Source organism: Buteo buteo, chromosome 3 (assembly GCF_964188355.1).
Source record: "Buteo buteo chromosome 3, bButBut1.hap1.1, whole genome shotgun sequence".
Classification (NCBI taxonomy): domain Eukaryota; kingdom Metazoa; phylum Chordata; class Aves; order Accipitriformes; family Accipitridae; genus Buteo; species Buteo buteo.
Window position 1 is genome coordinate 44265686 of NC_134173.1, and position 144179 is coordinate 44409864.

The 144179-nt window shown below is 38.5% G+C and overlaps 1 protein-coding gene across 2 annotated transcripts; it reads left to right on the top strand.

Moving 5' to 3' along the window:
- The first annotated feature begins 48479 nt into the window (after positions 1 to 48479).
- On the top strand, positions 48480 to 94087 carry CRISPLD1 (cysteine rich secretory protein LCCL domain containing 1). Of its 2 annotated transcripts, none has more exons than XM_075023466.1 (15): positions 48480 to 48716; positions 49633 to 49955; positions 69877 to 69995; positions 70127 to 70259; positions 71784 to 71899; positions 72787 to 72887; positions 74006 to 74185; positions 74278 to 74338; positions 74464 to 74530; positions 75183 to 75313; positions 79107 to 79150; positions 79240 to 79312; positions 82064 to 82139; positions 90479 to 90609; positions 92501 to 94087. In XM_075023466.1, the coding sequence occupies exons 2-15, from the start codon at positions 49698 to 49700 to the stop codon at positions 92550 to 92552; spliced, it is 1542 nt and encodes a 513-aa protein (XP_074879567.1). In that variant the 5' UTR covers positions 48480 to 48716; positions 49633 to 49697; the 3' UTR covers positions 92553 to 94087. The 2 variants fall into 2 exon arrangements, with proteins under 2 accessions (XP_074879567.1, XP_074879568.1); XM_075023467.1 differs by having other exon boundaries at positions 49633 to 49827.
- Positions 94088 to 144179: the final 50092 nt, after the last annotated feature.

The following is a 144179-nucleotide window of genomic DNA, read 5'->3' on the forward strand; positions in this document are numbered from 1 at the left end:
TATGAAAATATTTACAGATGTATTATACTTGCTCTTCAGTTAGCTTAGGGATCCTTGAGTCTTGCAGAAGTCATGGTCATATTTCCCTCAAGATAACAGTAAGAAGTTCCTAAGTTCCTTTCCAGAACTTTTCTTTTACTCTGTCTTGCAACTCTGATTTTGTGAGTATTCTACCTAAATGTATCTTTTCTTATTAGAATTAGATATTCTTCACCGATAAATATCAATTGGGAACAATGTTGACATCTGTTACTTAAAGTCATGACTCTCAAACTAAAGGAAACTGAATGCCTTCTAAATTTTGCTCAGCAAAGAGTTATATTTTATTTAAGCATTTGCTCCAACTCTAGGTTTTCCTAGACTTGAGTTGTCACTAAAATGCTAGATGAAGGTGGGAGATGTAAAGTATGGAAATACACATATTTTCTTTCCCTTGAATTCTGCTGCATTTTGATGTCAGTTTCAAATGGTTAATCTAGTAATATTTTGTGGGTTTCGCACTGACCCTGCCTTTATTTTAGGTACTGTGCCAAAAGCTGTAAAGAAACTTGCTTTATTCCTGTCAGAAAAGCTCAGCAACAGAGCTTAAGTTTATGCCTAGTACATTGTAACTATCTGTGTGGAGTCATAACTCTAATGCATTTATTAAAGAGGGCAGCTGCTATAAAATTAATTTCCTGACTAATGAAGGATCTATAAATGTTACAGAAAAATGTCCCCTCCTTGCCCAAATGGTGAAACATTACAGGCATTAAAATGTTCTTGTTACAATATTTCTTTGCAGTTAAACCATAATTAAGCCTGCTGTTTAAGATAGGTAACTCCAACTGGCATCAGCAGAAGACAGAGAAATGATGTGATGAAATGAAGCAAATGGAAAGACTTCTGGAAAAAAGAACATCCTATTCAGTATTCCCACATTTGCTGGGCAAGCTCTACTCTGGGCTCCAGGTTATCCCTCTTCCACATCAGGTTAGTAGCCCAAGATTATTGAGAGTAGAAAAGGGTAGTCAATTACTGAGAAGTTTTCTTTGTTTAGCTTAGGGGATAATCATACTTGTCCTAAAGATGCATTTACATATATTCTAAGGAAAAAATTTAAGGAAGATTTTTGAACATTATTTTTAGTGAACCCATCAGATAGATGTCTAAACATTCCTAGGAAAAATTAGGCGTTACTGGGCCTCTGCTTTCTTCTGTTTTGGAAGCAAACCAAAAGGCAAGAGGAGCCCCAAATAAGTGCTTTTTCGGAATTTTAAATGTATATTTTCAGCATTTTCCGGGCCTAAGAATTTAAGCAATGTAATGTGATTCTTGTTTCAAATAATTTTTTTCATTTTCTGACATATAAAGGAATAAGAAGTAGAGCTGAGGACTGGATGACAAGTGAGATAATCCATTTACATTATATTTACATAAGTACAGCTGTCAAAAAGGTAACATAAATTAATACACAGTACATAAATGACATTTTATGTTAACAAGGTTCGATTAATCAAGGACACACAGACAACGCTGTTAAATCAGACAGTAAAATAGAAGACCATGGTGCTAATCCTATTGTATTAGAAACTGGATTAGGCATTGTAATCCAGAACAGGCTGGCGTAGAAAATAAATCAAATTTACTCTGGTTCCTAAAATAATACTTCCAATGTATCTTACACAACTTTCTCTCCATTGTATTTCTATATATAAGTAACCCGCCTACTTAGAACTATGATAGTGCAGAGAATAATGAAATACTGAAAAACACACTGGATGTGATTATCAATTTTATCCAATATTCTCTGGCACTTAGGCGGGAATAATCTTTGTGTAGCTTATGCTCTGCATAAGTTACTGGAGAATGGATATTGAACTAGCCATTAGTTTGCCTCTTGCTGCAGAGTCTCCTGGATTTTTAGGTGAGTCTGAGGGTAAGGATGTTCAACAGGTACATTCTGTGCTAAGCATTCTTTTCAAGACACAAGAAACGTGTGTTTTCTTCATTTGCTATTTAGAAGAACCTAGTTATACATTCTCTAGGGTAAAACCTTTCAGTTGGAAAATGGAAACTAATCATGATTAAATATTTAATAGAAGTGATCAAAGTGACTGGTACTTCAACTGGGGGAAGAAAAACCTAAGAGGATGTGTTCTGGTGTTGTTGAAAAGTTGGAATCACTATGCATTCAGAATTTTCTGTTTTCTTTTCAAAACAACCTATAAGTTAAAAGTACCCTTATAGGAGATGTTTGAATTTTTTATTGAAATAAGATATTTTTATCACCCTTTATAATTTATTTTTTATTTTATAAATTTTGTATGATTAGTTAGTGCAATATTTCTATGTTTGTTCCACTTTGAAAAAGAAAAGAACTTCACACCGTGGGAATTTCTCATGCAGTTCCCTTTCCTCCCTACAGACTAGTAAACCAGAAACCAACCTTGTAAGAGTGGAAAATGCAATGTACATATATAGGGCATGAAATTATCCCTTGGTTTCCAAGTCTGCCCACAATACTCATTTGACAGTCTGAAGGTTTGCTGTGTCCTTGACACAGCAGCAAGAAGTCAGTGCAGTGTGAGCATCAGAATAACTGGGACAGAGCCCTGCAGACAGGCATTCAAATGGGAGGTGAAGAAACCATCTTTACGATCAGGTCTACAGTAGCACTGAAACACAGCCAGTGTAGAGGAGGCAGACTACTTTCTCATTAGGCATTGGCTCCTGCACTGGTACTCAGGGTCGCACTGGTATTGGCCATCCAGTCAGCGCTCATCCTGAACTGTGGGTAAATCCCCATGGTGTGACTGCAAAAGGAGGAGTTTTGGGACAGCTCACTCTCTGTTAAGAGGTGGAGAACACCCCACTGCCCTTAGATCTACTAGGCAGGATTATACAGTGACCAAAAAATGCAGCAGTGCTTTACTGGGATAGAACACTCACAGGGACTGAACTAGAAGCTCTTAAAGCCTAGACAGAAATAAGAGGTATTGACTCCCATGCACTGAATAATAAACTCATACATTCAGGCTGTCTTTCATGCAAAACAAGTAAAAGACTGCTTTCTCATGGTGTATTTGTGGGAACCCAACACCTCCCCCCCCCCCCCCCCCCCCCATCAGTCTGGAGCCAACAGATTCACTCCCAGCAGAAACAAGAGCCTTCAGAAGTATCATATTCATAGATGCATTTATGCCATTGAACAGAGAACATAACTTCAAAATAACTATTTCTTTTGGATCATGCCTTTTCAAAATATCCAAAGAAAACTTTTGAAAACATATTGCTCAGACAATGTTCAGATTTGGAAAAGAAATTTTAAAAAATGATTCTTTACATCCAGAACAGAAGCTAGCAGTCATTGATGGTAGAGATGTCTGCTTCCACCTCTCCCATCACAGCACATGCTACATATCCAAAGATTTTACTAGCCAAGGAGTAAACAGCCTCTAATGGTTTTTACTATACTTTGGCCCTCTTTAAATAGCTTATTCAAAAGGATTGAATATTACAGTCTTACTGCCTGTGTTCTCCTGACAGTGAGGTTATGTCTATTTACATGTGCTGGAGACTGGAACATGACCAGTGCAGTTCTCTCAAAGGTAAGCTTCCCTTTGCTTCCTGCAAAATTTCTGCTGGATTGAGCCCATGGCTGAGTAGTTTTATGATGTTTTATACTCTCTGTCTTTTCAGAAGGAAAGCACAGGACTGACGTGTGCTTAGTCCTCTTTGTTAGCCTCACACAGTGAATTAAAGCCTTTACATCCAAAATTAGGACTGCATCTGGATGTCCTGGATCATGATGATTAGCATATTGATGGAGTAGTAAGGCTGGTAGCATATGCCCCTGATGAAATAAAGTCTAGTGGCCACATGAAGAAATGAGGACTGATGTTCATAAATCCCCCTCTGTAAAGAAAGCTAACATCTACCTTAACATATATGTATATTCTGTTGGTTTTGTGATATGCCTGACACCTTTTTAACCAAATCGGGGAAATAAAACTAGATTCTTGAGCTGTACCTACACTACAACAGATGTAGACTATGTTATCAGACCTGATCCCACTTTAAATAGCTACCTCAGGTATGCATAACAAGGAAGTTGAAGCACACAAGTAGCAAAACTATGTAAGAGTTCAGTAAAGTTATGAACATACATTTCTCCATACAAACAGCTCTAGATAGATGGGCTATTTGTTTAATTAACTTTGCAAGTCAGCAGTTTATACAGACTGAAGGTCAGCAATGTAAAGCAAGGTGTATACATCTTGACACTGTCTCTCCAAAGAACCCAGAAAATTCAAAGAAGGATTTAACAAGTCTAATTAAAACAAAAAGTGAGGTGAGTTGCAGTCTAAAATTGAAACAAACATAAATCAAGCTGTTGTTCCAATAAAAAAAAAAATTAAAAAATTGTGACAAGCTTATATATCATACAGCTCTTCACTTGCTAAGAAATACAAAATTGCCAAAATAATTCGTAAACACTGCTGCCACATTATATTCAGCCTGGTAAAAAACCCACAAGGTTCAAGATGTCTGTCCTTGCAAAAATTTCAGCATGGGTTTACAGGCCACAAAGTTCAGATTATTTGTATATGTTCAGATAACTATCTCAGCTGTAATTGTATACGAACACAAGTGAACCTCTGAATTCTTTGGTTTACTCACAAATGAGCCACTTGATTCAAACTGACCCAAACATGAGGACATGGACCTGTTGGAGTGAGTCCAGAGGAGGGCCACAAAGATGATGTGAGGGCTGGAGCTCCTCTCCTGTGAGGACAGGCTGAGACAGTTGGGGTTGTTCAGCCTGGAGAAGAGAAGGCTCCAGGGAGACCTTATAGCAGCCTTCCAGTACTTAAAGGGGGCCTATAAGAAAGATGGGGACAAACTTTTTAGCAGGGCCTGTTGCAATAGTACAAGGGGTAATGGTTTTAAAATAAAGGAGGGTAGATGCAGACTAGATAGAAGGAAGAAGTTCTTCACTGTGAGGGTGGTGAAACCCTGGAACAGGTTTCCCAGAGAGGTGGTAGATGCCCCATCCCTGGAAACATTCAAGGTCAGGTTGGATGGGGTTCTGAGCAACCTGATCTAGCTGAAGATGTCCCTCTTATTGCAGCCGGGGTGGACTAGAAAAGCTTTAAAGGTCCCTTCCAACCCAAACCAGTCTATGATTTTGTGATTCTTTTGTACGTTGTATCTGCTGAAAAAGTGATTCAGTGCTTTTCCAGAACTCACTATTTTATCATTGATATTATCGGTGCTAGGAGGAATAAACCATGGAAGTACCAAAATCAGTTAATAAATACTCCAGATAAAATATATGCTCAAATGTGCTTGTATGTATACTAAAACCTGTTGAAGTGTATTTCGTTTTTTCCGGTGTGAGAACCTTTTGTATCTATGTTGGTTTGTATCTTCTGTCCCACTTAACTACTAGGTGAGAACACAAGAATGGCAGGTGACAGGTCTATCTAACCTGCTGTCCTTTCTCTAAATGTAGGCCCAGAGAAGGATAAAAACTGGACAAACCTATATAATACTTCTTCATAATACTATGTCACCTTCCAATTATTTTTTAGCCCCAGGGGATGGTTTTTAGTACTGCTGTGTTTTTAGCAACATTCTAAAGATTATTTCTTTCATGACCTTGTCCATTTTCCTCTTGAGCCGATCCAACCTTTAGTATCCAGAATTGCTTCTATAGAGGAGGCTATAGGACAACTGCCAACTGCGATCAAGAGCCAGAAAGCTGCTATTTCTTTCATTTTAGTCTTGGTTCCTCCTGGCTCCTTTTGATGCTCCTCCTTTCCTCAGGTCTTGTACTGGAAGAGAGAGTGAACAGCTCCATATCTATTCTTTCTATGACTTTTGTGATTTTGCAGGATTCCGCTACATTCACACATCAGTCATCTACTTTAATGCAGCAAGGAAGAATTAACAACTGCATTAACAGTGAAATGAAAAGGAACATGCAAATAATTATTCTGCAGGCCCAAAACTTTCCTACCCTTTACAAATAGCAGTTTCTGTGGCTTATCAGAGTGAAGTCTAAACACTTTTTAGTCTAAGACTAAAGGGTAAATGAGTTTTCAAGGGATCAGAGTTTTCTTTATAGGGCAGACAACTTCCTTCTCATTTGTGCAGCAATGTCTACACTGCTGCTGTCAAAATAGCTACATATTTTGCTGAAAATAGTTCTCCCTTCACAATAACTTATAATAACCAAAGACAGAAACAAAGCAAAGAAAAATTTCATGCCATAAAGTCGAGCAATAAAATAAACAGTGAAACAGTGGTGGCCACACAGCAGATAGTTAGGCAGCCTTGGTTATATTATGATCATCTGTTGTAGGAAAGACATACAAAAATAGCATGAGAATGAACATAATGTACATCTACTCCAGGATCCTGTCTATGACAGCACATGCCTAGAGAAGACTAAATGGACAGAATAAAGAAGAAGAGATACCAGCGGAAAATACAGAATTCTTTTCAAAATGTATTCTTGCTTTTCAAAGGTGTCATGGTTTAACCCCAACCAGCAACTAAGCACCATGCAGCTGCTCGCTCACCTCTCCCCCCTCCCAGCGGAATTGGGAGGAGAATCATGAAAAAAAGTAAAACTCGTGGGTTGAGATAAGAACAGTTTAATAACTAAAATAAATTTTAAAAAGCAATACTACTACTACTACTACTACTGAATATAACAGAGATAAATTAGACCCAAGAAAAGACAAGTGATGCACAATGCAATTGCTCACCACCCACTGATCAATGCCAGAGCAGTGACCCATCACTCCTGGCCAACTCCTCCCCCCCCCCCCCCCCCCCCAGTTTATATACTGAACATGACATTCTATAGTATGGAATATAGCTTTTGCTAGTTCGGGTCAGCTGCCTTGGTCACGCTTCCTCCCAGCTTCTTGTACACCTGCTTGCTGGCAGAGCATGGGAAACTGAAAAATCCTTAACTTCAGATAAGCACCACTTAGCAACAACTAAAACATCAGTGTGTTATCAATGTTATTCTCACACTAAACCCAAAACTGTACTGGTTACCAGGAAGAAAATTAACTCTGTCTCAGCCAAAACCAGGACAAAAGGTCTAGAATCTCTGCCCCTGTGAGATTTTTGAATGTGAGCTAGTTTTTAATGTATATATTAGACCCTCATATGTGCTCAATTTTCCTACGTAAGAAATATGCTGGGGCCTTCTCATTTGTGGATGAGGAATTATTTAGAGTAAATGCTGCTGTTTATTTTCAGTGATTTCAGGTATCTTACATGGTCATGTAACAAAATTTAATTGAGAAGAAAGTATTGAAGTTTCTTTGAGTGTAGGAGTGAGAGTCAATTCTAACCACACTTGTTTTGGATGTTAGACAAGAGAGTTGTTTGGTTTTGAGCATATGAGGAAATGGCACAGCTTGTTTGCTATGGAAAAAAAAAATAAAAAGAATTGTGGAAAAACACCACTGAGTGGAATTAGGACAGTGACCATAAAGATTTCCTAATACACTGACTACTTCTTCATCTTGATGAATGGTGCTTATGTACTGAGGACTAGAAGCAAGAGTGGTCAACACCAACAGCTGGATCACTGACAGCAGCATAGGACAGATCTGGCTCATTCATAGTAGTGGGAGGCAGGTGCTCTGCTGAGGATCTGACTTCAGTGACATGCAATATATCCTCAGAAATAAAAGAAGGGATTTGAGACTAAAAGAGCAGGAACTACTTCAGACTGTACCAGGACAAAACTTTGAACAACAATCCAGAAATCAGGAATGGGAAATTCAATGTGGTACAGCAACACAAATAAACGATACAAAACTCAAATTGCTGTTTATGTAATCCATGACAGCAACTAATTGTTCATTAAACAAATAAAGTTGAGAAATAATTTAGCTATTTTTCATGTTGGACATTCACTGGATTCAGTTACTTTTCCTGAATAGTCCAGGTCTGCTATAAAGCAACAGTTGAGACAACTTTGATAAATTTTCTACTGTATTTCACGCAGATGTTGAAATGGTTTGCTAAATGGCTATGCACATAAAACAAATCAGGTTCTTAAAAAGGAAACTGTCTATTTTTATACAGCATTACTAACAGTTGTGATAATATTTGTAGCAGTCTTTTCCATTATGCAAAGGAAGTGCCTATTGATTGGAGTCTGTTTAAACTAGGCCAAAGGAGAATCAGAGCTCTACTGGGAGGGGACAACCAAAATTGCTGATAGTGAGTCATGCCCTTTTTATAGGGAACAGCCTTTTATGTCCTCATCTTTTTCTGTTCCTTCTTTACAGGAACTGACTGCATTTTATAAATTTTAAAAAGGTTCTTCCAGCTTGTATTAGCAATGAAGATGCAACTATGGTGCTCTGTCACATGCTGTGGTGCCTCTGAACAACTTCAAAGATATTCCAGACCTAAAGCCAACAGGAATTGTGGTCATGGGGCCCATGCCAAGAAACATTAAGCAATGCAAAATTAGGACCATACTTCTGTAGCTGTGCATAGTTCTTTTCTATAGGTAATGAGAGGGCAAGAACTCCTCATATTATTCCCTACTTCTGACAGTAATGGATGGGCTATTTACCTAAGGCAACTAAAGAAGGCAGAATAAATCAACAGCGTCAGCCTATCTTCTAAGAAGTCTTCTTCCAAATATACCTGTTAAAAAAAAACTGGCATCATCTAATTTTATTCATAGATTAGAATGTCTTTGATAAGGAATTTGACATCCTCTGTAAATTTCAAGACATTTGCAAGCTATGTTTGGTGTCTGATCTCTGTGTTTCTCCTTCTAAATGCATTCTTTCTTAAAGATAACTGTCACTGAAATACAAAGGAAGGAAGGAAGGAAGAAAGGGAGGGAGGGATGAAGGAAGGAAGGAGAAAGAAGAAAGAAGAATTAAAAAAGAAAGAAAAGAAAGAAAGAAAAGGAAAGAAAAAATAAGAAAATTAAAGAAAAAGTAAAGAGAATAATGTAAAAAGAAAAAGAAAGAAAAAGATAAAAGAAAGAAAGGAGAAAGTAGAAAGAAGCAAAGAAAAAGAAAGAAAGGTGAAAGAAAGAGGAAAGAAAGAAGGAAAGAAGGAAAGGAGGCAGGAAGAAATGAAGGAATGAAAGAAGGGAGACAAAAGAGAAAACGCATCAAGTTTCTTTTTCAAAAGCTTGTAAGAAAGACACCCTAAATGTATTAGTACATCAAAAAACTAGTGGCACAGATTCTACTGTGTCTACCAGGTGTTAAATTTTCATTTAATTGTGTCTTGATCCTTTTACTTTTTAGTGCTCATTGTCTTACCGTTATTAAGCTATTGCCAGTCTGCTCAGAGAACCAGTAGTACCAGTACCAGTGTGAAACTCCATCATTTCATCTTAAGTGGTATGAACTTCAAAGACTCCCTCTGATCATTTTGATGCTAATTATTTTAAACAACCTGCACAAAATAAATACCAAGCTTAATCTATTTAAATCTAATTATAAAAGACAGCAAGATCTGGTTTTGGTTTTGACTTAGAGGACCCCTGAGAATGAAAGAGAAAATCCTCAAAACCACAAAACCAAAATAAATCTGGGCCTAACTGTCTCACAGAAAATAGATTTAGATACCAAAATAAAGCATGTTCATCTAAAGTACTTTTGCTTTTAATGTCTCATCTAGTTTTAAAAGTTCTTAACTTTGATGCACTCTTTAGACCTTATATATCAAATGGAAATGTTTCCCTTGAGCAAAGCTTTTCCCTGCATAGGAGAAAGGGATCTGAGATGCAAGATGCTGAATTATTTTTTTAAGATAATGATCAGAGTTTCCATAGGAGCCCATGGGATTTGAGTGCTCTTAGCTCCTGGCAAAAAGTGCCACTACTGTGTGAACATAAGTTCCAGCTCCGAAACGTTTCTCACTTGACTGTTTTTTGAAACAGAAAAACAATACCAACTTTCCCCATGATACCCTGGAAGTAGTAGTTGCAGTACAAAAAGGCAGTTTTCCTCACAACAAGAATCTGTTTAATTTTGACCCTTCCATCTTGTGATGTTTAGTTTTTATAAGAAGGAGACCTTCAACAAAGTGTACATTAGATCTCCACAGTAGAGTGGTTCTACTTGTCAGATTTTTAAAGCTGTGTGCTATTCCTTACATTTCCTTTTTTTTCTTTTTCAACAGAAAATTATTGAATATTGGAATTTTTATTTACTTACAGAAGTCATGGGTAACTAAACAGCAGTTTTCAGTAAGGCATTCAGAATCCGTATGTGCTGAGAAGCACTTCTCAGGTGTTGCTGTATTTGTAAGCTGCTGGACATTGGGTTTTCCCTGTGCTGTTATCTCATGCAAATCTGTGCTTTGCAGTATCTTTCTGCCTCGAGTCACTTCTGAGTTCTTTACCGTATCCTCTTCCTTTTAGTTTTCTTTCCTGTTAGCCTGTTTGGTGTGACTGCCTCCTGCTTTCTTTCCTTCTTGCTTTCTTTCCATATTGATGTCTTCCGTTCTGTCTAGAGAGGCACATGCAGCTTGACAAATCCTTCCCTACAGCCAAATTTGCATCTTACAAGAGGTTTTTGCTTATCTTTGAATCCCTGACTCCAATCACTTTCTGTTCCCATACAACAAAACTGGTCAAAGTGTCTGATCTGTAATCAAGGATGACTCATTTAAGAGCATTTGGAAAAAATTTCCTCAGTTTCTCCCAAGTCTCATAAGTGTCATGAAATCTACACCATTCAGGTGCTTTATTTTCTTGGGAGTAAAATATTAATCATACTTCTGAATGGCAGCTATATAATTTCTTTTCTTAACATGATTTGGTTGTATACTTTTAAAGGCAGGTTCCTGCCTTATTCAGGTGAGATCTTTCCTAAGCCCAGGGTTTTGCACATAGATATGAAATCCAAACTCTTATCTGAATCTGAATTTCCAAGATACAATCCCAATGGGTATTAGCTCTCTAAGAATTTTTGGTCGCTTCATTTATTTTGTTCTGTTCCATGCTTTCTAAATTATCTGTCCTGGTTTCAGTCTTCTGAATACTTACTCTTCTCTAAATTTAACTGATGGTACTAGTGGGGGTGTTGAGTTCTGTAACAGAAAGGATTGGCATTAACTACATATTTGGAGGGTGGAAGAAGACCGGAGACCATGTGCCAGAACCAGCTTTCCTGGCTTCATCCTTCTCTGTCCCAGACCCACAGACACTGCTCCTTGCTTCCAAGCTCTGCAAGAAAGAAGGTTTTCTATTTCCACACAGCCTTACTACCAGTTGTGAAAATCTTTTCCATTATTCTATTATTCAAAGGAAATATCTGTTGATCGGAAACTGCTTAAGCTATGGAAGTTCTGTTGGGGAACATCCAATTTGGTGTTAGTGGATCACACAATTACTGGAGGAAACACTGCCATATTTTCTGACAAATCATGAAGTTCCTTTGTGAAATAAACACTAAGAACATTACTAAAGATATTGCTTGTCTGCTCTGGAAAAGAAGCCAAAGTGGTGGGGTTTAGAGTGGAGTCTAACCAGAGGCGACCTAAGTGAGCCGTCCTTATACACCCAGGAGAACTGAAATTCCACAGAAATTGTGATTACCAGACTTGAAATAGGGATAGAAATAGTATCCTCAGGATGTATTCACCTGTTAAGAAAAATATCTTAAATATCCCCTTCTCACACAAGACATTTCTGCCATTAACACTAGCAGACATTCTCCCCTGCCCCGACCCTGGGGGTCAGCGTTGTGCTCACCCAGTTATCAACATCAAGTTCTGGCTGTAGAAGATGCTTTCAGGCATGTGACTGTCTCCCTCTGCCTTTTCACACCAGTACTGTTCAGCTCTTTGCACAAGGATGGGCGTCATGGCTCCAACGTGGACCACCAGAACTGACTTGTCATGTGCTCCTGCCCAGGATATCCTCAGTTTGAAGCACCCTCTCCAGAGGAGAAGGTGAGCACCTCCTTTTCCCTTCTTTGTTAGTGCCTATACCTTTGAGCGGCTAGCGTTCAGCTAACACTAAAAGGTGGTTTTATTGATCTCATAATAGTTATTATCTTTACGCATGTTTTGAAACTTGGAAATTAGTGATTTGCCATAAGATCACAGCTTTTTATCCACAAAGAAAAGAGCATCTCTAGGCTACATGGTTCTAAAGGGGAAAAAATTAATTAATGAGTCTGATATGATATTTTATAACTTTTGGTTGGATTGGGATTTTGAGGGTTATTGGGATTATTTTCACAACTAGCCAAAAAATAATTAACCTCACTTGATAAACAGTAAAAGATTTCAGGTAATAATGTCAGTCCCAAGCTTTAGCAAACAACCAAAGCCCTCACAAATCAAACCCTCATACATGGTATTAACTTAAAAATTGACTATAGATGGTTTTTCCTCCCAGCTTTTGAGCTTTCAGGAAGGTTTATTTCTGATGTTTTATTCCAGCTGCTTCTAAAATGTCTCAAAATGAAGATTTTTGTTTCTTGATGGACACTTGGCTTCATGAGTTGTGGCTACATGAAAAAAAAAATTACATATTTTGAGCTTCATCATAAAATCTTGGTGTACAGGCAACACTGAAAATAGTGTTTGTGCCCTTTTTGCAACTGGTGCGTCAAGGCATTATTGACTAGGAGATCTGCAGAAATACAGGCTTCTGACTAGATTTAGGTCACATCTAAGGCTAAGGGAAACCCCAGTCTTGATTAGAAACAGGGCACAGCAAACTCTGAGAACCAAATATGACCTCAGATCGGTTGAAACTATAAAATGGAGCACACAGATTTAGAAATCCTGGTAAAGTGATGTTCCAGTATATGTATAGCCCAGATAAGCTTCCTTTCTTCTCTTCTGTAGAAGTAAGTAAAAGTTCTTATGTACCTGCTTCACAACCTTCTCCACAAAAAATGGCAGGTTCAGTTACAGCCAGGCCTTGATAAATATCAGCATATCTGTTTATTGTATGTGTTTAGCGATGCTTTTTTCCTTATTGTAGCCAGTATAGTGTAGTACTACAGAACAGACCTTATTAGGAAATATTTCATAATTTGTATGAATTTTTATAAGAAGTGATCAAAAATAATAATCGATAGTGAAACATCTATTAATAGGCCTCATTTTTAGTTATTAAAAAATAGTCCTGCAATATGCAGGTTTGCCAGAAGAGGGAGCAATTTACCTATGGACTCGCAGTGTTTCAGCAGCCTCGCTTATGTTTAAAGACCTTCCTATTTAACAACTGAGAAAGTAATGGGACTTCTCGTCTTTCTTTTAGAAATCTGACATTTGTCACAGTTTCCTTTGTGTCTATGAGCAGGAACACAGAAGGAAGAGATGCGGGAAGTATTTATGCAGGTGAAGAAAACAGTTTGTGAAGTAATCTTCAATTACATCCTGAAGAAGAAACGTTTGCTGCAGCTGAAGTCTTGAAGGGCAGGAAGCCTGGCAATGAAAGCTGAAATTAGCAGGAGCAGAGCCTTCATGGTTCTCTGTAGACAATTCTCTAACTGTTTTACAATCCGGTTTGTAAGGTTATGCCAAACATAACAAAAGGGCATCTTGTTTAGGCAAGTTTCTTGCACAAACATCTTGTGTGGAGCAGAAAAATTGTCCTCGTGAATAAAGGCATGAGCATTTTAAAATTTATGGGCAGGAGGAAAATAATGGGCATTTTACTTTTCATTTGCATGTGTTTCACAATATACCTGGCTTCTTCTTAAACAAACAGCACATGCAAGCACATTGCCTTGAGTGACCCCCCCATCAGGTTAACATGTACAATTTTTCCACTTGTATCAAGCAAAATTCTTCCAACACTAGCCTGAAGGGTTTCATTAAGAACATTTATTGGCAGGCTAAATTATTAGTACACCTTAAAATGTCTGCTTTGCAGCATTAAGAATATGTCCATGTATTTATATTTTAACATTGATGGCTTTCCTAATGATGGACGAACTGCAATTCTTACTCATGTGAGTAGCACTCTGGAACTTTTGCTGTAAAATGGCATAATTCATATGAGTAAATGCTGCCTTTTAGAGCCCTAAATGCTTTACTAAGGTCCCAGTCTTGGCAAAGTTTACCCAGGAAAATAGTCATTACTCAGTGTAGCGAATACTTTGAAAAGTGAGAGTGTTCAGAATTTTATCCTCAGTGGATCTTAATTAATGTTAATCAGTGCAGATGAGATAGGTGATACTTTCATAAAATAAGACCTCTGAGGTGTTGAACTATCCCTTGTAATCACTGGGAACTGAAGGAATTCAGCACTGTTCAGAATTAGCCTCACATTTGGAAATATTTACACATCAGATGCATTGATACTATTAACCAGAACTGAAAATAGATACCTTGCTGCACTAGAGACCTGTCCCCATAGCGGGGAAAAAAAAAAAAAAAAAAAAAGACATCCTAAGATCCAAATCAGGATAGCCATAATTTTCTTCTCCCTCATTCTACAGCCTTATCTCAGGCTGCTACTTCAACAGCTAATTGACTTACACCTTGCTAGAAGGATCAAGACTATGCTAAGTGGTCAGCATGCACTGTTGCCTCCTACCATCAGAGAAACTGGAGACAGTTTCTACTTCTGCCAAGTAGAAATATAGCACTGGATGCACATCCTTCACAACCTCTCCCTGTGCTTTTTCCAGATGAAGCAACACCAAAATATGGAGAAGGCAAAGTTAGGAACCAGAAAGCAGAGTGCTAAGCCAGATAATGATGGTGAATAAAAGGCAAAGAATGCTGACCCAAAGACGACAGTTACAGAGCAAAGTGTCAGTTAATGAATTAATTTGGAAATACGTTATATGTGCTGTAGGACAGTGACTGAAATTTGGAAAAAGACACTACAAAAGGATAAGTAACCTTTTCTTCTTCAGTGCACTTTGAGCTGAAAAGTACTAAAAAGAGAGGGTACCCTTTGCTTCCTACTCCCTCTTCTCTTAGAAGATCTGTTATCCCCAGGAAATACTCTCCACACCAAACCATTTTTTTAGTTTTAAAATCTAATCATGGAGATGTGACCTGGGAGAGCTGATTGCTACCTGAAGTCCTGCCACATAATTTGGTTGCCAGTTTCCCGATCATTTTATCATACTGTATTATTTATTTACATATATTAAATATTTTATAATATATTTGATATTTTAAATATATTAAGATATATTTTATAATGAGTCCCTTCCAACTCGAGATATTCTATCATTCTATGAATATACAAATATATTATATCACTTAATAGAATCAGCCATCATTTTAGAAAGGCATGTTCCTGGTTGGTCCGGGCACACCTTTTCAGGAAGTATTTCTTTGCCAACTACTTACCTTAAAGATCAGAAAGAACTTGCGAGAGACTTGGAGGGATAAGGTGACCCAAAGGAATTCACAAAAGATAAGGAACGTGTAATCTCTCTGTGAACTCAGTGGGACAGGTTCGGGCAGACATAGGACAGAGGCCCTTCTCTGGCAAGAATTACACTAACAAGCACCTTGGCTCTGATTCAGCCAAGTACTTACACACAGGTCTGACTAGAGGTGCCCCACTGAAGTCACTTCCTAAAATTAGGAAAATGCCTAAGTTCTTTCACAAGCCAGCACTTTGAGTGTTGATATTTGCAGTAAAAGCCTGTATAACCAAGCCAAATACAACAGCATTCAGACATGGGATCAGAAGGCAGGTTAAAATGAAGCTGTAACTGCACTCATGTAGATAAGATGCCTTTTTGTCAGCCCAGCTGGAGTGGAAGTCTGTTACTATCCTTTCCTATCACAATTTGGGTGGGTAGGACAAAGACTGCTACAGGAATCAGATTTACCAAGGGACCGGGCTGGGTGTTGTATTTTTCCAATCGGAAAAGCACAAGAGATATTCTTCTATACAAATAAAAATAATTAAATACTTTGAAATAATGTACAGCTATTATACAAATTAAAGGTATACAGAGATCATAGAATCACAGAATGGTGTAATATCTCAAGTTGGAAGGGACTCATAAGGATCATAGATGAGGAGGTCTCTCTTCTGTTAGGACAAGAAAACAAGTAAGCACACTTTTATTAGGTCCATGTGGTTTCTTATGTTTTCCATGTTCTCTTCTTGGCCCTATGAGTTATATGACAATGGCCCACAGGCAGAACATGACATTACTATCTGTGGACCAAGGACTGAGTACATGTTTTAAGTACTCAAACTGTTCAAACTGGTAGTATGTGGGATGTTTGGGCTGTGTGGAAATGTTTGTGCATGCGCATGTGCATGCAATTGTGTAAAGTCCTCCATACTCTCTCTGCTATTATCTATCCATGGTCAAGAAGAACAATTTCTTTAGGATGCCACTCAGCGTTTTCCATAGCCTTGGGCATGTAACAACCAGAACAGTAGAATATCCTTTTGATAGATACACAGACACACAGATAAAGTCATTCCTTACCACAACTTTGGATTAAAAAAACCCTATAGCAGCACCTGGGAAATCTGCACAGCAACTTGCTAACTGAAATATTTCCATGCCTAGTACACTACCTTTATGGGCCTTAGTCCAACACCTTCCACATACACGTTTTTCTAAAAGGAGAGAAAAAGGTTGCTGCTTTGAAGGAAAGATGTCCAGGTATTGTCCATAGCTATACTTTTAGGTACTTGCTATAATTAATCTTTCTCTTCCAATCAGTGCTATTGTCCTCAGGCACAGAACAGTTGATCAAGAACTAATCAGCAGAATTTGCAGAATATGTGTACACACAGATCTTCTGTTCTGACAGAATTTCGCTGATGACAGGATTAGCTGGTAGCTTTCACAGAAGGCAATGAGGGTCAGTGATAGTTTTGCCCTTTGTTTAGATAATGTCGATCTTATCTAAAAAAAGACTGAAAGGGACCTCCAGGCCGATATACGACAAAAACCCAGAATAATGCAAGGTCATATAATTCCTTTTATAAATTGATGAAACTCTGACTTAAAATATTTAAGGTTTGCCCCCAGATCTTTTACTTAAAACCTACTTGATAGTCTCATGTTTGTGGTTAAAAACCTTCTTCTAATTTCCAGCCTCAATACTGTCATAGTTAATTTATGACTTTGTCTTGTTTCACCACTGTCCTTTAGTTTAAACAGCTGTATTATCTTCCTGCTGTTGAATGAAAAAACACCCTCAAAACATATTTATAGAGACTATCTCAACCTTTGATTTGTTAAAAAAATCCAGTTACTGTCACTTGTTATATAAAAGGTTTTTATTCTTGTGATCTTCCTAGCAGACTTTCTGCACCTCTGTCCCATTCTGAATCCTTCTTTCCTGGACATGGACAGCCACTGTTACACATGGAGCCCTACCAATGATTCGTATAAAGGCACTATTATTTCATTCCCTCTTAGCGGATATATATTTCCTTGCCTTTTTCACAGACACATCACCTCATCCAGGTTTCCTGTTACTGACCAGCATACACAAGTTTTCCTCCTCCTCTGTCATTCTCAATGGATGAGGTCCCAAGTTTATAGCAGAGATTCTTGTTCTTGGTCCCTAAGTGCATGACTTTATACTTTGCACTCTTGAATTCCTTCCCGTTTCTATTACTTGGGTCCTCAAGGTCATTCAACTGTTGTGCTAATCCCTTCCTTATCCAGCTCAAATACTAGTTTCCAATAAAGCACACTGTAACACAGCAGGCTGCCCTGAAGTTTGATTATACTTTGGTTGAAGACCTATTTGTTTCTGTGCTCTCATTTCCCATTAACCATCCTGTCTTTGCCCTTATGTTCAGTATAATGACTCTTACTGAGAAGGAAAGCAAAATATTAATCTGGTCTGGGACTATATTTTAATTATCTTTAAACTGTACTCAGTCATCACAGCATGGCATAGTGATTCTTTATTCCTTGACCTCTTTTCCCACACAGATACAGGTCTAGCAAATCTGCTATTGGTTTTAACTTTTTTTTTCTTTAAAGATACAGCTTAGTTTAGCTTTCAAAAATCCTCAATTTACCTCAGTATATCTTGGCTTTCTAGGCAGAGCTCTCTTTACTGACGTCTTTGCTGTATGATTAAACCTAATATGCCCCTCTCAGGATTCAAGACCCTTCTTCAGTTTTTTTGCTTACCCACAAGCTCCAGGCAGCTTTCACAGAGGCAAACACAAGAATTCTAGGGCTTCTCACCAGTTTCCTTTGTTTCTCAGTTCAGCAGAGTCCCACATCGCCATGAGTCATGGGCAGCATTCATGACTGTATATTTAGGCAGGCCTTCCTGAGAGTCATGAGAGACCATGTGATGCACAAAGGATGTTGAAATGCATTTGCAGGGTAACTTCCCATGAGACCCTGCCCTGACAATAGTTCGGGGATTTGCAGGTGTAAGATTGCAGGAACAACAGAACCAGAACAAGAGAAAACTACTGCCAGAGATGCACTGGAAAACACTGGTCAGGGCAGCCAGTGATGTTGCAGGGCTGCAAGTGAAAAGCAGGCTACTGAACTGCAAATGAAAAGTCCTTCGCATTACACAGGGTAAGGCATTTAAGGCACTGTGCAACACAGATTTCTGTTACTCTTATTGTATCCAGTTTCATCTGCTGTCTGCGTACTTTGAGATTACTTATTTTATTGATAAAGCTTATTGTTATATAAATATTTCAGTGTATTTTTCCCCTGACTTCATCTAATTCTAGCTGGGTAAGATACAATACTCTCAGTAAATGTATTGCTTTTGTTGTCATTAATATTAGGACACATTTTCATCATGCTGTCTCTTCTCTTCCTCTTCAGTACTTCTTTTTCTATTGCTATAACTCCATTCATATGATCTTTTTCCAGCTATGCACTAATCTATGTGTGAATTTGCACAAGTTTCTTCCAAATGTATTAACAATAGTTCCATTCTTTATTCTAGAAGGCCCATTCTCCAAGTGCTCCTGTAGACAAAACTTCCTGTTCAATGAATACCTCCCACATGTTCACTGTTCCATCACCTTTCCTTATTCAGAATCACAGAATAGCTGAGTTTGGAAGGGACCTCTGGAGGTCATCTAGTCCAACCCCCTGCTCAAGCAGTGCCACCTAGAGCCAGTTGCCCAAGACCATGTCCAGACGGCTTTTGGATATCTCCAAGAAGGAAGACTCCACAACCTCCCTGTGTAACCTGTGCCAATGCTCAGTTACTCTTACAGTAAAAATGTGTTTCCTGATGTTCAGAGGGAACCTCTTGTGTTTCAGTGTGTGGCCATTGCCTCTGGTCCTATCATGGGCACCACTGAAAAGAGCCTGGCTCCATCCTCTTTGCACCTCCCTTCAGGTATTTATACACATTAGTAAGGTCCTCCTTGAGCCTTCTCCTCTCCAGGCTGAACAGTCCCAACTCTCTCAGCCTTTTCTCATAGGAGAGATGCTCCAGTCCCTTAATGATCTTAGTGGCTCTTCATTGGACTTTCTCCAGCATGTCCATGTGTCTCTTGTATTGGGGAGCCCAGAACTGTACATAGCACTCCAGGTGTGGCCTCACCAGTGCTGAATAGAGGGGAAAGATCACTTCCCTCCATTTGCTGGCAACATTCATAGAATCATAGAATCATTTAGGTTGGAAAAGACCTTCAAGATCACTGAGTCCAACCATTAACCATGCCCACTAAACCATGTCCTGAAGTACCCCATCCACTCGCTTTTTGAATACCTCCAGGGATGGTGACTCAACCACTTCCCTGGGCAGCACATTCCAATGTTTGACAACCCTCTCAGTAAAAAAATTTTTCCTAATATCTAACCTAAACCTCCCTTGCCTCAACTTGAGGCCATTTCCTCTTGTCCTATCTCCAGCCACCTGACAGAAGAGACTAACACCCACCTCACTACAACCCCCCCTTCAGGTAGTTGTAGAGAGCAATAAGGTCTCCCCTCAGCCTCTTCTTTTCTAGACTAAACAGCCCCAGTTGCCTCAGATGCTTCTCATAAGACTTGTGTTCCAGGCCCCTCACCAACTTGGTTGCCCTTCTCTGGACACGCTCCAGCACCTCAATGTCTTTCCTGTAGTGAGGGGCCCAAAACTGAACACAGTATTCGAGGTGCGACCTCACCAGTGCCAAGTACAGGGGAACAATCACCTCCCTGCTCCTGCTGGCCACACCATTTCTGATGCAGGCCAGGATGCCGTTGGCCTTCTTGGCCACCTGGGCACACTGCTGGCTCATATTCAGCCGGCTGTCAACCAGCACCCCCAGGTCTTTCTCTGCCAGACAGCTTTCCAGCCACTCTTCCCCAAGCCTGTAGTGCTGCATGGGGTTGCCGTGACCGAAGTGCAGGACCCGGCACTTGGCCTTGTTGAACCTCATACAATTGGCTTTGGCCCATCGATCCAGCCTGTCCAGATCCCTCTGTAGAGCCTTCCTACCCTCCAGCAGATCGACCCTGCCTCCCAACTTGGCGTCGTCTGCAAACTTGCTGAGGGTGCACTCAATCCCCTCATCCAAATCATTGATAAAGATATTAAACAGAACAGGGCCCAACACCAAGCCCTGGGGAACACCACTTGTGACCCATCACCAACTGGATTTCACCCCATTCACCACAACCCTCTGGGCTTGGCTATCCAGCCAGTTTTTCACCCAGCAAAGAGTACACTTGTCCAAGCCAAGAGTGCACCCATCCAGGCCACGAGACACCAGTTTCTCAAGGAGTATGCCATGAGAGACAGTGTCAAAGGCCTTGCTGAAGTCGAGGTAGATAACATCCACAGCCTTTCCCTCATCCCTCATTCCTCCTAATGCTGCCCAGGATACCATTAGCATTCTTCGTCGCAAGGGCACATTGCTGGCTCATGTATTCATCATACCATACACTTGTCCCTAAAACTATCTGTAATTCCTGCTGCATTCCTATGAACTGTTTGGTATACTTTCTGAATTTTGTCAGTTGCATTCTTTACTGCTTTTATAACATTCCCACTCTTTTTTTTTTTTTTTTTCATTTTAAATTATCTCCTCGATGTCTGTGTAATAACTATATTCCTGTCCATTGTATCTTCTTTTCTTTTCCCCAATATATGTTTCTTCTTGCTGAATAACTTTACTTTTCTTGATATATGTCCTGTTATTTTTTTGATTGGAGCCAATCTGGTTAAGTTTAAAAAAAAGATATCAATTCTTTCTTTTTGAAACTTCAGTAGTTCTGAATTAATGCTCTTTCCACGCTTTTTAAAATCAGCATTTTAAATTTAATAGAATGACTAGGAGTTCAGCATCATCTGCATTTCTTTTCAATGGCTGACACAGACAAGACATTAGGTCTAGAATACCTTATCAAATAATTTGACTATGTTAGAAGGAAGCAACATTATCTTTACTTCCTGAATATTTTCCTTGCCAGCTATTGTTTCCCAGATGCTCTTAGTCATTTTAATCCCATGTGATATACACTTTGCTTTCTCCCAGTCTTTATTTTGTGATGTTCTTTCAACAATATGTATTCCCTCTTTTACCTTAGTCACAACTGTTAAGGCTTCAGCATCCAAAATACTAGTCTTTCTTTCATATGACAAAGCACCAGTCAAGTACTATATGAATTGCCACAGCAGATCAAACCAATGGTCTATTTCTTCCAAAATCTTTTCTTTGAATTGAGACAATACCAAATTTTTCAGGGAAAAAAAAAAAAAAAAGTTTAAAAATCCCTACAATATCTTGCAATAGCATGTTATTGAATAGTTTTTTTCCAGTGCAGGAAGTTAGGGATGGATAATGTCTTGAAGCATGAAGGTATGCATCTTTTGGTAATACATATATTGTATTTTATTGAGTGGAATTGCAGACATTCTTAACAGGTGTAAAAATGCTGAATCCTCCTTAAAACCCTGCTCTTCGCTGTACCATCTTGTGCCAGGGAGCTCCACAGCTCAGTGTGCAGCTGGTGGTTCCCAAATTATCATCCATATACCACTGGGGTCTGTGAGGCTGTATTGGGTTTGCGTGGCAAAGTTTTGGTAGGGGGTGGCTACAGGGGTGGCATCTGTGAGAAGCTGCTAGAAGCTCCCCCTGTGTCTGACAGAGCCAATGCCAGCTGGCTCCAAGTCAGACCTGCTACTGACCAAGCCCAAGCCCATCAGTGACAGTGGTAGTGTCTCTAGGAGAACAGATTTAAGAAGGGGGGAAAAAAGTTGCTGCAGCACAGAAACTGCAGCTGGAAACAGGAGTGAGAACATGTGAGAGAAACAACCCTGCAGACCCCCAGGTCAGTGAAGAAGGAGGGGGAGGAGATGCTCCAGGCGCTGGAGCAGAGATTCCCCTGCAGCCCGTGGGGAAGACCATGGTGAGGCAGGCTGTTCCCCTGCAGCCCACGGAGGTCCACGGTGGAGCAGATCTCCACCTGCAGTCTGTGGATGACCCCAGCCGGAGCAGGGGGATGCCCGAAGGAGGCTGTGACCCCATGGGAAGCCCGTGCTGGAGCAGGCTCCTGGCAGGACCTGTGGATCTGTGGAGAGAGGAGCCCACACTGGAGCAGGTTTTCTGGCAGGACTTGTGACCCCGTGGGGGACCCACGATGGAGCAGTTCGTGAACGACTGCAGCCCATGGGAAGGACTTATGCTGGAGAAGTTCATGGAGGACTGTCTCCTGTGGGAGGGACGCCATGGTGGAGCAGGGGAAGAGTGTGAGGAGTCCTCCCCCTGAGGAGGAAGGAGCAGCAGAGACAAGGTGTGATGAACTGATTGTAACCCCCATTTGCCATCCCCCTGTGCTGCTGGGGGGGAGGAGGTAGAGAAAATCAGGAGTAAAGTTAAGCCTGGGATGAAGGAAGGGGTGGGGGGAAGGTGTTTTAAGATTTGGTTTTATTTCTTATTACCCTACACTGATTGGATTGGTAATAAATTAAACTGATTTCCCCAAGTTGAGTCTGTTTTGCCTGTGACGGTAATTGGTGAGTGATCTCTCCCTGTCCTTATCTCGACCCATGAGCTTTTCATTATATTTTCTGTCCCCTGCCCAACTGAGGAGGGGAGTGATACAGTGGCTTTGGTGGGCACCTGGCATCCACCCAGGGTCAACCCACCACAGAGGCAAGGGCCTGTGGTCTGCAACACATTGCAGTCATCCTGTGGTCTCTGACAAGTGGTTATTTTGGGCTCTGGTGAGCCAGGAGAAATTCCTACATGTTTGGCTTTTGTCAGTGGTGCCAAACTATGCCTGTGAAAATATTTTTCTCCTTATTATTTTTAACTGTAACGTTTAAAAAAAAAAACTTTCAGGTGTTCCTATGTTCTTTCATTGTGAAATAATTAATAGACATTTAAGCAATCCCCTTCTAAAATATTGATTATTGTAAATGCTTGTCTTGTCAGACCTTTTTCTTTCATATGAAAATCATTCCAAGTCTCTAATAATTCAAATTGCCTTCTGCTGGATCTTTTCAATACAAGTGACCAAAAGTAGTGCACTATTATAGGTAAAGTTATAATATTTAATTGCAGCATTACCTGTTGACACGTTTGTAATGTATCTATGTTGTTTATTATTCTGTACATTACTGCAAAATGAGCAGTTATTTTCAGTTGTGGTTGAAAAAAATTTGTTAGGACTTTATTTGAGTGGCTGTACTCCATGTAGAAGCCATCAGCAGCTCTAATGATTACTTGAAATAGTCCCTTCCACTATCACTGACCCTGAATTTTCTTTTCTGAAATTAACATATTACTGAATTGCCAAATCACCTATGTAGCTTAGTTTCTGTAACAATGCTCATATTAACCTATATAATTTACATCATTCCCACTTTTGCTTAATAAAGTCTTCACTGAATTTTAGAAATTCTGTAGTGAGATCCAATTACATAGGAGAGAAATATTAATTATGTGAGAAATTATGAGATTTAATACAGACAAATAAAATAAAGAGTTCATAGATTATCTATTTTGGATTCTCTGCTACAAGCTCATGAGTCACACTGAAAGCTCAGGCACAGTCTTTCCCAATGCAAGACAAGTCCTAAAATGCTGGTGCTGTAAGAGGTACAGTAACTATATCCATTTAGGCATGATTTCTTTAAGAACTTTCTCAGATAGCACATGGTCCTCTGTGGAAGACAAGTTGGAAACCTTGTCTATAAAACTAGTATCTTTTCCCAGGTAAAACAGTGAGAGTAACTCAGGTGCTGAATTTATACCTACGGTTTTTGCTACATGTTACCAGGCTACTATTGAGCAGGAATGGTCTAATGAGGACCCTGACAATGAAAAGGATATATGTACACCCTTTAACATAAAAATAGAATGGCTATTTCACTTTACCTATGTGATCTAATCAGCTACTGCCAGTAAGTATTTGGGCTGCTATGCAGTATCTGTGAAATTATCCATAAATTTCAAAAGTTCACAGTGGAAGTGCATTATTATTGGTTTGTATTCATGTTGAGCATCTACTTAAAATATTTGTTATCCATTTAATCAGGAAGCAAAGCTCCCTCCTGATCTGTGAATTACTCACTGGTCAAATGCCAAATCACCATCAAGAGCCAAGGGTAAATAATCTACGTGATTAGCTTTTAGCATTTCAGGGAGTGGATTTTGATCTCAAACAGTGAGTAACATATGCCTCATTGCCTCCTTGTATAATTCTTGGAGTGCTTTCCAGAAATCAGCATTACGTTATATTTTTATGATACAATTGCTTTCTCTATTTTTTCTCCTACATTTTGGGTATCTAAACTTTACTGCATAATATGCAGAACTTAAAGAACTGACGTGATCTACCTGGACTTATGCAAAGCATTTGACACTGTCATGCATGACATCCTTGTCTCTAAATTGGAGGCACATGGATTTGATGGATGGACCACTCGGTGGATAAGGAATTGGCTGGATGGTCGCACTCAAAGAGTTGCGGTCAACATGTCCGAGTGGAGACCAGTGATGAGTGGCATTCCTCAGGGGTCAGTGTTGGGACCAGTGCTGTTTAACGTCATTGTTGGCAACATGGACAGTGGGATTGAGTGCAAGTTTGCCCATGATACCAAGCTGTGTGGTGTGGTTGACATGCTGGAGGGAAAAGATACCATTGAGAGGGACCTTGACAGGCTTGAGAGGTGGGCCTGTGCAAATCACATGAAGTTCAACAAGGCCAAGTGCAAGGTCCTGCACATGGGTTGGGGCAATCCCAAGCACAAACACAGGCTGGGTGGAGAATGGATTGAGAGCTGCCCTGCAGAGAAGGACATGGGGGTGTTGGTTAATGAGAAGCTCAACATGACCCGGCAATGGGTGCTTGCAGCCCAGAAAGCCAACCGTATCCTGGGCTGCATCAAAAGAAGCGTGACCAGCAGGTTGAGAGGTGATTCTCCCCCTCTGCTCTAGTGAGAGCCCACCTGGAGTACTGTGTTCAACTCTGGAGCCCCAAACATGAGAAGGACATGGACCTGTTGGAGTGAGTCCAGAGAAGGGCCACAAAGATGATGAGAGAGCTGGAGCTCCTCTCCTATGAAGACAGGCTGAGAGAGTTGGGGTTGTTCAGCCTGGAGAAGAGAAGGCTCCAGGGAGACCTTATAGCAGCCTTGCGGTACCTAAAGGGGGCCTACAGGAAAGATGGGGAGGGACTCTATGGGGGAGTGCAGTGATAGGGTAAGGGGTAATGGTTTTAAACTGAAAGAGGGCAGATTTAGATTAGAGGTAAGGAAGAAACTCTTCACTGTGAGGGTGGTGAGGCACTGGAACAGATTGCCCAGAGAGGTTGTGTCTGGCCCATCCCTGGAAGTGTTCAAGGCCAGGTTGGATGGGGCTTTGAGCAACCTGGTCTAGTGGAAGGTGTCCCTGCCCATGGCAGGGGGGGTGGAACTAGATGATCTTTAAGGTCCCTTCCAACACAAACCATTCTATGATTCTGTGATTTTATGATATACCTAGTTCATTACTGCACCTCTGTAAACAGCCAGCATGGGTGCTTTAGGAAGAACATAAGAGCAAGGCAACCATATACACTTCTAGATATAATTTCCCAGGTTTTGGCAATCTGTGACTCATGGACTTCCTCAGGCATGAGAGATATATTTGTGTTTGATATCTTCTGATATTTTTTTCTCTGTGAATTTTCTCTTTTTCACTTTTTGAGGCCATAACAACTCTTGTCATCTAAACTGCCACAGGATCATGAGTTACATAGTTTAAATATGACTTTTGTTAATAAATATCTCCATTTGGTTTGGTTTGGGGTTTTTTTTGAACTTGCTACAGTGTTATGAGAGAGCTGCTGAGTGCTTACAGGTATCACTGAGTTTATTTTCAGAATTGAAAGTCTATGCTTGCACTTTTTTGAAGGCCTAAGAAATCATGAAAAGCAGAAGGGAAAAGCCTGAATTGCTGCATGTTGAGCAAAAGTTGAGTCAAGTAGAAATTCCAGGATCATGTAGAAATGATGGTTGGACTTCTAAGACGTAGTATATTTTCAGAGGCTCTGTGGAAGATTTAATTCCGGGCTTGCAGGCTCCACATTTTCACCATGTGACAGGTGACTCAATCAGAGCTCAAAAGAAAAAGGAAATGGAAACAAGTCTAGGCATTTAGTAGATGACCAGTATACAATTACGGGATGTATACAACTATGAAGGCTTCATGCTAGATATGTGTTACTTTAAATGCATGTTACAAATCCTTGGTTTGTTTCTGGAAGTTAGTAAGATACCTGACTATTTGCCCAGATACTGTAACTGCTGCTGGCTATAAAGGTCTGGAGGTTTTGTTGTTGTTGTTGTTGTTGTTGGTTTGGTTTGGTGGTTTTTTTTCCTTTTCCTGGGTGGAGTCTGCCATTCTCTTCTGACTATACAGAAACTATCTATATATATATCTACAAATTCAGGCTAAGTGGACATTTTAAAGGTTTAGAAAAAATCAGAGAGAGGTATGTCTTTATGAATGCAAGAAAATACTAAAAAGTAATCAGTTTGTACTAAGCTTAAAAAATCCTAGCTGCATCAGAATTTAAGAGATCTGTTTAAGGAATACCAGTAAATCTATTGCTTGATAATTCTGCTAAAGGAACTTTGAAAATATTTTCAAAACTGATGTAATTTTGTATTTGCATTTGCAGTTTTATTAAGAAATTAATAAATAGGAATATTATTTTGATGCAATGCATTTCCCTCTTGCTAAATCACAAAAGGTTAAAACTGTGCTTTGTGTTTTATCAGTGACAGATGCTGTTGTGAACAAGTAAAATGTAATGGCTGCATATGTATTTTTACCTCAGTACCCTCCATATTCCCACTATACCCACACAACAGCTCTTGAAATTCAGGTTAAATGCCTCATAAATTAGCAGATTAAGTAACCAAAACACCAAAATAATATAGGAAACTGTTCTTAGCAAGAGAAAATTTTTATAACCACAAATTAAAACAACAGAAGAATAGAAATAAGGATCAAAACCTTTACCAAGCTAGTAGGCTCTTTATCAAAGGCTCTTTGCTCTTTTCCCTTGCTCAGAAGTTCTCTACATGGATATATATAGTAGAGAGGGAAAGAAGAGAGTAGGAAATCTGTTTGCTTACCAGTATTCATAGTGACTATACAACATGTTTTGGGCATGAAAAAAGTTACACTGAAAAAATCAGTGGCTGTGCTTAGAAATGTGGCTTATATCACCTACTTGAAAAGCATACCGCACTGTATTAATGGACAAAATCATGAACAACACTGAACGACAACTGTTCATGCAGAGTACAGTTACCTACTGCAAGGTGCAAGGGAGAAAAAAGTGAGAAAAGGCCAGTCATATGCAAATTGTTACTATTTACCAGCACCAACACATACTAACACAAACTTGAAAACATTATAAATCTTAGAGCAAAACTAGAAAATTCACAAATGCTGCATTGGACAGAAAGAGAGGCTGAAGAAAGGCTCTTAAGCAACTGCAAGATTTTCTGTGTGAGAAACACTCATCTGATTTTCTTATGCTTGTCTTCTGCAATGTCTGTACTATTTCAGACTCTGTACTGCCAATTTATCTCTCGTGCTTCACAATACCACATCCTAGTGTGGCTGCCTGGCTGGCTCTGTCATCTACCACTAATTCCACCTGAGAGATAGTGCCTCAGTACAAGAGATGATATGATGCTACGTCATGCATGACATTATACACAGCCAAGGGACTTGGGGGACCCTATGTTCACCTGATTGTGCTGATACACAACCCAGCACGTGCAGTCTTATACACAGGACCTCTGGGAAAGTGGGAGCATTACAGTATCAATAAGTAAAGTGCAGCTGCTTTTTTGTTTTTCTCAGGTACAGCAATTAAATGCAACGTCTTCTCAATATTCACTTTTCTACATCAGTTTTTGAGCTGAAACCAATAAATTAAAAGGGTTGTCTTATAATGTCATATACCATAAAATGTCATATCGTCACAGTATTTTAGCCTCTGAGATATCACTGCTACATCGTGTGGAACCCTCATGAAAATGTGCTCACACTTATATTTAACACCTCTAGCACCTGAAAAGTCTATTTTTTCAGTGTAGGCAGCTTCTTGTATGTAATGCCTTATTTTATGAATGCTAGTTTTGTGGTTGTACCACTGTGGGGCTGTGGCTGCAGTGGTGATTACTGTTTGTCTTCACTGCCCAGTGTGTCTTTTTTACCACTTATACAAGCAGCCTGATCTTGTGGTGGGGATAGCAGCCAAAGGCTAGCATGTAAAATCCAATATACAGAAGGCAATTCTATGTGACTGCTTCTTAACATATTAACCTATAATTAGTCAAGAGCCAGTAAACTACAGAAGAGGAGAAGCTTGAAACAGAGCATTGAGTCAGATGGAAAGGACAGTTCATAGCTCCAATAACCTCTCTGAAAAAGTTCACTTTTCCTTTCAAGCAAACACTGAAATCTTTTGTTTTGCAAATCATTTCCTCCTGTCTACTCATCTGCTTGCATATTTCAACAATACTCAGCAACTTTTTACTGGTGTGAGCTACTTTTATACTTCACTCTACAGACTGTTTTGGTTTGGATTACAACTGTAAATCTGCTGATGGTACTTGAGCTCAATCTCTGGGTGGCAAAAGTGTGTACATCCCTTCCACACATAGTCCCTCGGGGTTATGTTGCAGCCTCTCTGATAAGAAGAGGTTCTTACTTGCAAATTATGTTGTGTGTGCTCTTTCCTTTCAGACTGATGTACCAGCAAGCCATGGTGAAGCTGGCAGCCATTGGAATCATAGCTTATCAATAGCTATGTGACAGATGTCAGACTGCTAAAATTTCCTATAACCTTGATCTAGGCCATATGATTCAAGCCAAGAAAAATGTAGCAACCCTTCATCTGTACTCTTCTGCATTATGGTGTTACGAAGAATTAGAAGTAAGCTAAGACTTTGTCAATACTGGAAAAAAAATGTTGCTTGAATTGCTCACTGCGTACAGGAAGCTATCAGAAAACCGAAGGAAGTACGTGGAATAAGGTTCTTTCATATTTTATTTGTTAAATACTTTCTGAAGGAAACTGTAGATGTTACATTCTACTGTTGATTATAATGGTTGGACTGAAAGTGCTAGAAATTAGTCCACTAGTAATGTAAAGAAGATGAGGAACCAGGACAAAGTACAAAAAATGTTGGCGTTCACTTTAAACCATTACTCGATGAAGGCAAATTTACAAGAAATGTAGCAGTCAGGATGAAATGTGGATGGAGGTTTTCAGGTAACAGAAGTTTGGAGGTATCACCAGGAAACTGCTCCATGGGAATGTGGCTAAAACAAAAGCTACAGTTAAACCATCTTTGTGAATACTTCGTTTAATGAGATCTGGTTATTTGCAGAGACATAGAGAAGAGGTTATTCACACTGCTTAACTTCAGGCACCTAAACCAGGAGTCTAAGCTCCTGTATAGTCAATGCAGGCTTCTTTAGAGGGCTGGACAAGATGAAGAGGTTAACTTTGATGTTCAAAATAATCTTCATAACAGTCATATTTGTCATCATTGATGAAATAGGGAGATCATCCCTACTTAGCTACCTATCTCAAGTGTTCCCAGTTAGAAGTTGTGAATAACCTCTATCAGATGCTGTCACATTAATAGTCAGCACATTTGTTCATGAAGCAGAAGCCACATTCCAGGTGTGCCCATTTGACATTATGTTAGGAATGTGTGTTCTGAAATTGTCATTTCAATTTGCATAATTAACAAATGGCTTATTTGTTTTATTACTGATAACTAAGTCTAAATGAGGTTATTGAAATAAATTGATTCTGCTTTGTGAGGAGAGTGAAAACCATGCTTCCCCAATGAGAACATTAATAAGTAATGAAAGGACAGAATAAGATTTAATTAAAAAGTCATATAAAAGGAGACAGAAAGGCAGAATAAAAAGGTAGAGAAGTAGGACTAACTAATAAATGCAAATGAGGTGTCTTATTCAGCTCTCCAGGAAGGAACAGTGACAGACAGAGACGAGAGTGTTTCTCTTATTTTGAACCACAAAGAATTACCAACTATAGTATAGACCTAACTTGGAGGAAAATATTCTTGCAGATATGACAAGAAGATGATGATGCAAAATCAGAGTTCTGTGTTACATTGCTTTAAAAAGGGCATATTGTAAATGCAGATTCTATTAATAGTTTTCTGGTAACTACAATTAGTTCTTAAAAAGCAAGTATCTCTCTGAAACTACACCTGCAGAGATCTAAGGTGGTCTTTTAAATAAGGAGGATTATCTCATTAATGAAATATTATTATAGATTTTCTTTTAATAGGGAAAAAAGTGAGGTGCATTGAAATCAGTTTCCTCACCAGGAGAGCCTGGATTAATAAATTACAAATAATGTCATTTAATTAATTATGGGTTGTTTGCATCAGCTTTTTCTCATCATCTCATCAGTTTACCTGTGCCACATCAACACTTCATTTAGTGGATTTAAAAGCTTACCAGAGAATTTCCTTTCCATCCATCTTCTTTCAGAGCTTAGTAGCAAATTCATAGATTTTCTTCAAAGACAAAAAGTCTTTGAAATGGTTACAATTAAATGGCACGCTTGGAACTCAAAGCAGTGGAAATACAACAAGCATACCAGTTTGTTACTATCTGTGCAAGATCACTGAAAATGTGTCGTGGTTCAACCCCAGCTGGCAACTAAGCTCCATACAGCTGCTCACTTGCTCCCCCACAGTGGGATGTGGGAGAGAAGCAGAAGATTAGAAGCGAAAAAACTCATGGGCTGAGATAAAGACAGTTTAATAGCTAAAGCAAAAGCCACGCACACAAGGAAAGCAAAACAAGGAATTCATTCACCACTTCCCATGGGCAGGCAGGTGTTCAGCCATCTCCAGGAAAGCAGGGCTCCGTCACGTGTAATGGTGACTTGGGAAGACAAATGCCATCACTCTGAACATCCCCCCAGCCTGTATATGCTGAGCATGACATCATATGGTCTGGCATATCCCTGTGGTCAGTTGGGGTCAGCTGTCCCAGCTGTGTCCCCTCCCAACTCCTTGTGCCCCCCCAGCCTCCTCGCTGGTGGGGTGGGGTGAGAAGCAGAAAAGGCCTTGCTGCTGTGTAAGCACTGCTCAGCAGTAATGAAGACATCCCTGTGTTATCAACACTGTTCTCAGCACAAATCCAAAACATAGCCTCATACTAGCTACTATGAAGAAAATTAACTCTATCCCAGCCAAAACCAGCATAGGATGCTTTCAGAGAATGAACAGAAGACATGTGAAAAAAAAGCAAGGCAGACTACATTTTTCAGTTCCTTATAGAAATCTGAAATGGTGCTATCTGTTGTTCTTCACTCACTGATATTCCATAGTATGCCTAATAACCAAAACCAAAAAAACAAAACATCAAAACCAGGATCCAGATTCTATTCTGTAGCCAAGTGGGAGACTGAAGAGATGATAGGTTTCAATCAAGGAGGCAAAGAGGACTGGCATGACATCAGAAAGTGATTGTACTTGAGAAACACAGTATTATCTGTCAGAAGCTCCATACCTTCCCTACATGTTATGCAGCTTCTACTTCTGTTTTATTAACTATTTTGTAGCAGTGATATTAAATTGATACTGTACTGCATTGCATCTTGAAAGGTAAAGATAAAAGTAGACATCAAAAAAAGAAAATACAAGCACTTGACATTTAACAATCAAACTTTTAGTAAAACTCTGATCTGTGTAACAGAACACGGCTGTCTTCTGCTTTTGCTATATTTGGCATTTATAGCTGGAGAGGACATGTTTTCCTGAGTCTAATGCAATGGTATTAGCCTGAACTACCATGTCAGCCTAGTGGAGTAGGAGCAAGAGACAATGGAGAGAAGAAGATAAAATAAAGGCAAGGAAGGTGAAAACAATTGGTGAGGAGTTGAAGAAAGACAGACAGTGGAACAACTGCCTGCCCTGTTCTAAGAATGAAAGGAAAAGGACAGTGAGCATAAGAAAGGCAACAAGGAAGAAGAGTTCAGGCTCAAAAAAAAGAGAAAAGGAAAGCTGTGAAATGAAAGAGACTGACAAAATTCATTCTGGCAGGCAACAAACGACTGAAACAATATTGTGGTGAGCAAATTGTGGAAAATATTTTTAAAGGGCCAACTGGAAAAAAATCCTGAATTTGATAAAAGGTGGTTGTAAGTGCACAAAATATAGGGTATAGTATTGAATACTGCACAAGCAACTTTCTATACATTCCAATTAAACTTAGTGGATTCCTTGTATTCAGTAGATGGTATGTAAATGTTCATGGGTTATTTATACAAGCCTTCTAGAAATGTTTCAAAATGTATCAGTTCTGGTTAGGCATTTTTCTTAGGCTCTATCAAGAATAGATGGTTGTTCAGGAGATCTGAACCACCAGCTGTCCTTCTTGAGCACTCCCCTGCACAACTGGGTACTTTCCACTTTGACAGGAGATGTGTGCACCTTGCCTTGGCTTGTGTTACCAAATGCACGGTGAGATTAGGGAAAACATTAAATCAACAGAGGTTCAAAGCCTGGTTTGAAGAATATCTGCAGTCCAAGAAAGAACAAAGGCTTCCCAAACAGATTTGGGAGTAGCATCTTATATGGAAGGGAAGGCTGGGAGTAGGCATGGAGGTGCCTCTGAGAACTGACGAAGACACTGTACTAAGAGCAGCAGCCTGGTGAGGTATGGAAGTTGGATAAGCAGTTGGATATGGGAATTATGAAATATAACAGAAATATTTTCACTTGGATGTTTTAAATCACTCTTCTACACATGGAAATATATATATTATAATTAAAGATTCTTATTAAAAAAAAAAAGAAATTAGGACTTTGAACTTTAGTTTCCTTACAGTAATCTCTATAGACATTACCAATGCCAAACCATCTTTCCTGCACTTAACACTGTTTCCTTTATGTGCCTTTGTCCCTTAAACTGTCATAAAAGTTGGAAGAAACTGCTTTCCTAGCATTTTTTAAAGAAACATGCTATTTATTATACATCTGGAAATAATGCATTATATAGCTCCCTCAGAGCATTTTTTTTCTAATGTACATTTTGGGAACCCTAGAAATTTCAGTTATTTTTATCATGATTAGTTAAGTATAGATGTGAGTCTTGCTGACAGGTCATTTTTCAAAACCTTGTCATATGCCAGTGAATGGGTGGTCCTGATGTCAGGAAGTGATTGTGAAGGGGAAACCTGACTGAGGGGAGAAAGTGCGTAGAGTTAAAATTTGCCAAGTGTCAGGTGGGTCACCACATTAATGCTGTATGGCTTTTTATTATGACAATATTGTTTTGAATATGTGATATGCTACCATTCATACATAGTAATTCAGCTGTAAATTCGTGTGATTTGAAATATTTAGGAGAAAAATGCCACAATACATAAAAAATGTCACTCACAAGTTTTCACTGAAACCGCAAGGATCAGGTTTCACAATCTTCCCCAAAAACTTTCAACCTCTGAAAATTTTCTGAGAAGTAGTTAACTCTGGCTTAAGCACCTTTTAATACAGATTCCCTACTATGCACCCTGACAACTTTGCACATAAGTGGCAGTATTTTACCATTTAACTATTTTTCAAAGTGCTATGGTGAGATTTAAAAAAACCAAACAAACTACTGTACACTTATCAGATCTATTACAGAATATATTGCAAACCTACAAATATTCAGGTATTAAAACTTTACTTTCTTAACGCTAGACCAGAGACCAGAAATTATGCGCTATTCCATTACAACACTGACAAGCAATAGCAGAGAACAGAAACACAGCTGTATTTTGATTTGCTAACTGCAAAGGACATACAGACTATCAGTAACATTTGAGGGATAGGTCCTTTTTCCTCCATTATTGAATCAATATAATTTGCACAGAGGAAACAAAGGAATCAAAATCTCCTCTTTCTAGCCATGCACTCACATGTGGGGATGTTACAGGTCTAGCTCATTAGTGATAATGGCAGCAGTCAGTGATAGCTTTCCCATGTAGCAGAGGTGTCCAGCTCACTGACCCTACCAGATACACGTCTCAATTGCACAATCAGACCGTGCCAGCCACAGAAGCCTTCTAACTCCCTCTCCCCCACAAGATCCAGACTGTGATTCCAGCAGCCCTACTGCATTTTGAACATTTCACACCTCATCTGCAGTCAGCGTATTTCTCGCATGCTACAAAGTAATTAAAATGAAGCCACATCAAATTTCTTTTCCAAAGGAAGCAAACTTTGAGTAAAAGTTGTTGCTTCCACTTGGCTGCACTGAACTGTATGACATTCTCAGGAGGATCAGTTGCAAAAGACCATATGGCTCACAAAGTTTATCCTCAGATTGGTCAGGTACTACTGCAAAGATGCCAAGATCCCAAAGCTCTTACCCACACCATGAAAGACCTGTCCCTTTTCCCCTTTTTTTCAAGGCAAGAAGGAACTGTGGTATGAAAATATTGCAGTCCATACCCTCTGTAACGGTCTTGTTTGCATATATAAATATTGCTTCTTTAAGAAAAACAGACACTGGCACCAGTGTAAGAATGTATGTTTTAATATTTGCGCACATACAGATATCAGTCTGTTTAAAGTGAGAAGGCTGAAGAACAGGCACACACAACTGGCACAAAAGGGGAGCTGACCTTTCAGTATTTACCCTGGTGGTGTTTTCAATGGCACACACCTGGCTGACGTTGGCGACGCTGTTTTGGAAAGCGCCAATAGACTTTGCAAATCTGAAAGCTTCTTTGCAAAGCGTTTACTATACTGCTTGCTTGAACTTCCTTTTCTGGGGCCCCACATTCTGTGAGCAATTAATTATGTTTTATAACACAAGCATTCAGAGAACAGGTCAGTGTTTTGATGTGTATAACCTGTACTCCTTTAAAGGTGCTATTCCTTCAAAGCAGCAAGTCAAATCCTCACATACTCTCCTTTAGCTGTAGCTGTAGCTGTGTGGGTTTGCAATCTACTGCAGCATCTGTGGATGCAGCATATTCCCCGGTCCTTGGCAGCGGTGCTCTGTTTTAACTGTGGGTCAGAGGAAAGAGAGAGTTGGGATTACTGGATGCAGAACAGCAGAGCATGGAAGACTGATGAAATGGGAGATTCCTAGGAAAAAGGAGTTCTCTAATAAACATCCCTTTATATTCTTCAGCCACCTGTATACCCATGCCCATACTGCTGCCAAATGCAGGATTTTTTAATGCATAACCCAGGCTACACAAGCAAAAATGTGGTAAATAAATGGTATATCTACTTAGAAATATGTGCCCAGTTATTCTGAGAGGTGAGGTAGGAAGATAGGGAATTGTAAAGAGATTGCTCCTGAGGAGGAGTTCGAGGTCCCAATATTAGGCAGGTAAGTAAATGGAATAACAAAGTTGAAGAGGCAGAAACTAAAGGGCTGGGTCTTGCTATGAGAGAGAGGGAGTATGGGGTCTAGTTGCCTGCTAGAAGGAAGGACACAGCAGAAGTGCAGCGGAAGGGGGGAAGCATGGGACTGGGACAGAAGGAAGTAGAGAGGAGAATTTGGTGCTTGGCTGATCTCGTTCAATCAACATTTGACACTGCTAAGTTTAAAGAAGAAATGAGGGAAGAACCTGCACTGCAGACGCAGAGCTGGAAGCTGCTGCTGGTGGTGAGGGTGGCAGCCCATCCACATCACAGTATCCTTGCAATGGTCTTACTCTTCTATAATCGTATCTGTCTCTCCTTGATACAACCAGATGTGCCACATGGATCGATTCCCAAAGCCATCATTGTCTCAAAAAAAGATATTGCGTCACAGACCTTTTCCTGATACTGGAAAATAATTTACCCAGTGTGAGGAATAAGTGTTTAGAGGTGCTAACAGTCAAGGCTATGCACTGAATTGTAAATGACTGGCAAATAAGCTATTAATTAAAAGAGAAATTGATTCCATCTTGTGGGATTTAAGGAGAAATAAGATTCTCACAAGGTCTCTTCTGAGTGCTCTTTTAGTACAGCTAAAGGCAGTATTTTAATTTTCAAATAATCCAAGCCTATAATTAAAGTTACATTTTTGCCACAAATTTTAAAATATTAATGAAACTTGAATAAGTCTGGCTGAAGTGCTCCCGGGCAAAATATAGAAATATGCTAATGAGCGCCTTCTTCAAAGATCTACTTATGAAAGAGCCATATTCCAACTGACAAAGTTCATTGCTTTCATTCTCCTTTGTTATTCTAATTAAATCTTCTTTTATGAATCAATTTTTAAACCGTTCCTTCCTTTCATGTGCTTGTGGAATCATATATTTAATTACATTTATCTGGAAATTTACAGGAAATATAATAATAACAACGAAAATGAATAATCTTAAGATCTTTGTTTTAAACATCTTGTTGATTTTTGCTATCTAGAATGAGTTGCTACTGAAAACTGGGGTGATATGTAGGATGACATAAATTAATTCTGAATTAGTGGATCATAACTGTCCATGCTGGTATAATTTATAAAGACCCTGTTTTGCACAGCAGGGTCTGAGTAATTTATATAGAGAAAAAAGAATTACTAACAGCCTATAATAGAAGAATTAGCATGCTTAGTCATGCTAACATAAAATCAGAATTAAATATTCTTACTGATCCTTGAACACTGCTGTTTCAGAGTGTTCCAGTTGTTCTATCAGAATGTGGATGAAGGTCATTTCACCTGACCTTTAGGCTGTGGTATCATGAGATACTAAAGGACCCCCAGCACCAACTCAGAATTGTAGTAGCTAAATAATACAATTTTCCTGTCTGATCTATATGCCTGTACTAGTGCAGATTTGTTCAGGAGAAAAAAAAAAAACCTATGCAAGAAGTTATTCTGTGTTACCTAAAACTATCCAGTGCTCTAGATGTACTAACTGTACCACAGGCATGATTTCCAGTATCTCCGTAGTTCTTTTGGCTTCTGGTGCTCCTGGGGACTTCTGCCCCCCAAATCCCTAAAAAGCATCAATCCTTTCTCTAGGTGAATGCTACCTATGATCAGTGGAATTATGACGCCTCTGTCTGATTTTGCCCACATTAAAAAGACACGTGATTCAGCTGAAGCAAGGCCTGGGACTTGTAAATCATTCTGTATTTCACTGTGGGATCTCATATAGAACATCTGTACCAGAAGTGCTGGATGTACCAGATCTCTAGGAGAAAGGTTGCAGCCAAGGAGCCACTTACTAGTGTGGCATGGATAGTGTGAGGTGTTACAGATACCGATGCAAATGATTCTGTATTGGAACCTGAACACGTTTCTCAGATGAAGATGCTGGACTGGTATCACTGTCAGCCTTGTTTGTTGTTCTCTTCCAGTCATAAGAAGCTTGGCTTAAGTAAGTAGACCTGTTCTGCTCCACCTCACAGCTTTTAAGACACAGGATGATGTGGGAAGCAGAAGCTGAGTCCAAGATACAGGCACAATCATGGCAGAGGCTGTCCCAGGGTGAAAATGGGTTTCTTAGAGCTAGATTGCTCCAGGCCAGTCAAGACATCTGAAGTCCTCTGATTATGCTGCAGGGAACTGTGAGAAAAGAAGAGCAGCCTGTGTAGAAGCTGTTCCATAGGCCCTTTTTCATATGTGTTTGATTTTAAAAAAACCAAATACATACATAACAGACACAAACCAGACCCAAGCATTTCTGTCAGCAGGAAAGTCAAACATTTATGCCTTGCACCATTTCTAGCTCCGGGGTCAAGGCAGTGCTTCCTACACTTCTCATCCCCATAACCAGCCATGCATCTCTCTCAGCTCACTGAGAGCGCTCTGAATCTGCAGGATTTGGAGCACTGCATTGCTATTAGTTCAAGGTACCTCACAGCACTTGTCATACCAGTGCTATGTAAGTCACAGCAGTTCTCAGCTGCTGCTTTTCTCAGACCGGACCTTCTAGTTTTTCAGGGTGACAGTACCACTGAAACCTGACAATTTCATTTGAAGTTACAGTTTGACCATCTGCCTTACTGCAACTCTGAAGGATAAAGCAGGCAAACACTAATAGGACATCAAGTCTGATACCAATGCATCTCTGCCTTCCCTCCAGTAAACAAAATGCATATTTCACATACAGTCACACAATAAAGGCCAGTCTGGAATTTACTGGCAATATAACATCTGGAATCCAAATTGGTGGCTTCTTGATACCCGCAGTATCTTCTTCACTGTCAGTGGGACTCCTAGTTTGTTCAGTGGCCAAAGTAGCTCAGCACAGATGCATGTATCATTTTTCCCACCCACTAACAATTTCTTCATCTTTGTAGGGTGATGTACTGTCACCAGTTATTGTTCTTCTTATGTATCCAAACACTTTCAATAAGGAGTAGAGATGAGGGCCTGCAGACATCACCACTGGTAAAACATACGAGGCCGGTACTTGCAGACTGCATATGCCACAACTGTGCCCAGTTTAAGCTGCACAGGTCACGCTGGAAATCTACCAAGTCTGCAAACTCTCACTACCAAATTAATGATTGATCCATCCCTGTGGGCCTGGTGATATAGCAGGCGACCAACATGGCCTGGGTAACTTGCAGCATCAAGCATGTAGCTCTGGAGGGAGCAAGATTGCCAATCTGCCAGAGATCTCTTCAGGAGGCAGAAGTATGTGGCTCTGCTCCCCCACTGCGGCTAAGTTTGGCTGTAGGTCGGGGCACAGAAACCTTGGTACCTATCTTGCTAAAACAGCACAGGGGTTAGAGGATTAGGAGTAGGGATGGTGGGGCCCCATGCTGGCATCACACCCAGGTACTGTCATGACCTCGACACTCTAGGGGAAGACGGGACAGTGCAAAGATAGAGGCCCACTGGGAAGAGTTGTCATCCCTCTGTGTCTTTTACAGAGCCCCAGCCTCTCTAAAGAGGCCAAGTCTTTCCCTGGCAGACAAGAGAAATGCCTGGTAACGGGTAGGTCAGTGTCTCAGCAGTGAGTGGAGGTGCTGATGACACAACGGTGAGGGAACCACCTCTGAGGCCTCCCAGCTAAGAGCTCCACAACGGGAGGAACAGCCGAGGAGTTGCTCCCTGCAGCTCTCTGTGCCTCTGTAGCCAACTCTACCTCCTGGGCCATCTCTGGGCCATAGCCACAGGCCCACAGTTTAGCTTCTCATGTGTCTCGAGAATTTTCCTGCCTTAGTGAGGAATGTGCTAGGCCCACGATTTAAACTTGCTGTTTTTGTCCCTCTCCCCAAGATAACTGGCTAGGGGATCGGGACTGAGGACCGTGTGACAACGCATCAAGAGAAAGGATCAGAAGGTAGGGGAAGGAAGGAAATGGGCTACCCTGGAAATGGTCGTCTTCCATGCCAGACACACGGTTTCCTCTAGTTTGCTGTTCAAGGACCTTGTGTGACTTTGTTGTCTCATCTGCTTTACTGGCTGTAATGGGAAGGGTGTAGGTGGTTGATTCTGCATCTGGGTGGGCTTTTTGGATAGCGTTATATGGGAAGGGTGACATTCAGCTGCAGTAAGTCAACAGCAATGATACAGTCAGTGTAATCCACTGACTGGGGCACGGGAGCTCCTTGCTGCACCAAAGGACTGTCCCTCCTGAGGTACTCCCACAGCCAGCAGGAATAGCACCAAGTTGCTCTTGCAGAACAGTTCGCTGGGTAGAAGGACCTCTCCTTGACAAAGAAGGGTGACAAAGAACATTCCTATTTGTCACACTATGCGCTGCCACTGGCCTTTGGATGATGTTTTGCCGGCAAAAGGAAAGCATGTGGTAGAAGGCAAGGTATTTGCACCCCAGTGGGAGAGGGCTGGGGGCGGGCATGGAACTGGCCTAGTGAGGCTAGAAAAGGGAAGGAGAAGGGCAGCATGGCGGAGGGAGAAGAAGAAAGGCAGAAGGGGGGTGAAGGCTCCTTATAACCATAGAGACTCAAAGGGGATGGTGATACTATACACTGAGATTTCCTTCTGCACTGCTGTCAGGGAGTTATTCCCCAGTAGAAAGGCAGCCATCTTCTTATAGATCTTAGAGAATTATCACCACAGCTGAGAGCCCCATCCTCTTCACGATGTCTGTGTGGGTCTCAGGTTGGGGCAAGACAACATGATCAGTGAGGGTAAAAATTTGCCTTACTCCCCCACCCCAAACAAACCAAAAAAATTTACCTAGATACTCCGGAGGAACAAAGGAGAAGGATGCAGCAAGGGGGGGACAGGACAGAAGCCAACAGGAAGGACACTTCTCTGTCCCTTCTCTTTCAAGGGACAATAAACTGAGGAGTCTAGGTGTAGCAGGATAATCCATTCCTGGCAATAGCGACAGTGGCTGCAGCAGTTCAGACAGTAAATGTTTGATCCTTCTCCCCAGCCCCCAGTGAGGCAGTAGGGATTTCCATTTAGGTGCTGCTGCAGCCAGCCAGCCCTGCCACGAGCAAAGGCAGTGGGGCAGGGCTTGTCCTTCTGCCCTGGCTGGCCTCTGCTGGGCTGCAGCTTGGTCTGCGAGGGGAACGGACAGCAGAAAGTGGCCAGCTCACCTGTGGTCCCTGCACAGCCTCCTCTATGGCTGGCATTGGAGACAGGGCACTGGGCTAGATGGACCATTGGTCTAACCCAGCAGGGCACCCCTTATGTCCTTCAGTTATTTGTGCTATCCAAAGATTTCCTATGCTTAGATTTAGATGATAAGAAGAAAAAAAAAATGCTTCTAACTGCCTAAACTTCACAGCACCTCTGTGATACTGTTTCTGTGCCAGCCAACTCAGACAAGCAATCAGGATGCCTGGGGAGATGGAATTTACTCCTCGGGGGGGAAAAGAAACCCCAAACCAAACAAACCAAAAAATCTTGAGCATTTTCAATGGAAAGGTCTTGGTCCAGGGACATACTTCTCCATAAATTCTCATTTTCAAACATTTTTCTCCCTTTTATTTTGAATCCTTGCTGTAATTCATATGCTGATAAAGATGCTACTTTTAACAGTGATACTGAAAAAATACTGATAGTCCTACCTCACTTTAGAAAAGCTGATATGGCTAAGTCAAGCCATTTCTTTTCCAGAGAGTAAACAAGGAATTAATGACTCTCACAGGGTCAAACTGGACAGGACTGCACCATTAATTAAACTGTTAAACTGTTAAGCCACTGCAATGTTAAATACTCTGTTCTAACTGGCAGGAAGGGATTCAAACTTTGGTTTGCTCCCTCATACACGCAGCTCAAGTGATTCATACATATAAATTTATAAATAAATTGCCAGCAACATTTCATATAAAAAACATAAGAACATGCAGTTTAGTAACGGGTTTTGTTCAAAACTTATCACAACAAAATCCACCTATCTTGGTGTAAAAGCTGGTTTGGGGCAAAATGCTCCAGTCCTGTCTCTGCAGCAACACTGAGCACAAATGCAACATTTAATTCAGTTAATTTTATGGGACAAATAGCTGGAGACAATAAAAACCACCAACAAAGTTCTCAGTCCTATTCCAAATCAATCAGCAGCAACGGGACTCAGAACAAAGTGTTTCTGCGCTTAAGGCTTGAATTTGTTGGAGCTGTCTGGGTATATCTGTTCAGGCAGAAAAAACCAGCATGCTCATAAGTCCCCTATCCACCCAAAACAAAAAAATGAGAAAAGCATATGGTTGTGAGCTTAAAAGTGAGCAGAAACAGGAGACTAAATCAACGAGAATATATATGGTACCACATACCTACCCCAGTTAGTACTTTATTTCAAATACATTAAACGTATTTATCGGTTTTCAGTGCGATTTCATTTTACCAGAGGTACCCTCATCACCGGGTTACAAAAGCGTTACTACACATCTTCCTGGCTCAAAGTATACTTGATTATTTTGAGAAATAGAAGTGACAGAGAGAATGCCATCCTGACTCACTGTAATGTACAGGTTGGGGGAATTAATCAAGGACAATCAGGCTCAAATCCTTTTAGAGAGGGGTGGAAATGGAAACCTACTCTTTCAGATGCTGACTGATTATCTCTTGTGGTACTGTGTAAAAGAAAAGGGAGTATGTATTTGTCTTTTTTTATATTTTATGAACAGCCATATTGAAACAATGAGTATATGTGCTAATATCTAAATGTCAGAGACTGTTTCTGTGAGAGTCCAATTGTTCTTAATTTCAGGATGTTTTTTGTTTGGTAAACAAACCAAATCTTTATATGCTTAAGAGCCAAGGGGAGGAAATGAACCAGTTTTACAATAAATAACAGTTCAGAAATCCAAACAATTTCCCGTATCTTTCTTTTAAAATGTATCTTCAAAGTAATTTAAATTGTGTCATTTTTCTTTTTAATGATAACCTGCCTTCCATTCACCCCAGCTCCCCAGTGCCCTGCAGCTCTGACATTTCTCCATTGGTTAAAATCTTTCTTGGATTTCATATTAGTTGCAGAATGTTAACTGCTGATAACTGTTGTTCATTGTTGATCTTGGAAAAAAAATAAACTAAAAAAATAAACTGTTCTTTGTCTCAATTAGAAGCAAAGTAGAAGCTCCCCTTAGTAGAAATAATTGCTTCCATTCACTGTAAATACACAAGAATTACTTTTTCAAAGTAATACAATGACAGTGAAATTATAGTTCTATCCTCACCCAATCATTGTATTCAAATTTTAAAATGAAACTTTTAAAACTAGTAACATAAAAGTAAAATCTTCATGCCAGGTATTTGTAACTTAAGTGTAAAAAATTATGTTCAGGTAATTGTTCTAGAACTCATCGTATGACTATTTCATGTATCTTTATAACCCAATCTATATTTGACTATTTACTTTTACAGACATTTGTGATTACTTTTTCAGTCACTTGTGTGGAATAGCTGGTGAAGATGGTGCAGAAATACATTTCTGCCAATTTTACTCTTCATCATAGTGATGGATAATACATGATAATAGGAATGGCTCCTTTTTCCAAAGGCCAGGAACTGTGGAGTGTTACAGGCATCTTTGTTAAGTCCTGTTCTTTTAAGTATTTTTCAAGCTTCCCGGAGAGATAATGGGAAACCATGATTTTTGTTAACTCTGGTGGTGAAATAGCAAAAGCAATGGATATAAAATTTTCTCTATGATGCTACAATGTCTAAAGACGATCAACTTTTGAATGAACAGCATGTTGCACAAACTGTACTACAGAATGCATAGTGATACCTGTTGATAAAAGGAAATGCTTGGAAATGCTATTTGGCACATGCAAAGTGTCCAGGCACATGTATGGTTTCTGATAGACAATATGGGATCTTTATGCATCTTTTTACTCTGGTAAATCTACCCATGGGAAAGCTATACCCCATTGCTTTTTTGTTGAGTTCTGTCTCTGAATTACCAATATAGCTGTGCTCCTCAAGTATAAAACAGTTCACGAGGTCCTCAACAATGGATGTGGCCAAGACATTTTCAGCTGAAGGAATCCATCTATCAAAAGATCTTGCAACATTGGAATATTTTTGTTTTGGATAAAGGTTTCCCACCACACCCAGAATAGCACAAATAACAACACCCATCATCTCTCTACTTCATTTTTTGTCCTTGCCAGAAACCTTTTGTGACAGTTTTTTAAATCTGACCAGGCAGAAAACCAAAAAACTGCAGAGGCAGTTTGGGCAAAAGCTTAAAGCAAGGCTTTGAACACAGTTCCTCCATTTTAGCCACCAACTTGCAGATGAAAATATTTACCTTTTCTAGCTCTATGTATATTCAATTGTAAAACTGAACAGATTAAACAAGAACCACCAAAAGCAAAATCAAATCAGACTGCTCAGCAACATGGAAGGCATATTAGGTGTCGGTGAAGGAGCATTCAAGAGCCTGCTACATATCAGGAAGAGATTAAATTTCAATCAGTGATGTCAGTGATGAGTGATGACATCAGTGATGAGTGGTGACGTCAGTGACAAGTCGTGATGACAGTGACTCATCAGTGGTGAGTGGTGTCCCTCAAGGGTCCATGTTGGGACCAGTACTGTTTATTATCTTCATCAGTGACACAGACAGTGGGATCGAGTGCACCCTCAGCAAGTTTGGAGATGACACCAAGCTGAGTGGTGTGGTTGACACGCCTGAGGGACAGGATGCCAGCCAGAGGGACATGGACAAGCTTGAGAAGTAGGTCCATGTGAACATCATAAGGTTCAACAAAGCCAAGTGCAAGGTCCTGCACATGGATTGGGGCAACCCCCAGTATCAATACAGGCTGGGAGATGAACGGATTGAGAGCAGCCCTGCAGAGAAGGACTTGGGGGTATTGGTGGATGAAAAGCTGGACAAGAGCCGGCAATGTGCGCTTGCAGCCCAGAAAGCCAACCGTATCCTGGGCCGCATCAAAAGAAGCGTGACCAGCAGGTCAAGGGAGGTGGTCCTGCCCCTCTCTACTCCACTCTGGTGAGACCCCACCTGGAGTACTGCATCCAGCTCTGGAGCCCTCAGCACAGGAAAGACATGGACCTGTTGGAGCGGGTCCAGAGGAGGGCCACAAAAATGATCAGAGGGGTGGAACACCTCTCCTATGAGGACAGGCTGAGAGAGTTGGGATTGTTCACCCTGGAGAAGAGAAGGCTCCAGGGAGACCTTACTGAGGCCTTCCAGTACTTAAAGGGGGCTTATAAGGAAGATGGGGACAAACTTTTTGGCAGGGCCTGTTGTGATAGGACAAGGGGAAATGGCTTTAAACTAAAGGAGGGTAGATGCAGACTAGATAGAAGGAAGAAATTTTTTACAACAAGGGTGGTGAAACACTGGAACAGGTTTCCCAGAGAGGTGGTAGATGCCCCATCCCTGGAAACATTCAAGGCTGGGTTGGATGGGGCTCTGAGCAACCTGATCTAGTTGAAGATGTCCCTCCTATTGCAGGGATGGTGGACTAGATGACCTTTAAATGTCCCTTCCAACCCAAACTGTTCTATGATTCTATGACTGAAAATTGGTATCCCACCTCACAGACATGTCTCTTGAAAAATCTCCTGCTTGGCCATTTTTGTAGGAGTCTGAAGCAATTTGCCACATTGTTAGGACAGGTAGGCAGGGGAGTGCCTGATCTGAGAGTCACTGGAGCCAGTTTGTGATATATGCAGTAATGTATACCTCCAGGGGATTGAACTTCAGGTGTACCACAGATTTTTCTGGCAAAAACTGTTCCCACGATTTAGTTGCCTACAGGACCAGGCAACAACTGAACACCATTTTTGTGGGTCTAATTTTTGGAAAAAAAAGAAAAACCAAACCCATTGCAGTTAGGCACCAAACTCCTGTAATGGATCAGACTTTTTAATAGTACTTTCTGGTTAATGCAGTAGCAAACCAGAAGGTATATTAACTAAAGATGTTTAAAATCAACAGAAAGATGGCCTGGATTTTTCTTCTTCCTTCTGTTTTCAATTAAAAGCCCAGCTCTTACAATTTAGCAGATTTGCTAAATATGTGTTTATATGTATTAGTGTCTTTCTCTCTGTCTTACTTGGTGGTGTCACTCTTTCTTAAACCAATTATCCATGCTTGGGGGCCCTGTGTATTATTTCTATTAGGAAAACAAATTGATGATGAAGTAAAATATCTTTCATTCAGGCCCTCGTTTATTTACAATGACTGCTGGAATTGTGTCTCCTCGAACTCAGGAGGACTCAAACAGCAGAAAATAATTTTTCCCTCAAACTTTAAATCACTATTTAGCCAAAGTTTAGGCTGAAAATCTTCCTTTCTATGATTTTCTCAGTGCCATATTCTCCGTGCTTGTCCAGCATGTACCTGATGACCCCTTACTGATTTCTTTCAAGTGGATGTTTTTGTTGTAATTATTGTTGTTGCTACTACAGATATTCAGAAGACAGTTACTGAATCTGTCTGTCTGCATATGCCCCGTCTGCACGTGCCTTTGGGAAGGGAGGATAGTTAGCTTTAGTTTTGGGAGATGTAATGGTGCTTAACTGTTTATTATAACAATTTTGAATTATGGTCAGAGGTTTAAACCAATCCAGAATAACAAAAAAGGAGAAAAAGGTCTCCCGCAAGCTGATTAAGACAACAGATCCAGGCAATTAGACTTAATTATATACACAAAATTAGTGGATAGGTCAAAATATCATTTGTCAAAGTCACAAGTTTTATGTGGTCACAAATCATACAGCCATAAACCAAATACAAAGGGCACAGTCACAGAGTATAAAGGGTTTATTCACTTGATGATAAATTAATTGATAAACAAAAAAAAATCAATTTAAGTTAGGCCTATCTCTTTTTATATTTGTATTTATTTTATTCAATCTAAAACCTGCTTTACAATATATTAAGGTCTTTAACCCGACAAAGACCAAATATGATCAAGTGTTTTCTGCAAAGTATGATGAATACTCAAAATGAAAGATGGAAGGTGATGTTTGATCTATATTCTATTTGAAGCCCAGCAGATGTCCAGTGCTGATGGAAAGGGGCAGCTACTGTGCTTTCCAATGATTGATGGGAACTCCATAAATATGTTCATTCCTTTAGAATTTTTCAGTTTCTTGTATGCAACCATTAATGTAAACCTTTTCTGATGCTTTCTAATGAAATATTTCTAATGAAATAGCACTTGTGCCTGTACACAGAATAAATGGCTTGATATGACACATATTCTTTATTCGGTGATGATGGTGAAGCTGTGTCCCGATGGTATAAAGTCTACATCTTGGCCTCCAGAGATATAAAGAGGATTTAAGTCTATCTAGCAAGACAAATGGGATGTGAATATTACAAAAATCCAGATTTGACATGTAGACTGTGTCAAGTTCTTCTAATTTTTGGTTTCCTTCCCCTCTCTTCAAACTCTTTTGGAAGACCAGACTGTAAGTAAGGCTTGTTCTTCCGTACCAAAAATGACAGATGTTAAGGCATCCTGGTGCATAAACCCTGAAAAAACTTGCATCTAGTCTGTGTATCTAGCTGCACAGTGGCATTTTACCTCACACAGTTTTGCTAGGAAAAAAGTTTAGTGCCCAATACTTGGATGCAGAAGTCCGCTTCCCAGCAGTGCAAAGAATAAGCCATAAAGATCAACCAACATAGAGCATAACAATTTATGCGTATCACAGTGCGTAAGTAACAGAGTACCTGTAGCGTCCTGCAAGACAGGTTTGTTTCCAAGTCTTTAGGGAAATTATAACTAAAACTGAGAAGGAGAGAGTACAATAAGAAGCAGTGTGTTACTTGCATGGCATTGTTTCTCTTGGGCCCATGAAATTTGGAAGCATTTATAGAGACGGTCTGAAGCCAGCTGGATTCTGATGAATTTTAACCTCAGCCTCTTAGTTTCTGAAAATGAAAATACAGTAAACCTTTGCAAGCTGGTACAGCAGTCCTGTGAAGACTGGAAGCTGGTCAATCCTGCCATTAGCTCAATGTACCAAATCACACTAAATAAATGAAACATTGTCCCTATCAGCTTGCACAAAAAATTCAGGCTCGAAGACTTTGATTAAAATGCAACGAAAAAGTACGTATCTGATGCCTAGTCTTGCCGGAAACAGAAATGGGTTGTTACCAGCTTTCGAATTCTGCTTCGCAAAGAGAAGTCCCATGCGGCTGGTCTGAACCCACAGTTAAAATTCATGTCCCGATACCTCCAGCCATATTTGCACGTTCGGGACTTTTGCGGAGCTCACGGGCGAACACCCAGCTTTCTCCCTTCGCCGTGTCTCAGCAGGAGCAGGCTGCCTTAGCACCCCCTCGCCACCTACCAACGGATGGAGGCGGCAAGGGACGCCCCCCCCCCGACCTTTTCTGGGCGATAGCTTCTGCAGGACCGAGGCCAGCTTCTGGCGGGAGGCTGAGGTCCCAGACCGCCCTCGCTGCCCCGCGGGACTCGGGGCACGGCCCGGGGAGCCGGTGCGGGCTCCGCCGCCGCCTCCGGGCGAGGCCGGGCGGTGCGGCCGCGGGTGCCGGTGGCGGTGGCGGGGGCGGGCGCGGTGCCCGGAGCGCGGCGCGTCCCGCCCCGCGGGGTGCCGGGGAGGGGTGTCCGCCGCACGTCACCGCCGCCCGCGATAAATGCCCGGCGGGGCGGGAGCCAGGAGGAGAAGCGCGGAGCTCCTCGGGGCGGCGGCGATCCGGAGGCCGGCGGGGGAGGCGGCGGCTCGGTCATCGGCAGCCCCTCGCCGCGGCTCCGCTGCTGGACACGTCCGCACCCGCCGCGGCTGCCCGCCGCAGCGAGCGGGGCGAGGCCGTGCCTGCGCCCCCCCCGGCCCCGGCCCCGGCCCCGGCCCCGGCCCCGGCCCCGACGCGGGCCTGGCGAGGAGGTGGGCGGCGGAGCGAAGCTGGCTGCGGAGAGAGGAGGCAGCCGCCGCCGGAGGGGTAAGGGCGTTGGCGGGGGGCGGCCGGCGGCCCCCCGCAGCATCCTCCCCGCGGCGGGGGGGGACGGGGGGGCGGCCGCATCCAGGCCCCGGCGGCCGCGGGGCGCTGCGGGGGGGGAGCGGCTCCTCGGGGCCGGCTGCGGGCGGCGGCGGCGAGAGCCCGGCTCTGCCCCCTTCGCCTCTTTTTGTTCCCCTCGCAGCGGCCGGGGCCGGCGCGGCCGGCGTGGCGGGCTTCGCGCTCTTTCACCCAGGGTGAGGGAGCGAGCGTGGCTTTCCTACCTAAAGCACTCAGTCATGTAACAGGCGGTGTCGGAATACTGTGTTCTTGGAAGTGGTGCTACTTCTGAGAGCTATCTGTGCTTTCCTTTGTTTGGTGAATAGGATAACCCCATCGCCCCCCACTTGCTTGTCCGAGTTGACTACCTTTAGTTTTATTAGAACAAAAGCTTCAGTGAAAGTCGTATTTTGAAATGCACCAAGAGGGGGTATTTCTTATCGACTTCATTGCGGTTTTCAGTTCCCATTTTGGCAACGAATGCAAGCCTTTTAACTCCTTTTTGTTCTTAAATTCCAATACTGGAAGACGTTATCTGCAGTCTAATCTTCATTGATGTCTGGCTCCTTTTAAGTAGATAGGAAAAGCATGCTGTCTTGCATGCAGGTGGTGAAATGTGCATGCCAGTGTACTATATAAAACCAGTTGAACAAACTGAAGTTCATGAGGTTGGAGATAAACCATCTTCCCAAATCCATGGTGTATACTTAGTAGACTAAAAAAACAAAGTAGCATCCTGGTTTCTCCCCCTAAAACAACAGTGGCAAACTCCATACAAACTACAGGTTTTGTTGCTTAGTAAGTTCACACAGGCCAGTACTTCAACCTCCAAATTACATTACTCTCTCTTATGCATTTACAGCCAACAGATCTGGAAGAAAGACTTTGTCTTGGAGCTAACTCCTGAACATTTTGAGATCATTCATCATGAAGTATGTAGTACAGGAATGGCTCAGAGTAACTACCTTGCTATTCATAGCTCAAGCAGTTTCTGCAATGGTTCTTCCCAATGCCACGCTCTTAGAGGAACTTTTGGAAAAGTACATGGATGAAGATGGTGAGTGGTGGATCGCCAAGCAGAGAGGGAAAAGGGCTATCACAGACAGTGATATGCAGAGTATCTTGGATCTTCATAATAAATTACGGGGTCAGGTGTATCCACCAGCTTCCAATATGGAATATATGGTAAGGAAAAACTGATAGCGACATGCAGAAAGAAATGTTCTTAGTATAGTTACTGTCACTTTATAAAACAGCATACTTTCAGTCTTAGCTTGCTTGTTTTCTCATTTAAAGCGCTTGTTACTCGTTTGTCTTTTTTTTTGTACAGGGGCGAACTGTGCGATAAAAATGCCTGTTTGTGGATCAAATGTCATGTTCTATAGCTATTAATGGGTTTAATCTCTCATAGCTCTCCTGAATTTAAGTGGCAGTTCCTCAGTGTTAGGGGCCAATTTCCAAAATTACATTACTCAAAATAGTTGATTGTCGCCTAAGAATTTACCATCTAAGAAGAGTACTGAACTATGAAGTTTCAAAATAACATGGATTCTCTCCCACGCTTCTAGGTTGGACGGAATTTCTGGGCAAAATGAGGCTCCTATAACAAGAAAGTCTTGTATTTAAGTTGGCATGTGTTACTGGACTGAAGTCCTGTATGTTCCTGTGTTTAACAGATTAATAATGTAATACATAATTTCTGTTTGTGTTTTGCCTTTAAGAAGCCTCTGTATTTGGTTTGTTATTAGTAGACTTAAATCCCCCATGTTTTTGAACTTTGATTTTATGCCATAGTTCAAGGCTAACTCTCTCCCTCCTTGCTAATTAGATCAAATCAGGTCATTAGGGCTTTTAAGAAGTCCAGAGGTCTGACAAGAATGGGCAGTTTTTCTTCTGTATTCTTGTTGCTGCAGGAAAGCTCAAATCCCTTTCCTGTGTCTACACTGTGTATTATTTGTTTATCTGCCCAGGCACAAGAGAAATAGCATTACTACAGTTGGATTGTTTATACCAAATATTACACAGGTTTCCTGACACTTTCCCGTGTAAGGTTATGACAGAGGATCATATTAACACACTTCAAGATAAAGATATCTTTCCCAGCTTGGAGTGATGTCTCTCAGCTTGGAGATCTGATTGAACTGAGCATATATGCGTCCTGGAGAAACCACGCTTGCTTAAACCATCAATAAAGGTAGTTTAACTTAAGTTTACCTGTATGAGTGTTACTATATTAGACTAAGGGCCATCAGAGAATTAGTTACCACATTTCATCTCCAGAAAAAGGGCTGACAATATCTGAAACCCCTTTAACCTTTTCAGTTACAATTGTCTGCACATATCCTTAAACTTTGTTTTCTGTTGTGACTTTTTCAGACCTTGTTATAATATAGATTACCTTTTTGTTCCCAGTAACTCGGATTGATTTATTTCTGGAAAACTTAAGGAAAAGCTGTCCAGCCTTTTTGTAAAATGAGAATAGGGAAGACTGTATTGCTTTCCCATGTTAAAATACCACAAAACTTCTTCCCAAGATTCTACAAAAGGGTAGCTTTGACTCTTTAGTTATGCGCCTTTTTCCATTACTAATGCCATTCTACATTTGCCTGTGTTACATATCTCGAAAGAAGAATTTTGATGTACTCATTGGAGTTAGATTTTTGACAGCTGTATTCTTCAGAGGTTCCTACTGCACTGCACACACTTTGGCCTAGACTTTTTGTTAGGTCTACATCTGGAACAAGTTTTTTGGGTTTTGTTGTTGTTTTTTCTGTGCTCCCCTATGACCTCTGACCCACAGGACAAGTAGCATGGAAAAGAGATTACCCAATTTTCATGTTGAGGAGATATTCTTACGTCCCCTTATTCAGAACGCAACAGCAGCTTTCAAGAGATTGGGATTCAATTTTGGCATAATATCCAAGGGAATCGGGGATTGGGATGGGCAAGAGTTTGGGATTTGTGAATGCAAAGGGTCTGTGTAAAGAGTCTGGTCAAAGGGATGGAAGCATGTTCAGGGACAGGGACCCATAAGAAGGGCATCGAGAGAGGCTGAGAGTCTGGTCAAGAAGGTGTTGAGAAATCAGTGGTATGGAGGTAAAGAGCACTTGATGAATAGATGTGGTTAGGGGAAGAACTGACTCTCGGGCAGAAAGAAACTGGGAGTAGGAGTTTATGGAGGAAGGGTAAGAACACAGAAATTTGCTAAGACGCTACTTAAAAAGACTAAGCCTGGGAGTGAGTGGGAAGGGAGATTGTACCTGGAGGAAGCAGGCAGGAGTCAGCATTGAGAACTGTGAGAGGATGGTTTAGGAGTCAGCACGAGCCCTCCACTGCTTGAACAGAAGGAGGAAATGACGGGATTTCTGATTGCGCATATATTTTTATGACACAGTTTGTGACTGTGTGATTGTCCACCTTCTTTACTATACGAGGTGTCATAAAGGAATCAGGGCTGTTTTATTGTTTAATAAGAGTGAAATTTGAGTACAAAATTGTAAATGTGGTGTGGAGCCACAGATTGAACAGCAAAGAAGGAGCAATAAATGATAGCCCATTAAGGAAGCATGATTTGTTTTGTGCAAAGAGATTCCTTTGGAAAAACTAATATCTGGTCATTATCATAGTGCATAGATGCAAGAAGTAAATTACAGAAGCAAACTCCATTCTATCATTTCATAGCTTTTGACAGATACAGCTGTATAACTATTACTGCTAGCTTTTTGTGCATAATTAAAACAAATGCCTCTTTTGACATTTAATAGTCACTTTATTTTTCTAGATGCATATTAATAACAGGATGGACAAGTCCCACTTTTCCAGATAAAGAAATAAGCACACTTAGATCTGCTTTTCCAAGGGTCTGTCACCTCTGGGTCAGTTTTGTGGATGACAGAAAGTTCAAACACCTAAGTATTGGTCGAATTAAAACTATACTTGGCTTTTTTTTGTAAAATAAAGGATGAGGATAAATGGGGATGTTTAAGTTAAAAAAAAAGTTTCAGCAGATAGACCCATACCACTAAAAAAACCTCTTGCAATGTTATACATTGGGTCTTACCAAAGGTGCGTTCCAGTGCTCCAGCATAGGGAAACAATCCCTCTAGATGTTTACCTGATGTTTAGTGAGCTAGATAAGTACAGCTGGAATACTTTTGTCCACTTTGGGGGTGCTTTATTAGTATAGACATGCTGGCAAAAAAATCTCCCGCTGTGGGCACAGCCATGTCACTGTAAGCTGCCCCTTGTACTAGTAAAACCTCTTCCTTGTAAATAGAGCTAGCTCTGCCTGTGGAAGTGAAGTTTTATGTCTTACTGACTCCAAATGGTCCCGGTGCCTCACTGGTACAACTGTCTCTCTAGTAGGCTGTTGTATAGTTGAAAAGTTTAAGATCTCCAAGAGTGCTTGGGGCTGGGAGAAGGTATCTGGGGCCTGCATGCTCTCATTGCACTGTTAGAGTGTAACAACGAAGCTAAGCGAACAGGGGGCTCTGGCTGAAATGCCTCTGTCCTGCTCCTGCCGCTAGCACGTATCTAAGTTGATGATGAGACTGATGCAAGGACTTAAAGAATCATATTTTATTTTTTTTAATTTAATTTTTTAGCTTTTTTCCCAGTCTGAGTCATGAAACCGGCTCCCTACATGGCTGAATCAGATGAGTACCAGTGCTGATAAAAGAGGGTGGGAATGCATAGCTAATGAATGGGAGGGATGAAGACCCACACTTTGGGTAGGAGCTATTGGTTATATGCCTTACTTGCAAAGTCCAGCCTTACCTTTGAGAGAACTGCGGGGCTAATGCCACTTTTTGGTTTAAGTCGTGCAAGGAGAAAAGCTTTTGAGGATGGTCTCCAGCATAGAAGGTCTTGGTTCTATTTAAAAAAAAAAGGGAAACAAAAAGGTTGAATTACTCATTTTCTGTACAGCTATACACTCTCCCCTTATGCCTTGAAAAAGAAAAAGGGTACTGGGCTATCACAGTTCAGAGACCTAAAGTTACTAGCTGCAGAAAGTTTCACCATAGATATGTCTAATGAACAGAAAGTTCTCATGGTTTTCTGGCTGAACTTGCCAGATGAAAAGTTCATCTTCTGAAGTACTGTGGCTCTGGTGGTGAGCAATAATAGATTCCTAGGGTAAGAGGATAAGAATAGAGCATGTGAACAGAGAAACTTCTGCAATGAAACCCTCCAGCTTCCAACAAACAGCAGCTTAGGGACTTCCTAAATCTGCTGTTATACTTTTTGTGTCCAATAGTCTTAGATGGAATTTTGTTTTATGAATCTGGATGCTTTTGAGTCCATTTGTATTCTTTGAATCCATGGCATCAAATTGCAGAGCTCTATAAATTTAATTATTCACTGTGTGAAAAAGTACTTTTTTTTTTGCTTTAAACATGTTCTTTTTTTTGATGCCTTGTTTTTCTTTATTGTAAGAAATAATAATTTCCTCAGTGATCACATTTTTTTCAGCTGAAGAGTCCTTACTGCTCTTACTTGAAAACTGTTCTATCTGAAAAGCTATTCCATTTTGTTTACCTTCTCTATCTGCTATGGTTCTACTGTTTTCCTGTTAATTCAAAGGGAACAAGCCAAACTGTTGATAGTTATGGCATACTGCAAATTGATATAGTTGGGTTTTTTTTTCTTTTTTTGGCTTCCTAATAATTTCTCACATTCTTTTACTTTTTGACTGTGGCTAAACCAAAGCTGACATTTTCATAGAGCTATTTACAGTCTCAAAGGATATTGTCTAGTCCTGGCAATTGGATACTATTAATATTTTCAGTTTCATCCAGTGTTTCTTAAGTCTGATATGGATCCTCTGACTTGTCTTCTCTCTCTTTCTCTGTATAGAAGGATTCTGGTGTGAGAACCTGCGTAAGCTCCTCTGTAGGGAGCAGCAGTCCAACAAATTCAGTTCACTCCTCTGCAGTGGCCTTATATGACCTTATGACTTCATGTTAGATCATTCCTTCCTAGACCTCTTCCTTCAATGCTGAGAGAGTTTTTGAATTGTCACCATTATGACTTCAGTAGAAAAAAAATAAAATATTTCTTGAGGTTATCATGAGCAGTTTGTTATGAAAATGTATGGCAGATGCATGCTGTATATATGTTTATCCTGCCATATGCTGTGCACAATTGTTTCCTAGTAAAGAAAGGAGTAAGGAACATTTTCTTTTTGGTGCGCACAAGAATTTAACAGCACTGGAAAGAGAGCAAAGAGGGATAACATCTCCCTGCTGCCCTTCCAAAGCATCCGAACAATGCTTATCAAAGCGTTGTGTAAAATATCATGCTTTCAAATTTCCCACCCTTGGCCATTGACACCAGTGTGGCCTTCACACTGTGTACACACTTGGGGTACATCTGTATGGAAGAGATATCTGAGCTAGTACTGAAATCTGCAGGCAGTTTGGCCAAAGCAGTGTGCAGTTGAGGCTCTGCTGCTCTACCTTTAAGACAAAAATGGGAACCATCGTGCTTTGTCATATACTTGTCAATGTATGTAATAATCTCGGAATATATAAGGCAATACATTCTTTTTGTGATTAAAATCGTTATTTGGTGAATTGACTTTAGACAACCTTATGCGCCCTACTGCCATCAGTCCCACCCTTAAGTAAGTATCATACAAGAGACTGTGACCAAATCAGGAAATTGGTACGTTGGTTTGTTGTCGATTGATGTGGAAGGCCTTATTTAGTGTTATTCAGTTAGAAAGGGTTTTATTGCATTATTAATAAATTCTTACTAGATTGTAAAGTGTTAATAAAACTTGAAAAACTTGTTTTAGACACCATAACCCTACAGCTTCCTAGCCTCTTGATGTTTTTTTTTTTGTAAGCATTATTTGTGTGTCATGGACTGAATTTGCAAAAAACCTCCCCCCCCCCCCCCCCCGGATAATTACATTTTCAACATTGCACCTTAATAAATCTGAACATATTAATGACAACTGAGTTTTTTTCATTATTATCGTGGTCAACACTTTAAAAATAGTCATTATTATTTGGATAGCAGAAGTTGTTAGTTCCTTTATATTCCAAACAGTTGTACTCTGCAAAATAAAAGGACCCACCAAGAATAAAATTTACAAAACCAATTTTGATTGATGAATTTATAATGCATTCTATTTTAAACAGTTCTTTTAGTATTCATTCCTTGATTTCATACATATTTTCCCAAACAGATGAGTAAGTCAAATAGTTCATGCAAAATCCTCTTTCCACGTATGTGCCTTTGCTGTACTGAAAAGTGTTTAGTTTCCCAGCTTGATAGATAGCAGTGCATTTCAGCCTGGTATTTCTTGGCACCTAGCCACACACTGCATTTCGTAATTACTGTAATTGGAGAACATCAGTATCCTCTAGGGCAATGAAGTCTTTACTTATTTAATTATTTTTAGTCTTCTTTTGGCCAGATCCTGCCAATAAATGCTAGGGTTGTCATTGCAAAGCCCATAGCTTGCTTCTATAAAATTTTATTTTGCAGACCTGGTAAGGAAAATACAATTTTCTAGAGGTACTTTTTAGAAAGTTCTGGTTAGAATAATTTATTTGGTATAGCTGCATGGTTCTTAGGGACAATTATGGATGTGTATCTGGCAGCGGTATTGGATCCATATTTTGTTCATGGGGAAAAAAAAAGAAATATATTTATTCTTACTTTGTGTTGGTATAATACCTCTGAAGGTCTTAGTTTGAAAACCTTGACAGTGATGTGTTGAAAGTGCTGATACCATATAATTCCTTTCAAAACCATGACTGACTCGTGACTTATGTGGGGTCTTATATTTTGGGAGGCTTGAAGGTTTGTCTTTCCCTTCCAGTAATGTGATGAAGACTTCTAAGAAGAAGAAAATTAAGAATGACTGTAAATATTTCTCATTTTTTAGATTTTTCTTATTTTTTCCTCAGGCAAATTCCTGCTGTATTTAAATACAAATCATTGGACTTTGGATCATATGAACCCACTAGCGGATAGAGCTCTTGCATGGATAATAGTAAAATGTTGTTCATGTCATCATAGTGACTGAATAGGAATTGAAACAATTTTTGGCTATTTTGTGATGCTTTTAGATCCTATGATCTGCATAAGTCTGGATGTAGCAGTTTTTCTCTCTCTATGTTTATCTGTCAGCTCCCAGCCAAGATATTTTGTCTGTAGTATACTTGGGAGAATTGAAACAGCATTAGGAAACATAAAGGAAGGCCTTGTAGTGGACTTAGACATTTTGGTGCATTTTTCTGTGCTGAATAGAAGTGCCCTGTTAAATTTCCTGGGCCTTTCCAACAAAACTTTTTCATGTCTCTGTTTAGTGTATCTATCTTGTCTGTTTTGCCAAAACTCTTCAGGGATGCTTGGTTAAAAACAATTGCCATTCCTTTTGAGCAGAGGACTTTGGTTTGTGGAATCCCTTAAGTGGCTGGAGAGCACTTTGGGTGCCAAGAACAGAGCAGCTCTTTTCAGAGTGAACCTGCCTGCTTTCCCTCTGGTTTTCCACTTTTCTGCTCCACTTCAAAGGTTGGTGGAAGTGCTTCAGCTCCTTTGCCTGTGCTCAAAGGCTACTGACAGTGCATCAAAGAACACAGTGACGTTGACTTATCCTCTTATTCTCTCTGGCAGTTTTAGCAAAGAATTGTGCAATGTGAAGTGGCCAAGAAAGCAAGTGGATAAGTCCATGGTATGACTTTTATTGATGTAATGCCAACAACAACTAAGCAACTCCAAGTAAAGAAACTGAAAGTGGAAAGTAGCAGAAAGGCTCACTGTCTCAAAGTTTAAGGGAGCCTTCCCAAAATAAAATAATTAACAACACAGGGCAGACACTGTTCATCTTTCATTTTTGCTGTCAGAGAACTTCTTCATCCCCCATGTCAAAAAGATTATTAAAAATTAATCAGTAGTAGCAGAATCAGAGCTTAAATAATACAAAATACAAACTGAACAGAGAAAGAATCAATGAGATTTATAAAAGTAACTCCATGTAGCTTGTCATCTTCATGATATCTGCCTGGGAATCTTCTTTAACTTAAGATTTTTTTAATTGAGAAAAAAATATTTATTGCTTAACGTAATTTCACTGAAATGCTGGATATGAATTTATCCTGTTACCTATATATATAGTCCTCAGCCTTAGATTTGGCATCAGTAGAGTGACTATCATAGTTTAAAAAGTGTGATTCATTAAGGCAACCATCTTCTGTCCATATAGAGAAGGACAATTTTTACTTTATTATGAAGGAAGGTAACAGGTTCTTAAAATGAGGCTATTTCACTCATTAAATCCAGAATTTTGGCTGCCTGGTATATATCACAATATATTTGTCCTGAATTCCCTGTTGGATCTCCAAATGGTAAGGAACTCCTTCAATACATTTTCCAACTCTCTTTTTTTAGACTTTATTTTAGCATATTTCTCACAGTAGTGTCAAGTCACATATGATCAATGGGTGCTGTCTGGCAGTAAGTTCAGTTCTCTTATGTCAAATCACAGTGGTCATCTTCTAAAAGCATTCACTGTGACACATATTTGAGATACCGCGGCTAATTCCTGTTCAAAGTCCAGGAAATTCTGTAGCATCTCTTAAAACTGCTGTATGAAAGCAATCAGTTATACCTAGTTTATCGTGGTAATCACTACTAGGATTTGAGGTAAGGACCTGTGCTCTGGTCAATTTGTGATTAGCTATAAATATTTATGAATACTATTTGTAATGAATGTGTGCAATTCATACTTTGACAATGGATAAAATGCAGAAATCAAGATCAGCTTTTACACTGTTGCTTCCCTTCTGTTCGTGTCAGAATATAGAAGTGAACAGATGATTTTCAGTCATGTTCTAATAGAAAGTCTTTATGCTTTTGAAAGGTAGCAAAGTAAATGTACCGTTTCAGAACACCTTGGAAAGCTGAATATTCCAGCAAGGTTTTTTTAACATGCATAGAGTACATACAGAATTAAATGTGATTAGTCATGTCTGCTGGTTCCTATTCCTGGTTTTACTTTTTGAATACAAAAAGCTCAAACACATGAAACTGTAATAGGGAGATACTTCTAAATATTGGTGCAATTTATTCAGTGTTCGGGAACAATATTTTTGGCCTCATACCTCTTTCCTGTTTCCAGGCAAAAGCCACAGTTTTTCTGCTTTTTACTGTTTTCCGAAAGAGTAGCTGAAACCTCAAGGTCTATTCAGGGATCTCTGCCCAGTTTAAAGCTCTGTAAACGCCAGTCCACAACATGGTAGCATGCAAGGTCCTTGCCATTCATTTCTAGAGAGGTAGTAGTTCTCCGACAGAAAATGAATGCCTAACTTTCTTAGTAGTAGGAAGTTTAACAATTTTAGCTGTCCTATCTCTTTGTACTTAAAGGATATATCAGTACTACTTAGTATGGTTCATTTTGTATTTTCAAGGAGAGTTGTCTGATGTTTCAGTACCCCTGGGTTTTTGTGGTCACTCTGCTGTATACTGTAAAGGACCTTGGACTAGCATGGAGGCCACATTTTTTTCAAACTCAAATGACTGAAGGTAAGCATCTCAGTTGTGTGCAAGTTACTGACTTTTCAGATGTGCTAATTATCATTAGTTTCCATGGACTTCCTTCAGCAGCCTTGGTACAGATGAAAATGGCTCACCTAAGCATAACTGAAAGCCAAGCCAATGAAAACTGCCAGTGTCAGTTCATCAAGAAGAGATAATGTCAAACCAATCTATTTTATTTTTTTATGACCCAGTAATTAACAAGCATAGTGTATCAGAAGGAAGTCGTAGGTGTCATATTTTTGACTCTCGAGACTTTCTGATGCTCTCAACGCCGACATTCTTCCGAGTGAAAATTGACAGAAGCTCCCTGTTAAACTGGCAGAAGAATGAAGGTGTTGACACTGTTGGAGCCCGTCACTTTTTGGTTAAGTACTTAGGTTATGACTTGCGTGAGCAAAGAATACACTTGAAAACTGCAGAATACATTAACATGGGCACAGGCTGGTGTTGTTTTAGAGAACACGATCAAAATGAGAAGAACTTGACAAGTGGAAGTAATGGCCTGGAGTCAACATGATGAAATTTAACTGCAAGGTATGGAATAAGGAAGAAATCAAACAGGTAAAATACAAGGAGTAAAATGTATAGGTAACACTGCAGTAAAATGATGCAGGAGTTGCACTGAGTTAAAAGATAATATGAGGCAGCAGTCTTTGAAAGGAGACTTCTCTGTATGAAACTGGTGAGACCTTGTTTGAAATGCAATGTCCAGTTTTGGTAATTTTTTAAGAATGGTCTAGCCATTCTAGAGAGAATGAAAGAGATTAATGGGATTGATTATAAACACAGAATATGTGATTTATGAGGAAGATTGAAGGAGTGAAGCAGCTGAATTTTTTTAATCTGGGAAGGTTGTTACAGGAAAGAGAGATTTCTTTTTTCTTGGCAATAAAACATCAGCTAGCATTGCAGGGCAGGAGGTTTAGGTTGCATACCAAGGAAATCCTCTTTACTCTTACAATCATAAAACTCCAGAAGAAAATTACAGTAAATATTATTCTGAAACTACTGTTATTAGTTTTAATTTAAAAAATGCAGAAAATACACATATATTTGATTCTGGCTCAGTAGAAGAGGCTAGATAGACTACAGTCAAGATCAGTCTCTTGAAGTCATTTTCAGCTGTACCTTTCTGTCATTCTGTGCTGGTGCTGTGCAGCTGATTTCTAGTTCTTAACTGTATTTCTGGCTTATTTGCCTATGGCATTTCTCATTCTATGTTTCATCTTTCCTTTTTTCCTTCTCAGTGTCATTAGTCTTAAAGAATACAGTGGATTCTACTAAAAAGTAAATAAATACACATACTGTACTGTGGTATTTACTTTACCACTCTCTCCCTATATTTAGAATGTATACAGCAATGAGGTATTTATACTATGCCATGGTAAATGTTTACTTTCAGTGGTGCCCACTGTACTTACTTTTCCATCTTTACTGAGCTTAAATTTTAGCTCTTTTTTTTCTTTCCATATAGTCCCATTCCATATGATTTTTTTCTGCCTTCCTACGTATATGAAAATCTCTCCAATTAAAATGTTATCACTGTCCTTTTTTTTTATTTTACTGGAAAATGGTTTTTGAGCTACTGGGCTTGCCAGTTCTGTTGCAATACCAGTTGGTATAATTGGTGGACTCACTTATGCTGGTCTGCGTTGGGTGAGAATGTACTCATTTGATTTAACACTCACACAGCACAAATGGTGAGATTCATCTCACCAAGCTTTTGATGCCTGTGGTGCAGATGCCTGCATTTGAGCCAGTGTCCTTTATAATTAGTAGAGGAAAATGAGAATTTCCAGCACGTAGTTTATCTCAATTAAAGGTGGGTAGCTAAAATTATCTCCCTCTATAGATACTTATTTGTCCATGTAACTGCAAAGGTAATTTAGATAATTAGCTCAGATGTAGGTATCTGCTTTGAGGCTGTTTAAATTCAGAGGAGGATAATCCCACCCTATGTGATTAGTTTGGCTGTTGATGAATTGTAATTTAAGCTGCGGTATCCTCACTGAAACATCAACTCTTCCATAAGCAGAACATTGGTTTCAGTCTACACGCTACTTGAGCCCCATGTTGACAGAGGTTAAATACCACAACTTGTAGTCCAGTCTGTAAAGTTAAACTCGTGTTAGTTGTGGTTTATTTTAATGTGATATGTTGTAAACCAGAAGCATTCAGAAGATCCGTATTGCATGCAACATCCCTGCTGCAAAACTCGTAACCTTCCGGGGTAGAAGATGACTCGGCAGCTAGTCAGTAACTGCTACTACCATTCAGTTTAATCTGCCACCAGGGTTTTAGCTTCAGCTAGTCTAGCGTATGTGGAACATTTGTGAAATCTGATAGTGCCATATCTGTGTGAATGTCTTTGACGGTGTACCAGGTTTTAACAGGATACTGATGAAGGCAATGACTGTGTTGGCAAGTGGCGTGGTGCAATAAGAGCAGATTCGTAGAGCAAAAGAATTGGTGCTGAGCACCTGACATTCATGCTGTCTGCATTTCAGGGGTTTTTATTTTGAACTAGGTCTAATCTGTGTGGACTGAATACCCGTGAACAAGTGTTAGATGCACTCCTAGAGCACACCTCCTGGCATTTTGTCTGGAAGGGATCCAGTTTGTACTCCAAGAGTGCTCTGTGATACACAGTAAGTGCGAGTGATCAGGACTTTCATTTCAAAAGCACACCCCTGATCTAAATTAAAAAAAAACCCCTAATCCGCTTTGAGTTCAGTCATGGTGGTATTGCAACCCAGTCTAAAAGATCAGCATCATATCCTGACTGCTGGCTTCATGAAAGGGAATGTTTTAGATTGTAGATCTGTGTGAACTCTAAGAAATGCAGCAGAAATAGCATAAATAATCATGATACTCATATGATATGCAAGTTGTTTTCCAAAGCTGAAACAGGAAGACACTAGATAAAGTATACAACCCTACTGAGACTGTAAGGCTGAAGTATGTAGAGCTAAATGTTTTCTTCTCTTACTGTGAAATAGATGTTTGCAGGGGCTGGAAGTTTAGTCAATGCTCCTGCTGTACATAGAGGCTCAAATATAAGTTTGAAACAGCAGTTTTACTGTGTGGGTATACTGTTTTGGATAGCAGAAGCATCTGAGCTATAGACCATGCCATCTTGTCAGTTGTAGACTATTCAGAGTAGACAATGAAGTCTAGAGCGGCACTGAGCTTTGAACTAAGGGGTTTTGTGTGTGGATGAATTATACCATGGAAGAAACATGCTTCACAGCAATGACACATAAAGAGTTAATGTAGACCATTTCTGTCACAGGAAGATACAAGAGTAAAAGGGAAGTGGTTATGCTATTAACTTTCTACAGAGAACTGTATGTCCTCTTGGATAGCTAAGAAGCTGGTTTCCAGCATCTGGATCTTCTGTTCTGAATGTACATGTTTCATTAGAAGGAAAGATTGTTTGTCATAGAGAGGGGTATTATTGAGAACTTAGTTATGATTGCATGACCTAGGGGTTTTAGGAAGAGTACATCTGGCAAAGTTAAGAGCTTAATCAAGATAGTATCTTGATTAACTATTGAATAAGCACTTTCTTGAGGAAGTCTGCCTTGCAGTATCTTGATCTTGAATATCAGTAAACTCAATATTACCTATGCCTGTTTTGTTGGGTTTTGGTCATTTCATTCTGAATTTGGAAATTTCTATATGAAAAAATGAAGCACAATGAGCATCACTAAAGTTACAATCAGCATCACTACCCTACCATTCAGCAATCTCTGCCAAATATTTCAGTTTTTCATTTTATTCAACAAAGCACAGACAAGCTCCCGTGAATGCCACCAAAAAAAAAAAAAATCATTAGAATAATAAAAACATGATTTGTTTCTATAGAGGAAGGTCTGGATTAATGAATCTGCTCACTACTTGGAACTAAACCAGTAGGTAGTAATGGGGGCAGGAGGGACATCATCCTTTGCTTTCATGAGAACCTAAATGTCCGAAGTCACTTGTTGCTACAGTCTTCAGAAATATGTGTGTACTCAACACTCCAGCCATCAGCTGTCAGCATAATGGTACCCAAAACCCTTTTGCTGTTAGCACCATTTAATGTACCAGATGTCTGAATTAGCCATGTGAATCAGAAGAAATGTACACCTGTTTGCTTACAGAGCAACTGTAGACTTGTGGTGATACCATCATCTGTAGCTTAATTAAAATAGTATTTTTTTTTACTTATATAGTTCACCCTTAAAGCAGATGTGGACAAAAATCTAGGAAAAACTTCAAAGAGATGAAACGTCAGATACAGACTGGAATATAAGAGATTTAATGTCTTTCTAGTTAAGACCAGGTCCGTAAACTTGTAAAACTGGTACATGACTTATAAAAGCCATTTACATGACTTGTCATGTAGTCAAAGACTAGTCAAAGTCTGCATATACAAACAGTTATCTGTGAAAGCTGAAATTAGGAAGGATTCAGTGCCTAAGTATAATATAGAAAAGATAATGGAATCAAGCTTCCACAAGCTGAAATTTCTCATTTCAAACGGTGATCACTCATTATTTCCTGTAGATCTGGTGCACAATTATTTGTGTACGCAGAACGTTAGAAGGCACTGAACCAAAGGCCATCTTGAAAATTTTACTCTGGTAAAATGTAGTTTATGAGTCAGAAAGCTGTATTTGTCATGATAACCCTGTATTCAATAGAATCATGGAAGAAACTATGGCACTGAAGAGGTTGTCGAGCACAAAATGGTACAGCATATACCATTTGCTTAGACTTGAGTATGTATTGATTTGCACCTGTCTTGCCTTCTTATGTCCAAAGCAGAAAAGTACAAGCTGCAGTTCTCAAGCCAGGTGCAGATGTGAACTTGCTCTACATGAGGAGGTAAAGAGAGCTACATAACTTGGTAGCTACGTCCACTTTGCCATCATGAGTACTGATGGACAAGAGGGCAAAAAACCTCTTTAGTTTCTCCTCATCTTTGCAGTAGCACTGTGTCTTCCAATTGCTGGGTAGCATCTTTTGGTCTTGATAATTAGCATCACTGAGTGATCTTCTCTTGCAAGTAAAAAATGTAAGATTTGAAAAGTAGAAGGACATTTTTCAATTTAAGACATGCTAGCAACTCCTTTTACATTTGTTGCTACTCTAACAGAGTCCTGTGAAACAAAAGAAATAGCTTCAAGTAGGTTTGTGTTGCTGGGCAGTTGGTGATATGTTCAGTGTCTACCTCAATGTAGAAAACCAACCCTGATGATGATCACTTACCCAAAAGGTAGACCACATGTAGTTTTCTGACAATGTGAGCAATACTTTTTCTTGATAAACAGGTTGAATTACCTTGCGCGTAGTATCAAACAATTGGCAGTCAAAAAGTTTGTCAGACCACTGCCTAGTTGCACTTCCATCTTCTTGTGGTCCCACCAGTACCCTGTATTTATCAAAGAAATCTAATAGTGCAAAGTCATTGAAACCTAGTCATGTCAGAGCATGAATGAGGGAACTAGCGGATGAGGAATCAGATGCCACACACCCCCCTACATTTCAAAAGACCGTAGTCACCCTTTTTATGAAAAGAAATAACTTCTGTATTTTCACGTAATGGTGTTTGAAGAGTTTATTCATCCTTCATCAAGCAAAAGGATCCTTGCCTACAGCTATGCAGAGATTTCTTTTGAACTTTTTCTGTACCAATTGTTTCAAAGAGTTAAGTTGTTTTAGCAGTGTCCTTAGTTTAAATCTGTAAAATACCAGCTGATGATGATAAATGTTGTGGAAGAACTTTTTGAATTAAGTTTAAAGCATCATAACTATGTCAGGTCAGTATATATTTCAGTAGCAAGATTTTAATATCACTAATGATGATGTGGTTAAAGTATGAGAAATGCCTACTCCCGATAGGATGTAAAATACCTCTGTTGCTGTGACTCTTCATATTCTTCCACTTCTATTCTGGCTTTTTTTTAAATGCCAAGCACCTTGGCATTTTAAAGATTCACTAATTAGTTCTATATTTGTTTGAAGTTCTTCATTGTGTAACTTGATCTGAATGGACATTTTTTATGTGTTTTTGGAAACCTTTCCTTATATATTTACTTTCCTGCCTTTATCTTTTTTCTTCACTGCTTTAAGGAAGAAGGGAACACTAGGAGAACAAAAGCCTTTTGAATTTTATGAAATGAAACATGAAAACATATGTGTATATCTTTCTTTGTATATGGAGTTGCTTTCATTGTTTGAAGCCAAAAGCTGGCCATCATGTAAGTGAAACTAGGGAATGCTATTAAGAGCACAGGAATAAAACTCCTATTCCAGTAAGCAGGTAGATCTTTTATACAGATTATTTTACATTTGTTTCATTTAGTCTGCTATGTGAGCAGACACAGAACAAATATGATAAAATGCATTATATTTAGAGCTAATGTGACTGGATTGGTATGAAAATACTTTAAAATTAAGTCTTTTAATCCTTAGAATTAACATACACAGTTTTTCTTCATATAACTTCAACCAGAATAATTAATTTAGGAGGGAAATTTGGATCTCCTATTTTAACTACTGGAAGAGAAGGACAAAAATCAAGGTGTCATGACTAAGGTAAAGCAGCTTTTTCCTGTTCTTGATCCGGTCTCTGAAGCAATGTTTAGGCAAGTTGGCAAAGCAGTACAAAACCTTTTGAACTGTTTAAGTTCCAACTACATGTAACTGTAGAAATTACCTTTAAAAATACCTTTAAGCTAATTTACTCTATGTTACCTCTAATAAGGGATTGCAGTCTGTCAGATTTCTTTTATAAGTGTTTCGTTTGTTTTCAGAAATTCTGTACCTGTTCATGATGTTATTAGCACCTGTGTAAAAGTTTTGCATCACTGGAATAGTCAGATACAAATGTAAGATAAAGTTTTCCAAAGAAAGAACTGCGTCAGGGATTAGGATGTCAGTTTCCCCTTTTTTTATTAAAAATCATTAGAGTGACCCTGGAGATTGAGAGACTTTTTCATTTCTATATTAATTTGGAGTTGTTTTGTATTGCTTCTGTCTTGATAGGGGTTGGAGACCCAAGTAACTGTGACTTCTAATCCCTTCTACCTTTTTTTTCCACTGGCTTTAGGAGGTTATTGGTGTTTTATTCCTTTTTTTTCCTTTGAAAGTCTCTGGCAATCAAGAAAGTGACTTGGATCTCAAGGAAATTTTTTGGAACTGGGACATTGGGTCATTTCTCCCAGAGTATTTCATAAATTTGATGTAACATAGGAGAGGTTTTATTTTAAATCTAACTTCGATTAACAGACACTTCAGGAAGTGGTAGCTTTGATGAGAAAATGAGACAACTGGACAATGAATACTGCAATTAAAGAGGTTGTTTCCTAAGTGCAATTTACACTTGACAGATTTTTTACATCTGAGTATGTAATGCTTTTAGTATTTACTCCATCACACCCCAAACCAATAATTAAATAATTAAAATGAAGAAGAAATTAAGCTATATCCTGCTAATCGACTTGGTGTTCCTCCATACTATGGACTGCAATTTGGCACTGAGATACCTGAAGTAGCTTGGAAATAACAGGCTCCATTAGCAACAATAACCATTGTATATTTGAGCACATTTGAACTCAAATATAGTCTTGATGAAGAAGAGGCAGTGTTAAGTTGTGCTGTAGGTTGATATTTTTCATGACCTCTTTTCATCCAAAAAACCCCTGGATCAAACTAAACATTGGCTGGCAGGACAATAGGCAGTGTTTTCTGACGACAAAATATGCTAGGTATATGTGCATAATATCCATGTGAGGTAGTTTTTATATCTGGCTTTAAAAACAAGGGGTTTAGGTGTTAAAGGTTGAGGAACAAATGAATGAGTCCTTTCTTCTATGGCACACAGAGAGCTTTTCCTGAACAGCTGACTGTTCTGAAGTGACTTCGTTGTGTGGTACATGCACTGGGGAGAAAAGCAAGACATGTTGCATCGTTTGCTGCAAACCCAAAATATATTTTGAGACATGATTCACGTTTCACAACATGTTGAAGTTGGGGTTATCCATTGATTGATTAGCCTACTGTGTGTTTGGGTTATGCAGTATGATTGAGTGAATTCAGTCTGTACACAGAAGCAAATATTTACTGTAAGATTTTGATTATTTTTATCATAAACCTTTTTATTCACCACTTTTCATCAGAATTTTAGTGTATGAAATGTGTGCTGTGACACTGTGTGCATTTTTTTATAAAAAGATACCTGTCTTCTAATGCTTGTATTTAAATTCTGATATATGAGACAGTTCCTATGAGATAGTATCACAGACATTTTACAAAGGTACTGAAATATGAATTAAACAAGTTTTAAAACTCATATTCTTTCTCCAGTGTTATAAAGATTAGATTGCTAAAGCTGTTTTTAGAGAAAATGGTGGGGGATGCTTTACAAGAGAATATATTGTGGCATTCTGAGGTTCACAAGAGCTATAAGAAATTTTAGCTGGCTTTGGAGGTCGGAAGTTTTAAAACTGAGCAGGTGCCCATGTTTTGGTCTAGCATAAGTCTAATTTACTATAAATCTGTATTTCAGAATCCAGTTGGTAAAACCATTCTTAACAGCAATTATTTGGGAAATATGTTAACTTTACGACGTGTTCATATTCAGAGCTAAATCTAACTATTACAAGATTTTGAGGTGACTTAATGTCGTACAATATATGCAACTAAGACAAACTGTAGTGGCCTTTATTTTAAAAACTGACAGTCTCATGATTCCATTGTAGAATGATGAAGCAATTGTACTACAATTTGTAAGAACAAAATATATATGTGGAAAAAGTGTGTTACTCTTTGATTTTTACAATGGGTACAATAGGAAGAAGAACCATTTATGATGGTGTGACAAGGAAAGGGAAGAGGAAAAGATTTATACAAACTGTCATATAAAACTTTCTGATTTAAGATTAGAATGTTTTCTTATGGCAATTAAAGAATGCTATGGCTTATGACATTGACTTACTGGCCCAGTAGGATGAATAGAAAATTCCTACTGTTTCCTAAAGTCAGTGGGTTTTGTATCCGTATTTGTGCTAAAAGCTTTATTCTTTCATTATTATACTGTTAGAGTAATTCTGTCAAAATAAATGTTGCAGTTTGGGAGTCAAAATGTACCCTGTAAATTTCTTACTTGCTGATGATATTAATAATAACAGACAAAATGGAATGCAATGCATTAGAGACTTATGAAGAAAAAAACTAAGAACAGATATTCTAGGATTAAACTGAGTGATATTAAAGTCTTTACATAATCACGGTCTTGCATAACCAAGGACATATTTGTTTTTAATGAGTAATCTAATTAATAAGGTGAAAACTGCATGTCAAAATCAAAAGAAAAATAAATTCTTGCACATGGAATTTGTCTGTTATGTTTGTGTATTCTTTGGCTGTGTTAAGGAGTTTTTTACCTTTAATCTGTGCCAAAAATTTGTAGACATGATCTCCAATGTCTGCATGGGAATTTGGGTTTGGAAATACTGAATTACTGTTATTTAGATAACACAGTCTCACTCTATGAAACTTAGTCTGAACTTATGATGAAATAATTGAGGTTCTATCAAGAGATGTGTTTTCTTCCTGGAAATATTTCAGTTTCCTAAGCCGAGCATTGGTATCAGAGAGTCAGGTATCTGGAAACTATTTCTGCAACTATCAGGAGATTTAAAAAGTCAAGCAGCGGTATGGATACTTTGCACAAGAGGGACCACTTTGAGCAAACCCCAGCTTAGCGCAGTAAGAACTATACATACACAGTATGGTATGCCTTTCAAGAGGAGTGGGTTTTAGTATGCTTTTGAAAGAAAGAAACTTGCATTTGCATTTCGGCTACAAGCCTATTCTTTCTTGTCCTTTAAAGAATAAAAAATAAGGATAAACAACTGTGATAAACAATAATTCATAATTTTTTTTAACTTTTCCTAAGCATGCCTCTTACTAACATGAAATGAATGCTTCCTTTTTTGCCAACCTAGCCATAAAATCAATGAATGACAACCTTACTCTAGCTTTCTTATTTTGTGTTTGCACTGTGTATTATTTTTAAAAAGCTGATTATAGAAAAAGAAGAGAAAATTGCTTTCACTTCAGATAAACTACTGGTTTAGAGGAAATAAAGCCTTATGTTGAAAGTGTGTTAGATAATACCCTTTTGGCTAAAAAAGTGCCTATTACTAAAAAGAAATCTCACAAGACAGAAAATGCACTTAATTTAGCTTGGAAAGTTGAACTAAGCCTTTCAGTTTCATATTTGTGCTTTATTCACTGCAGCATGGCTGCACATGCTTTCTAAAGGGAGTGCTGTGAAAGGATTAAAACGTTTTTTTCTCTTGGTGAAAACGTTTTTCTTTCTTATGTAACACAAATGGGGCATACAATTGTGAAGTCTCACTTTTTCTTCAGTCTTCTACCCCAGTAACAGAAGCTTTAAAAATGGACAATTTTTTTTTTTTTTATTTTTATTTTTTAGTATGAGATACACACCAAGTATTTCTAAGGAGGTGTCCCTTTCTTTTCTTTCAAATTTCAGACATGGGACACAGAACTGGAGAGATCTGCAGAGTCGTGGGCTGAAACCTGTCTATGGGAGCATGGGCCTGCAAGCCTTCTTCCATCAATTGGACAGAATTTGGGGGCACACTGGGGCAGGTAGTTTAAGATACTGTTTTATACTGTATATTTTTTATTTAAGTCTAACAAAATTTGTTTGTTACTTAAAGGAAGAATGATAGAAGCTGCAACTTTTGAATGATCTAATAGACTACTACTGGCTTTCATAGGTACAGACCTCCAACATTTCATGTCCAAGCATGGTATGATGAAGTGAGAGATTTCACGTATCCCCATCCTCATGAATGCAACCCATATTGTCCTTACAAATGCTCTGGTCCTGTTTGTACACATTACACACAGGTATGTAGGTGGGTTTGGTTTTTGTCAGCTATGAGAAGAGTGGTTGAGACCTCCAGTTAGGTTGCTGTATGACACGTAGAACATATTAATCTTGCAGTATAGACCATAGCACTAAACCACAAAAGGGGCTGCTTGTTATTAGACTCCATAGTTAAAAGCATTGGGTATCGGTAACATAGAGTAGGGTTTTCATGTGAATCTTTAGATTTCATCCTCATAAATATCACTTCCTTAACAGGACTAAGGAAGAAGCTTACAAAACCCAGCATTAAATTGAGTGTTACTGCTCAGTGCACTTTGCATAATCCAGTCTCTGTGCTGGTATGCTGGTAGTCCTTTCTGTAATATGCTGAAGAAACAGCACATTTAAAAAAAAAAAAAAGTTTTCTTAGGTGAATTCCTCAGATTAAAAAACAGTTTTTAACATGTTGCTTTAACTTCAGCAAGGTTTTGAAATTGCATAAGAACTAATTTATTTGGTACTTCTGAACTCTGTGTATCTAGCCTGAATTTTTCCAGAGGGGGCCAGTCATGTTTTCAGTGAATGGGAAATACATGATCCTCAGATTATACTAAAATCCCCATAGAATTTTCAATATAATATCAGAAAACTTCTAAATTATTAATTTTTAAACATTTTTTTCTGTTTACTAACACTATTTCCCATTGTATCTAATCTTAAGACTCAGTTACCTCCATATTCTTATTTATCATTTCTGTAAAAATACCTTTAATTACACTTATCCATTACATGCAAAATCTACAATACATATATATAGTTCTTTGTGGTAGTAATTCTTCACAGTACCTATCTCTTTCAACTCCTATATCCTGTTGGAACTACACAGTTGGCTTATCTTGAATTTATAAAAGTTTAACACCTGTCATATTTGTCTAATTTGAACGTTCCAGCCTTTGTCGTTCAGATCATTTTGAGATCTGCAATGAAAATTGTTTCAACAGATGAGTAAAGGAGCACAGCCACCTTAGATTGCAATGACAGGAAAGCATATTAATTTAAAATCCATGACTTGCGTCTTTTCAGTGTATGAGTTTTTTGTGAATAGTTTTATTGTTTATGTTACCTCCTTTCACTGCTGACAAATATCTATTCTCTCAGTCTAACCAATCTAAACCCTTCTGGGTCCTTAGGTTGTGCTGAGAACTCCAGGGCACAGGAACCTAACATCTAACTCATGATTATCTATTAATTGTAATTCCAAGAATCAGTTCTTTGGATCATGTTTTATAGATATTTTCTACACTTCCAAATATATGCTTAGACCATTTACATAAAATAAGAGCCGTATCTTTTGTATCAAGGTAAAGCTTTTCTTTCTAATAAGGATATAACTGCATGGCCTTTTGGCCGTTGTAATTAGGTCACTTCAACCCATTTATAACAGAGGGCAATGTAACATCACTTTTGCAATTTGAGTTTTATACGTTTAAGTTTGGAGACAGTTTTGATTTTATGTTGCTCAGCTTTGGTTTTCACATGTCCTTCTCTTTCCTTTTCCATAGGTTGTTTGGGCTACAAGTAGCAGAATCGGTTGTGCAATAAATTTGTGTCATAACATGAACATCTGGGGGCAGATTTGGCCAAAAGCAGTCTATCTTGTATGCAATTATTCTCCTAAGTAAGTAGGCTGACACCCAACAATATCTTGAGGGGGCAAGATGGTTTATAATAACCCAGGAAACAATCTGAAAAGAAATCAGTCTGGGTTTTCTATTTTTTTGTACTGTTACAAAGTAGAGCGTTGTTCCCAAGGAAGCCTTTGGCTGTACAAATACTCTTGTGATTTTCTAGAGCTTCAGTTTTCTGGCCTGTGTTTTAGCATACAACATCAGAGATCTTTGTTGTAGTGTGATATTTGTCTGAAAATTAAATGTATCTCCCCATTGTGACTTTAAGGTATGTGTAATATGAAGCCCATGGTTAAGATCAAATTCTATAGGATATTCTATTTAGGAGAGCGGAGCCTGTTCTCATGTAATTGAGGAATTTAGTCTTATGATGCTATGCCAATCTGAAAAGATCTTACAGCACCTTACGGCAGTACTTCAGGGGTTTTTTCATGGACTTTTCAGTTACTTCCTGTGCATTTGGTGTAGAATCATAGAATCATTTAGGTTAGAAAAGACCTTTAAGATCATCAAGTCCAATCTTTAACCTAACACTGCCAAGTCCACCACTAAGCCATGTCCCTAAGCACCACACCTACATGTCTTTTAAATACCTCCAGGGATGGTGACTGCACCACTTCCCTGGGCAGCCTGTTCCAGTGCTTGATAATCCTTTCGGTGAAGAAATTTTTCCTGATATCCAATCGAAACCTCCTTTGGTGCCACTTGAGGCCATTTCCTCTCATCCTATCACTTGTTACTTGGTAATATCAAAACAATGTTATTGTACTGTCTGATGGTTTTCAGCATTTATATGTTCACATATTAAATGCTGTTTAATCTTCATATGTTAATTTATTAAGGCATGTTTTGCTATTTTTTTTTTTTTCGTGTAAAGGGGTAACTGGTGGGGTCATGCTCCTTATAAACCTGGCCGCCCTTGTTCTGCATGTCCCCCTAGTTTTGGAGGAGGTTGCAGAGAAAATCTTTGTTACAGAGGTATGTACTATTTCAACAGTACAACTATAAATGGGAAGAGACATGTAACCTTTCTTTTGCTTTCTTTCCTCATTATGCTTTAACATAGTGGACTAGAATATATTATGCATGTGCCCAAAAACCTGGTAGGGGCCTACTTTACTATGATGAATGAGATAATGTACTTAAGGTACGTGAGGCCGAGCCACACCAGAGGGAGTGGAATGTACTGAACTCTTGCTGATTTAAGTGCCGATTGAGGTCTTCTAGTACACAAAGATGTAGGCTGTCGCTGGGTGCTATTTGTAGGCCTTTTTGTAATTATAGTGGAAGTCTATGCAGTCATTTATTTATAGGGAAATGTTATCTCAGTGACATAGCCATGTGCATTACTGTAAGAAGAATCAAGAACTAGACTAGAAGACATTAGTAATTAAATAAAATATCAGCTGGGATGATTATTAACTTCTTACAATTTTCATAATGCTATTCATATTTTATAGCATTGAAACATGGCATGTTATGAAGCTGCTATTTCTTTTTGGTTTACTCTGTGTACAAGTAATTTAGCAATTTTTGTTAATAACTTCTGAAATTTCTTATGGACCATAAAATCAGCACAAGTGTGCCCAAATATCTTCCTTACGGTTCTTGCTTAAGTAAGAAATGTAGATTCAGTGATGAGTATTTCAAAATTATTTTCATTATGTATGAATAGAAAGACCTCATTTTCAGGTGTATGTTTTTATGAAATCAGCTTCTTCAGTTACAAGTCACCTATGAAGCTGGTGAAACTATTCCAATGCATAATAGAAATATCATCTTTGTTCTATTGGTTTTCTGATAGCATAAAGATACTAAAACAGGAGTGTTAAGAGCATTTTCATACACATTTAGTTCTGCTGCCTGTGCTAGAAAAAATCTACCTTTTATCAGCATCAGAAACATATTTGAGATGTATCTTGAGGTCTTCAACTTATGAAGCAGTGGAACGTTTTCCTTGGTTTCTTGCTTGTATTCATACACCATTTTATGAGAACAAAGCCATGTTACCAAAACATGGTAAAGGATTTATATTCCACAAACACTGATTTTTTTTTTTCCTGAGAGATTATTTTTTTGCCCGTTTTCTGAAACAGAGGATTCAGAAAGGCCTTATTCTCCCCACGAACCAGAAGAGGAAACCAATGAGATTGAACGGCAGCGATCCAAAGCCCAGGATGCAACGGTGCAAAGCCGGCCAAGAACTCATTCACCTTCAGGCTCCACAGGCGCTGATGACAGTGAGAAAAATGAAGTAATAAGCACACAGCAAATGTGTAAGGAATTTACCTGATTTGCAAGTGGTCAACAAATTTGAATTATATAGTATCAAATTCATTGCAGTGAAATTGCTTTTTGCTTGTTTTAGCTCAGATTGTTTCATGTGAAGTAAGGCTAAGAGATCAGTGCAAAGGAACAACTTGCAATAGGTATGGTAAATTTTACAGTTGTCATTCTGAGATTATTCTAAAAGGCTTTATTTGTATGTGAGCTGGAATATTTTCCCTTTTTGTATTCCCAGGATTTAAGACCAAGTTGTATTTTATTTTCTTAGGTATGAATGTCCTGCTGGCTGTTTGGATAGCAAAGCCAAAGTTATTGGAAGTGTACATTATGAAATGGTAAATATTTTTAAATTAGATTTTGTACCAGTAGAATGTTTAATGAAATGTCTTTTCTATTGGAATACTAGTTAAAATAATATTAAAAATTGATTTTGAAGAAGTCAATATTCACCAAAAATAAAAGCCTACACCAAATGTTTAAGAGAGCATCAGATGATCTAAGTTTGCATCTGCTATTCTGCGTGTACTGTCCGAATGTACTTCATGCTTCTTATACAAGTACAGAAGTAGAATTTATGTGTCCACATACTTGCATGTAAACATGTGAAGGTGAGACTTAAGGAGAAATATAGCAGTTGGTGGGTACAGTCATATAGCTTGTTTCAGTAAGATAGGCCTACTTGTGTAAACTTAATGCTAACTGAAAATACATAATTTATTCTGTAGAACTGAAAATCAGTATAGGAAACAATAGCTACTGTAAGCAAGTATGCTGTAAATGAGTATAGTTTATCTCTAAGTAAGGCAAAGTGGTGTTTTCTTCATTTGAAATAATACCTACGTAGACCACATCAAACTTAATAGACTATCTACCAAGGTTTTTTATGACACATTGTAATTAAAGCCAGGGTTTTTTCCACAAATAAATTACAATGTAAAATAGTGGTTTTGTCTGATATGGAACTGCTTTCCCTACTCTGTTTTTCAGCAATCCAGTATTTGTAAAGCTGCCATACATTATGGCATCCTAGACAATGAAGGTGGTTGGGTTGATGTCACTAGGCAAGGAAGAAAAAATTACTTTATCAAGTCTTACAGAAATGGCATTCAGTCAGTTGGGTAAGTTTTCTTTAAATTGTATGGAAAGGTTTTCACCTGTTTCTTTTTATTTCATACAAAATATGTCACAGTAATAACATTTTGTTCATACTTTTTATCATAAAGAATATGAAAATGCTATAAAAAGGCATGTGGATATACAGGTATTGTATCCATTCTGAAACTTTAGCCAGTGTTTAATGGTGGACAGAAGTGATGGAATAATGATGCGAAAGAAGGTGAAATAATTTACAAAATCACCTGGGCAGTAAGTTAGAATTTGTAGCTAAATATTCTCAATATTTGGAATATTCAATTAATTCATTTGTATGTGTATATATTTATTGTAGAAAACTAGTACATACTGGCACTGAAGTAGCTTGTTTTACATGTTTTGGACAAAGCTGGTAATATTTCCAGGGTTGGACCATGGACACACCAATCTATGACAGCTAACAAGGCAATAATCTTACAAGTTTGTGTTTGAAAGTGACCATCTTGTACTGTGCATATGAACTGGATGAATCGAGTAGAAATTACACCTCTTCCTATATGCTTGATAGTTTCAGCACAATTCTGCAATTTACATATGATATTTTGCACCAATATTTTGGAAAATTTCTGCATTGGCCAGTGATGGAATAATACTGCATACTGTGGAAGCTTTATTTGGAGGTGTACTACACTCTTCAGGTTCTTGCCCCAAGGCTGATATATGAAAACAGATCCAAATACTTGTTGACATGCTAAAAGAAAAACCAGAAAAACAGTGCATAGAAGTGGAGAATACTTGTCTGTTTCCGTATGTAATTATCCAATGATAGGACAACATCAATATTAGCATGTTTGAATCTTAAGATATTAGTATTTGCATATTACACTTCATTATATCATAATGTATTCTGCAGAGCTGTACATTGCTGTCCTTATTTCTGTCTATAGTTAGTATATGTGTAATAGTAGCATGTATGTAATAGTTAATGTAGGAGTAATATCAACCTGAAAGAAAACAGAATTTTGCTGAGTGATATATTTGGCTCAGGTGTGAACCCAAGGGTAAGGCAATAAGTAATCCTTAGAGGCTGTGCTCTCACTCTGTGCTGTGTGAACAAATGCCACATGCTATGACACCTGTCATAATTTCTCTTTTCAACAGATTTATGTAATCCAGGTGTGGTGGGTTGATCCTGGTTGGATGCCAGGTGCCCACCAAAGCCGCTCTATCACTCCACCTCCTCAGCTGGGGGGAAGAAAATATAACAAAAGGCTCGTGGGTCAAGATAAGGACAGTTTAATACAGTGATAGCAAAGGTCGCGCGCGCGAAAGCAAAGGAAAAAAAAAACAAATGATGTTATTCTCTACTTCCCATCAGCAGGCGATGTCTAGCCGCTTCTCGGGAAGCAGGGCTTCAGTACGCGTAGTGGTTGCTCCAGAAGACAAAATATCCCCCCCCCATCTCCCTCTACTTAGCTTTTATATCTGAGCTGACGTCATATGGTATGGAATATCTGTTCGGTTAGTTTAGGTCAGCTGTCCTGATTGTGTCCCCTCCCAAGATCTTGCCCTGCCCCAGCCTGCCATTGAGGGGAGGGCAAAAATGTTGGGGAGACAGCCTTGATGCTGTGCCAGCACTGCTCAGCAGTAGCCAAAACACTGGTGTGCTATCAACACCTTTCTAGCTACTGATGCAGGTCACAGTGCTATGAAGGCTGCTGTGGGGAGTATTAACTCCATCTCAACCAGACCCAATACACCAGGATAGAGAGAAACATTGACCAGGTAGACTAAATTCAGTGGTCTATAATTTGGGCTACCTGGGTAGCACTTAAGGCATTGATAGCAATCTGTTTCTTTGGATCATCTGATGATCTGACTGTGGTTTAAGTTACCCTACCTAAAAATGAAGATACAGAAAAAAATCTCATTTTTAAATGCTCTGAGACAAAGAAGGAAGTAAATCTTGATTATATCAATACTAACATATTAGAAGCCAGCTTTCTTGCAAATGGAGGAGTAGTTAAACTGTAGAAAATCTTCAAACTAGAAGGAACTTATTTCCCATGACTTGAAATCTCTGTGTTTCTGTGCTGTATGAGACAAAATTGTATGAATGTCCAGTTTACAGAGTGTGTTTAGCACCTATCCTCTGAGAATCAGAACTCAGAGTGAGGTTTTAACACTGGGTTTTGTTTGCTATGGGCATGGATAATTGTATCATTGCTGAACAGTAATGGCCATTTTGGTTTTGGTTCTGTGATTCAGGTGTTGTAAAAAAAATTAGATGCCTTATAAATAAAAGACTGTTAAAGGACCAAATTTATACCTTCCTATCTACAAGTATATTTCAGGAAACTCCTGCCGCCATGTTTGCGCACAGATGACATAATTCTTCATTAATGTCCTATAGTATTTAGGACATCACCTTTTAAAGTGAATTTACAACATATTGTGATCAGGCATGAGCTTCATAAGTCAGCCTATAAATCAAAGTCTTTGGGATAAATAAATACAATTTACCAAAGTTCAGCCTTCAAAAGGCCCATCAATAAGGCTGGGGATAATTTGCCGCTACCTGACTCTCACCAGTGTCTCTAGATGGAGCCTTGCATAAACTACATATCTAGTCAATGAATAGATGAAGTGGATCTCACCTCTAGTGCATATTGCAAAACAGAAAGACAGAAAAAGGAATGTCAGTGCAACATACAGCAAACTTCCTAATCTTCAGCTCCTTTGATTTATAATCAGGATTGCTAATACAGATGTTTTTCCAACTGTTGCATTTTCATAGTATAGGATACCATTTTTAACAATATCTCAATAAGCTAATCAACAGCAGAATACAGTGAACTATTCCCACATCAGTGTTGGACAATGCTAGGGCAACAGAAGTATGAGCTAACTCATTGGAATCCAATAAATGAGCAAATATGAAATTGGTGGGCCATACAGCTAAATAAACTGATGCAAGCAAACAGTTTCTGAATACAAATTGCAGTGCTGTGGAGCGCACAGAGTAATTTGCCCCAAAGGTGAATAGGGAATAATTTCCTTGGTGTTTTTTTAAATAATAAATAACTTTATGGGTGCCAAAAGCATCATCAGGTTCTTTGTTACAGATGAAAAATATTAGAATCAGAAGCATAGCCAATGAGTGAAAAGAGGAATAAAGAGGAGGAAAATAGGAGATAAAGAGGATTAAAATAGAAGTGTTCATCAATTGTAATGTAACAACAGAATATATATACCTGACTTTATATAAACAACAGGAAATAGATACATCTGGGTACCATATAATTACTGAGAATACCAGACTGTTACGTGTTATACTGGGTTTTTAGTGATACTGCTGATAATTGAACATAGACATAAGATCCAAAAGTAAAATTTAATGATTTTTTTCAAAAAGGCTGCCAGGAGAAACTCTTTTCAGTGTTGGAGCTGTTTGTGGGAATGAACCTTTAGGGGGAAGCGAATGATCTCTTTTGGTAGATGGATGCTTCTGAGCAACCACAGATTTTGAGGGACAAATGGATTGCATAATTTGTTCCTCGCGCACTTATTTTCTTAGCAAATTAAATTACTGAAGGAGTTTAACCTGCATTCCTGGTTTTGAAACAGATTCACTGGGAGTACAAAGTAAATCTGTCATTGCAATAAATAGATTCACAACTGAGGAGAGGGGGTGCTGTGAGTAAAAATTGATTGGGGACAATGTCTTGAGTTTATTTCTAGATTCTCTAATAAAAATTCTTCTAGCTGAAAGAAATCACTGAGATTATTTACTGACTATTTCTGTTATTTCTTTTTCAGAAAATACCAGTCTGCTAACTCATTCACTGTCTCTAAAGTAACAGGTTAGCACTTATTTCTTATAAACTCAGTACTACTTTGAGTTATGTTTTTTCTAAATAGCACATATTTGTTTCTGGTTTACTTTCTTCAGTTCAAGCTGTCACCTGTGAAACAACAGTGGAACAACTGTGCCCATTTCAAAAACCAGCCTCACACTGTCCAAGGTAAAATTCTTTGAGTTTTATTACTTTAAAGTGCTGCCACATTTTCTGTCAGTTACTAATTATCTATAGTTGTCATTGATAAAGGTGACAACAGTAGCTGTAAAAGTGAAGCCAGAAATGTTTTACTGGTATTTTAGTCTTTGGTCAAATTAGAAGGCCAGGTAGGTAAAGATGATCTACAGGCTTTTTCACTAGGAGATTCTTACTTTCTTTTGCCCATAAAGATCTTTCTTTGGTCCCTTGGTAAATCTTAGTGAAATCATAGTTGGTTAGACTAAAGACTGCAAAGAAAAATGTGGTTTTATTTTTCATTGTCCACTATTACATCTATGCACCTTGGGCAAAATACACTTTATTTCAGTTTATTTGCCTGTAAAACAGATACAATAAAAGGATATGATACAGACATTTATCATAGAAGTTATCAACTTGTTTGGGAGTTCTGGAGGATAGAGTGAGCAAATACGTTTGCAAAAAATTTGAAATGTATATGGTTAAGGTAAGGTGTGGTCTGCAGGTCAGTTAACAGCTTTAAATATATGTGCCATTTCTTTGAAGCCTATGTTTTAACTCTTTGAAAGGAGCCTGTGCCACAATATTTTGAGGAAGGAAATCAGTAACAGTTTTTAAAACCATAGATGAGTCAAAGGTAAATACACTGTAGCATGATTTACCGCAAGCTAAGCTGGAGATATCCACAGGATTACTTTCATAGCAATCCTACAGCCAATACAGGAAGCAAGTACAAAGCCAGAGCTGCTAGGAAAACATCCCTTCATGTAGCACTTGGGTCCGTGGACTTGTTTGGTGTTTGGCTATGACTCCTGGATTTCTAGCTGGAAGGTGTGGAGAACTAAGCGAAGGAGTGGAATGCAGGAATGGATGGGTACAATCTCATACTTCTATCTTTTTCTTTTTTTCTTTATTATTAAAAACTAAAACTAGCTCCATTAAGAGAAAAATAGGTTCTGTCTTTAAGAAAATTTAAAAAAACCCCACAAGGTTAAAAATGACTGATTAATTGTGATGTATCAACTTAAGGAACTTCACAACAGCAGTGATTCATTCAAGATTCTGCACATGCTTTTAACTTAATTCTGAAAATGCAGTCTCAGAAGTTACAAGCAGTAATCAGCTATGGCATTGTTTGCACAACCTCATTTTTGCCCTCTCATGCCATAATCATAAATCAGCAGGTCTTCAAAAGGCCGCTTTCGCATCTTGCTTCCTTCAAACAAAAGTCTCTTTCCTAGCTGCATCAGCCTGTTTGAATTACCTATCTGGTAAGACTGTAGCATGCCCAAGTGGTGTGACATGCCGAATATTGATTGGAGCACGGATAGCATCCCCGAGAAGAACACTTGCCCAGGGCTGTGCCATGTAGGGTGGCTCCAAAGCCATTAGTGCATGACCCATTTTTTAAATAAAACAGCACAGAATAGACCTTGAGCTGACTGACACTTCCTCCTTGTAGCAAATGTCCTGGTTTCGGCTGGGATAGAGTTAATTTTCTTCCTAGTAGCTGGTACAGTGCTATGTTTTGGGTTCAGTATGAGAAGAATGTTGATAACACACTGATGTTTTCAGTTGTTGCTAAGTAGCATTTATACCAAGTCAAGGATTTTTCAGCTTCTTATTCCCAGCCAGAGAGAAAGCTGGAGGGGCACAAGGAGCTGGGAGGGGACACAGCCAGGGCAGCTGACCCAAACTGGCCAAAGGGGTATTCCATACCATGTGACGTCATGTCCAGTATATAAACTGGGGGGAGTTGGCTTGGGGGGATCGCTGCTCGGGAACTGACTGGGCATCAGTCAATGAATGTGTGCATCACTTGTTTTGTCTATTCCAGTCCTTTTATTATTGTTGTCATTTTATTATTGTTGTTATTATCATTATTAGTTTCTTCCTTTCTGTTCTATTAAACTGTTCTTATCCCAACCCATGAGTTTTACTCCTTTTTCCTTCTGATTCTCTCCCCCATCCCACTGGGTGGAGGGGAGTGAGTGAGCAGCTGCGTGGTGCTTAGCTGCTGGCTGGAGTTAAACCATGACACCAAATAAGATGCTTGACACCTTCTGTACAACTGTTATCTTCCCACATGGTTTTCCTGTGCATTTTGGAGCTATAGCAGGCATGAATCACACAGAGTTTTTCTCAAAGTTTAACAAAATGCAATTGAATAAAGACAGTCTTTGTTTCAGTAGCTTTCTGATCTCCTAGAATCAGCTAGGAATCACATTACTTTCCAAAGTTTTTCATTTTAGTCACAGATGCCAAGTGCTCACCCTCATTCGAATTTGCTAAATTGTCTTGCATCATCAAGTCATCAGCACCATAGCAGGTCCTCATTCTGATCTGCTTCTCCTGAGAAGGTGTTCAACTGTGCAGTTTGTACAGGATTCTGTAGAAACAGATAATAATATAAGAGTGAACAGTCTCTCTTCTCACTGGCTTTTCTACTGGCCTCACATATGTTGAACAAGAACACCATCTGCTTATCCAAAGGGAAGAAGACCAGACCTGTTGAAGTATGTTTTCAAGCACTTCATTATGAACCACAACTTACATCAGCAATGTTTTCACCAGTATTGTTAAAGCCTCAAAAACTGACAGCCTTCTAGTATTGGTATGGAGCCATATGTATCCATCATCAAATTGATTTATACTCAATAATGCTGATGTTGAATATGATATAGTAATACTCTGATACCATTCTTTCTAACTGTGTGTGGTTTATTTTTGATATTTCAGGGTGTATTGTCCCCGCAACTGTATGCAGGCAAATCCACACTATGCTCGTGTAATTGGAACACGAATTTACTCTGATGTAAGTATAGCGATTTACATTACATTATATAATGAAATATAAAATCCTATGAAAAGCTATAATGTAAAGATAATAAGATATAATATAGATATCCAGTTTTCCTCCATATGCTGATTTTTTTACAGTCTTTTCAAATGTTCTTTTTCAGAGGCTCCCATTTAAGTTAGTAGTACTCAGCTGCTGAAGATATGGAAAGTTTTTTGAAAACTCAGTGTAGACTTCAGTAGTCTCTGGACCCATATTTTCAATTTTTTATCAAAATTCCCACTGATTTGTTCAGTATTGGCAGTGTATACTTATTTAAATCCTTGCTCTTTAGACCCTCATGCAACCATAACTTCTGTGAGATTAAACTAACCCCAAAAAATTATTCTGAAAATAAATTTCCAGAGTCTCATTATTTTGGATATTTCTTATCTGTGTAGATAGCTAAATATTTGCAGCAGGATTTTGATATATTTGTGTAAAGTATCTCACATGGTCACATTATTTTAATAGACAAATGCTGTATTTTTTTCTGGTTGTTGTTCTGTATCCTAGTCAACTTTTTTTCCCTGTCTTTTCTACATCATGTTTTGTTCTGAAGTGGGGAGAAAGAATGAAAAAAGAGTTCTTTTTTTCCCTGTCTTTTCTACATCATGTTTTGTTCTGAAGTGGGGAGAAAGAATGAAAAAAGAGTTCTTTTTTATGCCCCTCCTTTGTCATCTCTCTATGGACAAGGCAGAATTCAGCAGCAGAGAGAGCAGTTCACATTTTTGCCAGTAAACTGTATGTTTTAACTGTCTTTTAGCTGTCATAAGGAATAGTATGGCAACCAGCTGGGTCAGATGATGATTTTCACTACTTTCCAGTGCTTTGAAAGGTGTGAAAATAATATGCAAATATTTATTGATCATTCCATTAGATGACCTGAGTAACTTGTCCTGAAAACACTCTTGTTCGTAAGTCACGTTACATGTGTGAGGAGTACTTCCGGTTCAGGAAGATAATTGATTTGTGCGTGCGGAACTGGGTCCTTAATGTGTGTAAGAGGGGCAGTGAAAATAGATTCAATGAAAGTCCATTCAGTTCTGTGGTTGCAATCAAAGGCTACAGCCAAAGTTTCCCAGTGAGTTAGAAAATACTTTGTTGAAGGAGAAAGAAGACCCATTTCTGTTTAACTTACACAGGAGAACATCTCAGAATATGTATTTGCTTTGGTTGGAGAAGTCCCAGATGACTTTAATTAGTATTATAGAGTTATGCTTTAAAATTATTTTAGATGTACTATCTCATTATTCATCTCCATTGTATAGAAATGTGTGCAGCCATAGTGCTTTTAGGAAAAAAAGGACATAAATACAGGTAAGAAACCAGGGATGGGAGTCTTCATATCAACTTCAGATGCTGTCAGGGTGGATATCTACACTGAAGGTGCTATTCTAGGTTATGTTTATAGTAGTTTGCAGTACATACAGTATAGTAGTAAAGGAGATAAATAGGCATCTGCAGAGCAGAATTCATTTGACCTTTTCAGAGTGTCTACCTCAGTATGAGATTAATTGCCTAATAGAGATGTCTATTCCTCTCCATTTATTACAGAAGGGTCCTAGGCCATCCTGCTCAGGTGTAGACAGATGTGTCTTACCTATATTTGTACAGATGTTCCCATCGATGGTATCAGTATTATGTGATTTTCTACAATGTTCTTTTGTTGCTACCATTTAAATTATTTTAAAACTCAGATACTTTTAATTGAAATTTTCAATAAATAATATGATTATTTTGTGCATTATATTACGTAACTAGTTTCAGGTAAAGTATTTATAGAGAATGATCTATTTAATAAGTGTGTATTCTTTTGCAGTTTTTCATGTATTAACAGATTTGTTCATTGATATAGAGAACTTATTTGCCCAATTGTCACAGCAAATGTATTTGAAATTGCAGTCCATGATACTTGGCTGATTCCACAAAACAGATGGGGTTTCTGTGACATTCCTGCAAATTCTTTTGTTTCAAAAATGCATATATATGTATATGGATGTATGCATATATGCACATGACTATTTATTTGTACTACTGCTTAGAGCACTTGCATTCAGTAAAGGAAGAATATTTTTCAGAGATATTAAGAAAAAAAGCAAATAACATTAATTGATGTGACTAATGCAAAAAGTTATGTTTACAAAACCATTTTTGTAGTATTCACGAGAATAATCTAGTTAAACCTTTCCTTTTCTGGCTTTGGTCTGATCAGAAATTTGTTCTTAAAGTAATTTCATATTTTGCAGTGACTTCTTTTCCTCCCTGTTCCTAAGAAGAGTTGTTCTCTGGTTTATCAGTAGTGCCCCACAGAATTTTTAGCCGTTTTCCTCCCATTCTTTTTTTCCTTTGATGTTGCAATGACTGTCCCTAACTTGATCGAAATGAACCCCCCATTATTTCTTCTTCCATTCTTCCAGTCTGCTAGCTATTGTCTCTTTATCTGTGGCAGATAAATCACAGCCATGGTTCATATAGACAGCATCTATAAACTTATGTTTGTGGGGAGTTTTCACATAATACCCATCCATCTGTGCTCTCTACCTTCTATTTTTTAGTTGATCTCCTTTTGTTTCACTTGTCTGGAGGTAGATTGCAAGAGATAAAGTATCTCTTATTCTGAGCTTATAGTACAATTACTGTCTTTTCTGAATAGAGCTATTATGGTATGAATAAGAACTGTAGTATGTGTCATTCTCAGCAGAAAGAAGTAAAAATTACTCATTCTTCCTATGGCCCAAACACATCGCCACCTTTGTGCTTTTTGTCCCTGCTGGCCCCACTAAGAGTTTCCATGTGGCAATGCTTTGTCTTGTTGGGAGACCAGGAAAAAAAGGAAGTTTCCTCCTATCTTGTGCTGAAGAGGTGGTTCCACCTTTCAACTTTGGTTAATCCATTTTGTCTAAAATCTTTTGAGTCTTATTTCTGTAATTTCTGAATCGTGTCATGTTGACAAGCATTTTAACAATATCTGTATTTTTAAAGCACTTTTCAATATGACCTCATTTAAGAAATAAAATAAAAACCTTCCCAGGAACTGATTCATGTTAGGCCCAATGTGATTGTCTGAACTCTGGTGGAGACTATCTTGCAGCACCTGCCTGTACAGAGATTGTCCTTTGTTGTTGCTGTTAGTCCCTGGATTATCAAGGTACCAAAATAACATTTTCATAGAGAGAAGGAGAGGCTACAATAGTTTAGTTGAAAATTCTTTCACTTGCAGATTTTTTTGGTAAAATTTTATTTTAATGGACACACCTAAGATGTGTATATGGTAGAAGCTCTTAACCACATTCCAGTTGCCTTGCAAGAATTTCTAAAGAGATTAAGGTTTATATTTATCCTGTTGTTTTCACAGTAGGCAACATTTTCCCAAAGACAATCTCATACCAGTAGTGACTACATTATGGGTGTTGACTGAGCAGTTCTACAAAAATTGAACCTCCTTTTGGGGGCTAGAGATCAACAAAGGTCTTTTATCTAAAGAATTTGATGGAGTTGTGTAATTTCATACCATCTGAGGACTTTGGCCATATTAAGTTTTGGTTCAGTAACCATATATGGAAATAATTCCCTAATACTTGTGCAAAAGTATTTATGATTCTCTGCTGTGATAAAATATAAACAATATGATGTCAAAAAGCTATCAAATAGTTCTGTAGTCCTGTGATGGTGAGGGAGAGATCAATGTGGTTAAAATGCCTTTGCAGAGTACTGCTATGCTGTGGTAGATACTTGGTATTTTGCTGAGTAGCTGAAGAAGGAAAATAATTAAGCAGCTTGGTATTCAGATTCTATGACCTGTTAAATACTAATAAATTTCAGAGGGTTCACAGCACAACAATAAAGCATGGTCATATAATGCTGTATGAAATGTTTATGTTAACTTAAAAATGCTGCCTTATATATCCTTTGGAGTGAGTTTATCAAAATTAAAGAAACAACCCCAAATCTCTGATGAAGACTTCCAGAACCTGACATAAGGCTGCTAATGTAAAATATCAATTATATGCTGAAATTTATGATAGACCTAAGTGTGAAATCCTGTTCTGCTTAAATTAACAAGAGGTTCACCTTAATTCAAGGAAGTGTGATGAGGGTGACATAATATTATTAAGTATAGAAAATATTATGGCATCAGAACTGAAATCTGATTCCATTTAGATGAAGATTGCCAAGCCAGTGAAACATTCTTGAAAGCTCAAAGCAGATAAGACTTTCTCAAAAAAAATTATATTTTTTACATATTGATAAAACCATATGCATTTATTCATGTCTGTTCTTACAAGCTAGTTCATAATTATGAATTTATACTCATTTAATTGTTCATATATTCAAAAACTATGCACATTTGTTCTCTAGTCTCATCTGGAAAACAGCATCAGAATATCAGTTTATTTTTCATCTGAAAATGGCCTCTGAGTTGGCCTCATGAACCCCATTCTTCTGACCTCTCCTTTTTCACATATCCCATATAAGTGCCTTGCCTTTAGCTTTAAAATGTTGTGCATTAGCCTAGCTGTACTTCATTGATCCAGTAACCAGCTGCTTTGTCAACCCTAACAATGACCCCATCCTTTACTGGAAATAGTTTCCAACAAGTAGTCAGCCTCTTCTGTCAAAATCTCCATCTCTTGACTTTTCCTTTCTTTTTTACTTGACTAGAAACTTCCAAATAACATTGGAACAGCCAGTATCTTAGCTACCCTCAAATGTAATTATGAAGGTACCTACTTGTCTAATGACGTACACAAAGTGTAGCCTTTTGGTTACTATTACAGAGGTGACAATCTTTGATCTTTCTGTTCCCCAATTGTACCTCTAGCTTTTTTTATATCTCCACTGTAAACTGAAGACAAAGTTGCTACTGTATTATAGTACTAGTAACTAATAGTGTTCTTGTAGTTCTTCACTGTAGTTAACTGCCTGTAAACCTTGTCTTTTGTTTCTTTAGACTGTAATCCTGTACTGAGCAGGCCATTTTTCCCCCCGTATATTTGAAATTGCACATGATCAGTCTGATCTTTAGTTACTCCCATAGTATGAGTACATAAAGGATACTAGAATCCTAAAAATTAGGTAACTATGGGTGTTCAGGATATAACAAAAGTATTGCAGCCCTGGGAGGGGAAGGAAAAAGTACAGAGGAGCATAAACGGCATCCCTTCTGGCATGTTCAAAAACTGCAGCCAGCAGTGTGAAAACAAAAACTCTAAAGTGTCTTTGCAAAAGATTCTTTGCATAAACAATTTAAAATCTTTACTCCTAGAAATATTGTAACATTAAAAGACAAACTATATAACAGTGAAACTGGCAAGTTCTGTGCTTGGAATAAGAGTAGGAAAATCATTGCTATTTTAAATTACTGATTTTATATAGCCTTGAGATTACAAAATAGCTATGGTAACAGATACAAATTATTCCAATTATAACTGGAAGAAATGCAATTCTTGTTTAAATAGTGGCCTGTGTGACCAGCTATTGATATTTATATTGGCTAAGTTTCATAGGTTGGTTGTGGAAAGACCTATTGCAGTGGACTTTTTCCACTAAACAACTTGGCTTTAAGTGGAGATTCACTGTAGCTGGAGCTACACTTTGCTGTGGTGTGTATTGAAGATTGAGACCTACATTCTGGAGTATCTAAGAAGTTTCATTCTTCTGGTGATTAATTTTTAAAATGCTGAAAGAGCAGAAGAGGACTGCAAATTTAAATCAATTATTTAAACGAACATTATCAAGATTGTCACTGAGCAATTCTTCTGGAGATAATATTTATGCTATGTAGGTTCATGAGAGAAATTAGTGGCCAGAGAATGTAGGTTTCACTCACATGAAGCTCTTAACTTCACAGAGAATTTTCATAGAATCATAGAATGCCAGCTTGGAAGGGACCTCAAGGATCGTCTGGTCCAAGCTTTCATGGCAAAAGCACGGTCTGGACAAGAGGACTCAGCACCCTGTCCAGCTGAATCTTAAAAGTGTCAAATGTTGGGGAATCCACTTCCCTGGGGAGATTATTCCAATGGCCAATTGTTCTCATTGTGAAAACTTATTCCTGTCGTGTCCAGTTGGAATCTCCCCAGCATTAGCTTGTACCCATTACCCCTTGTCTTTTCCATGTGACTCCTTGTAAAAATGGAGTCTCTATCTTCTTTGTAGCCACCCTTTAAATACTGGAACATGGTGATAAGGTCTCCCCTAAGCCTTCTTTTCTCGAGGCTGAACAAACCCAGTTCTCTCAGCCTTTCCTCATATGGCAGGCTTCCCAGTCCTTTGATCATCTCTGTGGCCCTTTTCTGGACCCTCTGCAGCCTGTCCACATCTTTTTTGTATAGCAGTGACCAACACTGAACACAGTATTCTAGGTGTGGCCTGACAAGCGCTGAGTAGAGTGGGATAATGACTTCTTTATCTCTGCTGGTGATGCCCTTGTTGATGCAACGCAGCATCCTGCTGGCTTGCTTTGCCGCAGCAGCACACCGTTCACTCATATTGAGCTTGTGGTCCATCAGGACCCCCAGGTCCCTTTCCACAGAGCTGCTCCCCAGCCGGAGAGATCCCAGACTGTGCTGCACTCCTGGATTATGTTTTCCCAGGTGTGAGACCTTACACTTGTCCATGTTGAAGTTCATAAGGTTTTTGTTAGCCCACTCTTCCAGCCTATCCAGGTCTTCCTGCAGGGTGGCTCTCCCTTCCAAAGTGTCCACTTCCCCACTCAGTTTGGTATCATTGGCAAACTTTATCAGGGTACACTTGATCCCATCATCCAGATCACTTATGAAGATATTAAACACCATTGGGCCCAATATCAATCCCTGGGGGACCCCACGTGAGACAGGTTGTCAGTTTGAAAAGGAGATATTTACCACCACCCTCTGGGTGCTGCCTGTCAGCCAGATCCCCGCCCACCGCACAGACCACTTGTCTAGACTGTAACGCATCAGTTTCTCCAGGAGGAGGCTGTGGAAAACCGTACTGAAAGCCTTGGAGAAATCCAGGTAGACAATGTCCACTGCTCACCTGACATCAACTGAGCAGGTTACTTTGTTGTAGAAGGCAATCAGGTTTGTCAAGCACAATTTGCCCTTGGTGAATCCATGCTGTTTTTTCCCAATCACGTGCTTCATTTGACTTGTGATATCCCCCAGGAGGACTCGTTCCGTAACTTTCCCAGGGACTGAAGTAAGACTGATGGGTCTATAATTTTCTGGATCCTCCTTTAAGCCCTTCTTGTAGGTGGGGGTGACATTAGCCTTCTTCCAGTCTTCTGAGATGTCACCTGATCTCCATGATGTCTCAAACATTATGGAGAGCGGCCTCGCAATGACATCAGCCAGCTCTCAACACTCTTGGGTGGATATTGTCAGGGCCCATTGATTTGTAGGTATCAGGCTCCCGTAATAGTTCGCATACCAACTCTTCCTGCACTGATGGTGGGTCTGTGTTTGCATCAGCCGGGGTTTTTGTTCTCAAGGCCTGGGGCCCAACAGTGCTGCCTAATTTTGCCTGCATAATGTCTATGGAGTTAGACCCTGACTTAAAAATTCTTCTTCTGAAGCGACTGGACAGTTCTCACTTCCTGACTCTATTTAGCTCCTTAGAATTGAGGAGCTAAAGCCATTAGTCTGCCATTAATCGACTGTCATAGCTAAGGAATTATTTTAGACCTCTATCTTCTGTTTGATGCTCATATTATGCCTTTAATCTAATTAGCTTTTAGTGTTTGTCTATGCCTGGATAGGAAATTGTGATGTTCCCATTGAATATAGATCATTTCACCGATGTTTGAGGTTTTGCACCTAGAGACGGAATTATTGCAGTCTATGCCTCAACTTTGGGGTAGGACATCCTCTGAGAAACATATGACTGCAGTGTGCCTTTGCTGTTCTACAGTTCCCCTGTTTGGCTCTGGCTGGAGGTGAAACTGAATCTCCTGATCTGTAATAATTGACTAAGGTTTGGGTTTTACTGCCTCTCTGCTGTTGAAGGGAAGGCTGATAAAGCCTTTCATTTTGAAAGGCTCAAGAATTCAAACATATTCCTGATCTTTGAACTGAAATGGCCTGAAATAAATGATTTGGGGGTCATGCTGCAGGAGATCTTTGAAGAGGCAGTGTCTGTATTCCTATAAACTGGCCTAATTCCTACAAAACGGATTTAAATATTGTAAGATTAATAAAATCAGTCATGCAATAAATATAATTATTTTATGTTTCCTAGAACTTGGTTTAAATGTCTTTATTAGTTTTTTTCTAAACAATTTTGAAATAAAAGGATGAATGAAAACTAATCTTCTCCTCATTCTTTCTTAGATATCCAGTATCTGCCGGGCAGCAGTACATGCTGGTGTAGTCCGCAACCAGGGTGGTTATGTTGATGTTATGCCAGTAGACAAAAGAAAGGTGTACATTGCTTCCTTTCAAAATGGGATATATTCAGAAAGGTACAGAGCCCAGTTTCAAAGATTACACTTTACCCTTCACCTTGATAAGATTTACAAAGTCTTGCATTGTGTCTGTTTGTACCTGGGGCAGTGCTAGAAACCAAACAAATAGGCTAACATGGGTGATTTACAAAGCTTGTGTAACAGCTGTGGTGACTCTGGAGAAGCTGTGGTACCAGAGGTGCCTGCCTCCTCTAAGCTCATAAATCATTGCTCTAGAAAGCTGCTTATGAAATAAAATAACCCTCTTTACTTTGCTGATTCTGTTGCAACTAACACAATATTTGATAAGAAATCTGCCTTTGCTTTCTTTGGGATTTTTTTAAAATTAACATTAGTGATTTATTCTGTCCAAGCTAGAGGATCTGCAATAGATGAGTACTAGTAGCTGATGCAGGTTCATTGGTTTGTGATGAAATGTTCATTACTAATTTACATGGTATTGAAGCAGTGAGCCTGGATCATAAATAATATTCACAAACATTAAAATTCACAATCATTAAAACATATTTTTTAATTTTTTTTTTAATGCTTTGACTGTTTTTGACAGTGGTTTTCTGAAAGACCTGGATATGCTGTGAAAGTTCATTTAGTTGTATTCAGTGTATTCATGTGTTCTGTGATGATAATATGTGGCTGCATGTTGCAGATTAAATTTAATCCCTGAAACAGTTCTCCAGGTTCTAAAGGAAGAAAGAGAAATTACCTTAAAAAAAAAATCTTATACCAGTCTTTTAGTCCTTGTAAAACTAAGAATGATTGTTACATCTAAAACTATAGGCTTTACAAGAAATTTGTGTGGGGAAAAAAAATCCAAAAGTTTCTGTAGAGAACTTGGTAGTAGGAAAAGATAGCGTATTTTTTTCTTATTTTTAATTGGGGGTGGGGGGATGTCTTGCCTCTTTCACTCAAACCTTTCAACAAACCTGGAAACTTGTAAAATACAGATTTCCTTTGCTTAGTGAATTTACATATTCTTTGGCCTTTCCCCATGACCATCCTGTTCCCTCAGAAAGAGTGCTTCCTTACTGACACCTTTGTTCTCCATATAAATCTCATTGAGTATAGATGTAGCCAGGAAAAGTGTTGCAAATTTAATCATTATTTGTACTTTACCATCTTGGTAAAGTTTATAAGGTCAGCAGTTTGGAAAACAGTCCCATGCAAATTTTCTGTGAAGCAGAAGATGATGGATTGTAATGCGGTTGCAGGCAACCTGTTTCATTGTGCACTTCCTTACTTTCACCTCCATTTCCCTTTCCTTCCCACATATGCCCCAGTCAGGGTTTGCAAAAGAGAAAACAATGGGACCATTAAATATGACTTGCTGGTTCATTTTATAGGACAAAAATATTTATTCTAACAAAATTTCATTGCAGTTGGGTATTTTTGTTTCATTTCTTTTGAAGCCACATATTTATCCATTCAGAAGGCATTTCCTTTGTTTTTGTAAAATATTAATTCTCTTTTGAAATCTATTCTTCAGCCTATAAGCAACTAACAAACAAGTGATCTGGTTCTGCAAGTTATCTCTGAATATAGTTATTGGAATAGTGAGCATAAGATGCATGCTTTCTCTTTTTCCTAAAACCTTTTTTTAATATTTTGCTTCCATAGAGCTTTATTCTTTAAACTAGAATCCCTCATCACAAAGGTTTACTTGAATTTTTTTATGTTATAATTTGTTCCTAATAAGCTTCTTGGTAGAAAAATTAATCTGAAATTCATGTAATTTTTATTTGTAACAGTTTAAAAAAAAAATCTTAGCTAAAGTTATGAGTAGTCACAAGAAGAGTTGCAGGATCCTAGAGCTGTAATTAACAATTCAAAAAAGTTGTCATTGGAGTGTTGCAGTCTTAAAAATAACATCAGGAATGTTTTTATGTTTCAGTTTACAGAACCCTCCAGGAAGCAAGGCATTCAGAGTATTTGCTGTTGTTTAAGTTTAGCAAGTAAAATGTAAAATAGGCAACTGAAACCAGAGCACTTGGAAGAGAATAATAAAGGCCATTTCTTATAATTCCTAAAATTTGTATAAAGCTGTAACATTATTGTACAGAAGATGTATACTGCTTTCCACCAAAAAGTTTAAATTACATATATATCTTAATGAAAAAATCTGTAAAAGTAAACATGGGAGAAAAATTCAGTTGAAAATCTATAATGATATATAACAATATTTTGAATCCTGTGTTAAATATTGCTATATTTTCTTAGCAGTTCCTCCTATACAGTTAATTCAAAGCTCGTAAATGTTCTTTGTTTTCTTCATCTGAATATATTGTTGTATGGTGCTTTATATATGCCACTAACAGTAACCTTAAAACTATACCATAGGGAGGCCTGAGTTTTTATTTCCAATGTACATAAAAGAAGCCATCCCAATAATTCAATATAATAAATCATGCCTTAAAGTAAAATAAATATATATATAACTTTTTGATGATTTACAGTAGCATTAGCCATGCAAGCATAAATGAAGAGCTAGACTGTTTTCAATTTCACACTAATCATAACAAGTACAAATACCTGTTTTGAAATAAAGTAGAAAATATAAAATATAGGGAAGTCCTGGGTCGTATTAGCATGTTTTCCTCTAAAGAAATATCTTTAAGAGACTGGGCCATTCATGTTTATTATTTCTTCAGTATGTTAATAAAATGTTTATTGGATGCTGCTAAGCTCTTTAGTTTGAATAACCAATTCATTATGGCCCAGTCCTTCACAGATATTCAGTGATCTTAGGATGGGTAAGTGAGAGATAGACGTATATAACCTTGAAGGATCTGAGAAAATTTTCATATAGAGGAGTAACCTGAAATTAAGGAATAAGCCATCAGTTCTGCAATGCAGTTCTGCACATACACATGCTTTGTCATGTTTTTGCCATGTGACTCCTTCAATTGACATAAATTTGGTTTCAGAAAAAATGTAGAATTATACACATACATAAAAATTTTCAAGCTTGAGGCCTTAAGCTGTGTGTGATATCCGTATACTATACATTAATATGAGGGTAAATGTTAAAAAAAACGTAAAGAAAATGGTAACAAAGGCTCACCTTGCTCCTCATGACCTGGCAAATACTCCTGCAGGCCAGGAGGTATAGTGGTACGGAGCCCAGTGACAATTATGTCATTTGTTGCTTCACCATTTTTAAAAATTCATTTATGGTGAACAGCCTTGTGCATTAATTTTACCATATTATGGTATATGAAGAACATGTAGTGGTGATAACTGTTTCTTTCTATGAAAAGTGTATTGGTGCTTTAAGACTGAAAAGCTGTTAAACTTTATTTTTGGTATACTTTGTTTCTGTTGTTGAATTTATTTCCTTCCAACTTGTAAACTTATTCGTATTCTTCATATTTCAGAATGCCATATTCTGCCTTCTGTTTTGCTACATGTACTACCTCATGTAGTTAGGCAAGCTTTGTTAGCTTTTTTAATCTGTTTTGAATAAAATTAATTTACATAGTAAGCGTACCTTTGACAGCCTTTATTTTTGAATTGTTTGTTCTGCCTCAAGAAGAAAAAAATAACAGCCACCCAAAATTTAGGGGGTTTTTTCTGACCTAAACATTGCAAGTGTAGGAACAAGCAGTAGACATAGTCTGATGTTCTAAAAGCTATAAAGGCCATTTATGCATACAACTTCCATTAATTGCATTGGAAGTTTTATGGATAAATCTTCTGGTCATTTTTTCAAGTTTTGACCAGGGTCTTTGGGAACAGATTGCCTTCTCATTGTAATGGGGAACTCTGTGTCAGGAAGTGATTATAAAAAAGCCACCACCTTTTATTCAGTCCAATGATTTGCTGTTGTGGTAAATGTTTCTAGTGTGAACGTTCCTAGCTACATTTGTTGGGGACAAGCAGGTTTTTATATTACACATTGTTTTTTGGCCTTGTAAGACTGATGGTCAACTTGGGAGTTCCATTTGGGAAATTATTCAATTGATGAGGGAGACAAAGAGTCTTTGATGTATAACCCCTTTTTTTGCAGGTGGTGGCAGCTTGAAAGAAGCTTTATATAGCTTTTGCAATACTGGCATTAACCATTTTTCAGAACTGAAATCGAAGTGCAAGTAGACTTTGATTCTGATGGGACTCTAAGTCACTCAAAGGCTTGAGGTAGACTTGCACCGCCTTTCCTTAAAAGCACCAAAGCAATGACACAGAAAGGCCTTGCAATACCTACAGTTGGGGTTACCAGAACATAAAGTGGAGTAAGGCCACTTCTGAAATTGGGGACATACAGAACTGCTGAGGGAGACATTTGAAACAACACGGTGTGAATGCAACCGTAGTGTCCCTTTCCACACAGGTGGGATGCTTTCTTGCAGGCTGGCCTTGTCCCCTGCCTGGCCCATGGTCCCCAGCCATTTCCTCAGGAGCCCATGGGAGACCTGTTGGGTGCTGCAGAGCCTGGGCAGAGAGCTAGCTCCCTGCTCTGCTGCCCAGGCAGTAGGGTGCACCCCTTTCTTTGAGCAGCCCAGAGCCCGGGGTGAGGGAAAGAACAAGACTGTCGCACCTTCAGTCATAACCACAGCTTCCTCACTTTGGGTAGGTGGGTGTGGAGTCCCATGTGGAAACACAGTAGCCACACACCATTTGTGCCTTTTTCCTCCATTTGTTCCTGATGCCTTTTTTGTTCTTCTGCATATCTTTGCTTCCTCTCCTCGCTGTCATCCATAAAGCCCAACCTATGCTTGCTGGGAGTTCCTGTGCAAGGGGGCAGGGGTGGAACCTTGGTGCCATAATGGTGAAGTTAGTGCTTGGTGGGAGGAGAAGTGGGGGCTACCTCCGACACGTGTGAATGGTTGCTGCGAGCAGCTCTACTAACCGACACAGTGACAAGAAGAAAGGGAGGTGAGTAACTCTTTCTCCTCATATCTTCCCTTGCACAAATTTTGGAGTCCTGTTGCTTTTCCATGTGCAATGAATCTATCCTGTTATAATATAAATATTCCAGCTAACATTGGATTTTTGAGAAGTTCTCTTCTGTATTTACTGTGAGTAATGAGTCAATGAGTAGACATTTCCAAGCAGTTGTAGAGTGGGAGCTAAACATTGGTATTTTTGTCTGCACGCAAAAGCAACTGTATGCCAGATGGTCACAACTAATTCACAGAAAGCCCAAATGAGTAACTAGCAGTTTCAGAAAACTTGTAGCAGCTTAATGAAAAAATATAGAAGAAAGTCAGCTTTTAAATGCTGAAGAATTGTTTGGTTAGCCGAGCAGTTACAAAATTATGTTCTCAACTTGAAACAAACAAAAAAAAGGATAATCAATAAGAAAGTAAAGCTTCATTCATGCTATTCGTAATATTTAGCTTGCCTCCAAGGAAAGACCTATAAGTACCCAACAAGCATTATTACAACTGATCCATAACAATCCTCTGCCAAAAAAATAGAAAATAAGCTGTTTTAATATGTTGATATCTGCCATTTATCATTTTGAAAGGCCTAAACTATCAAGAAATGTAAACCCACAAAATACAGTAGGCCCTAAAAAACTTACATGAAGCAGGGTAGAATACATATGAACCTTTTCCCATGATCCTGTGGTATTTCCCATTATGACTTGCTCCATGAGGAATCTTTTCAAAAGAAAAGCATAGGAGTCATTTGGAGAGGAGTCAAGTATTTGTCAAGCATAGTTCACTTGCCTGGTGAGCTTTTCAGTAAGGATCAATTAAGGCATTTTTCTGCTATGCGGCATCCTTTCCAGCTGGAGTAGCTAATTTCATAACTAAACAAGAGTTAGTATGAAAGAAAATGGTTGGACCCAAATGGATAATTCTTTAACAGCCTCTCACCATTTTGATGGCTATATGAGGATACTTTAGTTTTAAGGAACTTGGGACCCGTACTCATGTCAGCAGACAGCTCATAGTACTAGCTGGACATAAACTAAGGAAACAAAGAAACATTTCCTAAACTTTGTGGATACTGAGGAATTTTAGAGAGTTTGCAGACTTCCTTGTGTCTGATTTCTCCACAGGGGACAGTCTGATCTAGAAATTATACATCAAGTATTTTTGGAACCAAGCCTGAAACGCAGGTTGGGATAATGTTTGTAAGTTTACAGGTTTTTAATTGATGAAGTACTCAGTTTCAAGTTTTATGTAAATGTCAGACTGTCAGCTGTCTATGGATTCTCAGTGGATTTAAAAGAAGAAGAGTAATAGCAGCTTTTTTGTGTGTATTGATACATATGCTCAGGAAAATGCACGGCACTTTACTTCATATGGCAGAGATGTAACCAAGTTACTCACATAAACAGTGTCTTCTGTGTGGCAATTGCTTTTGAAGTACGTTTTGAATTTGGCTTGAAACTCAGATAACCCACCTTCCTATGAATACACAAGGGAAGGTGTATTTCCTGCAATTTCTGTAGTCTTACAAAGGGTCAGATTTAGAAATGTAAATATTTGGAAGTTACAAAGATTATTCATACAGTGCAATATTCTGTACTGAATTTTATATAAATACTGTATGAAATACTGTACTGTCACACTTCTATGTCTTAAGGCTTTTTCTAGCATCTGTGGAACTCTAGGGAATTATACAAGGAATGAAAAGCCTGAAGAGTTTTGTTTCATTCAGTGTATAATATGCATCTTACAGAGCTTTAGATATACAAATGACAGCATACTTTAGTATTCAGAAAATTACATATGATTTTATAAAGACATACATTATGCATATGGGAAAATAAGCCATGCTGTCAGCTGTAGCTTTAGCCTGCCTTTGCTGTCAGGAATAACCGATGGAAATAGTATTTTATATATGGTCACTATTGATTTTATTGATATTATTGTTATTGAATGAGAAGTCCTCATCATGTACTAGGGGACTGTGAAACACAATAAAATGTGATTCCTGCTCCATATTAACATAGGATGATAATGTGACACCTGAAATTTGCCATCAGCTGTTCAATGATCTGTGCTAAATGTCTTGTTCATCTTAGCCTGTTTGCTAGGAGACAGATGCCTACATCATTAAACCATCATAGCACTTTGCAAAAAGTACTAATAATGAGTCTTAAGTTTCCAGAAGCCAGCAAAAGCCCCCCAGTCAGACCAGCTCAATATAGTAAGGCACAGGAAAATATGAGGGACCAAAGGAGGAAAGTAAAGAACATGCAACCAAAACAGCCAGTCATGATGCTCCATGTCTTACTATCCACACTGATTTCTGCAATAATTACCCTAGTTATTCAATTCAGTATCAGGGGGATACTGCCCCCAGTGCTGTATCCAATATTGGTTTTTTTCTTTACTAACAATGGGGTGAGTGTCTGAAGGCTAGCAGCAAAATTGTTGGTTAAGAACTGAGATACACTGGCCAAACAACATGAGTAATTTTGCAATACTATATCTTTTAACAGGCACACAAAAGACTCCAATTGCCAGTGGCAATAACTCTTGGGCTTTTAAATTCACTAATTTCCTTTAAAGAATAAGCATTATAACAAAATAAAAATGTCAGCACATGCTAACTGTTTAGTAACAAATTCAGTTGTTCAAAGAATTCCCATTTATTTCAGCTGAACAGAAATTGCTGCAGCTAACACCAGCAATATTAGCAATAATCTCCTTGAAATTTTATTTAATATAAAGACTGCTTATGCAGTTTAACAAACTTTATTTGGTGTGTTTGCAGTTATTTCTGAATGAATGTTTTTTATGAAGACAATATCCTTATTAGGAGTATCATCTTAGAATAAATATAAGAACTTGCATTAGATTTGCTTGCATATCTTTTTGGAATTACTTCCAAAGTCTGAGAGACTCCTAAGAATCTGTAGTAATACTAATTATTTTTAGGATGCTCAAGAAACAAAAAGTGCTAGGGGGTAGTAAGACTTCCAAACTTAATCTACAGTTGAAAAACAAGTACTTCAGTTGCTTAATTATTTACTTAGGGCTGTTTATATGCAACATAAATAGCAAGCTGGTTTTGACTTCTCATAAACTGCTGCTACGGTACATCCCAAAGATAAATTGGAAACAGTTGCTAAATAAATCTCCCTGTAGTCAGTTCAATCTGTAGTCAGTTCAATCTTCATTCCTTATTTATCTGTTGAAATCCATCTGTTTCTTGGTGGTGGTGGGTGGGTTTTTTCCTACTGAAAGATCATGTCTTCTGAATAAGCATTTCTTTTATTGTGTCAGAACGACTCCAAGACCTTTGGGGCTGCAGGCTGTACTAAGCAGAGAAACAGAGCAATCATTTTATGCAGAAGGACTTAGTCCCAGATTTTGGATTTAGCCCAGTTCAGTACACAAAGAAGTACATTGTATGAATTGATTTAGTGCTTGCTGTACTGGAGATGATAGTCCTATTCTGGCACAGCTATAACTGAGCCAAAGAATAGTTTTGTGAAATTCTCTGAGCCCCTGTCTTATATACAGTAAGAATTATGGGGTAAATTAGATCAGTTTGCATTTTTAAATAAAAGGTATAGCTAGACAGATGGGTTTGGTGGCATGCTGATAAAGACTTGCCCTTCTGCCACTGGTCGAGGGTTTAAGCATGTTATAGTGAACATATTCAATGATGTGCAGATTGTGCAGATACAGTGATTTTTTTGCTTGGCACTAATGTTAAAGCAATTTGTATTTGGAAGCTTCTGCTCCAGCAGCTTCAAAGCCCACATAATTTTAAAGTACTTTTCTAAAAGTTACAAGACAATTATTTTGGAATATGTTATTATCTTGTAATATGTAAAGATTTCTCCTAGAAATGAGGAAGTCATACCTCGAATGAGATGTGCTCTTGCATCTACTACACAATAAAAATACTGTTCTTTGATTTAGGACTTCTTTCCTGCTAATGCTTCAGTTCAATTTGTAGTTTTCATTACAATCCCTGGAGAAGTACAGTCCAATCAAAACACCTAAAATATACTGAAGGAAAACCACCATCTCTACCATGGTCTCAGAAGACATTCAGCTCTTATTTATCTCACATCAGTACAGCACATAAACAACAACTCAGAACCACTCCTATAAAAATTGCAGTCTATGAGTCCCCAGAAGGCTGAGTTTCCAACCCAGCTTCTTATTTAGCACTAGTCAAAAACATAGGCAAAGGACTCTGTGTCTCTTGTAATATACTGAATAACTTAACATCCATAGTCTGTCAAACAATTGGGCTTTAACAAGAAAGGTGAGACTAATTTGCAGCTGAAGGTTAGAATAGCTGAGGTCTCAGAGAATATGAGAAATGCCTCTTACGGTAAAGCAGGGCACTTTGATATATTAGGAGACAAACATATGTGCCTGTATCACATGGTCCCTGAATAGAACTGGTAGATGCTGCTACAATTTAAAGAATAAATCTTAATAAAGATTGATCTCAGTACTTTAAAACTGTCTGGTTACTGTCCCAAACCAAATAATCTTCAAATAACATTTCAAAGCTCACTGTTTTTCTTCAGTGTGTAAAAATAGGCAAATACCGAGGTCAGTGGGGCTGAGAAGGAGAATTTGTCTGTAGTTTGACTGGTAGGTGGATAAGAGCTTGCTGAGGTATACTGATACACAAAAATCTGATGTAAATTTTAAGGTTCATTCACAAGCACCCAAACTCTCTGTAAGCAGTTTTCCAGTAAGCTTTGTTCTTTCTGCAAACAAATCACTTAAATGAGTGTCCATTTGAGTTACATTTACCTGTTTTGTAGGACTGGCAAAGGAGACTGATTTGCAATGAGTTTTTGCAAATACAGCTCTAAAGTTATTTAGTGATAACTGAGGTGAAATAAGAAATACTCCTCATTGTATTTCAGAAATACATCTTTATACCTTGAAACTGCTTATAATACAGAGCTACACCTCTCAGAATCCTCTAATGAAATAAAAACTATTGGGGAACAGTTACCTCTTAGAACTGCTCTAAGAGACTGGAGGTGATGGATCATGGTCAAATTCTTCAGAAAAGTATCCACTAAGCAGAAGACAGGATGGAGGGTGGTTCGTTTCATAATTTTGCCATAGGTGTCCCAAGTTGCTTAGATTAGTGAGCAAGTACATCTTATGATGTCTTCTAACCTGAACAATCATCAAGTTTCTCTTAATTTCTCAAGCTAATTATTTAATTATTTAACTTTTTAGATATAAGGGTGCCAACCCATAATTTTATTTTGAATTTATTACAAAGAACTTAAAAATGATCTTAAATTCCTGTAGTCTGTTCAACAAAAAAACTCTTCCCTTTGCTTGTTCCTTCCAATCTGTAGTTTACTGTGTATCTCCATCAGTTCACTGATCAGCAATACTCTCTAGACATATGTATTCCTAGACAGCAATGTGTTAGGAGTGAAAATCCAGAGAATATGCATTGGTGAAAAGTTGCAAAAGATGCAATAATATGTGGGTTATCCTCACAGTGCAAGGAAGATATGCTGCTCATGAGGAATGCAGTTTGTGTCCCCCAAAAGACAATGTAAAGGAAATAGCTTCTTTCAACCTACTGACTGCATGGTATGTGTTAGCTGAAAGACTCGTTATTCAGTACAACTTCTGGGTTTGACCCTGGAGTTACTGAAAGTATCTGCACAGTTGAAGTTGCTACCCAAGTCTCACTCTCATAACTCATGCCTAGTGACAGAAGTGACTGTGAAATAGAGGTAGTGTCTCTCCTCCCACCTAACCCAGCTGCTTTGAGTCTCAGCAAGAGCATAAATGCCTCTTTTCCTTCCTAGTCAAAGGTGGGAGTTACAAAGAAAAAGAAAATCTTGAGAGGATGTCTGTGGTGATACTGCACTGCACAGCGGGGCTAGAGGGATGGCAGACTCCTTGCAGGGCTCTGTCACTGGAAATGTTCATGTGAAATCACAGAGGGAGGGAGGGAGTCCTGCTGTACCATGAGCATGTCCAAGGAAGCATGATAACAAAGGCATCTTTAGTACAGTAACAATACTGACAACAGACAGTTTTTGTGCACTAGGAAATTTAGCAAACTGTATTATGAAGCAGTCAAGCTGTTTGTTGTTAGCTATAATGCTGCAAATTTGATACGTGAAAGGTTGGATTATCTTTTCAGTTAAAATGGGGTAAATCATTTAACAGAATAACCCCACCAATATCTGTGACGCTCATCAAAAACTGGAGTAATGATAGCCTTGCTTTTCCTAATTATAAGAATACTTATGAAAGAAGAAAGTTGTTCACCAAATTATGACATCAACATAAAGTTTTAGTTATGGCAGTGTTTCAAATGGTTTTAGTGGAAGAAGGATCAGCATTGCCTGTTCTGAATAATGTCTTATTGGTACTAGGTGCTTTAATAAGAAGAGACCTTTACAAAAAGGTAGCTAATCATTTCACTGGGACATTCAAGTGTAAGGTGATCACAAAATCACAGAACAGCTGAAGTTGGAAGGGACCTCTGGAGGTCATCTGGTCCAACCCCCCCTGCTCAAGCAGGGCCACCTGCAGCTGGCTGCTCAGGACCATGTCCAGACAGTTTTTGAATACTTCCAAGGATGGAGATTTTACAACCTTTCTGGGCAACCTGTGCCAGTGCCCGGTCACCCTCACAGTGAAAACATGTTTCCTGACGTTCAGAGGAAAACTCCTGTGTATCAGTTTGTGCCCATTGCCTCTGATCCTGGCACTGGGCACCACTGGAAAGAGCCTGGCTCTGTCCTCTTTGCACCCTCCCTTCGGGTATTTATAGACATTCATAAGATCCCCCGGAGCCTTCTCTTCTCCAGGCTAAGCAGTCCCAGCCCTCTTAGCCTTTCCTCACAGGAGAGATATCCCAGTGCCTTAATCATCTTTGTGGCCCTTCATTGGACTTTCTTCAGTATGTCCATGTCTCTCCCATACTAGGGAGCCCAAAACCGGACATAGCACTCCAGGTGTGGCCTTACCAGTACTGAATAGAGGGCAAAGATCAATTCCCTCAATCTGCTGGCAATACTTTGTCTAATGCAGCCCAGGATACTGTTAGCCTTCTTGGCCACAACTGCCCACTGCTGGCTCATGTTCAACTTGATGTCCACCAGGACCCCCAGGTCCTTCTCTTCAAAGGTGATTTCCAGCTGGATGGCCCCCAGCATATATCCATGCACAGAGTTGCTCCTCTTCAGTTACCGGACTTTACACTTCTCCTTGTTGAACTTCATGGGATTCCTGTCAGTCCATTTCTTCAGCCTGTTGAGGTCCCTCTGGATGGAAGCATGACCTTCTGGTGTCTCAGTCACTTCTTCCAGTCTTGTGTCATTAGCAAACTTGCTGAGGGTACACTATTCCCCTTCACCCAGATCAATAATGAAGATGTTAAGCAGGCTTGGACCCAGTGTAGATTCCTGGAGTACACCGCTAGTTACTGGCCTCCAACTAGACTTTGTGCCACTGATCATCATTCTCTGGGTGCAGCCATTCAGCCTGTTTTTTAATCTACCTCACTGTCTGCTCATCAAGGCCATGATTCATTAGCTTCTCTGTGAGGATCTTAAGGGGGACAGGGTTGATCTATTGATAGAAAGTATCCTTTTTATGCCTTTCCTCTAGTGTTTCCCACTAGTCTGCAAATAATATGCTTGAACAGTGGCTTCAGGATCAGGAAGTTTAATGCTGGGATTAGTAGGGATTAGTTGATGTTTCTCATTCTTTAGGTGGGGACATTCTACAGACACTGACAAACACTATTGTTGATGTTATACTACAGTCATATTTTCATATTACTCTCCATAAAAAACCTTTCAGTCTCATCATATGATCTTCAGGCTGAGTATATGCCTGTTACCTTCATCTAGCTCTAAACATTGTCCAGAATTTCCACTGCCAGGAGTCCAAAAAGCCCACCTGAGAACATGTCTTTTACAAAATGGGACAGTCTGCTGAAAGTGATGATGAGTTTTGCTATTTCAGATGCGTGTTACTCAGTCTTGTAATTACTGGCAGACCTCTTCAGACCTAAAGTATTGTGTCAGTCGATTCATGCCTATTTATATCAGCTAAAGATTCAACTCAGAAGTTTAATGTAAAAGTCGGAAGCTTTGCAATACCACGAGATAGCATAATACTCTGCAAACCCCAAATTTTTTCTACATTAGCTCCATAAACAAAACAGAGAGATTTGAGTGTGGTGAATGAACTGGTGTAAGAAAATGTTCTTTGATTTCACTGGAACAGCTTTGTGTAGAGCAGAGGAAGTGAAGCATTCGGGGTTAGAAATGTTTGAGGAAGTGGTATGGATTATAGAACAACCAAAACAATGGGAGTTTATTTCAGGGGAAAAAATACTAACAAAGAGGTATACAGATTATTCAAAATACTTCTCCTGGAGGCAAATCACAAGAATGACTGTCTCTCATTTTACTTCAAACAGCCTGAGTAGGACTGTTTATAATTCCATGAGTAGGCTTAGTCTTCTTAGATCTTGCTCTTTTCCCTCCATTACACACATTTTCTCCACAGGCTTATCCCCATATGTCTTTTTGGGGTGCTATGCTATGATCCAGTTGGGTGTGTCCCTCTGGATGCCAGCTTTTTTACACAGCAAGCTGACTAATCTTCGTACCTCCTACTTCTGTGAATAACATTAGTACACCAAGACACAGGAAGATCTTCCAAGCAGGGTAGAATTTACTTTACCCAAAGGAAAGGAGCAGACATGGGAATGGTCTCATTGCAAGACGCCTCTCTGCCCAAGATATGCCTTGAGCTTGGTATTCTCTGCCTTCTCTTACGGGGACTGGTCTGAAACTTGGCATGCCTGAATCTTTTGGGAGTGAAGTTACAGTTTCTTTGGCTTTCAGACAATCTCTGTCCTTGACACAGCTGACAGCTCCCTTGACCTCTTTCTGCCAGGGCATTTATGCCCTGGCATAATGAACAGGGTTTATTGGTTTAAGGGACACAGCTTTAGTAAAAAATCTCTTAAATTTACTGTCATGTTAGAAGCAACTCCCTGTAATGGCCCATTGTCCCAGCTGTCTTTGAGATGCATAGCTGAAACTTTTCTATCCCTGAAACTTTTGCTTCGTTTTCCACTTTGGCAGACAATACTACGCAAGAAAAATAACACCAACATTTAATCACAGTGATTTTTAAGAGCTCAAGCCAGATTTTCAGCTGGTGTCAATCAGACCAGCTATCTTGACTTCAAGGGAAATTTGCTAGTTTACACAAGCTGATGGTATACTCTACACTCTTCAAAAACAAACAGAAAATAAACATTGGCAAAGCTTCTTAAAAGGACATCTAATTTGGATTCATAGTCTGCCACCTCCATAAACTTATACAACAGAGCATGCATGATTTCCTGTTCCCAGGCTCATTTCCTGGTCAACAACACAAAATGGTAACTCAGGAAGCAAACAAGACTCTCTTTAAATTGATGGTATTTTTTAAAAATTACTACTATTGAAATAAATGTTTTGTAAATACCTGGTTATACAATGCAGCATATCTTTTCCAGCATGAAGATTTCAGGAAACAAAGCAGAAGAGAATTGGATTTGCTGCACGGATGGGACAGAAACTCTAGCCTGCACCGCAAAACAATTTTACTGTCATTAATTTTCTTTGTGAGAGAGGAGCTCTTTTGGCAACCCCTGCAGAGCCCCCAGCACACAGCCTATTTATGCAGGCTGAACGCAGAGCCAGAATTTAACCTAAGCACTGTAAAAATAATGGATAATGTAAAAAGCCAGCTGTTTGGAGCAGTCTCACACAAACTAATAGCTACTTGTTTCTATAGACATAGGGGACTCATGTTGAGTCAGTTCTAGGTGATATTTTGCCTGGCCCCAAAAGTGTCCCAAATGCTATGAGAGTGCTCTGATTTTTTCTTTGCATTTAGTGAATATTTATGGGGACTGAACAAGGACCTCTTTAAATTAGTTATGTGGATTTACTCTCTGCTATTATGAGGTGGAATATAGATTACATGCTATGATTTTGTATGGTATTGCAAAACCTAAACCTCTCATTGTTAGCACTGCTTCAGGAACACTCAGAGGGCAAAGTATAGATGCCTCTTGTTTTCTATTAATTGGGACAAAAATCCAATGATGCAAAGGTTCCAAAGTGAACCTTAATGAAGCAACAATGGTGGCATTTTTATTAAATAGGTACTCATGTTTTTGTTGGTATATCGCAACCTGTACACTTAGGGATACATTTTCTAAAAAGTCTGATTTCTGGACTACAAGGTTAGAAACTACAGGTGAGGATATAATATCAGCATACAACAACACCTAATGCACTGTGGTGCATTAGTCCTTTGGAAAATCTGTCCCTTGTAGAAGGCACTAGATGAGATCAGAGATCTTTTGAAAACATAGTCATTATAATACATCCTCCTGGGAAAATATAGTTACACCAAATCATGAACACATTTAACCTGCAGTAATGAAAACTAACAATCTGATAGTCATATTTTTTCCTGTTCATTTCCATCAGCCTCTCTTGTTTGTACAATTTTTATTCGTAATAGCAAACCAGTATATGTAGATCTATGCAGAAAATATTTAGGGGTGGGGAGAGGAGGAGGATAAGAGAATAAGAAAAAAAAAAGGAAATACAGCTTTTGTATACCGTTAGCATTATTTCTATATTAAAAGATGTGTGACAATTGTTGCACTTTGTATTTTTGTGAATTGCCCACAAACTGATCATGATTTTCTGTAACTGTGGTTGTTACTCTCAAGAATTCTCCCAGTCTTTTGTGAACAAATTTTGGTCTTTCTGCTTTTTCCAACTCTGTACTGTATCTTTACTCTGCAACTACCTTTCAAAGAGACAACAGAAAAGGAGAATAGTGAGGAGTCCTGAGTACTGCTGCACATACATGAATAACCTTCACAGAAGATTGACCTGATACTTGAGGTGAATTTCTATTTCTCAAAGTTACAAAGGTCAGGAACATGCAGCATGCCAGTGAAACTCAGGCTAACACTTGTCATCAGGAGTTATCTCACACTGCATTATAATACCTGGCACATGTAGCTTAGAAGAAAAGAGCACTCCACATCTCCCTAAGAAGTGGTGTATGGGATAGGGCTAGGTAGCCAGTAGGCCAATTTCATAGGACTCTTCTCAGCTAGGAACAGCATGTCTATGGTTATGCCAGCCACCCTTAACACCAGGCACAGATGATGGTACAAGGAAATATGAATGCTACAATCCAAAGATAAACAAAGTAGTTGACAGACTGAGAGACAGATATGTAAAAACGAAAAGAAAAAAAAAAAAAGAATTTATGGTTCTCTATACTTTTGATCAGTTCTAGGAGACTGTTCATTAATTTCATGAAGCTGAAAGACTGTCAGCCTTTTCCTGTGGCTCTTGCAGATGGGTTTTATGCAAAATTTTACCTCTGGGCTTTGCTTTTCCTGAGTGCAGCCTGCATCTGGGAACCTGTCTTCCCTTTCTTTTTGGCTTTTGATTTTTTCTTATTCCTTTCCTTCTGTCACAGAGATTCATGCAACCTAATACTCGATGTAGCTTAACACTTCTCTTAAGGATTATTGATTTTCCTCACCTGATTTCAGAAATGTTGCTGATGCTTGGGAATGGATGAGCAGAACCATTTTCTAATCAGACAGTAAATAAAATATGCTAACAATTGGGCTGACATTTACTTCTTTGAAATCAAACCATTTGACCACTGTAAAAAAAAAAAAAAAATCTATACTGTCATATGCTGAGGTGGTTTTCAAATCTCAGTAATAACTTTGTACATGGAATACTATAATTCATATAAGCACTATTAACCATCACATTTCACAGAATCACAAAATAGTTGAGGTGGGAAGGGACACCTGGAGGCCATCTGGTCCAACCCCCCTGCTCAAGCAGGGACACCTACAGCTGGTTGCCCAGGACTGTGGCCAGATGGCTTTTAAATATCTCCAAGGATGGAGAGTCCACAATCTCTGAGGGCAACCTGTGCCAGAGCTCAGTCATTTAATGCAAAAATACAATGGAAAATAATGTATGCAGGACACCACCACTTTCAAGAGGAAAAAAAAATTACAAAACATTCTGAGGTGCTGGTTGGTTTCTGGTGAATCACCCTGAATAACAGGAACTTTCTTTTTTTCCTAACTGTACCAAAGGAGGCTGCATCAATCCAAGGATGCCATGCAGTTGATATAAAGCAAGATAAAACCAAGACTTTCAAATCTGAAGGCAAAGCAAAGGTGACATTTATGATACTTTTACCTGATTTATGACTCAGTTTCTCTGTATTTGGGGTATGGCCAAAAATTTGACTCATTTATTTGTTATCTTGAAAAATAATACTGTATTTTTTCATAGTGTCTTTTGTTATTAACATAATTTCCTCCCCCCCATTGTCTAATATTTTATTTCTTGGTTCATTTATTGTTCAAACTTTCCTAATGCTGCCTTAATGAGATGAAAGACCTTCTTTAATACCAAAAATATACATACACATTAACCCACTGAACTTTCCTGACTCTACTTGTGGTAACCTCTCCAGGAAATTGTCTCATGTTCTTTAGCTATGGCCTCCACACCCTTAAAAAAATCCCCTACTTAAAGTGATTTGGATTTCTTTTATTGTTTCTTTTGTTGTTTTTGTTTTTATTTTGTTTGTTTGTTTGTTTTGTCTTGGTTTTCCCTCAGATGCTTTCCAGCACATCCTTTTAAATAATTCCCAGGACTGTTCCTTCCAAAATCTAGTAAACGATATAGTTTCAATTTCCTGTGAATTGATTTGCTGCCACTGAAGTCTCCCAGTGGATTTATGGAGCAGAATAACATGTTTTCTTTTTCTGACTGCCTTTCCCTTACTGGCTTTGAAAAGTGGTGAAATAGTTGCCTTTTTTACTGACGACTGAGAAGAAAAACATAAATTAGTTGAAAGACTGCAAAATATCCAAAATATCAAAATATCTCTCCTTTTATGCCTTTTTTTTTTTTTTAGTAGTAGGAGGAACTTGGGGGAATAAATTAATTAAAACAGTTTTCTTGAAGGGATTGCAGGGTTTTGAGTCAAATGATGGACTCAGTGAGTTTGAAGTCTCCTCCAACATACTAGGAATTTATAGCAGAAAAACTTATGCTACATTTACACTGAATTTCTTGTGGCTGGGTCAGAGAAGACTTGTGATGAAATTTGCCACTTGTCCATACTGTTTGCCTGTACAGGAACCCTTTTAAAACAGCTCTGGCTTGTATTTCCTGGGGCAAAAATCAGCAGGAATCTGGAGGGTAGAATTCACTTCAAGGCACCTCCACATACTCTGGCTGGTCGGTCCTCCCCTGTGTATCCTATCCATTTTTTTTGCTATTATCGATATGACTGATATCAGCCAGATAAAATAGTCTGAGTAAAGGAAGGAAGGGAGTTATCCTTGTGTTTCTGTCTTCTGTGACATTGCCTGCTTCTACAGCATGCCCTGGAAAGACAAATGGAATTTAGAGGAAGCCTGAGTTTAGGCTTTTAGGCTGCCAAAAAGACAATGCAGTTGGAAACAGGCTGCTGGGTATAGTGCAGATGTAGCCTATTGATGTATGTCAGGGTGTGAATATAGAGCATTTAGGGCCTCATTTCATTTTGGGTAGGCTGAGGCTTGTTGAATTGTAATAACTTACATAAGTGCAACATCACTTCAGATTGGAAGTTTAGTTTGGTTCATGATGCTAATCCCATTCTTACAAGCAATACTTGAAACTGGTAGTTTTCATTTGTCGGTTCTTGCAAATTTTATCCTTTGATTTCTGATATCTAGCAGTTGCTTTAAAATTTTGCTTGCTGGAGTCATGTGAATTTGAAAAATTCAGAGTTCATTTAATGAAAAAAATTGTGACAAGAAGACATTGCAATAAAGGTCTGTCCTTTAGGATATGTATAAAGGATAAAAATCTAACAGATGTTGAAGATCAATCTGCCCATCGAGGGTATAGTTTTTCTTTTCTTACACTGATGAGTTTCGACAGAGTACTGATTTTCACAAGAGTGAGCAGGGTAAATTAGGTCCTAGAAGTTCAACTAGAGAGTCCTCCTTTATGACAAATGTTTGTATTCATTACTCATAATATGTCTATTATGAATTAATGGGTTGCCTTGTTTTTTCATATTGGTGATGAAAATAAGTATAGGAAAAGCCCCTACATTTCACATTAGTGAGAGAAACCTTATGGAACCCTAGATGGAGCAGAGCCATACTGTACTCTACACATTTTGAACAATACGACAACCCACAGAAAGCTCACAATCTAGGATTTAAAAATAAAGTAGCCATATAAAAAAAGAAACGGGTATGGAGCTTTCTAATAGCTCTTAGGATCCTTTTCAAGAATCCCTTATAATTTGCTTTTAATGTGGAGCTACGTAAGCATTTTCCTGCAAGTATATAGTTGAATAATTGTTCGTCTCAGAGACAAAAAATGTCCTGCTTGAGAAACAGGTAGGAACTCATGATCAATTTTGAACTAGAATTTACTTCTTTTCCTTTCCATTACTGACTATATTCCCATGCCAACATTTGCTTTTTCTAAAAAGTCATCACCCACAGAATCTATTGTCCACATCTTATTATTTAACACCCTACATATTTGGAGGCTCCTGAAGGGGTAGTTTAAATTGCGTATGATTACTTCTATCCCCATAGGCAGTGTTTGCTTTTTATTCAGTTGTATAAGCAATCCAATTTAATTTTGATTTTGCTGTTGCCAGGCTCAGTGAAAATAGAATCAAAACTACAAGGTTTGTATAGACAGCAAAAATAGCCTTGTTAATATGAGAGGTAAAAGCAAATAGGAGTATTTGAATGTAGGCAAAATAATTTGTCAATATAGCAAGATGAATCTCTAATAATGTTTGAGGGAAAAAAAAAGTATGGTTGCCTTTATAATAAACTCTATAAAAATCTTAAATTTTATATAGAACAAAAAGAAATCTGCAGTTGTGCTATAAACTACTGGTTGTTATTGAAAAAAAAAGGTTTGAAATCAAAATAGCAGTTTGATTGGAACTTGTCTGAGCAAAGTTTTATGGCCTACGATACATATATATTGATGTATTTGAACTACTAATATCTCAATATAATACTCCCGCCCTTATCCAAGAAAGAGATTCATGTTTTTGGCATAATTCAAATTACCTTCAATAACTTTAAAAACAATACCTTGAAAGATGCTTGGACAGAAATAAGTATGCCCATCAGGTGTGCTATTTGAAGACATACCTTCTCTTATATTAGCATAACTCCCCCAGTTAGAAAAGACATCCTACACTGGTGGTGGATAAAAAGGCTGTCACTGGTATTCACCAGCCCCTTCTATCTAATCAGTCGGAGTTTATCGACATCTGGACTTTTAGACTGTTGGGCAGCCTGCTGGCCTTACTGTGTGACTTCTCATCGGGTGTTATCAGGTTGGGCATGATAACAGTGTGGTTACAAAACTTCTTGTGCCGTGCCAGCTTTTATCCTGTATGATCAGAGCATAGGTGCAATGATCTCAAAGCTGTCTATAAAAAGACCACAGCTGTGTGATGGTGCCCTAAAGGCTACAGTAAGACAAAGGACCATGAAAAGGCAACAAGCTGATGGGTAGCTGCAGCAGTTTCAAAATTCATCAGTTTTAAAGCTGAATTAAATATTTTTCTGCCACAAGAAAGTTTTTATTAAAGATTACTCAGTAAAAATGAGTGCAGCGCCTTTGGAGATTGACTTTTCCCATTCTGTCTGCTATGGCTTCTACAGAATGTTATTTTACAACAAAGTCCCTTGAAAAGTCTTTTTGTTCTGAAACTGAACTAAGTATGTCATTAAAATTTACATATACTTCATGTAAGACTAAGAAAATAGTTCCATATATAAAGTTACACTTCTTTCCTTCCTTTCTTTCTTCTTCATTCTGCTTATGCTCTAGCCTCACAGGACTTATGACAGTAAAAGTAGGATACATATCATGACAAAAATTTGGTAGTCCCTTTTTGCAGAATGCATTATGCCATGAGAGATGCAATTACTTATTTGAATGTAAAAACGTTAAGTATTACACTGGGTTGCTCTTCAGGAGAACCAATTACTGTCAATGTCATGTTCAGCTAGCAGAAGAGGTTTTATTTTTTAAATGTTCATTGAGTCCTCTCTCAATGTAAAGTTTTTCTTCTTAGTAAATTTACTCAAAAAATAATTTTATCCTTTATGTTCTGGTCTTTAAAACAAAATAAAACAAACCCCTCTAATCCTGATGAAACTTCCATAAAAGGAGCTATTAAATGACACTGAAGTAAATGGGAGACAAATTAGACACTTAACTAATAGTTTTTCTTTTCCCCTCTTCGGTACTTTATCTATAACATACCCTATATAGATCTAAGGTTGGACAGTGTCCATTAAGCAGGCATCCAGTTGTGTTCAACACTATTGCTCTGCATTTCCTAACAAGCCAGCTACTGAAAAATCATTGAAATTCCTGTCAGATCCATAGCCCTCTACAGACATGGGGCTGTACACTAAGCATTTAACATGATCTTCTGGAAAGAAGAGTCAATAATATTGTCACATACATTCATTTTGTTATAGTAGGGTTGGCTATCACCCATGAAACACATAATTAAGAATCATTTTTCATGAGTAAATCTCCTTGCAGTCTAGCAAATAAGAAGCACACTTAGTGATTACTGTGTTCAGTGCCTGTTTCAGAGAACTTCGGAAGACAAATGCCAAGCATGCAATACCTGTCAGTAAGATCTGTTTGTGATACAAGTTTATTAGAAGTCATGAACAGGCTTCTTATTTAATGGATGACATCTTTGGGAGTTAGTTACTAATAGTACAGCAATTACTGCATTTAGTTCAAACGTTTTCGAGTGGTCCAGGGTGGCAGTCACATTACTAAATTGGTCCTTTAAACAGTGATGTGAATACTTGGGGTGGGGGCAGTTCTGGGGAGTTGATTCCCCTGAGAGGTTTTAGTGGTGAGTTAGCACTAGTTAATGAAAAAGCACCAGCTGAGAAGCTGATCCTTGCTTTTGATCAAGACACTGACACCAGTTTAAACTCCTAAGGAAAGATACAGTATCTTACATTTTCTAAAGGAATTGTCTAAAATGAGGTATTTGAATCCATACTTGGGCAACTGACTGATAAACTCAACATTCACAGCTGTTGAGCACTGCGGGTTCTTTGTGAATTTTAGTTTTGATGGGAACATAAATAAAGAGTAAGTAAATCTGAATAACCATTTATTTTTCTTTGGGTTTTGTAATTTGTTCTTGTTTTTTATTTGCCATGGTTTAACCCTAGTAGGCAGCTAAGCGCCACACAACTGATCGCTCACTCCCTTCCAGGGGTATGGCAAAAAATTTTGAAGGATAAAAGTGAGACAACTTGTGCGTTGACATAAAGACAGTTTAATGGGTGAAGCAAAAGCTGCCTGTGCAAGCAAAGCAAAACAAGGAATTCATTCACTGCTTCCCATTGGCAGGCAGGTGTTCAGCCATCTCCAGGAAAGCAGGGCTCCGTCACCCGTAACGATGACTTGGGAAGACAAACGCCATCACTCTGAACATCCCCCATTCCTCCTTCTCCCCCCATGCTGAGCATGACATCATACGGTCTGGAATATCCCTGTGGTCCGTTGGGGTCAGCTGTCCCAGCTGTGTCCCCTCCCAACTCCTTGTGCCCCCCCAGCCTCCTCGCTGGTGGGGTGGGGTGAGGAGCAGAAAAGGCCTTGACTCTGTGTAAGCACTGCTCAGCAGTAACGAAAACATCCCTGTGTTATCAACACTGTTTTCAGCACAAATCCAAAATGTAAGCCCACAGAAGCTACTATGAAGAAATTTAATTCTATCCCAGCCAAAACCAGTACATTCTCCACCCCTTACACCATACTATTTGTGTCATGCTCGGGTCCCATTCTGTCCAATACATCCTCATTAACCACCATCCCCCTTCCCATCCTCTGATATATACATGGATATCATTCCCTTAGTCTATGGACCACCACTGTGAAATGTCTGTAAAATGTCCATAAAATGTCCATTGAGGTTTTTTTTAGTCCATGACTTTGGGCTCCATCTGTTATGGTTGTCACTCAGGTGAGGTGAGGAGGTGGTGTTTGGCGTGGAGTTATTGGGCACCAAAGCCAGCTCAGGTCAGGTCACTGCTGCACTTGCGCTGCATTTTGTGAGGCTCATCCTCCACTGGTTCCTACTACATTCTGGCAACCCAACCAGTAGGCACTACACTAAAATTTCACAAAAACAAAATCCCTACCCAGGAGACAGTAGAACTTGACCACAACAATAGATACCTTCTCTATCCATGCAAAAAGGACAAATATTTATTCTTAAACTCTCAGACCTCTTTTTCACACTTGATTATAGAGTTGATTATAGAAGAATGCTGGCTTTCCAGAATGAATTATTTAGACAATATGTTATGATCATTTGAGTTTTTATTAGTCATAGAGTGCAGAGAAGAATTATTTTAGGTGTGAATTTGCATTACACCTACACTTGGGAGTCTTTCTGTATACACTGAAGTGCATTACTGGTTCTCTGAAGACGCAGTCTCTGATGGAACCAAGGTTGAAGCCATGTACCTAGGTGCTATCTAGAATGCCCTGATTGCAATCTGTACATAAAGTTTTTCAGGAATTTTCTCGTTATTGACATATGGTGTGAACTAGAACTGGCAAATGACATAAATTCCTTGCTGGTAAAAACATTATGTAGACATTTGGTCCTGAAACCTTAACAGATCACAGGAAATCAAACCTGCTGTCCTGTACCATTTGGAAAGGGAGACATACCCAAAGAGTACCAATGGGGAGTTTCTCTTCTGTCATTCATCACTTCATATGTGCATCCATTTCCTCCCTTGAAGACTTTTCAATAAAGCTGTATGTCCAATGTTCAATTGGCCATGTGCTACTGGTAAAAAGTGCCATCATGTTGGGTTGCTGTACTACAACCAAATGACCATTTGCAAAGATAAAGTCAATTCCTGCATGAAATTAGCAACCGACACTGACTGCAAGCAGGACAGAAGTAAAGCTCAACATCAAAGGAAAGCATACTCAATTTATTTCTATTTGAGTGGGCAATTCTTTCTAACCTGAGAAAAGAGGACTGGGCTGCAGTTTCCCATTTCTGCATCTTTGTAAAGGATTACAGAAATCCAGGAAAATCAACTTCAGGTATAAAGGGTTTAGGATTTGGAACTCCAGCTATTCTGAATGCCACTATGTGTGAAGCAATGAAGAATAGAGAAAGTACATTATACTCATCCTCTGCTTCCTATACTGGTTGCAGTATTTTTAATCAGGTTTATAGACCCTTATTTGTATCTGCTTGTCTATAAATCCAAGAAAACTTCCTCCTGGAAAGGCACTTCCAAAGCACACCAAAACAAAAATGCTGCTGTAACAAGAAACTCCACTTCTCCCTCTGTGGAGAATGAAAGAACAAATGACACAAAACAGATGTTAATCGTAGCAGATGCTGATTGTATCACTTAATGCACAACTGGAAGATACTCGGATACAATGGGCAGTGCATCATTATAGAACCTGTTTGAAACAGAACAGAAACAAAAGAATTAATCAGGTAGAATTCACCTTTCTTAGATGCACACAGAAGATGACTGAGGACATTTGTTTATTTTGTGGGTTTTGTGGAATTTTGTTCAGAAACCATCCTTGAACACTAACCATCATTTTTTTATGACTCACACTTTGCCATGTAGTTTTTAATAGTCTCTGCTCTTGTTTTGTCAACAGCTTCATTTAGTAGCTGCCTCATTACTTTTCAAATTACAGGAGAAAGTAATTCAATTTAATGAAAGCTACTAGCGCTTTGAAGTCAATATTGATGTAAAGCTGCAGGGGGAAAGTAGCTAAATTTAATAAAAGCAGCAGTTTCTAAATTAAGCTCTGTGGCATCTGTGCTTTTAAATTGTGTTATGCTTATTGTAGATGTAAAATCAAAGATGTTTTTCAAGTACACACCTGGATGCCAGCTCTGGAATAGAAATATTCTGAACAAGGCACAGCAGTGCTGGTTTTTCTGGGTGAAGATTCTAGATGGGATTTAGTTCATCTGTAAAACTCATATTTTATAATAACATAATTGCTAATACAAAAGGCCAAAGTTGCCTCCAGGTGAAATTCACCCCTGTTTAGACACCAAGCGTAAAGACTGTATTGCTTGCACTACTGGGCTTAATAAGCAATACAATCATCTGTAGTCCTTTTATTGTCCCTTGAACAAAGGTGAGCAGCATTAGCAGAATTCACTTTACTGCAGTTATGGAACATTTTGATTGGGGAGGACAATCAAACCGTGAAACTTTGCCTTTGCTCTTGCCCTTTTTATAATAATGAAATATATACTAAAACATCATTGAAATCTTATTCATTTTATAAGAGGAATGAAAGGACTCTTATACAAAACTACTTTTATGAATCTACTTTGCCCCTTCACATGCTGTGGCTAAGGTTAAAAGACATAACAAATATTATGATTCAATGCCCGATACTGACAATTTTACAAAAGCAATCTTCCACACCATTTTATGTATTTCTTTGACTATGAGCAAACAGATTCTAGGGTAGGAAAGAAAAGTTATAAGAAATATACTTTTAAAACCCTATTCATTTAAGTGCCCTCTGTGAGACTTACTTACATTACTCTGCATACATCTCAGCATAAATTCTTGCCTAGTGACTTCTTGCATGCCTGTTTATATGCTTTTATATAAAGAAAAAAGAGGCTAAACCAGTTTTTTATTTCAAAACATTTTTTCTTTTTCGTGGATGGGAGACAGAGAAACGAATCCTTCGGCTTCTGTCATTATTTCATCTGGCTGTTTCTGACATTTTTATGTCATGTGTTCCTTGGGAGAGTGCCTTTGCCACTTATTTTGTACTGCTGGTAAAGACTCATAAGTTCTGTTCTTAAACCACAGCAGTTGTTTTCTTTTCTGTATTCTCTTAGGAGGATTTATTGTATATTTTAAATGAGTGTGTTGCAAAATCAATTTATCTTTAGATTTCTGCATGAAATTCACCCTTATCTACAAGGGTTTGAGTGTCCAAAGCCACTTACATTGTATCATCAGGTCTTAGGTGGGGCTTAAGTGTTTCTTTGGTCTTACACTTATTTGGCACAGTGATGAATGTTGATATATTTCTAAGCAACCAATTCTTTTTGTATAGAATCATAGAATCATAGAATGGTTTAGGTTGGAAAAGACCTTTAAGATCATTGAGTCCAACCATCAATCCAACACCACCATGCCCACTAAACCATGACCTGAAGTGCTACATCTACGTGTTTTTTGAACACTTCCAGGGATGGTGACTCCACCACTTCCCTGGGCAGCCTGTTCCAATGCCTGACAACCCTTTCAGCAAAGAAATTTTTTTCTAAATTAAATATCTATATCCTCATGCAAGTTCTCTATAAGGATGGATAATACTATCGGCTTAAATTTCATTCTTAACTAATTTTAAGTGAGCAATATTTATATTACAAACTGTTCACAGTTTTGACCCTGTAAGAAAAAAAAATTATAATACCTACTGCAATTAAAAAGAATATGTTTAAAAATCTGATGTATGATGGGGATGTTGTTATTTTCATATTAGAACTGTCTCCACATACACGTAATGGAGAAATAATTCAGCGAACTACAATTCATTCTGAACTTTTTTTTTACAAGTTCTGGTTTCTCTTTTAATTTCCTTAAAATAGTTTTTGATTATTTGGGGCATAAAATAATTTTTAAAACCTGATATATATATCAAGCCTTTTATGTTTGAAAACATGCTCAGTAACCCCAGTAAGAGAAATACTTATTATGTCTGTTAAGACTTTTGCAATCAGTTAGCCAAATGACAATTTATTCATCTTTATGCAGTTGGCTTAAGATTGGTATTCATTTGATTCAGCATTACAATTCCAAAGGTATGCCGTTTCCATTGTCCAAAAAGATGTATTGGCCTGTACCATTTTATTTCTTTAGATACTCACTACAGGAATGTGAAAAAAACTTAGTCTGGCAATATCTAGATGCCTTGAAGAATGCTGTTCATCCACGTAACCAACTGAACAGGCAAATCAGTACCAACTGCACATGCACTTTCTTAGAACACCTGTACCAACATACCAATATGAAACCTTGCAAGAAGTTGCAAGAGCAATATGAGATGCTCCCTTTGAAAGTCTGTCTTATTTAGATATACCGTGCATATAATTTGTGACTTTACTGGAAGGTTGTTTCAGTCAAAATACCCAGGGTCTGAGGCTTCTTTTCTCTCAGTATCTGAACAATGAAGATGAAGCTAGCTAAGATATGTATAGGTAAGATGCAGAATTACATTTGAATTGCAATAGAGATGTAAGCAAAAGGGCTTAACAGGTTTATCTAATGTTTGAAGTCTCCTTTATAATTGTCCATTACCTCTGACAGAACACAGATGTTTTCCCCTGTACCTTTTCCCACACATTTGTGTCCCAACTCAGACCTTGCTATCTGGCTGCCAGGGAAAGACAATCATTATGCCAAGCAAATCCTCTCCTTGTGCACTGAGTGAATCTGTGACAGACAAATGCTTCAGGACATCTGTATTAAATTTGTGATGAGCCAGAGCAGGAAAGAGTGGAGAATGTTCAAATAGGTCCAAAAGATTTATTTGCTCAAGTACAAGCAGGTATGAGATTTGGATTTTATCTTTCTAAGCAGTTATTTTTAACACATCAAAATAAGATTAATATAATATAACTGATAATAACATCGATGAGTATCAAAGAACAAGTCCTGAAACAGGTCTACTAATTTTCCACCCATGGAAGATGATCCAAGTTAATGATTAATTAAATATCCAATTAATTTCCTCTAGAATAGGAAAGTAGATGTCTCCAGTGACCCTGACTGCTATTGGCAAATTCAGGAGAAAAATTCCTTGAGAGGGCAGAAGAATACAAGTCTCCAGAGCTCACAGATGGAGGGGCTAAACCTGCTGTCTGGCTTTCCTGGTTTTGATATTCAAGAAAAGATTTATTTATTATTCATAGCGTATCTGTTACTTAAAATTTAATTTTGAAGAAGATGATACACAGAAACCTAATAACTTCCCCTGGATCCTGATGTCCCCAGTTCCTAGCACATGGGGATACAAGCCCCCAAGGCTGCAGCCCCACGCCGGTTGCTGGTCCTCAGACCTCCTCACACACCTACACACACCCCCCGACATGCACACTGTGGATCCCTCCAGTAACTGGCCTTAGACACCCAGTCTACCCAGCAGCCAGCCTTGGATTCCCTGGCCTTCAGCTGCACAGAGACACACACATGCACACAGGTCTCTCAGTCGACCCCCAGACCCATAGTCTCCCCTGCAGCTGCCTTGGACCTCCTAGTCCCACCAGCAGTGCTTCAGCCTGGGTCCCAAGCCTCCTTTCCTACTTGCCAGCTAGTCCAGCGTGTCTCGCTAGTGATCCCACGCTGACATATGTACGCCACAACGCACACACACTCTGCTCTCTCTGGGTACTGGCACCCCAGACACGTGGCCTCAAACCACCTTGACCTCTTCCTTTTCCCACCTTTGGTTCCTCCCCAAACCGTTCCATAATATTCCTCATGCAATCCCAAAATGCTCTTCCCAGCATCTGATAAAAAGTCCCGCACTCCCCAGGTCTCTCATAACCCCCCACGGTTATAGGGTGCTCTGGAGAGCTTTTTGGTTGACGGCTGCTGCTGGCTGTCCCCCCAGCCTGGGGGGCTGAGTGTCCCCTGGGACGGCCCTGGGGAGGGCGGGCAGGGGCTCGGGTCTCTGACACAGTCATTGGGTTTTCCCACCTGCCACTGTGCCTTTGGGATCCTCTCTGTGTGCAGAGGTGGGCCATTAATCACATAACCAACACTGATTATTTTAACATACCTTATATAAATTAAAATACACTTCATTCAGAATCAATTACTACAGAATATCATCTGCTGTCTGAACAGGCTTCAGATACAATACCATTTGGACACACAGCTGAGACTAAACCAGAGATCAATCTCAGCCACTTGTATATGTCTTCTAGTATACTTAGCCCATACCTTTAACAGCATCCTTTAGAAGAACTGTTTGTTCGGGTATTTTTCCTCTTATTCTTTCTTTTCTTCTTCTTTTCTTCAGCTGGCAGAACACGATCTCCATGTACTGCTCATCGTATATATAGGAAACATATCACATAGAATCAATAAATTAAAAAATTTGAAAAAACCCAAATAATTTGCTAATTTTTTTATTAAATGGGACTTAGCTTTAGGATTTGATTCAGCTGTATGTTTGTACTTAGGGAGGAAAGACACAACAGGAAGCGAAAAGAAGGAGCTGATCAGAGACTTCACACGTGAAAAATTGCTTGATGTTCCTAAATCCAAATTTCCTCAAAATGTCCCACATATTACTTTGTGTGTACTTTTAAAAATATTTAGCAAGTATACTTCACTAAAGTGTTCTGATAATCATACCTGAGGATATCAGTAATGTTACCTATCTTTTTTTGTGTGACAGCTTTGAGAATAAGAGACCTCAAAATGTTCTGCAAATTACATTATTAGTAAAGTGTCCATATTAAAATGTAACACAGGAGGAAAGTAGTGCAATTGGGATGAGAACCATCTTTCCTGAGTCCCAGTCTATTATGCTATTCTCCAAAGCTTGGATAGTTTTACATGCTAGTACGAGGCTTGATACCTCTTGCTAGTCACATTTGATTGAGTGCCATATTGCCCACCTAGCAATTTCAAGGACCAGAAAAGTGGCATGGTAGTGAAAAGTTTCCTTTTAATCCATCCTTTTTCTATATTTAATCTACCTGATAATAGATTAAATTATTTTTAATTCTTTATTTGTAGCTAATAATGCTGGAGCATTTTGTTAACATTTTTTAAAGAATTTTTTTCAATTTATTCTTTTAAAGATAGTTTATGTTTTCAAGCATAAATTACCTTCTTCCACTTTTTTAATACCTTAGATGCCATTGTTCCTATAGAGTTAAAGCAATGTAGCTGCTTATTTTCGTATGGATTTGCTTATTTAATCACCCACAGAAGGTGTGGCAAAGGTACGTGATTGAGAGAGACACAAATTCCTCCCACTTCCTTGCTTGATCCAGCAGCAGAATAGTTCAGGCAGAAATTTTCCTGGATGGGTAATCTGCCAAATGTTTCCCCTCTTCAGAAGAATGTGTTGTCAAATCTTGGCTTACTCTATACAAATATGTTCCTGCTTGTTTTACTTCATGGAAATATCTCCCATTTTTCATGAAAAGGGGTTGGGCATGTCCTCTAAGACAGTGCTCTACACTCTATCGAGTATGGGACAGATAAGATTTCTTTCTGGATTTTACATGTAAACATAGTAGTTGAAGTTTGTTCTCTACTATGCTTTCAGAGAGTAGTTATATACTACATTTTCCTCAGTCTGACTTTCAGCTTCCTTCCCCCAGAATATGGTCTTTTTAAAATCTAGCTCATTAGGCAGACCCTATTTATGCCCCACTCCCACAAACAGGCTTTTCTGGAGTAAAGGGGAGTTGCATTTAGTTCTGGTGTAAGGAACTGGAATCAAACAGATTTGGGAGGCAGATAGGACAGGGACAAAAAACTTCCCAAAACTGGCATGCCACTGCCAAAGATTTAGCAAGTAATTCCACTTGGAATTACTCAGGAATGTTAAGGTATAAGCCTTAACCTCATGCATTTGTTCTCACACTAACAGAGGTGTCAGTTACTAGGCCATGCTAGGAAGCACCCTGTATGAGAATTCAGTACATTCTAGGACTAGAATACTCAATATTATTTCCTGAATCTCAAAACCAAAATAGGACACTCTGTTAGTTCTTTCTTATTTATTTTTACACATCCTAATGGAAGCCTTTTCATAAGCCACAGCAGAATCAAAAGCCAGTAAAATGGATTCATCAGTGAATCAAGCAGCATTGTCATATAGTGGAGCATTTAAAAACTGTCCTTTGACCCTTCTATTCAATAAGGTCTTCGCTGATAGAAGGAGAATTAGTCTGGATGACATTTAAAATAATTAGAACTTTTACTGTTTTCAGAGGGTCTTTACTCTCAGCTGAGCAGGTTTGGGGATTAGCCAATTTAAAACAACTGCAGACTGCCTCTGCTTTTCACATCGATATATGCAGGGAGACTAAATGGTTGTGCCATTTGAAGCTGCTGTTTGTCGTCCTCAGTGACCTGGCAAATCCCCTTCTAAACTGAGTTGGGGGGTAGCTTCAGTCTAACCCACTGTCTGTGTTTTTCCATTCAGGATCTCCTCTAATTTATGACACCATTTAATAATCAGTTTCTATTATGAACAATAATCTTACTGTGTGCTGCCAACTGTACGCAAGGTCTTATGCAAGCTGTGTGCTGTTGTCTCTACACAACTAGATGCCTTCCATTAGTCATTCTATTCCCATTCAGGGAATCATCATCAACAGTAAAAACTTGCATTTTTAGACCAGAAGACTACCAAAGGCTCTAACTGCTTAATTTCTTGATCACTTTATCTAGCCAGACATGTGAAAGTGTTTAACAGTACACAAAAATGCTGGATTAAAATGGTGTGCTCCATCAGGTTTAGGTGGGCATGATGCATTATGCCACCAGGGATTTTGTGCTTATGCTTAAAGTGTTTAGCACCTCCAGCTTAGGAAAACAGGGTCTAACACACCACTTACACAATTTAAAGACATTGCAAAAGTCAATATAGTTATGATAGTTTACACCCTCTGAATATGTTGCCTGATTTGTCTCATTAGAAGACAATTGGAGACTATGTCATTCTGTTTGTCCTTATGTTGTGAAGAACTACCTCACGTCTGATGTCCTAGGTGCAAACCAGATAATCCTTATAATAATTATGTATTGGATGAAATTAAACTGACCCAAATTTAGGTGTCTATATGCAGACTTCTACATACATGCCAGGTCCCATTACAGTCAATACAGAACTCATCAATATGTTTAATAGAGCCACAGATGCAATTTAGTTCACCCCAAGTGCACACCTACTGGCCCTTCCCAAGGAGTCTAATCATTCACTTTCTGTGACAATTGTGATACCTTGGGCTTCCTGGGCACCCTGCCGAGGAGGTAGAGCATCTGCCATAACTCCTGTGTCTAACCTACCACTATGACCACTATTATATTGTTACATACTACGTAAACTATAAAAGTATTATATGCTGTTATATACCAAATGGTATATATTACTAAAATTCTATACTATTTTTACTGGTGTAGCTACTGTGGAGCCAGGTCATGGGCTCTAACACTGCCGTTCCTAAAAGTTCGTAGTACTTTTCTAGGTACTGCCTTGGCAGAATTTTGGGAATAGTATTTTGCAGAGATTATTCCCAATGAGCGGTGAGAATAAGTCTGCCCTATCTTTTGAGAGGAGAGACATAGATTTAAAAAACATATGAAACTATTTGTACTCAGGCTGTGTTGTGGAACACACCCTCAAGTGCTAGAGAATTCACCCTGGGTCCATGCTAAGTTTACTAATAAAAATATTGCATTTGCGTCTCATCTCTTTGAAGTCAGATTTAGATGTTCATTGGGGATGATCTAATCTTAATCATGTAATCTTTTTCTAGCTGTTTCAGGTTATTAAAGGAAAAGCATTGACTTGTGTCCTGGACATGGAAGAAAAACATGTTTGTAAGGGCAGGATCCTTGTAATGTCTCAGCATATCTATTTTTCTGCCCAGAGGAAGGACCAGTCACTTACTAGAGGATTTTGGGATAAAAATTTGGCCATGTGTAACAAAAACCATTAATGCCCTTTCTTTAATTCTATACTATTCTGTACTATTGTCAGCTTCCATGGGAAAAACTGCCCGGAGCTTTTAGGTGCTTTAGACTTTCTGAACTGACCTAAACAAACATAATAGGGTAACATTCTAGCTTTATGTACCTGAAGATTTTTTTAAAATATCAGAAAATAGTATGTTGATATCAAAGTTTCATGTCTTCCAGTTTTGAAAGGTTGAACATAAGCAATTTTCATCTAAGCCTTCCTTATGCTTTCTTTTACTGATTGAGTCATTGCTATATATAACACAAATAACTTACCTGGAGCTTTTGCCAAGATACAATTCTACACAAATTCTGTTGAATTTGCATTTAACAAATCATCCTGACAGCAACCTAGTTAAGACATGATGCAATGACATGTGCGCTTTATTTCAGATATTCTGCCACCTAGCTATTCCTCTGAAGACTGGACCTATTGCTAATGCATCTAGGGCCCTCTGAAGACAGTCTAGGATTAGTATTAACAAAAAGCCCCACTGGATTATAATTTTTCTAAGTGAGAAACCTGGCTAGGGACACCAGTGTACTTTTTCCCTGAAATCACTTTAGTCTTACTGTTTGTAAACAATTAAGACATTGAAGCATTTTGACCAAGGACTTCTATCAATCCCTGGCCCACCCTTCACACTCTGTTTCTCATGAGTTATCATACAATCAACATTTTAACTAAAAAGACAATAAATGTAACATGGATTGTGTATTAATCATTTAGTAGTTGACTTGTGTCATATTGCCTTAGATTAACCTTCACAGCATTTGTAGATTAACCATATGAAGCAGCTTTTCTGTTACCATCTTATAGGCATGGCATTCAGGGTGTTGTGCTGTACTTCCACTATAAAATCCAGTTGGCATTTGGGAATATTTCATAGCTTTTTCAGAGAAGCTGGCTTTCAGCAAACTTACAATAATCTCTTTTTTTTTTCATCTCTCCCCCAATAAACTGAATGGGATATTTGCCAATCACATTTAAGTAGCTATAGTGAAATATTAAAATTCCTAGTAATTAATTGAAATATGTCCTGGGTCTAGGTAGTTTTGCAAGACAACAGGAATTCAGCTGCAACAGATAGAGTTTTAGCCAGTTCCTCTGAACTCTCCAAAAAAGGATGGACATCCTGAATGAGATTCCACTGTTACAAATAGATCACATCTAGTTATTAATTAAATGACTGTCAGGTGTATTACTATCTGGAGTTGATCTGTGAAAAAAGTGTGTCTGTTTGCTGGAAGCTTTGTTTTGTAACCTGTGATGTAGTGCCAGGCCTTGGCACGGAAGTGCAGTCCTGATGCAGGCATGCTGATGTGTTTGTATACCTATGAGAGCAGATAGTCCCAGGCAGAGACAGCTCTAGCTTTGGGAATACATTTTGATAAGGGTTTTTTTCATGTTAACTCTGGTCAGTGGCTTCAGCAATGAGAAGTATGTGTATAATTCAGTGTTCATTCTTGATAGTTTTGTCCTTATTTAAATTCAAAAAAACCCCCAACTTCCTGAAGTTTATAAATCTCCTACCTAAAGCAGGCAGATATAAATATACCTGTCCCTGGTTTGTAAATAAAAAGGTAAACTATATGAGAGCAACACACAAATGATCTAAGGCCGAACGTCAGTTTGTTTTATATCACTTCAGAGAATAATAATTGTCTTTGGAAGGAAATAAGATATTCTATTAATATGCATTATATATTCTATTTCTAGTTCCTTTCCTCTAAATATTAATTAATATTCATTACATATCAGGAAACATCACTAAGAAATAAGTATTACTACTGCAAGGAGGTGCAAAGGACTAGTTTCTTGAAAGTATTTGCATGACTAGTTCTTAGGTAAGTGTTTAACTTCAGTTGCTTCTGTTGGAAATAAGCACTGTGTGTAGACATTAGACCTCTAAATATCACTGAGGTTGAAGGCCTTTTCCAATTTATCTAGCAAGATCATTGCAGACCCTGGACATGTATTTAATCCTAGCATGTGAGTTAATCACTAGAACTGCTTTACACACCAAATACTGAAAAACAGCTGCATATAAAAAAATCACGTGCATCCCTAGAGCAAATGCTTTCTCATGGATAGTTTGAAAGGATCATTCTTAAATAGCTTTTCCATTCCATTTAAAAAAATTTCTTACAGTCCAGGTCCTGTCCCAGAAAAGTACTGCCAGAATGATTTTCTGGTGTCAATAAATTAATGATAATTTGCTAGGACACACAAGAAATTTCATTTTGTAGAATCATTTAGGAGCAGTGTTTGTCATGTGCTGTGTATGTAGCAATTAAGAGCCCTGAGGCAAAAAAACCAAGACACAACCCTGAAAAAGAAGAAAAAAGATTTGCTTAGAGGGCACTTTGTGCACACAGTAAGAACAGAGGGAGCTGAAGCAGAAACATTCCCTAAGCTGCAGAGACCAACTCTGAGTAGCTTGACACCCAACCAAAGCTCTTTCAGCATGGTATTAATTAGCAACTCTCTTAAGTAACAATGTACATGCTAGAAGCATTACATCATCTGAACTTGTCACTGGCTGTTGAGCAAATAGCTGTGAGGACCGGATACTATTGCATTACAAGTTCTTTGAGTCCTTTCATAAAATCCCAGGCATGGATTTAACAGGGAAGCTAATGGGTTTTAGCCCCTTCTCCCCCTTCATCCTACCTCCTCTCCTCATTAAGAACACTGTTCCAGCATACATTGAGTGTCAGGTGATGAGGGAAGTGGCAGCATCTAACTCTGCATAAAAATTCTTTCCCATTTTCCTTGAAGCTAATAAAAGACTCCCACTGAAGCAAATGGGAGTTACATAAGAATCTTACACTCTGAAAGAGCAATTATTCCAGACAATGAGCTATCATAAAACTATCATTTCACAGTGTTTTTGCACATATTTGCCTTTAAGCAAGGGCATAGATACATTTCATTTTGTAATCCATTTAAGCGTGTACTTTACTTTTAAGACACTGGACTTCAACATAACCTTTAAGCTCAAAGGAACTTTGCTGACTGGGTGCCACAAAGAACATTAATGAGTTTGTCTCCTGCAGACTTTCAAAAAAGACAACCCTGTATATATATAAAGCCCTTAGAATAGTTTTGTTCACTCGGTTAAAGTGTTCATGTCATGAATATGATCTACTAGGTTTGATAGGAAGCTGAAGATAATCTTAGGGTGGTACAGCCTGTCTTTTTTTTTTTTCCTTCTTTTTTTCCCCCCATGTGAATCTATTCTTACATTTGTTCTATCAATAGAGAAGTTGGCAACTTCTTGCTGAGAAACCCAGAAGGCTCATCTAGCATTTAACAGTGATGAAACTAGGAGCACTTTCTTTGGAAGGTACAAAAGACTATGAGAGAAAAAACACCACATCTGATTGCTGCGGAATGTAAAGTGCTATGACGGAGTTACCCAGGATTCTGCAAGGGGAAGTAATTTTCTGGGAAGTCTATAGTATAATGATGATGATGTGAGGAGGCTATGGGCCTGCTTACGCTTTCTTTCTTAAGTAAAGAGCATTTTTGTTCAGAATTCCCATCTGTCTTTGTACCCAGTTAAGAAGTAAAATGTAACTCTCTGAAGAGATTCAGGTGAGTGTGCAAAAATAGTGGGGAAGATGATAACAAACTGACTCTAGTTTCGAATCATGAATGTTTCAGCATGGAGCTTCCTCACAATAAAAGAGTTTTGAAGTACGAGATCTGCATTGACAGAGATCTAAAGATAAGATCAGACCTGTAAAGAAAACTACATACATTTGATATAAACTTGAAGACAACCTTGTAATTATCTTTTAGGACCAAATTTAGGACTTTTTTACTCTGGACTGACAGCTCTGGCAAGATCAAAGCAGTGAAGAAAAGACCTTGGCTGTTGGAAAGTAACATTTTCTATCAATTCTGAAATATTTTTGCAAGAAATTTGTAACTTAATTGCTTGAACCCCCAAACTATTTCAAATAACTTCCAAAAAACTATTTTAGAATTTTAGAATTTTTGTTTGCTCTTTCATTCATTTCCTCAAACTTTAAAAAACTTGAATAATTTATTGTTTAAAAAGCCCTCAAAACTTGTTTTTTCTTTGTAGCCCTCAACTGATCTGAAAAAAACACAGAAACATTAGATGAACTAGTTTATCGTTATGGTTCAGGAGGTATATTCTTTCCAAACAGCAATTTTCAAGCTCTTATAACTTTCTGGAAAGGTTATTCTTTGGGCTGAAATTCATCATGTTTATTTCGCTGTGCAGCCATTTCAGAAAGCATTCAGCAGAATGTCAGGTGGATGCATATTATCACATTTGAATCTCACATTGCACATTGAAACAAATGACTTCTTGCATTTATATCAATTTGCAATCAAGCAAGCTTTTTCTTTTTTTACATTGCTGGATTTATCTCTCTTTTAACATTTTAATATTATACACACTCAAAAGAGACACAGAATGCTTTTCCATTTTATGTGCGATTACTCACCACAGTTTTTAACAGCAAGAGAATTTTGTGCAAATAATATGTTAATGCAACATTAGTCATGAGATGTGTTGAGGACTTAAACAGCACAAGTCAGAAACTTATCAACCAAGTTATGATTCCCACAGCAATGTTAAGTTAGCATATTGTGCATATATGTGAGACATAAATAAAAGAAGGTACAGTATATAGTGATGTAAAGTGCTATGTATAAACAAGATGATGACTTATTCAAAATTAGAGGTCCTGAAGCATCTATAACTTATCTTGGATTAGTTACAGCTGCTTTGGGAACCGTAACATTGAAATTTGTGATTTCTGTCTGATTACTTTCTCATGATAGTGCACATAATACAGACTCTCCCCAAGTTGTTATATACTGCAAACTTCTCTGAAAATACTTTTTGATGGGTTTATCAACTGAAGGATGATAAATAATAATTTACTCTGGAAAATCTTCTGCTTAATTTTTATGGAATTTTACAATAATTAAAAATTCTGCAAGATTCAGAGAAGAAATTTAAACCTCCAGTTATTCATCATGTGAAATAGCACCTAAAATGAAGCAAGATTTAAATGCCTCATTAGAGAAAACTGAGAATATTTAAGATAATGTTTTAGAGTAATCCACACTTTATTCCTAGAATCTCTGTTCTCACATACACTTGCTCACTGGCTTTGACCAAAAGCATGGTAACAGCAGTTACTAGTTTGGGAAGAAATGCACAGTGCAAAGAAAACTAAACTGAAAATTTTGCTGAGATTCTAGTGCATTTGGGGCTCTATAAGTCACTCAAATGAGCCTGTAATTAATTCTCACTTAGATGGAGCGGTGTCCATTTAGGAACTATCTTTCCTTAAGTGCATTGTCAGTTTCTAGCTCAATAAGGGCCACATTGCTATGATAATGTCAGGAATTAAGTACTAAATATATTTTAAGTAGTAATGGTAAAAATTGCAGATCCTCCAAATATTTTCTTATTGTGCAAAATTAATGAAAACAACCAAAAAAGCTAAAAAGGTAGGCAGGGGCTTTTTATTCTGTTTCTTTATCTACTATCTTAATTTTGAAATATTATTCATTAATTTATTTCATAACCTTGGTTTCTTGATTCTTTATTTCTTGTGTAAGCAATTCATAATCAAAGAAATGAAAAGACATGAGACCCATAATGGAGAGGATAATTTGTGCCAAAAAATTAGCAGTAATTTGTTTGCTTTAAAAAGGTCTATAAATGCAGTGATTTTGGGGGAATAATAGGGAAGTTCTGTTTATCCAAGTGATACTTACTTGCTTAGGACAATGTAGTAATAACATATAAAAGATGATCACTCTTTATTATTTCTTCCTTAGGGGAATTAGCTGAATGGCACTGAATAGGATTCCTGCCTGTCGTTACTGCTGGTTTTTTTATCTTCATCTTTCAGTTTAGTAGCAAAAACAGGCCTGAAGGAGAAATTGTTTAGCAGCAAACACAGGCCTGAAGGAGAAATTGTTTAACCCATCCAGTTTCTGTGGTTTAAGTATTTACCAAGTGTCCAACTAACACTTCTTGGGTTGCTCCAATAGCACTCAGCATGCCCTGGAGCTTTTGATCAATTTACTAACTAAATCTGGTTTTGACTGCTTAGCCACCATGGTTAGATAAAACACTTTAATTGTGTGACCATAGACTATTTAGGATGTAACTTCCATGTAAAAAGGGAGTGGGACTCTGACTGTGAAAGTTTTAAAATATCAAATTATATTAAAAAAAAATACTGAAAGTTAGAACTTTTAGTGGTCATTTGTATTAAAGTAAACACTAGTAAGGTTTAGCAAAAGTCAAATAAATAGTAATTGAAAACATAGATCCAGGACATTTTCAGTGTATGTTTTTCTTCAGTTTTCTCAACCATTGTATGCATGAGAAGATTTATTACAATATAGATGGGGCTAAAAATATGTTAGCTATGGATTTACAATTTGGTGACACAAAATTTTGAAGAGAAAGTGAAAACATGCTTACAGCTAGTCTGAGTGTTAGTGAAGAAAAATAAAAAAGACAATGTTATAAAAAGAAAACAGTATCAAGAGTGTATTTCTTCTGTCATTGAGACCATGTGAATACTGGCACATTTTGAAAAAATGTATTTAATTAAGGTATCTCTACCTATGATGTATCCATTCATTCTTGTTTACAGGATGTATTTCCAATCTGTAGTTCGACTTTCTTTTTTCCAGTTTTGATCTGTATTAAACTGTTTGTTGGTGTCCACTTCCAGAGTTAATAATTTGAGTTAGACCTTTCAAGACCATTGAAGAATTGCAATGTAACCCCTTTCTGTTTTAAACATAGCTGATCTAGGTGGAAGACCGAACTCATGTGCTGCCTGCTGCATAGTCAGGCTCTGATGCAACCACCAAGGGCTTGAAGAAATGGATTCTACACAGTGCACTTGGATTAATTTTTTTCAAAACTGTATTGTGCTTACAGTTGGGAGTTGCTACTGATCCCCTAACCATCTTCCACTTGTACAACAAATGCACCAGCAGTCTTGGTTAGACTAAAATTCAGACTCCAGATTTTTTTATCAGACAAAAACTTGAAAGATATTTTTCTAGGTTTTGGTCCATAGTCAGGCAGTTGTTGTAAGATTGCTTATAGAGTCTTATTTCCACCATTATGAATATGATATTCGCAATACAAAATTATTCACAAGATTTCAGCAGTTTTGGGGTAAGTATTTTGAAAATGGACACAAACCCCTAAAATAGCAAGAGTCTTTGTCTAGTCCATATTTCCTCCCTAAGGCAGGATAGATTATGCCTAAAACCATAAGTAAACATCATCGTATGATGGAGATATTGCAATATTCCTGAACTGTCTTTGCCTGTGCTCAGCTTTCCCATCTCTTAGAGGTTTTTTTTTTATGTTGTCCAATCTCCCCTGTTAGTTTAAATCTATTAACTTTTATTTCCAATGAACATGGAAAATAATTTCTTTCCTTTCTGTGGTGACCACATTTTTATTTGAAGATATTTCCCATCTCTCTCCTATGCCTTTTGCTCTTTAGCTATACTTTTGTTGGTTTATTGTATTTTCTAGGCAATTAATCATTCTTCTAGAGCATTTCTGCTGACGCTCCAAACTAAACTCCACTTTGAGGCTCTTATCTCTGGTGATTACTTCTTAAATCTAATGATGTAGATTTAATGTCTAAAATACATTATTCTTTACAGAATTTAGATAATAATTTTTTTCACAATGGATATAATAGTGATGTCTCACATCCAGTGTGTAGTCCTCTAAAGCCCCTCCTGATCACTGTCTACCTACTTGATTCTTATTGTACATTTATTCAACTGATTATTCCAGCAAAGAGGTAGCATTTGGTTCTCTCACTGAACTGAATCCTGTTTTTTTCAAGCTAGTTCTGCTGAGACAACTTTGAATTCTAATCCTGCCTTGCCAAATGCTTGTGGATTGTCCCTGCATGGCATTTTTTGTAAATTGAACAAATATGCTCTCTATTTCATCATCTATGTCCCTAATGAAAGATAGACCACACCCAGGACAGGCAGCTATGGAATGATACTGAATATATCCCTCTAGTTTGACCATCAACTACCAATAAACTTTTTCCAATAAGTTGTTTACATTCATGCTCATGTTGTACTCATGTAATACTCATTCTTAGCTGTTAGCTGTTAGACCTAATTTTCATTTTGTAGGACACTTGTTGAGTTTCAGTTCCTGGAATAATGCTTCTTTCTATCCATTGCTTTCTTTATTTGCTGTTATAGATATTGTTAAGAATGTCTCAAAATGGGATGGACTCTGTCTGGTAGATGTAAAGTTAGCTGCATTCATTACTGCCGCAAAGGACTGTGCTTTGAATGACTCTGCTATATAAATAGGTCTTGCTTATTTTATTTTCTCAATTTCATGAACAGTGTTGGGCTGTCTGTCACCTCTAAAGTGCCTTTGATCTTTCCTCCATGTCATTGTTTCATGGAAAAAAATAATTCTGATGTACCTTTTGAATACATGTAGCAAATTTTGTTATGGGTTGTAATTTTCTTTAGAAAACAGATTTTTCAAAGTTCATCGATGATATATTCAGACAGGCTACTACTAACTCAGCTGGTTTCATTTAACATAGCTTGTGGAGCAAAGAAGAAAATGCTGAAGAATATTTAAACAAAGCTTGAGGATTATTTGGTAAAAGCAAAAGTAACTGGGTCCCGGTTGTGGAACAGATGCCAAATCTTAAAATTCTGAAATGATATTTAACTTTCAAGTTTTTGTGGTATACTACAGATCCTTGTGATTATGGCTTGAAATGGATCCTTTCTTACTGGCTGCATAATCACAAAGGCCAGCTTTACACCTGTTTAAAATTTTGAAAATAATAGAGTATTAAAAAGGCAGCTTGAGAAGTTAGGAAATGAGAGAGTAGAAGATTTTCTTTTGAGATCTGCCAAACTGTTTGTGACAAAATTGAGAAGATCCAAATATAGCACTACTTACTGACTTACGAGTAAGTTATAAAATAAAAGGTTTAGTTAAGTTTGAATTTGAACTTAACACATTGGTACCTCACAGGACAGTGCTACGATAGAGCATTGTATTTTACTTTAACAAATAAATTTGTACTTTAAGAAAAAGAAGGTTGCAAATCTCGAAATGCATTCTTGAAGTAATCTTGTATCTGCTTTGCACAAAGTACATGCATATTACTATCAGAAAAGTACCATTTTATACTCATTTTGCAATGAAGTAAATGAGTGTCAAAAGGCACCGTGCTGCAGAGAGTGAAGCCTATGGACAAGAAGAGAGGGAATTTGCTAAGGCTAGACAGTTTTGTTTATGCTAGCAAGCTTGCAAGTAAACTCAAAATATTTTTGTTTATTTTTAGGGTCTTAGGGCAAATTTTATGTTCTTGAATTACTTTATGCATATTTACAGAATTTGCTCATGAACTCTGCAAGGGCTAGATGTGTTTACAGTAAGGTCATTTTGTAGGTAAACATGCATAAACATAGCAAGTAGAACAGTAAGTAGATGTCCTTGAGCTTAATCTCAAGTGTGCCAAAAGTTTGTTGTATTACATTTCTATATACCTAGGTTGTCTTCTTCCATGTATGGTCTCTTTATAACAGAGCTTCAAATGTTCTTTCAGTTTTAAGTATGGGAAATTTATTCAAGCTTGGAGGGAAGATTAGAGCATGTGGTGGCACGTAACAAAGCCTCTTATTACTTCACTTCTGAGCTACCTCTGCCATGTCTATCTGAAAACATTCACAGCTTTATTTCAAGTTGTCATTTAAGCCATGTACAAAACACCAAATGGTGAATTTTTAAAAGGTTGTAAGGTTTTTTTCTGTTTTCTTGATCACTCATTTATAGGTTGAGAAATTTTTTGCCTACTTTAGGTTTGTATAATTGATTTTTCATTTTGAGCAGTGCATAGTTAATATTATAGGATTAGCTGTATAGCTGACTTTAATTTTTCTTTTCTGTATTGTTAAAGTTTCTGTCTGCTTCTGTGATTTTAGTCTGAATTGCGAATATTTCAGTATCTAGCTTTCAATGAACAAACCAGCACATTGTTAGAAACCTGATGATACTAACAGTCAATACTACTGACTGAAGTCAAAAGAATGCCATATTTTTAGGCCAAGTTATCTGGTTTTGAGCCAGAAACATTTTGGAAACATTCCAAGAAATCAGAAATACCAGACACTTAAAATTCCAGTATCTTGAATAGGAAAGAAGTAACAACAGATCACATTTAAAAACATTTCAGAAACTGCTGTTCCCTTGGAAAAACTAAAAGAATTTAGATATCAGAATCAGATATATAATGGGATGGTGGTATTAAATGTAGCCAGGAAGACATCAATACCCTTCCATATTAGGTATTTTACTTGTTGCACTTCCATTAAAAAACAGAGTAAGCCCCCTGCATTCATACCACATACACACATTTTTCCTTCATGAGTCCACATCCTGAGCTTAACTGGCCAAAATTGCCACTGAAATCAGAACTGAATCCAAGACCCTTCTTTTTCATATGAAGGAATTAATTTCTTTTTGGCACACATATAAAAACATGCATATTCCCAGTTATATATATATTCCTCTGTATTATATGTATAAGAATTCCCTATTCTCTTACACGTGGTATCCTACTGATGTAACATGGCCTACTTGACATAAATAGATGGGACATGTCACCACATGATGCGTCACTGTGGACATAGGAACAGATGTGCTGTTCAGAAATCCGTGGTTAAAATGTCTGTAATATGTGATTAAAGAAATATTTATTTTTCAAAAGTAAAAGATTTACTCCCCACAAAAATGTTGCTCTGGTAGAGTTCACATCTTTCAGTACTTTATGCTTTTAATAACTATGGTGAATATTGTACCATAAAGCTCCTATTGGTTAAACTGTATTGGAATTGTGCTAGTATCTTTCAAAAAATTAAAGCCACCAAAATATATTTCAGGCACCTGTGTAACCATTTGACCCTAGTAGCAGCCTTTCCTCAGGAAAATCTTCCTTCAAAGATAAGGCAAACTTTGAGCAAAAACTGTGGACTGGAGTTTAACTCGTGCACTTAGATCTCTAAGGAAACTTTAGTCCATTGCTTTCTAAAAAGAAAAAGAAAAAATTGCTGTCTGTTTTCAGCAAGTCAATCTTTTTGCAGGATCTAAACAGCATAAAACAGAGGGGTTTTGACACTGATTTTCTTTAATACTAAAAAATAATTTTTTTCTTCTGTTGATTTTGAAATTGCAAAAAACATTCACTGTTGAAGAGAAACCAAGATAGTAAAACTTAAGTGATAGAGTCTAAACCTTTGAGTTATTGATAATAAATGGATGACTGCCATGTATTTTACAGAGAAACTCATGCTTATTGAGAAAAAAATGCAATCCTTGCTTATCGATATCTATTTTCTTTATTACCTATAAGTAAAATTGTTACTTAAATGCAGTTAATGATGGAGCAAACAGTGGCTTATCTAACTATTGTTCCTTTGGGACATAGGTGAAAGAACAAAATTAGAAGGGGAAAGAAGCTGAAAACCAGAGATTGAATATCTGTTGGAGGAAGAATATTGAGCAGGCCGTAAGCCCCCCAAGTGATTATAAAGAAAATTATTATTGTTTTTTATTCAAGGTTATTATTATCTTACTCTCTGTTCTCTTTGTTGTTCTGCACAGAAACACCAAAATACGGTTACATGGTTTGTGACAGTAGGAGTGAAGAGATGTGACCAGATCATGACGGCAAATATTATGTTCCAAGTTTGACAAGACCTAATGTAAAATAGTTATCGAGATTTATGATTCAGAGTGCTGTGCCCTAACATTGCTGGAAACAAACAGAGTTTTCATGTCTTTTGCCACAATGCTTGTTAAGTTCTGAACAATGGAATTGTCTTGCTTGGCAGGCAGAATAGACGACCTGAGTTGTCTTCACTCAGGAATGAAATTGAATGCTTCTTGCTGTGAAGAGTTTTCCATTTACTCCATTGTTCAGACTGCACTGATTCAGACAAATTGATTGTCTCTGTGGTAACAGATCCATGCCAAGGGATGACAAAAGTTAAGTCATCTGTGATTAAGATTCAGCTAGTTTTGAACACTGAATTTTTGGAGGCACTCAGATGAACTTCTGGAGGCTTCATAACTACTGAAATACAGAGTGTAGGCAGTGGGCTTCTTAATAGTAGTGTCTATGAAATGGGATTATTTCTCTTTTTGTAATTTAGAATTTTTGTCATGTGGCTTTAATTTATGAAACCATATGCAACTTAATTCCTGGATATGGATTCTCTCTTCCAGAGCCAAACTTTTCATTTACACATAGCCAGATATTGGTCAAATGACTTTAAGCTTTGCACTGAGGTAGACAAGGTATTCTCCAAAGACCATCTTAAAATTCATTACTTCCATAGATCAGCATTATAAGCTTTGCATTGACCAGTGAGGATCGTTACATTACTGGCTGGATGGACGAGCCCAAAGGGTTGTGGTGAATGGAGTTAAATCCAGTTGGTGGTGGGTCACAAGTGGTGTTCCCCAGGGCTCGGTGTTGGGCCCTGTTCTGTTTAATATCTTTATCGATGATTTGGATGAGGGGATTGAGTGCACCCTCAGCAAGTTTGCAGATGACACCAAGTTGGGAGGCAGGGTCGATCTGCTCTACAGAGGGATCTGGACAGGCTGAATCGATGGGCTGAGGCCAATCGTATGAGGTTCAACAAGGCCAAGTGCCGGGTCCTGCACTTCGGTCACAGCAACCCCATGCAGTGCTACAGGCTTGGGGAAGAGTGGCTGGAAAGCTGCCTGGCGGAAAAGGACCTGGGGGTGCCAGTTGACAGCCGGCTGAATATGAGCCAGCAGTGTGCCCAGGTGGCCAAGAAGGCCAACGGCATCCTGGCCTGTATCAGAAATAGTGTGGCCAGCAGGAGCAGGGAGGTGATTGTTCCCTTGTACTGGGCACTGGTGAGGTCGCACCTTGAGTTCTGTGTTCAGTTTTGGGCCCTTCACTACAGGAAAGACATGGAGGTGCTGGAGCATGTCCAGAGAAGAGCAATGAAGCTGGTGAAGGGTCTAGAGAACAAGTCTTATGAGGAGTGGCTGAGGGAACTGGGGTTGTTTAGCCTGGAGAAAAGGAGGCTGAGGGGAGATCTTATCGCTCTCTACAACTACCTGAAGAGAGGGTTGTAGTGAGGTGGGTGCTGGTCTCTTCTATCAAGTAACTAGTGATAGGATGACAGCAAATGGCCTCAAGTTGTGCCAGGGGAGGTTTAGATTGGATATTAGGAAAAATTTCTTTACTGAAAGGGTTGTCAGGCATTGGAACAGGCTGCCCAGGGAAGTGATGGAGTCACCATCCCTGGAGGTATTCAAAAAGCATGTAGACAAGGTACTCCAGTACATGGTTTAGTGGCCATGGATGATGGTTGGACTCAATGATCTTGAAGGTCTTTTCCAACCTAAATGATTCTATGAATCTATGATTCCACTGTTAACCAAAAGTTTAGTGTATTTTTGCTTCACAGTCCGTTTAGTTTGTTCTAGTATGTGTGTTTTCTTGCTAAGTATGTACTTTAAATAATGATAGTTACATGAAAACATTGTAAAACAAACAATAAATGTAAACTTTTAATGTCATAAGTTTGTTTACAAACAAATTAGGATGCCTAGACGTGGATTTTGACATTTACAAGCACACCCTTGATTTTTTGCCATTGAGGGACCAGGTCTGGGGACAGTAAATGTAAGGTTTCAGTAGGCATGTTTTTCTTAGTTACCTTCTGTGGACCACTTGTGGTCCAGGGGTTTTCCCCAGGGACCCTACGCTATAGTTTGAAAACTGCTTATTGTAGAAGCTGAGAGGCTGTGCCACCTAAGAACTTTAAAAGAAGGCTTTAAGAAGATGGTATCAGTTTTCTGGTGAAAGAACGTCATACCTTTCCTCAGGAAGAAAGGGGAGGAAGGACAGCAATGTCTGGAAATATTCTCTGTTGTGCACAAAAATATGCAACATTGCCATTAAACTTTTATTATATGTCTGGGATTGAGCACTGATTGCCATTAAACTTTTATTATATGTCTGGGATTGAGCACTGATGATTTATTTTTATAATTTTTTTTTTGTTTTTTATTTTTTTAACCTATAGAATAATTCTGCCTTCTTTGACCAGACAAAAAGAAAATGTAACTCAAAAGACAGAAAAACATGGAAATGATGTTAAATCTTGGAATCTGAAAAGTAGAAAACAACTGGAGTTCCAGGAAAAAACACAGAAATGGGAGAAAAACACATCTAGACCTCAGGCCAATAATTTATCATCTCATTTTCACCATTCATCCAGCTTTTACTGGGCGTAATCTTTATAGCTGTTGGAAAAATAGAGGACAACATGGAACAGAAAAGCTGAGTTCTGTTCTTTCTTTAATTAGTGAAAACATTTCATCAAAGTTTTCTGGAAATAGAATTACAAAATCCTACTAGCTCTAAAATAGATAACTCACAGAGATTTTGGAAACCTTAAGTACTACTGCAAAATTCTGTGAACCCTGTGGATGAATTACTTTTCTTCAGGAAAATTCAGAGATGAGAGCTTTGCAAGGGAAAAAAGGACTTTTGGAAGGTAACTGAATGTCTTCAGCACTTTCAGTGAGTTCGTCTAGAGAAGAGTCTGAATGGTAGATTTCTTCTCATCCTCAGTGCATCCCAGATCAGGGTTTTTTAAACCTTTTTGTTTGAACAATTGTCTAACTTTTCCAGAAAACCCCACATACCATCTTTTGCAGAGTTCCCACTTGTTTCTTTTATAGCTAAAACTTAAGTTAAATTTTGAGTGTTTATTTATTTCTTTACATCATTCTGTTTGTTGACTTGCTTGCCTCCTGAGTGTAAATGTGTGATTTCTTTGTCATTTCCCACACAAACTTCTGACATATTGACAACCAGAAGTTGCTGACAGACCATACTTTAAGAAAGAGTATCCTGGAAGAACTGTGAAAAACGAAGTTATCTGTTCCAATAACCCTTCTTTCTGTGTTGACACACAGCTAAAGAAAGAAACAAACAAACAACCCAGCATACCCTGGCAGTATCTTTTTCTATTTTTATTCTCACTCCTGGAGAGGTTGAGCAGTTGATTTGGGGGAAGACATCAATACAGGTTAATTAAAGATTTTTTCTGATCCTTTGTTAATTAAAATTATGTATGTGGTGAAAGTTAAAAGTGTGTTAAGGATTAAGTTGTTACTAATATAAAGGGGGACTTCAGCCATAAGCTTAAAAACAACTATGTAAAGGGAAAGGTTTAGAAGTCTACACTTTTTTTATTAGCAATGAAAGAGAGAAGAAATTGAAAGATTTTATTTTCTCTGCTAAACATCGAACAAAGATCACCTGCCAGTATGACTAATATTCCAAAAGTGCCTAGAGAAGGATGGGGTTTAGCATGTGGTCACTTTTGCATGTTTTTTCAGTCCTATACTAAAACAGTTACAAAGGTACAGAAAACAATAGCAGCTACCACATGATAATTTTGGTGGCTGTCTCAAGGTTCTGAACATCCTGTTTAGCTTTCAGAAAAAGAGATAACCTATCTGAAAAAAAAAATCCTGCTCAGGTTCAGCTGCAAGTAAAATTTTTTTACCATATAATGGTAATCAAGTTATATAAAAGTCATCACATGCAATTCAGAAGTTAAGCTTCCAAGATAAACAATCAAAAGATATGAAATTAGGAAACTAAATTGTTTTATAACCTTGACTTTGCGACATAATATTTCAAAACAGCCTTATACAGTTATTTGCTTTGCTTCAGTGAGAAATTTGACCCTGGTCAGCAAAAAAATTATGTTCTTTAGCCCATCTCTTTTGAGGCTTATAGACATTAGAATGCAACATGGTGTGTAAGTGGGTTTTTTCCTTCAAGGTGCAAGAACAAAAAAGACCTGCCTCCTCCCACCTGGACCTTTAAGATAGTGCTGTCAGCATCCACAGGATGCAGTTTTTATCTTTAACTGCTCATTAAATGAATGCCTGTTCCTGGGAAACTCAAACTCTACTGACCTCTTTAAGCCTTGTTCAGATTATAATCACTAAATTCATTCATTCAGGAAAAATAGCATGTGACATACGAGAATAATTACAATTAACCAACACAGCTTTAATTTGGATTATCTAAGACTGAAATACTGAATGAATGATCGATCCCTGGTGGGGAAATTCTCATCAAATAAGTGTGAAGTATAGTTGAATAATGAATAAGTCAAGGAAATTAGACTTAACTAATGAACAGTAGCTGAACAGAAAAATATGTTCAGTATGTGAGACAGTAAATAATTCATTTGGGAAAATGGTTGTTTAAGGACGTCTGAATATTTCTAAACACAAACACTATCCTGCCTGGGCTTGTTAGAAGACACCATCTCTAAAGCAATACTTTATCTCATCCATTCTTTAAAATAATTTTCATTACACTTATACTCTATTCTATCCAATAAAGTTTATTGTCTTTATTTAGTCTAACCATATTCTTTTAATGGCAAATCTCTGAATGAATTGTGGAGAGGAAATTTGTCATGTGGACAACTCTGATTTTGGCAATTTGAGACAGAAATACTCTTTTCCTGTTAGAAGATTTGGTACAATACATACAAGATACTCTCTTGTGCTTGGAGAAGGTGGCAACTGTGGAATAGCAAGTTAGTATTTTCAGCCAGTCTGTGGCAGAAAAGGCATTGTATGCAGTAATAATATGTTGTCCTTTTTCATATATTGAGTTCCCTATATTTCTGCCTGTGTAAATGCTCTCCCATCAAGATCACAACAAAAAAGTGAACCTCAGCTTCTGTCAGAAGTTCATGTGGTTCCCACATTCAAAAACAGGCCACTTTGGCTTTAGGTCATTCCTCTGGCAATTGTTTATTTTACTTCTGAGTTCATAACACTAAGAATTCATCATGGAAGAGAAATTTTGCTCATGTCATTACCACCAGTTTGTGAACATAATTAGTACTGACTCCTGCTAACTATACCACTTAAAAACCACTTATAAGTATTCTTAGCAGTCTTCTGAGTTAAAAAAAAAACATTTAAACCAAGTAGCCTGAATCTGCTACCCAAAAGTTTTACTTAAAAGATTCATCTCTTTTCAAGCAAAGTAATGCATCACAATGGTGCAGCTGTATTGTATGGGTCAAGACAAGGACAGTCATCGTGGGCATTGGCAAACTTATATTTTCTTTGAGGCATGGAGATCTGCCCTCTGGGACTAAGTTTTGTGATGGAGAAGGACAGAGATGGTGAATGAGTGGGAGGGATCATCAGTTGTTACCCCCACAGAAGCGTAGATACTCATGTATATATTTACCAGACATCCAAGTACTACTTGATCAGTATTCCAGGTCATATGTCCAGGGCAGGGTGAAGACCACACCACGAAACATTCAAGTCTTGTGACTCAGTCTGTAGAATAAAACAAATCCATAATTTGCATGATACAGACTACTGTTGTATGTATCTGGATCCAGGTAGATCGCTTAGACTTAGCTACCTAGCACCCAAAAGTAGCAAGCTTGGAATTAAAGAACATGAGAGAAACTACATGAGACTGACTACTTAAGAAATACTTTTCAAATTAAAGGTTCAAATACATTTGGAGAGTGAAAACACTTGGAAAGGTTTGCTTGAATCTGACTCTTGAATACTGCCAGGCCCTTGCTTCTGAAGTCCTTGTCCTGACTCCTTGTAGTATCCATGGAAGGGCAGCACTTTCAGGAAAAAAAAATTGCCATTGCTTGATTACAGGTATTGATCTGTCACAGATTATGTGCCCTCAGCACTCACTCTCTGCTTTTTTATGGGTACAAAATGCTTTAATTATGCACCAAGTTCTCATCACAGCTGTGCTATCCCTTCGCAGGGGTACAGTGCTGAGGGAGCTGGAGAATGCAGCCAATCTTTCTTTAGACTGTCATCATAGGAGAGGACCTCTTACTTTCAAAGCTGAAATATTTTAAATGCAATGAAAGTAGGTAAAAATGAGATTTTGCCACTCCTTGAAAGCAGTGCTTATTGATAACTCAGATGAAGACAATACACATGCTGTACGGTGCACCTCTTCAGTGCTGAAATATCTTTTAACAGTGTTTGTTAAAAAAACCCCAGAGGTGGTCCCACTTACTCGAGACAGACGTCATTGGGGTCTTTAGTTTACTAGGGTACAAATACACCCTAAAATTAAAACTCAGTGCTCTGTTTATTTCTGCTGTTCATGAAGCCATCAATAAACTCACAACAACATGGTCTCTCTAGTAATGTTCCAATGTCAGCTGCTCCTGTGGCCAACTTTAACCTACTGTGAATGGGTCTCATTTAGTTTCCCCATCCTCTGTATACAGTAGGCTGACTATCCAGGAACCATGTTTTATTTTCAGCTTCAGTTTCTTTTCCACTGAAAATAAAAAACAAAAATGTATTCATCCCTCTGGGTTCCAGTGTTAGCATGCTTTAAAATAATACAATACTTTGCATTTATATAATATCAACCAGAGCGCTTTGCAGAATCTAATACAGAGGTACCTCTTTACACCTCTCTGAAGAACAGCCAGTAAGTTGAAAATGAAGAACTGTTTAACTGGGCACAGTAATTCTATACAATAGTTCTACTCATTGCATCCCACACTGATGGGGGTATTATGACGTCTTAAAACAAATGAGTCATATGGAAAAATACTGTATCCTCTGGGGGGTGCTAAATCTACAGGGCTACTAATAAAGGGCAAGGTGCTGTGGTAACAACGCGTACAACAACATACTTCAGGCTCCTACCTCAGAGTCCTTCCCTGTGACCCCCATTCCCTTTGGCGGCTTCTTTTTACTGTGCATCATTTAGGCATTTCTTGCCTTTTGTTTCCTGGGAGTGGTTCTTTCAACTTTACACAGCCAGGTCTCTATAGCGTTTTTTATGTAGAGCTGGTTCCTCACTCCTAACTGTCCTTTTGAGCTAGTAAGAATTAACACTTACATAAAGCATTCCCTTTCTTACAGTTTTAAGAGAGATATGTTCTCATGGCAGGTCTGACTCTTGCCTCAGATTATGAAAAATAAATACAGAAATTAGAAGAGCTTGAGGGATCTGAGGCAGGAAACAGGGTATAAACTTTCCCTATAAATCCTGTCTCAAGCAGCAGCTACAAGTAGCAGACTCTGATGTGTAAAGATACATCATACATGGGAAATAAGATCACATCTCTAGTATAGAGGTGCACAACTTCCATGTTTTTTTGTGGTTTTGCCTTAGTTCTGTCATGACTATCGTATCTTTTCAACACAAACAACTGTGAACTTCAGCCTGTGCCCATACCTTGCACCAGGTCCTACACAGCAGAAGGTCTTCTTAGTGTCGATGGGAGGAGTTTCACAAATCAAAGAAACAGCAAGTACTCCGTGGTCTCTGGTGTTTACAGAAAGATACTTGGTGGACAGGCTTACGGTGTCAGTGGACACATGAGCTGTGAGAGCTGGCATGAGGAGGGGTGCATGGGGTTATGCTAGGCTGTGAGGGGCTGAGACCTGGGGTGACTTGGAAAAACACTGTGCAGGGCTGTCTGTAAAGGTGCTAGGGCAGAGGAAGATTTCTAAAGATGACTTCTGCTAGCACTGACTTCTTACCTGTGTGTCTGCTCATCACCATCCTTACCCTTCTGTGGCCCAACAGGCAGAGGAGCGAAAGGAGAGACAGAGCAACAAACACCGCTGCTGCCAGGGAAAATGCTTTTGCAATCTCTCATGGCTACAAGGTTCAGAGGCAGAAATTCCTGCTGGGTGCATGACAGGATAAGGAGGATGTAAGGATAAGGAGAGGCTGCCAGATTGTTGCTGTCATGCAAGCACTTGGCAGCCCTGCACACATTACAGAGGCAAGGCATGGTTTAGGAAGAGCAGCTAGCTGTTCCTGATACTGGAACAGCACTTCTGACGGGGATTGTGAAATACGGCTGTGGCAACAAATCCAGTGTCAGGGAAGTACAAGCAACTCCTTCTTAGTCTTCTTAGTGATTAACGCCTGTGTCCGAAAGATAAGACACTTCTATATTGATCCTTAATAAGCGGTTTCCCCTGGCTATGACAAAAAGCACTCTCAGCTGCAGAAACACAGATGCAGGTCATATCTGTCCAATACCATAGAAAGCCACAGCTTCTTTACTGATTCAAAGAACACAGCACTGCCCGCAATCAGTTATGCTACTTCCTGCAGCCCCCTCCTACACTCAAGTGTATCTAAAGGTGTCATGTTTTCGATGTGCCTCTGACTCGCATCACCTCTTGGCTGAGAAACCTTGTCCTCTGTATTTATCCTGTTTCATCCCCACATAAGAAAGCCTACTGTATTGTACCTTGGCATTAACAGTCACAGATCTGAATGATCTCTGATCCCACTGTACATTGAGAAATCTACTGAATGAAGGAATAAATTCAGGTAATCGGCAGGCATACTTGGTAAAACACTGAGAAATACAAACCCACATGACTGATTTAGACAAGCTGTATCAGAAATAATACTTTTATTGCCAGGGAGAGAGTGGTGATGAAGATGAGTGGCTCTGAATCTCATGAATGTTTAATTAAGTGCCATTTTTCCCTACAGACTATGGTACACTAACACCACTATGCTGACTGACTTTGTCAACTTTTAAACAAATGACTTTAGGCTTTTTTTGC

Bases quoted from the DNA above. Each gene is read 5' to 3' on its own strand.
- CRISPLD1 (XM_075023466.1), top strand. From the start codon at position 49,698: ATGAAGTATGTAGTACAGGAATGGCTCAGAGTAACTACCTTGCTATTC. The intron at 69,996-70,126 runs GTAGTTTAAGAT...TGGCTTTCATAG, and splicing joins TTGGGGGCACACTGGGGCAG to GTACAGACCTCCAACATTTC. The intron at 72,888-74,005 runs GTATGTACTATT...TTTCTGAAACAG, and splicing joins AGAAAATCTTTGTTACAGAG to AGGATTCAGAAAGGCCTTAT.